This window comes from Eumetopias jubatus, unplaced genomic scaffold, assembly GCF_037043125.1.
Source record: "Eumetopias jubatus isolate StellerSeaLion01/CBP00866 unplaced genomic scaffold, mEumJub1_p1.0 scaffold_6, whole genome shotgun sequence".
Taxonomy (NCBI): Eukaryota; Metazoa; Chordata; class Mammalia; order Carnivora; family Otariidae; genus Eumetopias; species Eumetopias jubatus.
The window spans coordinates 32,720,479-32,864,657 of NW_028274812.1; the positions used below are offsets into that span (position 1 = coordinate 32,720,479).

Here is a 144,179-nt window from a genome sequence, read left to right on the forward strand (position 1 = left end):
CAGGCTGATTCAAGTATTTGTCTTGAGTCCAGCACTAACAATGATCTGAAGGTACCAGCCTTTTTCACAGAGACATCCTGGGTGCTCTCAGTTTGTTCCCGTCTTGCTGATCACTTCTACCTCCATTTCTGCCTTTACTTGTTTCTTGAACTTCTGACTTAGTTCCTGTTCCCAGCACCAAGCCTCCACCAGGAACCAGTTCAGTTGCACTGGTTCGATCATTAGCACATTTCCTTGGGTGCAGTTTTATGTTCACTCTTTGCTTAGTCTGCTTTGAGTTGCCCCAGGTAATTATTCTTCCTGCTGAAGGCTTGGTCATTTTTGAGGAAAGCTAAGACAGTTGATATGTTACACATTCAAGCATATCTCCAACCAGTCCTTTCCTTAATACGTTTGTTTTTTTTTTCTTCCTTCTAGTGAACACTTAATGGTTTGACATTTTCTGCTGAGGAAATTATATTCCATTTTATAGAAATGTCAAGATAAGGATTTAGAAGAATATTTTAACTGAATGGACTGACTCTTGATTATGGCATACAGAATTGACAGAACCACTCTGTCACTGAGGGCTGTTCTCATTAAATATTGCTGAAGAAATAAAAGAAGACTTACTTAAATGGAGAGAGCCATATTTGTGGGCTAAAAGACTCAATATTGTTTATGTATCAGTTATCCCCAAATTACTCTATAGATTCAATTTAATCCTAATAAAAATCCCAGTCTTTTTTTTGTCAAATAGACAAGCTGATTCTAAAATTATATGGAAATGCAAAGAACTTAGAATAACCAAAATAAGCTTGAAAAAAATATTAAAATTGAAGAACTTAGGCTATCCTACCTCAAGAACTACTGATAAGCTACAGCAATTGAGACACTCTGATATTGGCATAACAATTGGAACTCTCACACATTTGTAGTATTAGAGTATAAAAATGGTACACACCAGTTTGGGGAACTGTTTGGCAATTTTTTATAAAGTTAAACATATACTTACCACATGACCCCAAAATTCTGCTCCTAGGCATTTACCAACAGAAAAGATAACATATGTCTGCAGGAAGACTTGTTCAAGAGTGCTCATAGCAACTTTATTCACATTATTCAAAAACTGAGAATAATCTAAATGTCCACCAACAGGTGAATTGATAAACAAGCTCTGGTATACTCATAAAATGGAATAATACACATGGATGGATCTCAAAATATGCAGCTGTGTGAAAGAAGCTAGACACAAAAGAGTACATACTGTGTGATTCCCATTATATAAACTTCAAGAACATGCAAATTAATTAGCGGTTACAGAAATTAAAACTGTGCCTCTGGAAGGGGGATCGGCTGCAAAGGAACATCAGGAACTTCCCGTGTATGAAAATACTCCGTATCTTGACTGAAGTCGTAGTTAAATCAGTGTAAATATTTGTCAAGATTCATGGATCTGTACATGTAAAATTTCGGTGTTTCATTGCTTATAGATGATACATCAGTTGAAAAAAATGAATATTGGGGGAAAACACATCAAGGTCTAGGACTAGATGGTCAATTTTTATTTAATGGATGAAGCATCAGCAAGCATGATATAAAAATTAAATTGTATTTGGTTATGAAAAAAGATATAATTCTTTCCTGACCATTCTATCTTTTTACCTATACAAGCCCTGGCTAATATTAAGATTTGCTAGCATTTGCCGAGAACATACTGATTTGGAAACAGAGTGGAGGCATGGAAATCTGCGTGACGGTAACTGAAAACGCTTAGAAGTGTATCTGATTAAAGATAGCCCAAAATAAGATAATGTGGTTAGCATACAAAAAAGAATAGATTGTTAGGCTACTTAGATTTTAATAATTCTGGCTCTGTCATCCTTCTAGCTTGTACATTCTACAAAATTGATTCCTGCAGTACAGTTCATCAAGTACCTAACATTGTGTCTAACACTGAGCAAAGGGTGAACAAATATTTCATACATGAAGTACTCTACTACTTATGCACTAAGGTGTTATATGAAGATAAGGAAGAGACCCTACATCAACTTGAACGAGAAGGGCAGGCTTCCAGGAATATGTCAAACAGATGCTTGGAAGAATACAGCGGTGGGGCGGACACTCCCCGCAGTGCGCTTAGCCACTGCTCTGACCCTGCCAATGGATCAGCCTTCCTATCTGCCAACCATTCTCCACCCCTACCTTCACCAAAGATGCTCTCTAGGTATTCAGTAATTGATAAATATTATTTTACATGATTATAACTAAAAACGGTAGATATTTAAAAAATTTTTAAACGGTAGACATTATTTGATTAATTAAAAATCAGTAATACGTTTTGTTTTGTTGTTTGTTTGTTTGTTTTTGACCTTTATTAAAAGCCTGCTATGTGTCAGGCACTGTGCAAAGCACTGAGCTTACCATACTTGAGAAGACATGGTCCCTGTCGTCAAGAAAGGTGTGTTTCAACTGGATCCAGAAGGTCAGTAGCTCACGGACATCAGGCTGACCTAGGTTGCAGGAGGAGCTCTTCTCGCCGGTTGTCATTCCCTGGGCTCCAAGCTTTTTTCCTTCCCAGTAGGCAAAAGCGTTAGTCCGGAGCAGGAAGCAACTCCCGCTCCAGCCGGGAGGTGGCGGCCTGCAGCCGACGACGCCTCGGGGTGACGTAGGCTCAAGGCTCCACTTGGGGGCGCTCTCGTCTGGCTCGGCGGGCCGGCCTTTTTCCAAGCGGAACCAACGGGCTGGGTCCCTAGTTTCTGCAGGTTTCGTTATCCGCACGCATCCGGCGCTCCCCGGCTTCCGTGCGGGCGCCGGCGGTTTGCTGGGCCGGGGAGGGGGCGTTCTCTCGGCTGAGCGCTTGAGAGAAAAGGCACCCTCCGCGAGCTGAGGTTTCCTGCCGGCGTTTCCGCCTCTCTGCCCGTCAATTCCCGGAGCTCGGGCCTCAGCCGGGCCGCGCGCCGGGCGCCCGGGGCGATGGTGCAGATGGAGACGCAACTGCAGAGCATTTTTGAGGATGTGGTGGTGAGTGGAGCCGCCAGCGATCCAGGGCGGTGGCTGGGGAGGGGGAGAGCCCGGGAGCCCGGCCCGGGCTGCCTCTCTCCCACCGCTCCTTTGTTACGACGCCGTGTATGCCTGCGAGGGTTTGGCGGGTGTCAGAACGCTGTCAAATTCCAGGTCTCCTTTGAGGTGCCCAGCGCCCTGCGTGACAGGCCAGGCCGGAAGTGATATTTTGTGCGGGTCGCTGGTTAAGGTGACTTGTCCCCTGTTACATTGTAATATTTTCTCAGGGAGGTCCCTCCTTTCTTTTCTTTTCTTTTCTTTTCTTTTTTTTTAATTTTGTTTTTACATCGCATACTTTTTGTTTTTTTACAGAAAACGGAAATTATAGAAGAGGCTTTTCCTGGGTGAGTATATACGCGTGGCAGATTTTTGTGGTTTTAACGTGAGTGTATCTTTTTAAGATTTTACTTAGGTTTGTCTTGAAGGTGTCTGAGATCCATAAGATTCTGGTTATGTTGAATTACCCTTTTAGAACTCGTGACAAGTAATGTGATTTTTGTTTTTTAGAATGTTTATGGACACCCCTGAAGATGAAAAAACCAAACTAATTAGCTGTCTAGGGGCCTTCAGACAGTTTTGGGGGGGTCTGTCTCAGGTGAGCACTTCATTTTTACTACATTCAGCTGATGATTTTTGATGCCTTCTTTTTTACGTTACTTTGATGTCGCTGTGAAGGTCTTTCTGGAAAGGGACAAGTAAAAATGTCATTTCTTGTTTGTATGGTCTGGTTTCTGTTTGTTTCAATTTGCATTTTTCCAGTGGAGAACCTGTAGTAGGAAGTCAAACCGATGACAGCACAGTGTGAGACGTCCTTAAAGATCTCCCCCAGTTACGTTATATAAAACCATTTTCATCCTATTCTGATTTATTTGGTGCATGTGAAAACAGCTCTGATAGGGATTTTAAAAGATACAAATTTCATTCAACAAAGGAGCTAGCAAAGCATTGATAGATACAAAGATTGATTAAAAATACGAAACAAAGATGCCGCGATAAGGATACTATAACAAAGATACAAAGATATTCTTTTTTTTTTTTCTTCAAGATTTTATTTATTTGTCAGAGAGAGAGCGCACAAGCAGGGGGAGCGGCAGGCAGAAGGAGAAGCAGACTCCCCGCGGAGCAGGGAGCCCGATGCGGGGCTCGATCCCAGGGCCCTGGGATCACGACCTGAGCTGAAGGCAGACGCTTAGCCGACTGAGCCACCCAGGCGCCCCTACAAAGATATTCTAATAAAAATGAGGAAAGGAGCAGTAAAACTTAGTAACAAGGAACGGTCACCAGAAAATGTATCCATGAAAAAGACAAAATGTGTGATCCTTACAGAGTTGGTATTCCAGTAGGGTATTATCTTCTCATGGTGCGTTCTTGGTAGGAAAATGAGAACTGTTTTCATCTGAGCCACTGGTGGTAAGACTTGCTGCTCAAACATCGGTCACATAATGGCATACATTCATTTTTTTTTAAATCTTGTTTTAATTACCTTCTAATAGGTAATCTATTCATATGGCTCCAAATGCAAAAGGTACCAAAAGGGGAACCCAGTGAATAGTCTGCCTTCTATCTCCCTTAGCTTAATCACCAGCTCTTTTTCATATCAGCAGCCAGTATCCCCAGTTTGTTGCCTTCTGGAAGTTTTTACATGTTATAGGATCCCGTTTTTATGGAACATTCATATAGTGTGTTCACTGTTCATTAACACCTTTTTTCCTTCTATTCACTTCTGAAAGTAATTCTACATCATTCCGTTGAAAGTTACTTCTGCCTGTCTTTCCTACAGCAGCATAATCTATTATGTGGCTGCACCTTCCTTTATTTAACCAGTCCCCTACTGACTGACGTTTAGGTTATTTCTTAACTTCTCCACTTTAAACAATACTCTAATGCACAGGACATTATTATGCGCAAAAACAATATTATGCACAGGACACTGAATACGTTCCTGGAAGTAATATTGCTAGGTTAGAGGGTATGTCTCTTTTTAATTTTTATAGAAATTGCTTAATAGCCTTCCATAAGCATCATACCAATTTATACCCCTCTAGCAATGTGTAAGAGTATCTTCCTTAGCTTCATGGTAGGGTGTTAATGAGTTTTTTTGATGTTTGCCAATCTAAAACAGGAGAAATTATATCTCATGGTTTGTTTTGCATTTCTCTGCTGTTGAACGTCTTTTCAACATCTTTTAAGTTTTTAATAATCCATTAAACATTCTATGAATTAAGGACGGCCCTTGTTTTCAAGGAGAGAGTCACGAAGAAAATACATATCTCTAAATCAGCAATATACGTTCAACAGTAGAAGTGTATATGAGGGACGGGGTAGTGCCGAGGAAGAGGGCATGGAGGTTCTTCTTGAGGGTATCCTAGAAGACAAACTGATATGGGAACTACATTTTGATTAAACTGAAATAGTAAATCTGAATTTTTCCATTTTTTTAAATTGTTTTCATCCATGCATGTTTATAATGGAGTATTTCATTCATAGTCTTGATATACTCCCAGGTGTAATACTAGGTATTTGTCAGTTATAAAATATCACTTTGGACCTAAAATGTAATCATTTTCTAATTTTCCAGGAATCTCATGAACAATGCATCCAGTGGATTGTTAAATTTATTCATGGCCAGCATAGTCCGAAAAGAATTTCTTTTCTTTATGACTGCTTAGCAATGGCAGTGGAGACTGGTCTCCTTCCACCCAGGTATGTTTAATGGTGGATATGAGCAATCCAAAGAATTTTGTTTTTTTTAATTAATGTTTGGTAATTGGTCAAGATTGTTATAAAAGGATGAAGGAATGAAGAAGAAAGTTAGGCTCAACAAGTAATCCTTTGGGACGCCTGGGTGGCTCAGTCATTAAAACGTCTGCCTTCGGCTCAGGTCGTGATCCCATGGTCCTGGGAGTGATCCCCGCATTGGGCTCCCTGCTCCACGGGAGGCCTGCTTCTCCCTCTCCCACACCCCCTGCTTGTGTTCCTGCTCTCGCTATGTCTCTCTCTGTCAAATAAATAAATAAATAAAATCTTAAAAAAAAAAAAAGTAATCCTTCATAAAACCTCAGGTTTTAGTTTCTAGGATGTAGTATTCTTAGAATTGTATATTTAAAGACTCAAAACCAGGCAGCCTTTACTTTTCAGCCCAGGGGCTAGGATTATTTAACATTTTATTAACACTCATGGTTATCGTGGTTAACTGAGTTGAGTAGGCAGTTTTATCTCAGGGTCTTGTGATTGCAATCCGATGGTGGCTATGGCTGTAGTTATGACAAAGGTTTCCCCATTCATATGTCTCGTGGTTGATGCCTGGCTGTCATCTGGAACCTTAGCTGGGGCTATTGGCTGGAACCTACATAGGCTCTGTCCATGTGACCTGGACTTTCCCACAGCATGATGGTGTGCAAGACCAAGCATTCAAAAGAAGGGTAGGGAGAAGTTGCATTACCTTGTCTTGGGGGTCATAAGTGTCCCTTTTGCCATAATCTTAGGCCTGCCCATGTTTAGGGGAAGAGAATGTAGACCCTTCTCCCACCTCTTCATGGGAGGAGTATCAGTGTCACCCTTCAGAAGAGCATGTGGGATTGAAAAGTTTGTTGCAGCCGTCTTGGAAAAATACAATCTACCACAAACTGATAGATGGTAAACATTTAATCAATAGCTTTTGATAAATTTCTTTCTAGTAAAAATATAACATAATATTATTTAGTTCTATTTTGGATTCTATCTTTCACACAAGTAAAAAAACATATACCATATATATAATTTTTTTTAAGTATTCTTGAATAGTAATGTGTCTTTCTGAAGAACAAAATGACAAATATCATATCCAGAGTACACAGACCTTGGCTATTGGAGAACTTGGCAAAATTCTGTCTTGTAACTGGAATGGGTATTCTTATTTTCTAGGATGGTTTGTGAATCCCTGATAAACTCTGACACACTTGAATGGGAAAGAACACAACTTTGGTCCTTAACATTTAAACTGGTTCGGAAAATAATTGGGGGAGTGGATTACAAGGTATTTTTTCCTAATTATAAAAAGTAATCACTTTCAGACATGAATAATTTTTCAGTGTGTATATCTTAATTTCTGATGGGAGAAATGAAGTGGAAGCGTTTACAAAATCTATGTTTTGTTATATTTCCTAAGGAGACTTAAAATTGCTCAGGTTTTTTTGTTTTTTTCTCTCTCTTTAGTTTCCTTAGCAGGTTAACATGAAGTTTTTACCTTCTTATTTGTATGGTGCTTTATAATTGTTTCTAATTTCTCTCATGTGTATGTTTTATCTATCTTTTTTACAAGATTGATCACACAGTTTATGCTCAATAAATGCATGTAGAATGAAATTTCTTCTCCATGTATCAGATTCTGCTCTGAAGTAATGCAACTGGTAATAGATAAGAGGAGATGACCAATTAACAGACTAGCTTTATTGGATAAGTTTGAGTGATTAGGTATGTGATGGATGAGAAGGGGGAGTAAAGTTAGAATATGACAAAGGGAGTGAGCAGAAGAAATCACCTGCCAGAAAGTTTAACAGTGTGGCCCATGTCTCAGAGTATTTTCAAGTTCTATTCAAATTATTTCTGCCTCTAAGCCCAAATTAAGCTTTTTGGACTGTTGTAACAGTAGAAACTCTTGTAATGTTGTGAGGGTCCAGAAAGCTTAGCAGAGTGTGGAAAGATTAATTTTTATTTGTAAAGGACTTTGTTCATTCATATTCTTTAGAATTCTATTTTGGAACATGACTCTTCTTTTGGGCTAATGTTAGGGACTTGAATGGTAGCTCTGATTCAGAAAAATTAAAGATGTGATCTTGAAGGTAACTTTTTTCCTGAGCATATAATGTTGAAATCTTTAGATGTTTTAACTAGCACAGGGGGCACTACTTAGTTTTAACTTGTGGGCTTTTTTCTTATATCAGGGTGTTCGAGATCTCTTAAAAGTGATTTTGGAGAAAATCTTGACAATTCCCAATACAGTGAGCTCAGCTGTTGTACAGCAGCTTCTAGCAGCAAGAGAGGTAATTTAGACGTGTCTGCAGTTCATTGATCATAACCTCAAAAATAATAGTTTTATATAGTTCTGTGCCTTTAAAACATATGGTAGTTTGTGGACTGTTCCATTTGGGTACTTCTACAGAAATCACTTCTAGTTTTAAAGATGCTGTTTTACTTGTATTATATTTCAAAAGAAAATTTTAAATTTTAATTAAGTCATGGCTTTTAATTAAGAAAACAACAATATAGACATTAGAGTACTTTTAGCTGTTAAAAGACTTTAGCCTATGGACCACTTAAAAGATCTTTGTGCTTTGTAACTGATGTTGCAAGAATTATAACTTTGGTCAGTTTCTTTCCTGTTGGAGTCTACCAATATTTAAAGCAACGTTACTTAGTGACATCCATTTCATTGTTCATTAATCTTCATTTTTAGAGATTCTTCACATATAAATGAACTCTTTGTGCTACAGATTAATAAATCCATGAAATAATATCTTTGCTTTTAATATTTTTGTTGTTGCCACTGTTGCATTTAAAGGGCTTTTCTGTGGAACTAACCAAGAAGAATAACATTGCTCTTTTATTTTTCTTAGGTTATAGCATATATCTTGGAAAGAAATGCCTGTTTATTACCAGCCTACTTTGCAGTCACAGAGATTAGGAAACTATATCCTGAAGGAAAACTTCCACACTGGGTAAATCTGATATGTTCCAAGTTTTGGGGGGAGCAATTTTAATAAAAAATAGTTACATTAATCATATTTTTATGTGCTTATTTTTAAAATGGTCACTTTTATCCTGAGATAAAATGTACTTTTTTATCAGTCTAATGTATTTCTTTTATTTCTCTGGTATCCTGTTGAGACAATTTCTTTTCTTTTCAAGATTTATTTCTTTATATCACGCCTGGGGTGGGGGAGGCAGAGGGAGTGGGGGAGAGAGAATCTCAAGCAGACTCCCTGTTGAGCACAGAGCCTGACCCAGGGCTTGATCTCACAACACCAAGATCATGACCTGAGCCAAAATCAAGAGTTGGACACTTAACCAACGGAGCCACCCGGGCACCCCAAGACAGTTTCTATATCATGTGTGAAAATATGCCAGCTTCATGAAATACTGAAGGACCTGGTGGTATGATTTGGCTTAATTCAGGGACAGATGAACTGGGAAGTAATTGTTTGAAAGGAAGTGAAAGAGGACTGACTTTTGAGTAATTTTTATATGCCAGGTATTGTATTAAATCTTTACGTCCTATCTCATTTTACATAAATGATGGTTATATTCAAAGCAATCTTATTTTTATACTTATATGTTTTTTGTTTTGTTTTTAGTTACTTGGAAACCTGGTATCAGACTTTGTGGATACCTTTAGGCCCACAGCAAGGATAAACTCCATTTGTGGTAGGATTATAAATTAAAATGTACTAAATAGTACCTGGTTTTTAGTGAAATATTCAACAGAATTGGCAGATGGTATCTTACACATGTCTCGGTGGTTTGTCATTTTGGTAATTCTGTGGAAGCTTAATAATAGCCATTTACTTGTTTTCAGGTACTTTGTTTGCAGAGTATAGGGAGGGAAAAGCAACTGTCTGGACTGGGTCTAAGCTTCAGATAGACTCATTCTAGAAGATATGTTTCCTGGTAACTAGAGGGAACTTTTAATAGATATAGTAATCACCATGGAATCTCCAGGTAACTGGAAGTCTCAGCGGACCATCCCTGTGTGTCCATAGTACACAAGACTCAGGCTCTTTAAGCCCATTCCAATTCACGCTTTTGCTCTGTACTTCATTTATTTTGTTTTTCATTTTTTCATGTTTTGTTTCTTTCTCAGAATTTGCTTTTAAAAACAAGCATGTGATTTGGCAATTTGTGCAGTGCCCAGCACTGTCTGGGTATATAGACCATTATTTAGTCAGTGACCAAATTTTGAACACTTCTTGTGAGTCGGGTGCTGTTTTAGATTGGAAATACAAAAATAAAACAAGTAGACGCTAGACAGGTAATCCTCAGACTTCTAGCTTTTGTAACTGAGTAGATATTGATATCATTTAATGAATTCTGGAAGTGGTACAGGCTTGAGAAGGATGATGAGTTCAATTTAAGATCTGTTAAGCTTGAAGTCCCTGGGAGACATCCAGGTGACTGTATTCATTAGGCAGTTGGATATATGAGTTGATGGTCATATGCTACATCTAAGGCCTCTAGGAACATCATGCATAAAGTTAATCATACTGACCCTAGACTAGAGATACGCAAATTTTTTTATAAATGGTGATACAATAAATATTTTAGGCTTTGTGAGCTATACAATCTGTTGCACCTGTTCAACTCTGCCATTATAGTGGGAAAGCATCAGTGTCCCAATAAAACTTTACAGAAATAGGTGGCAAGCTGCATCTGGCCCATGGATTATAGTTTGCTGATCTTTATCTTATATACTTGGACAAATGCCATTATTTTTGAGTTTGGAAGGCCTGTACAATCGGTCTCCAACCATCTGGACTAAAAATAATCAAAGAAAATTCCTAAAAGTTATATCTAATTACAACCTTTTTAAAATCGGTGCCTGATTCAGAATAGATATTTATTAAATATTCATAGAGTGAATGAAGGACCAGGCATTTGTGTTCACATTTACTTTAAAATATTGTTTGTAATACATACAGGCCGCTGCAGCCTTCTGCCAGTTGTAAATAACTCGGGAGCCATTTGTAATTCATGGAAATTGGATCCTGCAACTCTTCGTTTTCCTTTGAAAGGCCTTTTGCCATATGATAAGGTATGTTGATAAATATAATGGAACTTTGGTCCATCTAACAGTCTTCATCCTGGACTATATGATGTGTTATGCTAAATTGTCTCTTCATAGACTGAAGAAATATATATTTAATGAAAAATAGTTTATGGTTTATCATTTGATTCTGGTATCCAAGTATACCCTGTGGTTTATAATATTGGATGTTTATGCTCCATTTGGTCCCGACAAAGCACTTAGATTAAGAAAATTGAATCTTTATAATGGAAACCTTTTTATTCTTCGTTTGCAAAGTGAGGACCAAAAATGAATTTGTACTTCTCTTAAAATTTGAAGAGTGAGTCTCTCCTTTGTTAGATTTTTAATTTTTTTTTTTTTAAGTTTTAAAAAATTTAAGTAATCTCTGCACCCACCCAGCATGGGGCTTGAACTCAGGACCTCGAGATCAAGAGTCACATGCTCTTCCAACTGACCCAGCCAGGTGCCCCTACCTGTGTTAGATTTTTTTTTAAAGGGGGGATGAAGAAGACAAAAGTGGAGTAGAATAGTCTCAAAAGAAAAAAATCTACAAGTATCAATAAAATGAAGTATGAGATATAGACCTAAAGCTAGAATGAAATTTGATAGATTCATTATAGTGTCTTGGGGGTTGAAACGGTTACAGAGCAGAGTATGAGGAGGGCTAGAGATTTTTTTTTTTTTGGACTAGAGATTTTTCATGTGAATGTTTCACGTTAAAAATGATGTACAGAATGGTTAGGAAACGAGTCCAGAAGTGAGGAGAGGGAAATAGTGAAACTAAGGTTGCAATCCTGGACTCTTGGCATATTAGCAAAACTTAGGAATGTGAAAGTAAACGGAATTTACAGTTATCATGATAGCAGTAATATTGAAAACAGATCAATTCATTATGTACTTACTGTACGCCAGCCACTGTTTTAAGAACTTTTTTGCAGTAACCCTTATTCTCAACTATCATCTTAGTATCTCCATTATACAGATGATGAAACTGAGTAACTTGACTAAGGCCCCATGTTTACGAAATGGTAGAATGAGGATTTGAACTCAATCTGATTTCAGAATCTACACTTTGACCCCTGTACTATCAAGTCATTTCTCCTCTCCAAATTTGGAAGTAGTGTTTGTTTGTTTACACTTGTATGAAAGTGATTGGAAACTACCTCCATTCCTCTTTGATTAGATTTCTGAGCAGAAAATCCTTTCCTTACAGTGATGCTTAAGACTCTCCTGTGACAGTAACTGAAGTCTTTCTAAATTGAGCTTCTGTATGACCTTGGGCAAGTCCCTTCACCTCAATTATATCTCCTATCAAATGAGGGGGTGGGATCAGATTAACTGTAAGCACTAAAACCCTATGATTTTTTTCCACTAGATATACTGCCTACTGTGTGAAGGTAACAAGTGCCTTTAGCAGATTTTTTTATCCCAATTTCAAATTATTTGAATTAACATTTACTTTGATCTTGAAGCAATAATTTTTTTTATTTTCTTTAAAGGATCTGTTTGAACCACAGACTGCTTTGTTGAGATATGTATTGGAGCAGCCTTATTCCAGGGATATGGTCTGCAATATGCTAGGTTTAAATAAGCAGGTACTGTACTATGCTGGAAACCAAGTAAATTCTGCATAGAATCTGCACTATTCTTTTCTCTTTTCTTTGCTAGAGCTAACTGAGCAAAACAGTTAAGAACTATTTGGTGATTTTTTTTTTAATATATGGTTTATTAAACAATGTATTGTTCCTATCATTTATATATTGCTTTAAAAATGTTTAAATTAAAAAGGAGATATTTTAAAAGTTGGTTTATTTTGCATTGCTTTTTTTTCTATAAGGCCAGTTTCAAGTATACCTTTTGCCAGAGAAACCTACACATGTCTTAACCATAATTTTTTATCTTTTTATTGTTTGGGTGCCTATTTTTATAACCCTTGGTATCTTCAGCGTGGCCTGACTGCTGATTTTTTCCCCCCTTTTTGGTATATGTTTGTTTTTGGTGGTTTAACATGTGGGAGGGTTTGTGCTGACTCTGGGTTCCTTGAGGCTGGCCTCATAGTCACTGTTTTGTCTTTTCTTTTTTTCTTCCTTTATTTTTGTTCTGTCCTGTCTTGTCCTGCCCATCCTCCAATGCTCTAGACCTTGAACATTGCTCAGGTATGTTCACAACCTTACTGTTGTATTGTGACTAACGATACGCTGGCCGCTTTGTAGCCACTGATTCCATTTAGAGAATACATGTATGGTCGGGGCTTGAAATTGGCAGGACCATGCTGAGACCAAGGCCACTAAAATGAATTTCTTCTTGGGATATGAGAGTTGTTTTTGGTGGATTGTTTTTGGTTTTGGTTTTTGGTGTTTGTTTTTTTATATTCTTTTTTTTTCTTTTTTCTTTTTTCTTTTTTCCTTTTTCTTTTTTTTTTTTTAACAAAGAGACAACACCTGGCACACAATAATGCCTGTCACTTTTTGATGGGTTGTTTTTCCTTCCCACTCCATTTTACTTTTTTTTTTTTTTAAATACTTTAGGGCCAAAGCTTGCCTTGTGGAATTTTCAGAGATGGAAAGATTTATGGTGGCCTTTATCTTTCCAGATTATTAAAACATAAATAAATAACATCTATAAAAATACTTACGTTGCTTTGCCTTAAAACAAAAACAAATTAAAAACAAAACAAAAAAGAGGAAAAACTTTAATAGAGATACGTTATTTTAAAAGTTGGAGTGGTAAACTTTATACAGGGAAGGTTTTTTTGGAAACATGGGGATTGACTAAGAAATGTCACACTCTTAGGTGACCCCACACCTGCTTGACAAACACCCTTCTTTGTCAGTCTTTGCCAGAAGTGTCCTCCTCCTAGAGTGGGCTCCTTGCTATTGAAGCTCACCTGTAGTAGGAGAAAAACACTGTGGCCAAACTTTATAAACCAAACTCTTATACAGTCCCAAGTCTGTTCCAGGACTTTTCACCTTTGAGATTTTAAACAAAATAGTGGTTCCAATTATTTTTGTTAAAAATTTTTGAGCCCAACATATTAAAATAGACCAGCTTTTTGATTTTAAAAAGACGTTCTTGTCTAGGTTATATAAAATAGCGTTACTGTTTGCAATACTATAGTGAAGGTTGTGCCAGTGCTTCCATTTATAAAGCCCTATTTTTAAGGACATATAGCTTGGCCATAAAACTTGCTCAGTGTTGAAACTTTGCATGCCAAACCTCACCCTAGTAGCAGTATCTCTTTTATTATTTTAAGTTTTTTCTTCTGAAAAATTTACCAATTTTCCTTGTTTGGACAAGCCTATGTACATGTGAAACTGAAACTGCTTCACACTACAGTATCTGACAGTTACTTCATATAACCTGTCAATTTAACATCTTAAATACCAAGTCATTAATTCTGATCAACTTTCACTTGAGTTAGAGGTAAGTATTCAGTCAACTTTGAAAGAATGCTTCATGCTATGTCTTAAAATTAATTTTTGCAGTGAACTTAAAGTCATACTTGACTCAATTTTTCTTACAGTTTGGTGGATAAATGTACTCATGGTCATTTGAGCTGCGAGTACCTTCCCCCAGATATCCTTAGTTATCATTAGCTTTTTTCTCTTGGGATGCAGCTCTTCTCAAAGTAGAAATTGACAAAACAAGTCATAGGAGAGTATTTCTGATTTGATTATTTTAATAACAAGTTTCAACCTAAAAAAAGTTTATGACTAAGACATAAATCCATAAAAAATAAAGTTTATAATGGAAATGCTGACAGAACATTATTAGTATTGGTCCCACTGTAAACATTGTCAGAAGTTCACAATTCATCAGTAATTGTTTTGGTAGAAAACTCTGTAGTGAATGGACTGTAGATGGAAGATATATGCTGAATTGACTTGATATATTATTTTTACCACCTGGAAAGTAGAGTAGAAAATGAGAATACAAAGTATAAACATATGATTAAAAATAAACAAGTGATCTTATCACATCTTTTATCATTACAGAACTATATCCTGCACTATACTTTCTTGTCCTTTCTCTAGCAATGCAATAATTTACTTAAAGCTTGAAACCTTTTAAGAGCTATCCATATTGCATTTTCCAGTAGGAATTGGGCTATATATTATCCTAAAGTCGGTCACATTCAGAATGTCATAAATAGCCCAGTTCTGTGACCAGCAAAGTGGAGGGTTCACAGTGGAAGAATCCTGTTCTGTGTGTTTACACAACTTTGTTTCTTTCTGCCGAATAAGAACATTACAAAACAGATACACTCCTCAAGCTTTTTTGTGGTGGTGTGTAAATTCTGGCTACCCTGAGACATTGAGGTACTAGACGAATCACTCAGTTATGTTTGAAAGGCACCATTGAAAGTGGTATTAACTGGCATAGGGCTCCAATTCTGATTGGCAGAGAATATGATAAATGGCATACAAAGGGATTTCTCTTCCCAACTTGTCCTGAATAGCTATTGCTCTAAAATTGATTTCTAGCACTGAAATAATGATTTGAAATTAACAAGTCCACCTAACTACAATATGTTAAAATTTTACAACAAAAGCAGTACCAGAACTGTTACATCAGAATTGTCAGGGGCCACTTAATATAGGATATGGTTATTTAGACTGAAAAGCATTACCATTTGCCATTTGAAATAGTGGTGGGAAAGAATCGGGCATGAGTAGATGTTAATGCTAGTGTTTCTGTTAATGCCTTGTGCCTCATTTTCAGCTTTTACCAAAGCTTAAAGTTAAGTAAGTTTCCAGTGCAGTTTGAGCTACTATGCAGAAATTAAGTTGTTAAAATATTGAACTTAGATTCTTACTGTTTAAACAGGTTTTAACTAAATATGCATATAGATATGATGTAAACTAGCTAATTTGACTTACATGCCTATTTCTTGAAGACTTAAATTTACAAAAGCTTTCAGAAAGCACATTGTAAATAGCCATAGACAAAGCATCCAGTGGCTTACCAAATTACCATAGCCTCGTGATTGACAATTAATCTTTATCAGATTATTAAACTGCTTTACAAATTTATATTTATTCCACTTTGTAAAATAATCTACATGGTGGAGAATATTAATTTTAATGTACTTATTTTTTAGTAATGAAAACTAAAGCTAAACTTTTTCTCAAGTAGTTAACACATCATTTTATATTTCGGTGGGGTTTTTTCTTTCTTTTTTTTTTTCTGATATTAATAAAATTGGCAAATAAACAAAGGAACTAAGATATCCCCAAAATCAGTTTGAGAAATATCCTTGGCTTTAACCAAAACACCTGGGAAACATGGAGTTAATCCTGATAGATGTTCTGTCACACTCAGACACCAGGGCATTGGATACCATAGAGATTCTAGACTAATGTAATTCTTAACAGAAGATTTAGAGGTAATTTGAGTCGTGGTATGTATTGAAAGATCATCAGCTTTAACTGTAAATTTCCCAGTTCTTACTTTGTCAAAATCTTAATATTTTTGGTTTTCCTCTTTAAATCATTACCTATATGACCATTACAACACAGTTAAAGATATGTAGGTAAAAATCTAGTTTTTTTTAAAATAAATAGCTAACACTAAAAAGGGAAATTCCAAAATGACTCAGGTGCTAAAAACCAATTTTATTTAGTTCTTTTTTCCTGAAGTGGACTAATGGAAGACCATTGTGGCTGGAGGAATAGATGACAAATTGGTTAGTTTCCAAACTAGAAGCAAATTCCCATCACTAATGAAAAATTCCTACTGGAAATCCTGGCTTTACTTCTTTTCACAAATTTTTCTGACTCTTGTATACTTTGAATGATTTCACTCTAAATTTGTGTTGTCTGACACATTTCTTAGGTTGTTGGTGGTTGGCAGAACTAGTGAATTTCAAGCCCTGTACACAGTAGTTTTGCATGCTGATTTAAGAAATAGTTTGTAGTGTTGTCTGTTGCACTTTGCTCTGCTTCATAATGATAATTACATTTGGAGGGAAAGTACTGTAGTCTCAACTGGTGGTGTTACTATTGCTATTTGTAAACCTGTAATGTGGTTGAACTGTGATCATGGCATTGTGTTTTTGGAAAAACTATGAAACAACCATTGATGCTTACTGTTTTGGATAGATGTTTGTTTTATTTGCATGCTTTAAGAAAGTGCAGCTATATTGGAGCTTTACAAGTTTGGAGCTGGCAAAGAGCATGCAAAAGAGGGGATGCTACTCATTATGTTTTGTTTTTTTCCAAATCCGTCCCCATTTTGCATTTTTCCCCTAAATTTAAAGAAATCATATCCCTTTTTCATGGCAAAAGACTAATAATCATGTCTAAAGTTTAGAGGGAAAGCATCTGTATTAGTGATTGTATTCACTAGAAAGGCTTCCAACTGCTTGGCCGTTAAGTCATATAACATATTTTATAAAAGAAATATGAAAATGGCTTAAAATATGGCTTAACATATTTCTTTTGGTAAAAGTATATATTTTTTAAATCACTTTTAAAAGCATAAATCTTTTTGCCTCTAGAAAGGGAAGTTGCATTTTCATTTTTAGTGTTTAAATTCAATTCTTTTTCTTGTTTTAGATTTTAAAATAGTCTAATTTAAAATTAAAGCTGCATTATGTTTGGCTTCTAAGAAGGAAGAGCAGAGATTAACTTTGAGATCAGTGTTTTTGTAGAGGAAGTTTCCATTTCAGTATCAGGATCAATAACACACATTGAAAAACAGATACTGAGTAATCTGGCAGCTATTTAGATATACCTCTGTATGTAAAGTTAGTATAAACTTGTGGTGGTTACTTTAAAATACATAGATTCTCTCTGCTTTGTTTGCTCTCATCACAATATTTGATTCTTGGAGATTCAGGGTTTTTATATTTTGAGTTAGAATGCAAAATTAATACTGCTATCCTCATTTCATATGCTTTTTAAATTACCTTTTTTCAAAAGATAAATAACAAAATTTTCTACTGTGCAGTGCCCCTTGTCAAATTGAAACAATGACGTGTGTAGTGAAAGCCAGAAGTTAATAAGACTTAGTCTGTTTTCCCTGAGATCTGAAAAGTAATTTTTTTATGGAACTCATCCTCTATGATAATGTAACATGATGCAGCTTTAATAGACTAAATCTAACCTTAACTTTCTAAGTTCAACTTCATTCCATGCTTCTCAGCCTCTTGTTACAATTAATGCCCATTAACCGGTAACTTCTAAAACTAACCGGGAGGCTTTTGGAATACTGTATCTAATCTCTGCCCTACAGCACAAACAGCGCTGCCCTGTGCTGGAGGACCAGTTGGTGGATCTGGTGGTTTATGCCATGGAGCGGTCCGAGACTGAGGAGAAGTTTGACGACGGCGGAACAAGCCAACTCCTGTGGCAGCATCTCTCAAGTCAGCTCATTTTCTTTGTGCTTTTCCAGTTTGCAAGTTTTCCACACATGGTCCTTTCTCTTCATCAGAAGGTAAGTACTAAATCTTTCATCAGAGCCACTTCACCTGTTAATTAGTATGTTTTAGACTGGTATGGACATTGCCTAGTGATTTCAGCCATGACAGAAGTTCTTAGCCCTAATTTCTGTTTTGTGCGGTGCTTTTATGGTTTCTAAACTTTACACTTTCTTGTCACTATAAATATTGGTTTCAGTCATTCATTCCATATATTCATAGTGCAAGGACCAGGGGATACAAAATGAGAAGGCACTGGGGTACCCTCAAGGAGCTCCTTACTATTGGGAAGATACAGGAGTAAACAATTTGATTATAATTTAATAGTTCACATAATGGAAGCGTGTTTTCCTGCAGTAGGTATGAAGGAGAATAGTCCCTATTCAAGACATCAGGAATGGCTTTATCAAAGAGATCTTGAAGCTAGCACTTGAAGGACAAGTAGAAATTTGCCAAGAGGAGAAAATAAGAAAGTGTTCCCATTGCAATAACGTGATCATTTGGAAAAGGATAAATATGTGTGGGAACTGGAAAGAAAAATATAAACAGGAACATGTTGGTGAGATCAGGAAGGCAAGAAGGCAAGACCAGACAGGGGAAACTTTATATGGCCAAGTGTTTGTTCTAAGGCGTTTAGATCCTCTTTGGGAGGCAAATGAGGAGGGAAATGACATCATCATATAAAAGTGGGAAAAATTACTGCTAATTGCCACATGTAGGAAGATGGTGACATAAAGAGATGGAAGGGGCCAAAATCAGAGGCAAGGAAATTGGTAAGGGAGCCTTTGCAATGATCTGGGTGGAAGATGCTGACGGCCCAAACCAGAACAGAGGAAGAACCCAAGACCAGGTATACTGAGACAGGTATGCTGAGAATAGGACTTGCCCCTGGATAGGTAACAGAGGGAAAAACAGGAGTCTAGGATCACTCACTGGTTTCTCTTTTGGCAGTGAATGAAAAAGTGGGACAATGAATCCAAAACAGGGACTACAAGTGGAAGAGTATGTCTGTGGAAGAGTTGGTTTTATCATAAGATTTTAGACACATTGAATGGAAATAAATATTGTTATATTTGTAGTATCTCTACAACATGGATTATTTGGGGGAAACTTTTTTGTAAGCCTTGTTAAAATCCTTCCAACCGCCAATGACCCCCACTGCCACCCCCACTACCATTAATCAATGGCTGTTATAATTTGCAGGAAACCAGAAGTGTTTTTTGATAACAACTTCTTGAAGATTTTATTTTATTTTTATTTTTTTAAAGATTTTATTTTTTATTTATTTGACAGAGAGACACAGCAAGAGAGGGAACACAAGCAGGGGGAGTGGGAGAGGGAGAAGCAGGCTTCCCTCTGAGCAGGGAGCCCAACATGGGGCTTGATCCCAGGACCCTGGGATCATGACCTGAGCCGAAAGCAGACACTTAACCGACTGAGCCACCCAGGCGTCCCTTGAAGATTTTAAATTAAAAAAAAAAAAAATCCTTTTGGTATCATGAAGTATTCCTTGTGTTTTGATGAGATATTTTAACAAATTATCTCATATTAAACTTGATTCTCTTGCATACATAGGCAACCTAGTTATGTTTTAAAATATTTAAATTTTGATATGCATAGCTGTTTTGTGGGTCACGGAGGAAACATAAATGTAGAATATTAAAATAATTTAAAAAGCTTTGCTTGGTGTGTCTTGAGTTGAGACTAAGTATTTTGTAAATGCCAAAGTTAGATGCTAACTTTTGGAGAACAGGGTTTCTCCTGGTTTTTTGTTTTGTTTTGTTTTTCTTTAAACTTTACTATATCCATCTCTTTAACCAGCTGTGTAGATGTGTATTTAAACATCTTTTACAGTTAGCAGGGCGAGGACTGATTAAAGGCAGAGATCATCTAATGTGGGTTCTCCTGCAATTCATTTCTGGAAGTATTCAGAAAAATGCACTAGCTGATTTTCTCCCTGTCATGAAGCTCTTTGACCTTCTATATCCAGAAAAAGAAGTAAGTTTTATAAAATAGTTAACAGTGTGATGAATGGATTATGTCTAATTTATGTTTAGTGTGATTTTGTGGAAAGATCATTGGATTTGGAAGCTGAAAACCTGAGTTCTTTCCCAATTCTGTGACTAACCATAAATTGGGAAGGACATCAGTCCCTCTTGACGTTAGTTTACTCATATGTGAAGTGAAGAAATTGAACTAGATTATTTCTGGTTTATCTCTTAAAATTAAACATCTTGTATAGCAAGCTCTTTCTCTACGTTCTAAATAGGTTTACAATTTTTAAAAGCATTAAGCTGTTTTAATCTATACACATCATTGACTGACCAAATAACATTAGTATCTGTTAATATCTTTTGTTTGTTTGCCAATTGTGTTCCCCCTATTTCATTATATGAGTATTTGAGTAAAATATGGTATATATTGATGATTGCCATTTTTAAAAATACATTTTGTTACGGAAATTTTTAATGCACAAAAAAGGTAGAGTGAATAGAAAAATAAACTCCTATGTACTCATCACCAAGAAATATTTTTTTAAGTTTTTTATTAGTTTCAGGTGTATAATACAATGATTCAACAATTCTATACATTACTCAATGCTCATCATGATAAGTGTACTGTTTAATCCCCATCACCTCTTTCACCCATCCTCTCACCCGCCTCCCCTCTGGTAACCATCTGTTTGTTCTCTGTAGGTAAGAGTATTTCTTGGTTTGTTTCTCTCATTTTTTTTTTCTTTGCTCAGTTGTTTCGTTTCTTAAATTCCACACATATGTTATTTGTCTTTCTCTGACTGATTTACTTCGCTCAACATTATACTCTGTAGCTCTATCCATGTTGTTGTAAATGGCAAGATTTCATTTTTATGACAGTAATTTTCCATCATGTGTACACACACACACACACACACACACACACACACACACACACACACACACCCCATATCTTATTCATTCATCTCTTGATGGACACGAACTGTTTCCATAATTTGGCTATTATAGATAATGCTGCAGTAAGCATAGGGGTGCATGTGTCCCTTTGAATTTGTGTTTTTATACCCAGTAGTGCATTCAATTACTGGATCGTAGGGTAGTTCTATTTTTAACTTTCTGAGGAAACTCCATACTGTTTTCCATAGTGACTGCACCAGAGTGCAATCCCACCAACAGTGCAAGAGTGTTCCTTTTTCTCCACATCCTTGCCGACGCTTGTTTCTTGTGTTTTTGAGTTTAGCCATTCTGATAGATGTGAGGGGATATCTCATTGTAGTTTTAAGAAACATCCTTGCTTCATCTTTCCACTCATCTTTTTTCTTAACACTAGACAATTTTATTTCTATTTTTTTATTTTTTATATCAAGTTTTTTTTTTTAAGATTTTATTTATTTGCGAGAGAGAGAATGAGAGACAGAGAGCATGAGAGGGAGGAGGGTCAGAGGAAGAAGCAGACTCCCTGCCGAGCAGGGAGCCCGATGTGGGACTCGATCCCGGGACTCCAGGATCATGACCTGAGCCAAAGGCAGTTGCCTAACCAACTGAGCCACCCAGGAGCCCAACACTAGACAATTTTAAAGCAAATTCCAGACATCCACGTCATTTCCCCCATCAGCATATAATATATGTATATGTGTGATGATGTATATTATTAGTACTTATTTTTTAATAGTACTTATTTAGACTGTATATTTCTTGTTAGATGTTCTTGAAAAGCATATATGTGACTTTTAGAAATTCTGCGTTTTCAGCATATCACATTCAGTAAAATTTCATGTTTTTTTTTTAAAGAATAATTTTAAATGATTGTGAATGCCTCGTGACAGTAGGAAAAACTCAACCAAGCGTCTGTGAATTTCTGTTAATTTCTTGGCAAGGAAAAATAATCTTGTAATAGTTTCGTTATTTTATAGCTGTTAGATCTTCTGATTTGTATTATTGAATAGTCAAAGAACAATTGAAGTTAAAGGATATTTTAAAAAGAGGTATATCAATAATGGATTATTAGAATACGTATTTATTAGAATACACAGAATTAGTTAATTCTTCTCTTTCCTATAATATGCATATTGTTATTTTCCAGTATATCCCAGTTCCCGATATTAACAAACCCCAGTCAACTCATGCCTTTGCAATGACTTGCATTTGGATTCATCTCAATAGAAAAGCCCAAAATGACAACTCCAAGCTACAGATTCCAATACCTCATTCCCTAAAGCTTCACCATGAGTAAGTAATTTGTAGGTTAAGTTAATTTTTTTAATTAATAAGTAGTGTATTGTAGGCTACTCTTGGTCTCAGTTTTTGTATGAAATATGGAAATCTCCCCACACCCACTGGGGGTAAAGGTGAATATTTAATGTGTAATGGCCTGCCAAGGAAAACTGACCAATACCTGTATCAGAAAACAACTAGAAAATTTTTATGTGTTTGCAGATATATATATATTTATTTAATTTCCAGGTCTAATTTTTGCTTTTACATGTTTTACCTTAATTAAAGTTCTTATTTTCCAAAAGCATGTGAAAATGTTTCAAAATTTCTTAAGTACTCAGGAGTTGAGAGTGATCTGACAGATGTCTTCACTCCCTGGGCAGCCAGGATTATTTGAGCTGCTCTGGCTGGTGTGCTCCCTTACACCGTTTACAGAGCTGTGATTACTCAGAGAAGATTGCCTTGTTAGATAGACTTGGCTTTAGATAGGGTGTTAGGAAAACCTGAACTTCCCACCTAGAACTTCTGCCAGGGACTGCCAAATCTCTTCATAGGAGACTGTAGGGTAGGTGGACTTCACATTTCACTTGGCTTTCCCTTTATAAGACATTCCTTAATCATCTTTTCACAGTGACATCTATAATGAAGCCACATTGTTGTGTTTAACCAGATAGATAATAAATAGAAACCAAGGTCATGAATTCTTGAGTTATTTCTTCATTATTTGAATCCTAGTGCTGTGTATTTAGTAATACTTAACAAATATCCATTAATTGATAACCTGTGATTACTTAAGTTCTTTTTGAAAGGCTGCTCAAACTTTTCTATGTTTCCACTCTACATTTTGGGCAGAAACTGTCATACCTGTAGGAATAAAGATAGTATTAGTAAATCATTTCATGAAATTAAATGTTTTTTGAAGCACAGAGTTAATGTTCTGGAAATTATTTGCATTGTTTACTGTTTAATGGTACTTGAAATTTTAGGTTCCTACAGCAGAGTCTTAGAAATAAAAGTTTACAGATGAATGACTATAAGATTGCCCTGCTGTGTAATGCATACTCTACAAATTCAGAATGTTTTACATTACCCATGGGAGCTCTGGTAGAAACAATTTATGGAAATGGAATTATGAGAGTACCTCTTCCTGGAACGAGCTGCTTGGCTTCAGCATCTATTACTCCCTTACCCATGAACCTCCTAGATTCACTGACAGTTCATGCCAAAATGAGGTATGTTCTTTTTATTTATTTGCTCCTGTGTCAGGGAATTGACATCAGTGTAGTATAGGCTTTATTTCATGATTGTGTGTGTGTTTTATGGTCAGGTACATTTTTTAAAAAAATGATTAGGTTTATTTTATTACAAAAATGACATTTACTTATTTTTTTAAGGTTTTGTTTATTTGAGAGACAGCGCACACACGACCAGGGGGAGGGGCAGAGGGAGCGGCAGGCAGAGGGAGAAGCAGACTCCCCACTGAGCAAGGAGCCCTATACGGGGCTCGATCCCAGGACCCCGGGATTGTGACCTGAGCTGAAGGCAGACATTTAACCGACTGAGCCACCCAGGCGTCCCGAAAGTGGTATTACAGGAATTCTAGAGTGTACAAATAAACCTCAAGAAAATATTGAGAAATAAGCATTGTAAAATTTTTTGGTGTATGTTCTGAGACTTTTTTTCTGTGTATAAATATATGCATTTATGGTTTGGGATTTTTCTTTTAACAAAATGGATTCTTACTGCAATAGTTTTTTTTTTTTTAAGATTTTATTTGTTTATTGGAGAGAGAGAGAGCGAGATCAGTGGGAGGAGGGGCAGAGAGAAGGAGAAGTAGACTCCCCTCTGAGCAGGGAGCGGATGAGGGATTTGATCCCAGGACGTTGAGATCAGGACCTGAGCAGAAGGCGGACGCTTAATCAACTGAGCCACTCAGGCGCCCTGCAATACTCTTTTATAACCACCTTTTCCCCGTAATAATTGATCAAACACCTCTTTCAGTCTAGTGTTTTTTTAAAAACATCTGTTTTAATTTCTATAAAGAAGTCTTTTGTGTGGCTATATGTGTTTATTTAGCCAGTTCCACATTGTTGGACATGAATTATTCGCAGTGTCTTAGTATTATAATGATGGCTATGAAAACTGCTTTTAAGGCTGTATTTGCACCTATCTATAATACATTTTTATTAAATAATTTGCTGAAGGTAAATTGCTGAGTCCAGGGATATGAAAATTATAATGCCTGTACTATATTGATAATAAATAGGGATGCTTTTAGAATTGACATTTTGCATAGTTTCTAAAAAGACGGGAATGGCTCTGTTGGTTGTGATTCTAGAACCTCAGGTACCCCTAGGAGCCAAGCTGACAATGTGAGTGCCACATGCTGCTGAGTGAAAGAGCATCAGGTGTTCATGCACATGCAAGTATGTGTATCTAGAAGAGATTGAGGCTGAATGAAGCATGCAGGGCTTACCTCATGGTGCCGCCATTTTAGCTAATTTCTATCATGTAAGAATGTAGACTAGTATAGCTAGATCTTCTAAATTTTTTTGAGAAGGGATAGAAATCCAGATTTTCATTTCTAGTCTTTAGCTCTTTAAGTATTGGCTCAGAGTTCAGACACTATGTAGGTAAAGGAGAATGTATCTGTGGGACATCAGTTCTAGAAGAGCCATGCTCTTTTTCTAATGGTAAACATTGTCATAGCATTATACATGTGCTTTACCTGCTTGTGTGACAGAGTTGAGGAAAACCCTGTTAGAACCCAACATTTGGATCTTAGCAGTGATTTTTTTTTAAGTAATTCTCTGATAAAAGTCATTTAATTTCTGAAATAGTTTGTTACATACTTGAAAAAGAAAAACAGACTAAAACCATACATGGCTCTTTTTGTTTAAATTAGTTTGGGGTTTGTTTTTGGTTTTTGTGTGTTTTAGTCTTTTTTTTTTTTAAAGATTTCATTTATTTATTTGAGAGAGAGAGAATGAGAGACAGAGAGTACGAGAGGGAAGAGGGTCAGAGGGAGAAGCAGACCCCCCGCTGAGCAGGGAGCCCGATGTGGGACTCGATCCCGGGACTCCGGGATCATGACCTGAGCCGAAGGCAGTCACTAAACCAACTGAGCCACCCAGGCGCCCTTTAATTCAAGTGTGTTCTTAGAGTCATACCCAAATTTTGCTTTTCCATATGCAGAGGGATCCTGATGTGCATTGAAAGCACCATGGAAACCAGAATTAGTCTCAGGTTGTACACTGCATCACCACCAAGTGTCCTGTACAACTTAAATGATTAAAATGGAGCTCATGCATTCATGTATTTAAGTTTAGATTTTTTCTGAAGATTTTTTTTATTTATTTGTCAGAACGAGAGATACAGTGAGAGAGAGAGAGAGAGCGTGAGAGTGAGTGCACAAGCAAGGGGAATAGCAGGCAGAGGGAGAAGCAGGCTCTTCACTGAGCAAAGAGCCCGATGTGGGACTCAATCCCAGGACCCTGGGATCATGATCTGAGCTGAAGGCAGACACTTAACAGACTGAGCCACCCAGGCGTCCCTAAGTTTAGATTTATAGCAAGTTCCCTATAAGTAGTGTAACTGCTTCTCTATGTCAAAAATAAGGATTTTTCTTTTCTTTTGTTTTTCCTCAGTCTTATCCATAGCATTGCTACCAGAGTGATAAAACTTGCTCATGCAAAATCCAGTGTGGCCTTGGCTCCAGCCCTAGTGGAAACTTACAGTCGTTTATTGGTCTATATGGAGATAGAGTCCTTGGGCATCAAAGGATTTATCAGTAAGACAGAACTTTCTGGTGTTTATAACCATTAACCCATTCATTAATTCAACAGGTATTCTTTTAGGTGCTGGGGATGCAATAGTATGCAGATGTCACTTCCATCATAGAGATTACCTGCTAATTAGGGGGACAGACAAATAAATAAAGTATGGAATATGTCAGATGATAAGTCTTATGGAGAAAAATCAATCAAAAAAGAGGGATAAGAGTGTGAGAGTGAGGAGAGTGAGTTGTACTTTTAAAGTTATGGTAAGAAAAGGGTGTTCTGTTAAGTGTTTGGGATGCAGTGAGCTAGACAGACATGGTACCTATTCTTATGCAGGAATGTGTGGTCCCATGTGCTTTTGCTGGTTTGCCCCTGGGGCTAAGTCTGACTGGCAATAGGGAAGGAGGTTTCCTGCATTTCAGGAGATGGCTTATAGTATCTGTTAGTTGTTAGCAGTTCTAAGTAATAGATACTTTCTAATATAGAAGTGTTTTTCTGATTCATGGTAATTACAGCTTTTTACTAATACAGCATAATTTTAATTTGAACCATAATTACTCTTCTTCCCAGATAATTGAGGGTTGAATACAGCTTTTTTGGGAGAGAGGAAGGAATAAGAGTGGGTGTCATGTAATTTGTATATTAAAAAAATGATCCTCATACTTCAAAAGAGTGGGAACATTAACGTTATAAAAGTAAAAGACAACTAAGAAGTGAGGAAGGGTAATTTTTTTTTCATATGTTGTCTCAGTTTTTCAGATGAACTTGAGTATCATTTGTCATATTCCAGCCAAAAAAAAAAGCTAACTTGGTATTCTAATTAAGATAAAGATTTTTTTTTTCCTTACCATTAAAGGAGAAATTAATGGAGAAAATTTGGAAAGAGTGTCTGTGTGTGTGTGTGTGTTCATGATCAAATCTTTATATAGATTTTACTCCATGTGACTTTTCTTCAGTGCTTTTAATTCATAGCTTTTATAATTGGTGCCTTAAATTGTCTTGTTCCTCAAGGTCAACTTTTACCAACTGTTTTCAAGTCCCATGCCTGGGGGATCTTACACACACTTCTTGAGATGTTCAGCTACCGGATGCACCACATCCAGCCTCATTATAGAGTGCAGCTGCTGAGCCATCTTCATACTCTAGCCGCAGTTGCACAAACCAACCAGAACCAGCTCCATCTCTGGTGAGCTCTTGGATGACGATCTTTCCTTAAGATTTCTTAGAAACTTTGTTGAACATGGGGAACTTAATCCTTTATAGTATTTGTTTTCATATGTCATAAACCTCCCCTGCTTCTAGAGTCTTGTATCTCCAGTACAGAAGTAGAGGACAGCTTTTAAATAGGAAGTTATTGAGGTAGTTCAGTCCTCGCCAAGTGCTCTTTGGCCTGAGAAGTACTTCCAAGGCTTTTGACAAAATGTTCTAATTTAGCCCTTAAGAATATTGGATTTAAATACACTTCAGATTATGGTTATATTATCATGTCACTTTGATTTTGCTCTAAGTGAAAATATATTTCAGATTGAAAAATGTAATTTTTGAAATGCTGTATATCTAGGTGAAATTGTTTAGTCCTATAAGCTACAAGCTATCTTTTTCAAATGTGTAAATAATGTCAGTTGGTTTTGCTATAAAATTTGGCACCTCGGTTTTTTTGTTTTTGGTTTTGGTTTGGTTTTTTTTGGCACCTCAGGTTTTTAAAACAAACAAAGCTCATTTTCACGTAAAGGAGGAGGGTGTTTTTTTAATCAAAGAAGAGGAATTCATAGTTTGCATGTTTTTTTCCATTTTAATTAACCTAGAATTAGATTTAATTCTAAAATTCTGAAATTTTATATGCAACTTAATTTTTTCATTTCTTTTTGTTCTCCCGCCTCTCAGTGTTGAGAGCACTGCACTTAGGCTCATAACAGCATTAGGGAGCTCAGAGGTACAGCCACAGTTCACACGCTTCCTGAGTGATCCTAAAACGGTGCTATCCGCAGAATCTGAAGAGCTGAACCGAGCCTTAATATTGACCTTAGCTAGAGCAACTCACGTAACAGGTACAGTGAATAAATGTGGTGGTTATCACCAACAAAAACAGATGAATTAGAGCATGCAGTGTTCCTACTGATTTTTAAGGGTTAACATACTGAAAAGATCCATTTCATCTGTTTAAAAAAAAAATAGTTGTTTAATACCTTTACCATTTTAATCATTAATGGAGGTTCTTCTGTGTACTATCATTTTAACTGAGTTGAGCTTCAGTTTCCATTTTACATCATTTTTAAGTAGTGGTTCTTGAGGTTTTTGGTCTCAGGATCACTTTATACTCTTAAAAATAAAAAAAGAAATTCCCAAAGATTTTCATTAAATGGGTTATATCAATATTTACTTTATTAGATATTAAGATATATGCTTTTTAAAATTTTTTTATTTAAATTCAATTTAGTTAATATGCACTGTATTATTAGTTGGATGCTTTTTTAATATTTTTTGATTCGCTTAAAAATAATAAACTTGTTATATATTAACATAAATGGCATATTTTTTTGTGAAAAGTAAACTATATGTTCTCCAGAACAAAACTTTAGTGAGAAAAAACACCACTGTTTCACATTTTTTGCATCTCTCTTTAATATCTGATGTAAAAGAAGCTTTGCTGGATCTTCTATTTACTTCTACATTTCATCTATTGCAATATGTTATTTTAGAAATGAAAAAAAATATGGCCCCACACAGGTACGAGGTTGGAAAGGGGAGGAGTATTTTAATGGCCTTTTCTAGTAATTGTCAATATTCTTTGATGTCACACAAAATTGGACAAGTAATGGTTTCTTAAACATTAGTTGCACTGTAGAATCCGAAGTTCTATCAGTGAACTTTTTGTACTCTATTACATTATAATCTTTTGGTCTGTTTTGCACACCTAATGGATTTTTTTAATTCATGTATATTTTATAACTATGAATTAGTTTTTGGAAAGCTTTGGTTCACTGAGTTATGTAGATCTTAGAAATGTTTCCACACTTCATTATACAGTATCATAAAATTACATGTGTTAGTTTCACTGCAAATTTCACTAGGAAAATCGTTAAGTTTTGGAAAACTATCAGGGTTATAGTAGTGGATACAAGTTTTCCAAAATTTTGATTTTTCACTTGAAAAGTCAGATTTTATCATTAGCAAAAGATGTGGTCATTTGTTTTCCTTGAAGTAACAGGCTCCCTTTGTTAATTTTCAAGAAAATTTCTGCTTAATGCCCAACTCCAAATAACTGTAGTTTTCTGTCAGATGTTCTTTCAAGTAAAAATGGAATTCCATAAGAAAAAAAAAAAAGAGCTTATTTAACTCGATATTCCACACTTGATCTTAGCCAAAAGGCCAAGAAGCGATTTAACTCGATATTCAAACAATTGCACAAGTACTTTTACTTAGAATACCCATCATACTTTGATGTGTATAGCTAGGATGCTTTATGCATACTTCCATTTTTATCACAACATAAAATTAGATGTACTTAAGGGCTAGGATATAGTCCTTTTCACTACTTCAAGAATAGTCTTGAGTAAAACTGGCACTTCCCCCCTACTCCCCCCACCCCGCCCGAGAGTGTGGTGAAGAAGACAATGGCTGTTAGTATAGTCTGGTGCCACTGTTTGATTGTTCTGAGGGCCAGCAGTTTTACTTATCATTACCTTTGCTGCATCCGTACACATATCAACACAGTGAAAAGATCAGTACTATCTTAGTATTATTATTTTAATAGTTTTGATGTCATCGAATCCTTGAAAGGATATTGGGGACCCACAGAATCTGCAGACCACACTTTGAGAACTGCTGTTTTAAAGAAATAGTTATTGAATTTAGCAACCTCAAATACATCTGTGTAAACTATCTTATTTTACATAAATTAACCTTCTTGATTTAGAGAGTTAAAGTCTTATAGCTGTTTCAACCACTAGAAAAGATATCTACTTTCTTAATTCTGTTTCCTTGGCTCAATAAAGTGCTGATACCTCATTGTCAGAGTGAACTACATGAGCAATCGTGATGGGCCTGTATCACTGTTAGATCATTGGTGCTCTGTAACCTTAAAAAAAAAAAAATTGCAAGAGCACCTGGTTGTCTCAGTCCGTTAAGCGTCCAACTCTTGATCTCAGCTCAGGTCTCAATCCTAGGGTCATGATTTCAAGTCCCATGTTGGGCTCCACGCTGGGTGTGGAGCCTACTTAAAAAAAAAAAAAAAAAAAGATTGCAATGTCTTTTGTCTTCTTTCCAAAAATTGTGTTCATTTTACTAATGTAATAATTCAAATCATTTATAAACTAAGAGAATATAGGTTTAAACTGAATATAACTAGCTAAGCAGTGAGCGTATTGCAGTGAAATTCAATGGGTTTACATAATTGTTACTTTCTCTGTGATATTTATGAATTGTGGGTCATTTATATCTGGATTACATCTGTTTGTTTATGTTTAGATTTTTTTACAGGCTCTGATTCAATTCAGGGAACTTGGTGTAAAGACATACTTCAGACCATCATGAGTTTTACCCCTCATAACTGGGCGTCACACACTCTTAGCTGTTTTCCAGGCCCACTACAGGTAATTTGGTCTTGAATTACATATTGAATGTATACAAAATCATTCTTCCATTTAATATATATGAAATCATTCTTTCCCATTAATTCATTTTTTCCCATTTAGTGTTATTCTAGAGAGCTTGTTTTAGTGATATCCAAAGGAAATTAACTTTTATTTCTTTTTATAAAAATCTTTTGCTATTCCAAAGTCTCTTGAGTTGTTCCCTGTCATACTCCAGGATCGGATATGTTCCTAAAAATATAATTTTGGTTTTGTCTTATTAGTTAACAATCTTAGAATCTTGTGAGAATTAACATATCACCTGAAAAAAAAGGTTTCTCTCTCTTAGAACTGAAATGGGGAGAAATACAGCTTAAGAAAGCTTCACAGAATACACATTGTTACACTTGACTGAATTTTTTTTAATCACACAGAAACACTATAAACTTGGCTTTTATAATATGGAGAAGGGAAAACCTCATCTGTCCTCCACTTTTCAGAGAAAAGTTTAAGCATAATGAACATCTGCTTTCTAGAACTTCCAATAGGGTTAGAGCAAACTTCTCAGAATTACCTAGAGGGCTTGTTCAGATAGACCGCTGAACTTCCAATTCAGTAGGTCTAGAATGGGGTCCGAGTCTACATTTCTTACAGGTCCCAGGTGATGCTGATTGATGGTCTGAGATAGTATAATGGATTTTCCTTATAGAGATAATAAAATATGTAACCAAAAGGTACATAAATTTCTTTTCTTTTCTTTCTTTCTTTCTTTCTTTCTTTCTTTCTTTCTTTCTTTCTTTCTTTCTTTCTTTCTCTTTCTTTCTTTCTTTCTCTTTCTTTCTTTCTTTCTTCCTTTCTTTCTTTTAAAGATGAACAGAAGTATCTACAGGTGATTGAGGAAGCTTTGAATTCAGGCTTGCTTGGAATTTCTGCTTAGGAAATCTAAGAAAGGAATCTTAGAGATAATCTAGTCAAGCCTGTGTATTTTCCCATTATAGAAATTCAGTCTTGATTACTAAGTTGCTTGAGGTCACATAGAGTTTATTAGTGTCAGAATCAAGCCTCGAATGGTTTCTTGACTCTATAGCCAGTGCTCTTCTTTTTAGTATAACCCTTGAAGTAAACTTCTGATCTTCCTTTTAGGCATTCTTCAAGCAAAATAATGTACCTCAGGAAAGCCGTTTTAATTTGAAAAAAAATGTGGAGGAGGAATATAGGAAGTGGAAGTCAATGACCAATGAAAATGACATCATTACCCACTTCTCTATGCAAGGCTCTCCTCCTCTCTTCCTTTGTCTTCTCTGGAAAATGCTCTTGGAAACAGATCATATTAATCAGATTGGCTATAGGTAAGCCAAAAACCTAGATCTGCATTCCATTTGACAAACCATTTTACCATATAGCAATATAGCAATATTATTTATTCTTGGTTTTCTAGAGTATTAGAAAGAATTGGAGCCAGGGCCTTGGTAGCCCATGTGAGAACATTTGCAGATTTCTTAGTATATGAGTTCTCTACGTCAGCTGGGGGTCAGCAACTCAACAAATGCATTGAAATTCTTAATGACATGGTATGGAAGTATAACATTGTTACACTGGACAGATTAATTCTCTGCCTGGTAAGAATACGCTTATTTAAGAATAAGTTTCTAAACTGCTTCATTCTCTTTTGGATCAAGGTGTGTGACTGACGGATCTTGTATTAATGTAGCTATATTGCTTCTAAGGATTTAATGAAATTATACTATAATCAAGCATTGCTATCACTTCCCTAAGGAACTAGAGATTTCCCAGTGTCTTCATTCATTCAGCAAGTGTGTATTAAATATCTGCTGTGTTCTATGCATAGAAAGTATAGAAGTAAATAAGACAGTCATGGTCCTGGCCTTGTGGTGCTGTAAAAGTACAAGCAATTAGACCCTGAGTTGATTCTCAAAGGCTTCCACTAGAAGCAGGAAGTTGTTTTAAAAAAAGCCATTGATTTTCTTTGCAGAGTGCTAATAATCATTTCTGTACACTTTGGCAGCCATATTCAGAACTGAATGTTTCTCATAGCCGCCCAGTATTCCCCAAATTATTTTTCCTTTTCAGCTGATGTCTATTTCAGGCAAAATTTTAAGAGAAGACACTGAACCAGGCTGGAAAATGCTACTTTTTTTAAAACTATAATGGTGATATTTGGGGTGGTTTATATGATTAACATTAACCTCTTAGCTATGGAACATAAATATAAATATGGTTATGACATAGGAGGAGAAATAAGCTAAATCTATAGATCAGTAAAATAGAAGGATAAGATAGAGGTGTAAGGAAAATATCACCAGGCAACAGTGAGGGACCATATCTATCTAGGTGAGAGATCTTGAAGGATGGATTGAATTTCAATAAAAGAAAAAAGAGGGACACTTTGGGCAGAAGAACGGTGAGAACCAAAAATGGGCAAGAAAGTCAGATATGTTTAGGGAATTCTGAACAGTTGGTTAGGGGTAGACTAGACATATAATAAAATTCTAATAATGGTGAGATATTACTGTATTCAAATATAGACTATCTAGTAGCAGACCCATGCTTTTGCACAGGTCAGACATTGTAATATCATTTTTCTGTTGTTCTCCAAAGGCCATGCGTAGTCATGAAGGAAATGAAGCCCAGGTTTGTTATTTCATAATTCAGTTGCTGTTACTCAAACCAAATGATTTTAGAAATCGAGTAAGTGACTTTGTGAAGGAAAATTCTCCAGAACACTGGCTACAGAATGACTGGCATACCAAGCACATGAATTATCACAAGGTACTAATTCAAATCGGTGCTTCAGTGAATCTTGTTTATGCCATTCTTAGGTATTTGGCTAATTGGGGTTTGGCTGTTTTCTCTGTGGTTCTACTGTTTTCTCTCTCATCTGTATAGAAGGAAATTAGCTCTCTAAACTGCCTCAAGGTTCTAGAGTATCTCTGTGTTAGGGATTTATTGAAGCAGTTTTAGTAGACGTGAGTACTTACAAAATGAAAGGGTTATTACAAATTCTTTTATACATAAATCTCTTTTGGTATGTCTTTGGGATAATATTTTTGTCAAGTAAAGCACTCTAGATTTATTTCATTGCATTGCAAAAACAAACATGGTTTCATATTCTTTTAAAAATGACAAGTTTATTTAGCTTTATTTTTTTAAGAGAGTAAAAAAAGATGCCCTGAACATTGGCCATTTATTCACTTCCACAGAAATACCCTGAGAAACTATATTTTGAGGGCCTGGCGGAGCAGGTTGATCCTCCTGTGCAGATCCAGTCTCCCTATCTACCCATCTATTTTGGAAATGTGTGTCTTCGATTTCTGCCAGTATTTGATATAGTAATCCACAGATTTTTAGAGTTGCTTCCAGTTTCCAAATCACTCGAGACTCTACTAGATCACCTTGGTGGCTTATATAAATTTCATGGTAAGCTTTTTCAAATTTTAATTCCATCTAATAACTCAAACAAAAGTAGTCTGGGCATGACCATATGGGTAATCATGGCTCTAAAGATTTTATTTTAATTGTTTTTCAATAAAAGTGTTTTGAGAGTAAGTGCTATATAGCAATGCCATGAAGTATAAAATAGATGACATAAAAATATGAATAGGTAGGTCATGGCAAATGTATTAAAAAGCAGAAATAAAAGTGATGTGCAAGAGATGCCCCCTTTTACATAGTGTGTGATTAGTTGCCAAATGAGTAGAGAAGGAGAAGGGTATGATCTGAGTTCAGAACAGACTATGTTACTATGAACTAACTCAGCAGGCTTCCTAGATGATAGGATTCGAGCTGTTGATATATGTGATTTGTATAAACAGGAAGGAAAAGAGAACATCCTAGGCAGAAGGAATCCTTTGGAAAAATCACAGCACTTTGAAGACAGTCTCCTCATTGGCTAAATTGAGATTTTAAACTTTGTACCCAACAGTTAGATACTTGAAGTGCCAGGCTGAGAAGTTTTGATCTTATAACCTGCAGATAATCAAGAGTCAGCTAGAAGTTACTGAGTAAGGTCATGGCATAGAAAGCGTTACTTTAGAAAGATAAATCTAGTTGTAGTTGGCAGCACATTTTGGAAGGAAGAAGCCATTTCTTTTTTTTTTTTTTTTTTAAAGATTTTATTTATTTATTTGAGAGAGAGAATGAGAGATAGAGAGCACGAGAGGGAAGAGGGTCAGTGGGAGAAGGAGACTCCCCGCTGAGCAGGGAGCCCGATGCGGGACTCGATCCCGGGCCTCCAGGATCATGACCTGAGCCAAAGGCAGTCGCCCAACCAACTGAGCCACCCAGGCGCCCAAGGAAGAAGCCATTTCAAAGACTTCTGTCAAAAAATTCAGTTATATGATTAGTGCCTAAACAACTATGATGACATTGGAAATGAGAAGAAAGGGACAGATAGTCAAGGAAGAAGGAAGAGGACTTGATTGGCTGCTTGTGGGGAGAATATAGAAGGAAAGAAGTCAAAGACAACTCTGAAGTTTTAAACCAGGTGACCAGAGAATGGTGGAGTCAGTGACAGGAGCGTGAAAGGCCTAGAGCCACTGTGGGGACTAAGTGTATTTCTCGGGGGCCGGGGGGGGTGGGGGGGCGGGCGGAGTTCTTCTCAGTCCTTTGTCTAAGATGTCTTCCTCCAACCAGGAATCCGAATTGCATTTTAGGGCTACAGAATAGGTATGAAGTTCAAGCAAGCATTCCTTTAAAAAACTTTTTTTGGGGGGTGGGGGAATTAGGTAACATCCACATGGTAGAGAAGGGTATGCAGTGAAAAGTAGTTAACCCCATCATGACCTCCAGCTGGCCAGTTTTCTTTCTCTAGGAGACCACTGTTACCAGTTTCTTGTGTATCCTTCCTTAGATATTCTGGGGTTCATTTTCTTCCCTCACAAATAATATAGGATATACACATTGTTCTGCACCTTATTTTTAATGCCTTTATAATGTGTTAGGATTGATTATTTTGTATCAATACATAAAAAAACTCATTCATGCCACAGATGCCATGATTTACCTTGTTTTGACCATTTAGACTATTCTAAACTTTTGCTAGTGTAAACAGCTGCAATGGATATTCCTTTATATAATATGTATATGTTATTAAAAAGCCTTCTGCCTTGTCCTAAAATAAAAATACTCATTGTATGCAGTTACCCAGCATGTGAAATAGTTTCATGAGCTTCTGAGCTATTTTTTGGTAATCTTGAAAAACGGGGTTAGTTTTTCATTGTGGGTAACCAGATTAATGTTGTGATGATCTGTTTTCTTCTTCGCAGATCGCCCTGTGACTTATTTGTATAATACTCTGCACTATTATGAAATGCACCTGAGAGAACGCCCACATCTCAAGCGAAAGCTCGTCCATGCCATCATTGGCTCACTCAAGGATAACCGACCACAAGGCTGGTGTCTAAGTGACACATACCTGAAGTGTGGCATGAATGCACGAGAAGAAAATCCTTGGGTCCCAGATGACTCCTACTATTGCAGATTGATTGGCAGACTAGTAGATAATATCCTTTTCATTGTGATTTTTCCAGACCCTTCAGAAATAACTATATGTTGATTTGTGAGAACACATATTATCCTTTCAAAGTAATATTTTTATATATTCCAAAACTTCAGTTTTTTTTTTACGATCATTTTTAGTTTTACTTTTGTAAAGGTTTTGAAATCTTAAATTAGCAGCAGCAGCAAGTTAGCTGCCAGATAGGCAGACATTCACTCCATTAAATTTTATATCTAAAAACAGACCTAATGAGGTTGTTGCAAAGAAAAAAATTCTATTTCTAAAAAAGGTACTCTTTGTTGTAGTAAATGCATCTGTGGGCTACTGGAGAACATAGAATTTTGTTGCTTTAAATCCTTAAATCCTTTTAAAAAATATTAATAGATAATAATTAAACTTTCTTTTTTAATGAAAAGGCTGCTGTATATGTATTTTTATTTCTTCATTTTGATTTCATGTTTTAAGTTATTAGCGCGCTGTGCTTACTTATGTCTGTACACCATGCCACTGTTTACTAGGTAGAGCAATTTTAAGTAAATGGGTGTGATTTGTTTTCCTGTATGAAGGCATTTGTTTCCTGAAGTAAAAGTAATGTTCATTATAAAGTAATGTTCTTATCAACTGTCTTATAACTATTAAAAGAAATAGGTGGATGAAGCCTGGGGCTACTCTGGTTGCCTCTCTAGCTATCTTGTCAGTTATAAAAGCACACCTATATAAGAGCTGCCATTTATACCTTGTGGTTAATCACATGGTTGCTGTCAGTACATTTCAGTTATGTCAAACTGATGTGTATTTGGTTCTTATTTGCCTCTTAATTTCTGCTCAGTCACTTCTTGGGGGCTTATAATCAGATAAATTGATAATAAAATGAGATGTTTACACGTGAAACACTTTTAAAACTATGAAGCACTACAAATGTGAGCCATTAATCTCAAAATAAGCAGTTATTGCTTTAACCATCTGCACCGATGGCTGGCAAATCTCCTGGTCCTTTCCCAAACTGCGACTGGAGATTCAATGAGTTTCCCAACCCAGCTGCACATGCTCTGCATGTTACTTGTGTGGAGCTCATGGCCTTGGCTGTTTCAGGTGAAGATGTTGGAAATGCTCTTCTAAATGTTGTCCTGAAAAGGTGTGTATCCCGTTTCATGTGATAAGATTCATTGTTTATTTGTAAAAAGAATGATATTTTATTTGGAACTGTTAGACAAACCTGTATCCCAAGGCTATTGCATATGGGATGGTAATTGTCTTTTGGTCCCAGATTTTATCTTTGTGATACAGATGTAATGGAGTGAGCCCTGGACAGTGTCAGAAGATGGGTTTGTTCCCACCTCTACTCTTCAGTAGCTGTTTGACATTTAATAAAGTTAGGAATAATGTTAACATCTCACCAAAGATAGTTTTTCAAGATTCCTTTCTTGAAGATCAACATAAAGTAGGGGGTAATGATTGGAGAAGTATAAATAAGTAGAAATAGTCTTTCATCCCAGCAACCATTGTTAAAGGAGACAACTAAGAAAAGCCTTACTTACCTTTTTGGGTATATTAAATTTTCACTCAATAAAAATTCATTGTAGTTTTATTGGAGTAGGTCAGTTGTTAGCCCTGAATTATATAAATTCTCAAAATAAGATCCATCATCAACCATATAAAAGTATTTTTGTAATTTCACATTTTTTTTTCTTCACTTAAAGTCAACCATTAGTGCCAAGAGAGAATATTACAGCATGGATGAATGCAATTGGACTGATCATCACTGCGTTACCAGTGAGTTAGTAACTGTGATTTGTACATAGTAATGGAATGCAGTTGTCCCCCGTCGGCCACAAGAATAAGATGCATGCAAGATGCCCTGTACGGGGACAACACACAATTAAGGAAGTATTTCCGTATTTTTTAAGTTTTTATAGTATTATTGCTTCAGAAACCTGCAGTGAGTATTTTCTTTGCCTTCTGCCTGAGATCTAAAAACCTACCTGACCTATAGGTGCCTGCATCCTTCAGTCCCATCTTATCACTCTGACCTTTGACATTAAAATCTGATCTACTTTTGACCACTTAACATGTTACGTATTGAACCTTTGCTCATGCAAATAATGCTTGTTGAGATATGTTTTAAGTACTTCTGATGTGTTGCATAATGGGACATGCAGAACCCCTCTTCCTTCTGTTAGCTTCTCTAAAGCCTATTCATTCTTTGCGGGCTTAGGTCCTGCTTCTTCAGTGACCCCTTCTGTGACCTCACATGTGTCTACTTAGTTGACTGTTGCAATATCTTTCAATATCAATAACATTGTCTAACCCTGTGCTCTCCAAACTTGATTATTCAGCCTCTCCAAATCAATCATTTTTTCCTTACACACCTCCAAAATATATGTATTTATTTCTGAGTTATTTATGTGTTCTTGTGTTGTCTGTATAATAGATATGGGTAAAAACAATTTACTGTATAGTAAATATCAGACACTAAATGAACTGGGCAGACACATGTATAGAGCTCTCTAACTCACAGACACTTATCCCCAGGTTCTTATTGACTTAATTTGACTTACTGTGAAGCCGCCTACTTTTGCTTTCAAAATCTCCATTACACAAAAACACAAGCTAGATAAGTAAAACTTTAAAGAATGAGAAAGTGCCATGATTTTAGGCTTTGGAGTGGAATATTGGAAATGGGGTAGAATACCAGATAAGGGTATTTTTCATCAGGCTTTCTTCTGATTTTAAAGGAGCCATATTGGATTGTCCTGCATGATCGAATTGTGAGTGTAATCAGCAGTCCCAGCTTGACAACCGAGTCAGAGTGGGTTGGCTATCCATTCCGCCTCTTTGACTTCACTGCTTGTCATCAGTCTTACTCCGAGATGAGCTGCAGCTATACGTTAGCTCTTGCACATGCTGTGTGGCACCATTCTAGCATTGGGCAACTTTCTCTCATTCCCAAGTAGGTATTATGATTTCTTAAGTAAATTGGACTTTTTCATTTTGTGTTTTTTTAATCTCATATACACAGGAGGTATGTATCTCATTCAGTAGAATAACTTGCAAAGTGAGTTTTGATTAAGTAGAATTTCTAGATAATGAGAAAGTTCCTTTATTTCAGAATTGTTTGAAAAAATTAATTTGTATGTGCAAAAAAATAGTCTGGCATCTAGTTTTCCATTTCAGTTTCAGGAGGTTTAGTCAGATGCAGGCTTTTTCCAGAATATATCCCCAAAGGTGCATTTTGAACTGAATAACTCATATTAACCTATTTTCTGATTATTTTTCTGGACTATAAAGTAGGTAGTAATTAGATTCAGATTTCTTGAGAATGGCATTTATATTAGATTGGTTATTCTCGTTTTATTTCAAATACTGGTTTTTGCTGCTATTCAAAAGTAGAGTATTCCTGTGAAACCTTCCATAAGCCAAAATGACATAAAGTGAAGCGTATCCCCCCTTTCTGAAAGTTCATGTTACGCCAATTCATTTTTACAGAAAACCTACATTAGTACCTATTTTTGCTAACCAAAAGAAAACCAAAGAGAATTTTTGCCTTTTACAAAAAAAAAAAAAAAAAGCCATTGCTATAATAATGTAGGCCTTCTGTAAAAGCAAAGTGGCATAAAGCAAATTTTCAGAAAGCAGGCAGGGGATACCTGTAATTAACATTCTGTCATTCAGTAATTTTACTGTTGAGAATGACTCCTAAATCTGAAGTAATTTATTTTGATAATCAAATGAAAATCACAGCCAGTGAGAATGTAAGATTAATTAGAAAAAGAAACTTTACAAAAAATTACAAATTTTCTAGAAATGCCTGGGTAGGCTGTATCAACAAAGTTCAAACAATTCAGCTGATTTGAAGTGAAAAGAAATTTTTCTAATCTTCAAATTTTAGGTTTCTCACTGAAGTCCTTCTTCCTATAGTGAAGACTGAATTCCAGTTGCTTTATGTGTACCATCTTGTGGGGCCATTTTTACAAAGATTTCAGCAAGAGAGAACTCGATGTATGATAGAGGTAAAATATAACCTGGGTTGTCTGTGATAAGATTAAGTTCTAAAAGATCTATTGTTTCTTTCCCAGTGTTTTCCAAACTGTATATCATCATAACCATTAGTAGTGAAATTAGTTTAGCAGGATCTAAGAACAATTTTAGAGGATTTAGTGTGCCCATAACTTATATGTCTATAATGAGTTTGATGTGGGATGTATTAAATTAGAAATGCAGGGGAAATACTCATTCTTAAGGTTGAAAAGAGAGTTAAGGTTGGAGAAGTGCATTTGAGAGCCAGCCCTATAGTACAGAGTAATTAATTAAAATCATGGGAATGGATGAAGTCAATCACCTAACAAGAGTGCAGAGAAAAGAAAATGAGACAAGAATAGAACCTTAAAGTATGAGCCACCAAATGGAACCAAGAAGGTACAACGTAAAGTATCCCTGAGACTGCAGTTATCTCAGACACTGAGAAATGGTTTCTAGAAAGGAGATTGTCTATCTCTTCATTTTAAGTGACATTACGGAGTTAGGAAGAGAAATTGCATTTAAGCCCTATTAGGGGACATTCTTTGTTATGGATTCCATACATAGGATTCCTTTGTAAATGGAATTCCTGGATTCCTTTGTAAATGCAGACCATTATCAGGGCGCCTGGGTGGCTCAGTCAGTTAAGCATCTGACTCTTCATTTCGGCTCAGATTTGATCTCAGGGTAGTGGGATCGAGCCCCACATCAGGCTTCCTGCTCAGTGGGAGGTCTGCTTGAGATTCTTTCCCTCTGCTCCTCCCCCCACTCACATGCACACTCTCACATACTTTCTCTCTCTCTCTCTTTCAAATAAATAAATCTTAAAAAAAAAAAAAAATGCAGACCGTATCATATATCCAGTGCACATAGAGGTTTGTATGAACGTGTTACCCTCTGTGTTAGTCTTGTAATGGAGTCCAACTACATCATTCTAAATGCTTGAGCCTTATTTGCCCACTTAAATAATTTTATATTATTTGTTAAATAGATTGGAGTGGCATTTTATGACATGTTGCTGAATGTAGACCAGTGTAGTGCCCACTTAAATTACATGGATCCCATCTGTGACTTCCTGTATCATATGAAGTATATGTTTACTGGTGACAGCGTAAAAGAACAAGTAAGTTAACTTTATCTTTTAATGATATTTAGTTTAGAAAACTTGAATATATGCTGATACACTTTTGTTTGAGTACTTTGTTTTTTTTTTTTCTTTTAAGGGGAAGAGTTGATATTATTAGACCTTTTTAGGCTACATGAACACATTATTCTGCATGTATAATTCAAGTACTAGCGAATACGTGTTATAATTTCTCACACTTCTTCCCCTTGATAGTTGCAGCAGGACATCTGAAAAAGACCTAGATGGTTGATTAACAGTAATCTCATTAGCAAGAAACAGTCCAAATGTCTACTTTTTAAAAGACCAGAGAGGTGCTATGTAATGAGTGAAGGAGATCCCGCTTTTCTCACAGTGACTAGGGTACACTATGGGACATTGGACAGATTGCAGCGTAACTAGAAGACTGAAGCCAGGCGGATCAAGAGAATAATTCATATAAAGGGTATTTGAAGGAACTGGAGGTACTTAACTTGAATTTTCAGAGTCCTAGGGAATTGTTTGTGTTCTCACTATTTGGAGGCTTGCCGTTTGAATTAGGCATTAGATTTGTTCTGTGTTACTTCAAAAGGCATATAAACTCCAATGAAGTTAAAGGGAAGCACATTCAGACTCAGCATCTAAAGAGCCACTTCCTGGTAAAGTCTTCTGAAAGTGGAAAGGATGTCCTTGAGTCATAGCTGAGTTTCCTCTTTATAGGAAACAGAGGCTTGGCTCTTTTAGAAGGGTCTGAGGTAGGGCAGATAGGTGAAGTGACCTCCCCTCCATACCTTAATGTTACTTTCTTCTCTGGCAGGAAAGGAAGGTAAACTGACATATAAACATATGAATCCCAGTCTACTGGGTTCTTTCCTTGGAGCTAGGGACATGGAGTGGGGAGGATGTTCACTTCTTTATTGCCTCAGCAGGATTGTCAGAGTTGAGTGGAAACCAATACAGAAGTGTTTGATTTAGCATATTCTTTATATTTGAGCTTAAGAAACTTTGACACAAGGGAATACAGAAAGGAAAAATTATTAATAGGCTGATCTTTCCTGGTAAGGTCAAAGAGCATTTGAATAAAGCTAAGAAAGCCATGGAACTGCTTGATGTTTTTATTTCTGTAAAGTATTTTAAGTAAAAGTAGATCTAATATTTTGTTTGAATTCCAAGTACAAATCAAAACCAAAAAAATTAGCTTTGTAGATAAATGTTACAGACATAAGTTATTCAAATAACTTCAAAATATAATCATGCTTTATGCTTCTGTGATGATGGCATTTTAAAAGGAAGGTGAACTGGATGCCTGGGTGGGGGTGGTGCAGTCGATTAGGTGTCCAACTCTTGGTTTCAGCTCAGGTTGTGATCTTGTGAGATTGAGCCCCGTGTCCAGCTCCATGCTCAGTGTGGAGTCTGCTTCAGATTCTTTCCCTCTCCCTTTGCCCCTCCCACTTGTTCTTTCTCTCTCCCTCTCTCTAATAAGTAAGTCTTAAAAAAAATATTAAAAAAATAAAAGGATGGTGAACTGGTTGGATGCATAAAATTTCCAGTGTAAACTATGTTAGCTTTTGACAGTGGGATGACTGGCTAGCTAAGTAAGTTAATGTTTTTGTTAAGTGTAGACATATATAGATTATATGCACATATATAATGTGTGTGAGGGAGAACACATTTTTTTCCTCATGTAAGAGAGAAATAATTTTATTTGCTTTTGTTAAAACATAAAACACAGAAATTTCTTATCCAGCCCACTCCACTCCCTGATTTTATTATCTCCAGATATGTATAAAGAATTTTATACATATTTTTATACAATCTTTAAAGATGGGAAATTGAGGGTGCCTGGGTGGCTCAGTTGTTAAGCATCTGCCTTTGGCTCAGGTCATGGTCCCAGCATTCTGGGATCGAGCCCCGCATTGGGCTTCCTGCTTGGCGGGAGGCCTGCTTCTCCCTCTCCCCCTCCCCTGCTTGTGTTCCCTCTCTTGCTGTCTCTCTCTCTCTAATAAATAAATAAAATCTTTTAAAAAAATTATTTAAAAAAAGGTGGGAAATTGAAGTTCTCTGGTTAAAATATTTTTTAATGTGTTTATTTATTAGGTAGAGAAGATTATCTGTAATTTAAAACCAGCTTTAAAACTTCGTCTTCGATTCATCACACACATTAGCAAGATGGAGCCAGCTGCCGTGCCTGCACAAGCCATGAGTAGTGGGTCTCCAGCACCTCAGTCTAATCAGGTGCCAGGGTCTTTACCAGTAACTCAGTGAAATCCAGGTGCGTGGTGGTGGAAAGGGAAACACATCTGTCTTTGAAAGTGGACTCAAATCTATTAAATCTGAACATGATCAAGCCTACATAGTGATGTAGTAGAAGCAGTGAGGTTCAGATTGTTTTATTTTGATTCTAATGATGAATCTATTGATACTTTATAACTCCCATCTCCCTATCTATATTTTGTCTCTAAGAGATCAAGTAAGCTACATGTTGCTCATATCCATAACAATTTATTAGAGCTACCTGGGAATATGGAGGTATCTATGATCAAATGACTTTTATCAGATACTTTCAATCTTTCCTATTCTAGCCACTGGTTTTATTTTTAATTTTTATTATTAATGACTTCAGTCTTCAAATACATTGTTTTAAAGGCCACCACACGTGTAAAATAGTTATCTAATCATTTTATACATAAATCTCTTGGTTTATCTTTGGGATAAGAGATTTTTGTCAAGTGAAGGATTCTAGATTTCATTGCATTGCAGGAGCACAGTTTCATATTCTTTTAGAAACGGCTTAAAATTTTTACCATAGGTTTCCAAATAAATGGGTTAATGTTTCTATCAAGGCAGATTGGCAAGTTTTTGCCTTTGCTGTGGACTTGAACTTACTGTATGAAATGAGTTGGAAGCCATGTAAGAAAATAACATAGAAATGCATAAACTTAATAAAATCATGCTTAAATGGTGATTCTGCAATCTCTATTTTTAAAAATAAATTGCTTTTCCAGGTTGGCACTTTCACCTAGCCAATGATGCAATTCTTTAAATTTTTATAATCTTAAAATTTTTAAGTATTTATATTTTAAATATAGCATACATTTTGGTTTAGGGTTTATCAGATTTTGAGAGACCAACTTAATTTGGGGGAGGGGGATACAGCATTAAAATTGTAAAAAACTTGAAAAGTAATTGGTAAAATCTGCTAAATGAATAAACCTATTACTCGATCTGAGCAAGTGTCTGCTGTGTTCCAGGCAGTATGCTAACTGAGTTGTAACAGAACAGTTCTTATGGGTTGTACACTACAGATGGTGATGGACATGGGCCTGGGACTTAAGAGTTACTATATATATATATATATATATTTTTTTTTAAGAATCAGAGAAGCTTGACCAACTATACTTCAAATCTTTATTTCCAAATACATCCCTCTTAGATCTTTATCTTCCATGTGGTTCATATTATTCTGATCATTAAATCTTTATTTGCCATGCAAGTCCAGCTTAAAATTTCTGTAACGGCGTAAGTAATTTTTCTAGGTTAATGATATTCTTAAAATTCTCCAGAAGTTTTATGCTAGAAATGAATTCAAGTATTACTTTTAACGTAGTTTCAATATATTCTTGCTGCCTTGAAGAATATATTGCTTTGAGGTCATAGAGTGGGAATAATTATGACACTAAATAGAATTAAAGGAAGTGAAAATCAGTACCACTTTCTCAAGGACAAATACATTCCAGTTAATTTATTAAAAATTACCTTTTTTCCTCTCTTACTAAAAATATGGGGATATGATTTTCCCAAAATAGGCTTTTAAAAGAATTGTTAATCAGACATTAGAAGAAGATAGATTTATTTGGTTTTAGAATGCACCTGAGGGGAAAACAACACCTTTGTATCCATTGTATCCTAAGAGTTTTTCTTTCTGGGGGGAAAAATAGTCCAATAGGACTTTCTGCAGTGGTGGAAATATTCTGCATCTGTTCTGTCTAATACAGAGTCAGAAGCTCTACATGTCTGGAGCACTTGAAATGTGGAACTGAATTTTTAATTTTATTAAGCTTTAATTAATTTAACCCCATGTGCCTACATTATTGAACATTATACTTTAAGGTCCATCACAATTGCTCTTACTTAAAAGTAATTCAGTAAAATATTTATCTTACAGAGTCTATAGTATCAGTTAGGTTTAAGATTCTGGGTTGCATGTGAAAAATCAGATGATAGAGGCTCTTTAACACGTAGCTACTACAGCAATAAAAATCCTTTCATGGGACTAGCTTCATTACAGAGTCTCCTGGAGTTCTGTATAAGGTGGGGAGAAGGGGAAGAGTTTGCTTCCCTGGTTTTGATTATACAGCTGACCCTTGAACAACACAGGGGTCAGAGGTGCTGACCCCCACACACAGTCGAAAATTGTTAACTTTTGACTCCTATTGTTGACCAAAAGCCTTACTGATAACATTAGCAGCCAATTAACACATATTTTGTTGATAATATTACATATATAATATGTATTATATACTGTATTCTTTCAATAAAGCTAGAAAAAATGTTACTAAAATCATAAGAGAGAGAAAAACATTTACATTACTGTGCTATATCCAAAAAAAAAAAAAAAAATCGTGTATAGGTGGACCCATGCAGTTCAAACCCATCTTGTTCAAGGGTCAACTGTAGTTTACTCTTACTTATTTTATTCCATTTCCCTCACTATATTCCTGAGCCAAGATGAGTTTTTGGGTTGTTTAAGGATTTCAGCCAATGAGACACTATAATTACAATGAGTGAGAGGACCGTGGGAGTGTTTGGAAGCCACAGATAATTTTAGGTGAAATTCCTATCTGAATTAGAAGGTTTTAGAAACAAATTGCAGTTTGATTTCTTTTTTCTACCTCCAAAAAGGCTACCTGAATAGCAGCCTTGCTTAAAATATAAGCTAATATCATGTCTGAGGTTTAGAAAAAGTAAAACATGGTCATCTAACATTAATGAACTTGGGAGATTCACAAGGCCTTACCATTACCCCTTTGCAGATGAAGAAACCAGGAGGCAGTTTTATTTCACCAGTTTTACAGTGTTTTGGGGATGATGATTTCACTGTGGGCTTTTTAAATCCTTAGTAAATCCATGTGTTTAGAAACATATAGACATAATACAACCTTAATATAAAGAGTTTATTATAAAAATCACATCTTTGAACAACATGGGAATATGGTCCCTTTTCAGGTGGGGTAGCTTTATCTTCTGATATCAGGAGTCCCACTCTATGTGTTTTTAATTACACAAAACCTAGAATTTCCAAATCTTGAATTTCACACCAAGAGGGAATTGATAGTTAATTATACCAATATTTACCGAGGCAGAACATTTTTCAGAAAGACCAAATTTTGGGGAGGATAACTGTAAGCTTAAGTAAATTATTAAGATTGACTAATTACGACATTAGCTGTGAGATTTTTACATTATGTTTCCACATTTATTTAAGTGGGTTAAGGTAGTCGATAGGCTTATGATTACCCTCCCGCGCAACTCCAAAGCAAGCCAAGGTTACTGCTACTGCTGTGTTCACTGTTCGAGTTACTTCTTCTGGTGTCTTCCCCAAAGAGGGGTTCACTTCCATTATATCTAATCCTGAGAGTAGCCCTATAACAACAATGGAAAATAATGTAGTTTGTTAAATAGTTGACATTTTTAATTCAGTACTCTGCCTTGAAATATTATCCAGGAGTGTAAACCGGTGGTGACTGCATCATGTGATGGGCATTCTGGAAGTGTCCAATGGGGCTTGATTTTCAAATCAGATGGTTTAAATATGCACTGGCCATGTATACACTTGCTTCTTCATGCATCCCAATTTTTACCTACCTGTTTTGTAAATTTCTTCTGTAATGTAGAGACCTTCTCTGTAAGACAGACCTCCCACAACTGGTGTGCCCGTAGCTGGTGTGAAAGATGGGTCCAATCCATCAACATCAAAGCTCAGATGAATTGGCCTTTTTTTTCTTTTAAGAGATGGGAAAGAAATTCAGTTTAAAGTTGGTGGTTTAATACATAGTACATAAATATAGTTCTTACCTTGCTTTATGAAAAGTAACAATCCAGTGAAGTTCCATAATTTTACATGAAGGCTTTATTAATAATCATTAACATCAGTAGTAAGTCCTTTTAATAATATTTACGTTACACACACACAAGCATCGTACCTTCCTAGTAGATAACTGAGTGCTTCTTCCATCACCTTGCCAATTCCCAGTTTATCCACTTCAGTCATTGAAAAATATTTAATACCCAGAGTTTTCAAAATGTAGCTATGAAAGAGGAGATATTAAGATAATCCTACAGTTAATAGTCTAACTCTATGCCCTCTTATTTCCCTTTAAAGAAAAGATCACTGTGGCAAGACAGATAAAATATTTAAGTCCTATGAACTATATGTATATTTTAATGTATTTTTAACAGCAAGTCAATTAGTATAAAAATCACCTGATTTATAGACATAAATATTTGTATGGGTATATAGATATTGATATATATACTTGGTGCTTAAAATAATTTTTTTCTCATAGGTTTGACCAGCATGTCTAGCATGCAAAAGAGAGAAAATAAAGGTAATTCACATCAAGGAATAAACTTACTGTTCCCCAGGGTCCACGTCTCTCAGGCCAATATACACAATATCTTTTGCAGATATGCAGGGAGTCACCCAGGAGAATCCTGGTAAATCGGGGATCTAAAATTGCAATGTTTCCATTTGATTAGTATATATGATTCTTGAGCAAATCTTACATTGAAAGTTAAGGGCCCTTACTGGATTGCATATATCTTATATTTAGAACATAAATTTCGAGGAAATCATTAAAACACAATACAAAATTCAGAAGAGAATGCCTGCCTCCCCTTGTGCTCTATATGGCTTTGGCTTTACCAGCCTTCACCCTGGCCCAGATCTGACCTGAATCATTTGTCAGTATCTACTTCTCTGTGCCCAATTCCACGGGGCCCTGCTTTCCCAAAACTCTGCTATAAAGAAATCAGTGGCTTTCATGACTTTTTTAGCTTCCTTCTTTATTTCTCTTCTCAGTAGGACTTAATCCCAAGGATGGCTTAGAGTGACTAGGGGAGATTTTCAAGCAGCTTCGGTTGCTCTCCAAATGCCCTAGAGCCAAGGGTGGCTATTCCCTTGTGCTAACTACACACTTTGCAGGTTTATAAACCTATCACTTGGTTCAGAAAGTGTTATTTCTCTGGTGAGAGCTGTGACTTGTGTAAGACTGATGAATCACAGACCTGTACCCCTGAAACAAATAAAACAAACAAAATAAAAAAATTTTTAAAAAGTGTTACTTCTGAGCACTTAACAAGGGGGTTTGAATCCCCAGGTATCATCATAAAGATCAATATTCTACAGCTATATCAGTAAAAATTGTTTTATCGATATGCTACAAAATATCAACGAATATGAACCACAATGTTAAATCTCAATCTGGAATGTAATCTCACATCTTTTTTTTTTTTTTTTTTAAGATTTTACTTACTTATTTGACAGAGACACAGTGAGAGAGGGAACACAAGCAGGGGGAGTGGGAGAGGGAGAAGCAGGCTCTGCACTTGGTAGGGAGCCCCATGTGGGGCTCAATCCCAGGACGCTGGGATCATGACCTGAGCCGAAGACAATCGCTTAACAACTGAGCCACCCAGGCGCCCTTGTCATCTCACATCTTGTAGAAAAGAAGTTTCTAGGGAGCAAGGAGTTAGTTCTTCCTCTTATGATGTAGATACGAACTTCTCACAGTAAAGATGTTAAATAATAAACCATTGTAATCCATATTTTAAAACTCCATTTTTGAAAAAGGTCCCATGATGTGGAGGGGATGCTTGGGAAGCATGAAAGGCCATGTGTCATGTAGTAGAAAGAGGTAGGTTATAAACCAGTCCTGGCCCTTGCCTTGCTATGTGTTCGGCATGTGATCTTGAGCAAGTCAGTTAACCTCTGAACCTCTGCTAACTTGCTTATAAGGGATTACTCTCTGCCCTACATACTAAAAAAGTGAAGATATATGTAAAGTCAGTTTGCAAACTATCAAGTAAGGTAGAGGCACAGAGCCTCACTTCCTTTATGCACCAACCCTTAGCTTATTGGCTGCTGAGAAAATGGTTTGAGATTACACCAAAAATAAGATGGCACCAGGGTTCTTCCTTCCCTTCTGTCTCCTGGACTTCTGCTAAAGAGACGGTTCCTTTCTAATAGAATACAAACCAGCCCCTTACCTTTCCTTTTAGTTCCTTCAGAAGGAAAGACACAGGTTGTCCATGCAAGTTCCCACTTGTGGTTGTCACTGGAGTGTTGATATCAGTGTGAGCATCCACCCAAATGACACAGAGATCTGGGTGGACCCTGGCATGGCCAGAGATGCTTCCAACCGCCATACTTTAGAGGAAAAAAGTTTGTGTGAACATCAGGTTTGCAATATTATTCCATCCATCCACTCAGTGCTCTCACTTGGTTTTCCTTTAAGTGAAAATGGCTGGTATTTCTGGCAGGTTTTTAATTGGAAGTGCCAATTAAACAATTATAACAATAGAAAAGCATAGCTTATGCTTCATTACTAAACAAGGTAAGTTTTCATCAATGGCCTTACTAAAAAACTTGTGATTTTTTTTTTTTGGAAACCACCTTCTAATAAAATTGCAAATTATTGTTTTAACCAAAAATTCAATCTGTATAAGAACACTAGTCACACAGGAAATTCCTTAGCGTGAGACACTATTTAATTCTCAAGATTAAATCAGGCTCGCTTTCTGTACTCTCATGTCTCTTGGTAAGTACTTCATTCTCTCAAGTGAATTACTACAGAGTCCATTTTTCCTAAAATCCGATTATTTTACAATTGGGGAGCATCACTCAGAAATCCTTGCATCTAGTACAGCCAGCGTTTCCTGAGTGCTCACTTGCTAGTCAGTGCTCAGAAGCTCTGCTTGAACTTGCTACTCTCCTGCCACACATTTAAAGACCCGCTCTTAGCCTGGTCCAGAACTCTCAAAGTTCAACTCAAACACTCCAAGCTCTAGAAAATGTGCCAGAATGGAAGCGCTAAGTAATATCTTACCTAAAAGTTCAAAGATTAGGATTTGCCATCTGGCACCTGTGTTCTCCCACCTGCGGATGGTCAAGTGTCATTCAGGGAATTGTGAACTTGTAGATGCTCAAAGTGAAGGCAGCCTGCCTTGAAGCTTAGATACTGATTATCCAGCTTGGTATTTGTTTCCCCTTCAGATTTCTTGTCTTGTGGCTGTTTGCCACTGTTAACATTTCCACGTGCAAATTTTTCCACTTAAAAAAGAAAGTGAGTCCCAGTTTCTCAATTACAGTTTTGTCACACAGGAGCCCTGGAAATGGTTTGGCTTTGGAGGAAAACAGGGAGCTGAAGTGATTGACTCCTGCATCAAGAGCCACTGTCATGTTTGTACTTTCTGATCTGATCAGACCTCTGATAATGTACTCAGGGACCTCAAGAGTAGACATTAAAAAGGCTCATGCACAGAAAGGGCCTTTGCCACATTATTTATAATCAGGAAAATTTGAAAATTATCTGAATATGTGGCAATATGGATATGTATAGTGATTTAATACCCTGATGAAAAATATGCAACAGTAAAAATTATGTTTATACATACCATGAGGTAACATAAGGAAATCTGTACTTTAGGTTAAGAACAAAGCATCGGATCACACGGTTGTTAAAATCAGGTATAAGGGAAACAGTATGACAGGAAGGAAATATGCCCGATTTGCAATTTCACTTGAAATGTTTGTTAGGAAATATAATTACTACTATTTTATTTATGTGTGTGTGTGTTTTAAAAGTTTGAAATTACTACTTTTAGAACAGGAAAAATACTTTCAAATGTTGACTTAAATGAGTTGTTCCTGCTATCAGGAATCAAGTATAGTAACCCGGCCAGGAACTTCCTCGTGTTTATTCATTTAGGAATGTTAAGTTTGTGATGCATATTTTACTGAAATCCATTCATGTCATATATTCTGTGCTGTAATAAATGTAATGCAAGACTTTAAATGGAGCTAAGTCTCTATTTCCAAAAGAAAATAAATAACCGAAACAATTAAAAGGCAGAGAGATCAGTATAAAGTATTGATCAGCATTTTCCCTTTCGTATTTTCTCTGCTCTCACGGTTTCGCTTATACTCCCTTAGGCCCTTTGTGCCAGACTTCAGAGAGAGAGTCATTAGGCAGGACCTGTGGTCTCCGCCCAGCACCAGGCTGGTCCTTCCCTGCCTCTTGACTTCTGCCACCACGCCGGCCAGCTGCTCATTGGCTTTCCCGACAGACCTCGGATTCTTCACAATTTGAAAGGGAGGATCACTAGGGACATCAACAAAGGGCACGTCCCCATAATCTTTCACATCACACTCTGTAATTAAAAGCAAAAGTTTTAGGTCACTACATAAAAAAAGATTACAAAACAGTCTGTGTAGGATGATTCCGAACTTGCAAAAACAGTGTACTTTCAAAAGGATAAGCAAAGAAAACATCAGGGAGGACTGTTAAAGTTGCAAAGCTAGAAACCGTGTCTGCTTTTGCCTGACATTGTCATCTCAGCTGCACACTGGGCTCTCGGTAAACACTTGTGCAATCAATCCAGTGAGGCTGGACACGAAAGTAGGACAGTGAGCATCTTCTGGTTTGGGCTTAATGAGCGGCCTCGCTGTCTTTATCTCTGTGTGGCCCTACCTGCTTATGTGCTTTCTACCTTTCTCCAATAAGCATGTGTTGTATTTATAATAAATGTTTTTTTTAAATATATATTAGGTACATGCCCAGAGGAAATGCACCAGTTACACCAGTATTTTCTTTTTTTTTTTTAAAGACTTTATTTATTAATTTGACAGAGACACAGCGAGAGGGAACACAAGCAGGGGGAGTGGGAGAGGGAGAAGCAGGCTTCCCCGCTGAGCAGGGAGCCTGATGCGGGGCTTGATCCCAGGACCCTGGGATCATGACCTGAGCCCAAGGCAGACGCTCAACGACTGAACCACCTAGGCGCCCTACACCAGTATTTTCTAAATTTTCTGACTGTAATTAACAGTCCTTGGTTTCAATCCAATCTGTTACCTGCTGAAGTAGTTCAGCTCCCTCCCCTGTGCTTTGTACCTGCCTCACAGTGGTATTGTCAGAATTCAATAAGCATATGATTAGCAATGAGCTTAACACTTCAGTGAGCTAGGAAATAAAGGCTTAATTATTATACTTTTTTAACAAGGAGAAATTGCAGGTAACCTGAGGTTCCTAAGGACCTGGGTGCGCTTCCTAGGACTTGCATTAGGCATCAAGGTACAGAGCTTCAGGTAAAACTGTGACATGAGATCAGTTCAGTGTTTGAACTAACCCGTCATTGTATATTGTATTTATTATATGTTTGTATCTATGATTCAGTAACACCTTTAAGAGATTTAGCCTGATAGAAAATCTGACCAAATTATGCTTTTTAACTGAGAGACTAGTCCAGTCCATTTACACAACCCTTCTGTTCCCTCTCCCCCTCCTTTTCTCAGCTTCGTGACATATAATTCTTATTTACTAAAATTCATTCAGTTTAACTGTACAGGTCAATGAGTTTTAGAAACATCTACAGTCTTGTAAGCACCACCATAATCAAGATTTAGAACACTTCCATTACCCCCGCCAAGTTCCCTTGCGCCCCTTTGCAGTCATTCTCTGCGCCCACCCCAAGGCAACTGCTGATGAACTTTCTGTACCTATGCTTTTCCCTTTTCTAGAACTTCATGTAAAAGCAATCATACAGTAGGTAGTCTTTTGTGTCTGCTCTCTTTCACTTAGCATGTTGTCTTTGAGGTTCATCCATGTTCTTACCCTTGTCAGTGGCCCGTTCCTTTTTGTGGTTGAGTCCTAGCCCACAGTGTGGATGTACCACCTGTCATTTATCGCTTCACCAGTTGATGGGTATTTCATTGTTTCCGTTCTTTTGCCTGTTATAAATAATGCTGCTAGAAGCATTCAAGTACAAGTCTTGGTGTGGATGTGTTTTCACTTCTCCTGGGTAAATACCTAGGAGGAGACTTGATGGGCCAGAAGGCAGATGGATGTTTATTTAAGAAACTGCCAAACTGCTTTCCAAAGTGGCCATATCATTAAGCATTACCACCAGAAACGTGCGACAGTCCCAGTTCTGTGTCCTCGCCAATACGTCATCAGGATTTTATATGTAAAGACATTTGCGTTAGCCTATCCTTTTAAACTCTGTATCATTTTCTTTCTGCAGGCTCATGTATGTATATGTATAGTACATGCATACACACATTCACACTGCAAACACTACGTGCTATCACCACCACCATCATCATTGTCATCATCATCATCATCGTCATCATTACTGTCTTAGTTCCTTTTGCAAACGGGAGTCTTCTTGCTAGCAGAGTACTTCCTGCTGCCCGTACTTTTCCTTTGCACTTCCCCTGACTCCCCTACCACCCACCCAACCCCAGTTCTAGCCCAGATTTTTTTTATACAATAGCCTGGCTGGAAAGACAAAATATCTTGAGTGAGGATATTCATCCAACAATACCTGTGGAGCATTTTCTCCATACACTGCTTTTTTTAATAGGATGTACCTCTAAAATTACCACTCGTGCTGCAATTCTGTGGGATAAATGTCATTCCACATGCATTCCCTTTTAGCAGGAGCCTGCTCCTTTCTTCAGAGCGGGAAGGAAATCAGGCTGGTCATCTTTCAATGGAAAAATTACCTTGTTCTTTCAGTTTCTCCAGCAGGCCGGCCTTTCTCAATGCTGCGGGGCCTTCTTCCACCCCTCCTCGTGGCTGAATGATTAAAAAATAAAATAATTCAGACATGATCAGATGCCCACAATAGGAACTCTTCATTCTTCAATCAGGAGAAGAGTAACTATCATTTTTTGAGTTCCTCCAGAGCCAGGAATTTACCCCACCTCCTTGAATCATCCCAGCGAGGCAGACTGAATGAGTCCCATGTCAACTCTGAGCATCTAGAATCGGAACGGTTATCTCATTTTCCTATAGACACGCAGCTAACAAATGGCAGAGCCTTAGTTCATATCCAGGTTCTTTGGATCCCAGAACCTGTGTCTCCTCTTCCCGTGAGAGACACCACGCTATCAACATGGTGAACATGTATTTCGTGCAAAAGCACTCAGAGACAGAGATGCAATCAACTAAAAAGGCCTTGTGTTTTTGAGTAACTCATGAGCTAATAGGGAATATGTATATTTAACCCCAATTACAGTACTTGGGAGATTTGCTTCAGTGCCGATACAAGAGGTCCTAACAACAAAAACAGGATGCTCCAAACTCTGCTGGGGACAGAGTGTGCCAGGTAAGGCTGCATGGGGTAGATGACATTTCAGCTGAGTCTTGCAGCATGAGTAGGTTTCCAAGAAAAGGGATGGTGTGGTGGAGCCACTCTGCAAACCCAGAGAACAACTTGGATAAAAGCATAGGAAAAAACTGAGCGTGGCATGAGAGAGTCCTACGTGCTTGTCCGCACGGGGTAAGTTGCTGAGCTCCTGGGGAGAAAACAGGCCACAGAAATTCATCACTGGGGAGCTGAATTCACAAAGACCAACCCGGTATTTCAGGTTCTGACCTGCTTCACTCAGCAGGATTGACAAGAATGCTCCACTTGCTGTTTTTATACGTCAGAGAGGCGAACACACTTCCTCCTTGCCATAAATCCTCTCCAGCTTCCTGGCAGAATAGCAGCCTAAAGAAACAGTTCTCTTCTGTAGCTCTCTGATTCTAATTTCCAACAAGGCTTGTAGACACAGGAAGTTATTTGGGGTTATCCAACGAGAAGACGTGCCAGAAGACCCATGCGTCTGTCCCTAGGATTGGGGCCGCAGCACCAAATGAAGCAGCTATTTCTACCTAATTCCAATGACAGCTGACTTGCCCCGGCTGCCAGGCAAAGCCTGGATGTCACATTCCTGCTCTGGGCGCCAAGTGCCCGCCACCCCTCTGCCTGACACGTTTTGCTCCTTTTCTCCCTTGCCTTCTTGCATGACCACCCCCACACACCTCCTTCCTGGAACAGACGTAATTGCCCCTTCTTTAAACCTCAGTAGAGTGCCGCTTGGCTCTAATTTTGCCTTTCGTTTTGTGGTTGCTTTGTCTTTCCTCCGTTACTAGATTTCAGCCCAATGTTCTTTCTGCTCACGGGGCTATGTGTTGTAGTGCTTCATAGATGCTCAAAAAACTGTCACCCTGAGAAAACCTCCTGACCGTTTCCCTCTTCCTTTCAAGCTTTGGAACAAGTCTCATAGACCCCTTAGTTGACACCCTCTTTGTGCTAACGCAGTGGTTAGATTTTCCAGAGTGATACGTTATTTGTTTGATTCAAACTGCTTCTCACTGTTGGTCTCTTCTCACTGCTTGGTTTATCTGCCCACTTTGGAAATCACTTCCTTAGTTCCACTGACTTCGAAGCTGGGCCCCCAGCCCTAACTGGCCACAAGCGTCAAGTCTGTGGTGGATCGACAGGCATTAACACAAATCAGGTGCATAAGCTTCGGGATCATACAATCCTGTCTGGAATCACACAGTCAAGGCTAGTAACTTGGCAAATTGCTAAACCTCTCTGAGCCTTAGTGAACTGTACAATAAATATAACACTTCTCTCATATTTTGTCATCAGCTCCCATCCCCCACCCCACCCCCACCGCTCAGTGCCTTGCAAGGGAGTGGAATCTTTTCTCAGACTCAACCTTCTAATCATCTGCCCTTAATCCTCTCCTTTGCCTATCTGTAAACTTCTACCTCCTTTAGCTGAGGAGAGATGCTAATATGTGGGCCACCATTTTCCTCCTATGCTAGGGCTTAGGGTAGAAACATCTCTCTCTGAGTCCTTACTGTCAGGAGACAATAAGCTTCCTTCTCATGGGGCCAAGTTTTAATAGGGGAAGAGCTGTAGGGGAAAAGAAAAAGAAATACAAGACCAGAAAATGCATCAGGCTGTGTTTCAAAATACTATCCCTTCGATGGGCTATTATTATCAGAGCATAAAATCTTCTGCTGAGGTCCGAGGGCCAGAGTATATTCAGGCTGCTACCTGCTTGTCTGCCTTCCTCCCTCCCCCACCCTCTCCCATCTGCCTGTCTTCCTTCCTCCCTCCCTCCCTCCCTCCCTTCCTTCTTAAATTTTTATTTTCCTTCCTCCTTTCCTTCCTTTTGGTCAGTTATTTTCATTCTGTCTTCGTTAGAACCTGTCACAAGAACAGGTGAGTATATTGTGTGTTTTGCAATTATCCCGAGCGCTAGAAGAAACACTTCTATGTCAGCAAAACGTCCCTGTGTTCCGGGAGAGAGCTTTGAAGGACTACCAGGGGAGGCGCAGCAGTGTTTACTGACACTCCAAATGCAGTTTGGGTCTCTACCCTCTGACCTCTCCTAATCTGTTTTGCAATAAAATGCCAGAGTGCCAAGCATGAGTTCAAAACTAAGAGGAGTCAGCCGCTGCCCAGATGGGCAAAGAGAACGCTGGAAAACGGAGAAGACCCCGTTTGAAACAACCACAGTGACAAAATATCAACCCTCGGAGTTTCAAGTCACACTGTCTTGTTTGCTTTTGTTTTGTTCTTCGTGTTCCCCCTTTAAGCACAGATGCATGCTGAAGTCCGAGGTCTCTAATCACACTGTTTGCCAGAATGAGTGTGCTCACCAGAAGAAAAGACTGCAAAGTGCAAGGTTGCTGGCATGTGTTGGCAACCTGGGCATTTCATAAATGCATTAGTCCCTTCAATGTTGCCAACTTCCAGTTGGATTTTCTTCTCTTTCCTTTTTCTTTTTCCCTCCCTCAAAAAGAGAGATACACAAAGGATTCTACCTAGCGCATGAACCAACATTTCACAGGATCATGAAAGCCCCGAAATAACATGAATCATTCACCAAGTTGCATAAACCAATAACATTTAGGTTATGCAGACTAAAAGAAGTCTGAAAATTGCTGCCAATCCACGAGATGCTTCTAGGCTTTAAGACATGACGAACCCGAAGTGTTTTCTTAAAATCTTCTCGCCTCGGCATATGCGCTATTGAAACCCAAAGCAACGAGAACATGGGAATCTCAATGAGTAGCTATAATACAGACACAGCCCATTTCCATTCAAATAAAAATATGTTCTCTTAAAGAATGCCAAGAAAAATGTAGTCGATTCATATAAAATTGGCTGCCGCTGAGATTAGGAGCCACAAGAATAAATGAGTTTGTTACCATAATTCTCCAATGTTGCAAAATGGTAAGAGAACTTTAAAATATCTATTTCAGGCCCGGCTGTCCCAGGGAACTGAGCTAAGCAGACATTAGCACCTTACTAGTTCTAAAGTCTGAGACTTTGTCATGAATTTCAGTTATTCAAGGCCACGCTTTTTACTCACCTGGCCCTTTGAGAAAGGCACTCCGATGATCCCTACGAATTTTGACTTGGAACTCATGTTCTGGCCCCTTCTCTCTGCTGCACTGAGTTCTCCAGCCAGGCACCGCTCTCTACAACCCCTCAGTGACCGAGGCCACATATTTGTTTCCATTTATAACAGGGCTGAATCTGTTTACCTTATTCTAATGAGGAAGGCTGGCTCCACCCACCGCACGGAGGAAGAGTCAGACGAAGTCTCGCGAGGTCTTCATACCTGGACTAACCACGAGTCCTTTGGGGTCTAGATCTATCCTGAAGTGAGCGTATGCATGTCGCCGGTTCACTCCCATGTTACAGAGTCAGCTGGAGGACTAGACTTTTTCCTAGCCACAACCTCGATTTCCTAAGCCTGAGAATCTTTTCTAATCATAATCAATTAATCATAACCACATAAGTAGCGTCATGGTGCTAGCTGAGGAAACGCAGGGGAGGGCACCTACCACCTCTAGGCCTTTGAATCCTCCTGTGGGGAATAGGGCTGGGCCTGGTGAGTCGGTCTCTCACTTCCCGTCCAGCCCTGCAACCCTGAGTGCCGGTCTCACACACTAGGATTAATGGTTAATCCATGAGACACGCCTCATAAGCCACATGTGTCAAGGAAAGCATAGGCTTTCCTTTTCCATTATTACTGAAAAGAAAAATGACCTGATTAAGAACCCAAAGATGTTACCGAGCGAATTCTGAAATACGGTGTGCGGGGAAAGTAACAATTCTTGGGATTGTAATGTCGTAATCAGAAGTAAGAATAGTCTACGTTAGGTTTTTATCACGTGCCGGATGCTGTTCTTTTATATTATCTCATTTAATCCTTAGACCAATTTCATTATATTTTTTTAAAGATTTTTATTTATTTATTTATTTGACAGAGAGAGAATGAGCACGAGCAGGGGGAGCGGCAGGCAGAAGGAAAAGCAGACTCCCCACTGAGCAGGGAGCCCGACGCGGAGACTCGATCCCAGGACTCTGGGATCATGACCTGCGCCAAGGCAGCCCCGCTTAACCAACTGAGCTACCCAAGCGCCCTTCTTAGGCCAATTTTATAGCAAGTCTGACCATTAGTTCCATTTTTACTGGTAAAGAAACTGAAGCTCAGAGAAGTTGCCAAATGCTGTGCACAGGTGGTAGAGGAAGGGCCGTGATTCACTGGCATTCTGCATCCACCTAACCATCGGGCTTTACAGTCCAAACACGGGTGAAGTGTCAGCTCTCCGTGTCTGTCAAACCTGTGTGTCCCTGGGCGTTGTTTATCGTCAGGCAAAAGTATGGATTTAAGAGAAATGCACCCTAAAAATTCCTCCAACTGTAAAGTGATATCAATGGCATTTAAAGGGACAATTCATTTAGTAGACACTAATGTCCTTTTCCTATTGATGGAAGAGAATATTGTGGAGTATTTAAATACCATAAGAGCAGGGAATTTTGTCTACTGTATTATCCCCCGTGCTGAGAACAGCGCTGATGTGTGATCCCACTCAAATATTTATTGAATGGGTGAATGAGGAAACCAAGGACTCGCAGGTCCATTTTGATAGGACCATTTTCTCTCTCTCTCTCTCTTTTTAAAGATTTTATTTATTTATTTGACAGAGAGACACAGCGAGAGAGGGAACACAAGCAGGGGGAGTGGGAGAGGGAGAAGCAGGCTTCCCGCTGAGCAGGGAGCCCGATGACTCAGGGCTCAATCCCGGGACCCTGGGATCCTGACCTGAGCCGAAGGCAGACGCTTAACAACTGAGCCACCCAGGCGCCCCTTGATAGGACCATTTTCTAATGAGGCTTCTTCTTTTTCACTTGTAAATTTGTCTGTATACCCTAGATATTTACTTCTGGTATTTTGGACAGCGAGGGATTAACCTCTTATGGTATTCATGTTGCAAATAACTTTCCAATCTGTCAGTATTTAATCTGATAATTTTGTATATGTTATCTTTCATTTTGAAATAGATAATTGAATATTTTCCCCTTATGCTTTGTGTTCTGGGAGTTTAATCTAAGTCCTTCCTGCTCTAAAATCATAAATATGGATTTCAATATTTTTTTCTGTTTGCTTCAGCGTTTCTTTCATATTTAGTTCTACATCCGCTCTTATACTGGTAAGTCCTCCAACTATATTTTTCCCCATGTAGGCCACCAGTTTCCTCAACAACACCTGCTGAGCGGTCCATGTGTTCGCCACTGAGTCAAATCTCCATCATGTACCAGGTTCCCCTGAAAGCATGAGGTTCTCCACTGAGTCAAATCTCCATCATGTACCAGGTTCCCCTGAAAGCATGAGTCTGTCACTGAGTTCTTTCTTCTGTTCCATTGGCTTATTTACCTGTGTCTGTAGCAGGTCTGCATCATTTTATTATCATGGGTGTGTAGCATATCTTACCATTCTTTGAGCAAGAATAACATTTTTGCTCTTCTTTTTCAAAACTGGTTCAGCTACATATAGGCCTTTATTCTCTTATTTATTTATTTATTTTTATTTTTTTTATTTTTTAAGATTTTGTTTCTTTTTTCGACAGAGAGAGAGAGAGAGCACAAGCAGGGGGAGCGGCAGAGGCAGAGGGAGAAGCAGACTCCTCACTGAGCAGGGAGCCCGACACAGGGCTTGATCACAGGACCCTGGGATCATGACCTGAGTTGAAGGCAGATGCTTAACGACTGAGCCACCCAGGTGAACCTCTCTTCTCCTGTTTGTTTAGAATAAGTTATTAGATTCCTAAAAAAGAATCCTGCCAGAATTTTTACTAAATTTGTCGGTTGATCCACAGAGATTTGCTCTCTTTCAAATTTCATTGTCAACATTTTTTTAATACTCTAACATCTTGAAAGTTCCTCTTATATCAAGCTGAGATTGCCTTCCTATTATTTTCTCCATTGATCACAACCCTTCAAACTAAGTAAAACATACTATCTCTCGACTGTCATGTCTTTCTTGGGTCCTTTACTGGTTAGCCTGAATATCCCAAATACTTTCTTGTTTTTTTGTGTGTTACGTGACTACTATTTTCCTTCGGGTTACCACCTGGTCACTCTCTTCAAAACATCTTCTGACCTCCTTATGCCCTCCTTAAGTTATGTGGCTTCGAGTGCATTCCTCTAGTATACCTCTAAGCGTAGACAGAGTCAGTCTGGTCCATCAAAGACAAAATTGGTAATGCTTGACTTTTCTAGGCTACTGATAAAAATGTTGAACAAGGCAGCACTTATGTAAGAGTTCCTTGGCATTCCACTGGAAACCTCAGCTCAGATCGGCATAGCTCCATTAATTAATCACCAATCCATACGTATAGCTGTTCACTCAGCTCGCTCAACCACTTCATCTTGTCTGGAAGGCCACCATAAGGAAAACTACCAAGTGTGTCCACAAATTCTTGCTATCCTTTGTCTGCTACCTTTTGTCATCTACCAGTCTGACTTCCCTGTCGAAGGTAATGAATTGACCCTGACAGTTACTGTTCTTGGAAAACATCCTGACTTCTGGTGATCCCTGCTTCCTTCTTGCTAGCAACACAAACCATCTCTTCAGTCTCCAAAATTGTCATCTCAGGACTTCTACGGGGAGAAGACAGAGGCCCCCTTACCTGTATCACCCCATCAGAGCCCCACTTTTCCCAGCCCAACTTTTTTATTTATTGTAGAGTACACATATGATACATATATATCATATACACTCTATATGTAGTGTTGGTAAAGCCCTTTTCTTAACCAATCTCTTTCTCTGTCTCTTTTTAAAAGTCCTATCTGGCATTTCCCTGAGGATGGGACCACATCTTATTTGACTATGATCCAAAGCCACTAGGATGAGATTTGGCACATGGGCCCTTGCCTTAGGTTTCTTAGGGTTATGATAACAAAATACCACAAACTGGATGACTTAAGACAGCATAAATCTATTGTCTCATAATTCTGGAGGCTAGCAGTCTGCCATCCAGGTGTTGCAGAACCATACTCCTTCTGAAACTAATAGGGGAGGTCTTCCTTGCCTCTTCCTAGGTTCTGGAGGTGTTCCGGCAATCTTTGCCATTCCTTGTTATGTAGAGGCATCATGCTAATCCTCCATCTTGACGTTGCATTCTCCCTGTGTCACTGTGTTTTCACATGCTCATCTTTTTAGAAAAGAGCACAGGTCCTATTGGGTTAAGGGCCCATCCTACTCCAGGATGAGCTAATCTTCACTAATTAAAACCGCAGTGACACTATTTCCAAATAGGGCCACATTCTGAGATGCTAGAGACTGGAACTACAACATATCTTTGGGAGGAATACAATTCAACCCTTAACTCCCCTTTGCTATAACAAAGGAAGGATGAATAAGCAAGTTGCATGATGAAATGAATCAAAAAATGACTTAACTCTTACTGTTTCCTTTTTTCTCTTTCTGAGGCTCCAAACTGTGACCCATTTCTTCATGAACTTTTCATCAGCCAGCTAACAAATAAGACTCTGTCCAGATGAAGCCCGGGATTCCCAGCACTTTTATAGAGGACTGGAAAATACACAAAATCCTAAGAACTAAATCTCTAGGGGAATGATTTCAAGGTATACTGCCTGGACTCTTTAAGCCCAAAGCAGCAAAGATGGGCCTGCTCCTGGAACACTTTGAGTTTATGGAAAAGTTTACACTGGATGATTTCTGGGTAAGTTACCTAGTCATATCTCCAGATGATGACTCTCCTAACCCTTTGAGGCACACCAGAAGCCCAAGCAAAGTGGGCGGCCAAGAAAAAAGGTTTACTTCAAAAGTCTGGCTCATGTTGTTTCCTGTTATTTCATGACTATATGTTTATAATCTCCTCTCTTTGCCTTCCCCTCTCTCTTTACCCAGCCAGACTTGAAGCAGTACTCCTCGGAGTTTGGAGGCTATAGGAAACAAAATGTCAAAGTGTAACATTACTGATCTCTCTAGGAGCAGAGGGAGCTCGAGGCAGCATTGCACCAGGTGACAGAGGGCAATGCAAATGTGGGAGCTCTATCCACTTTGGTCTCCTGGGGTCTCCAAAGATACCACACAGTGTCCAATGGGACCCTGAACTACAGCCTTCAAGTCAAGGGAAGATATTTAAGTTCCATTTTGGAGGCTGCAGCTACATACTAAAGAGAATCTAAAATACGGAGAAAAAAGAAAGAAATCACAGGAAACTAAAATCACTAGATTCAGGAGCACATGAGCCACCTCTGGGTGACATCTAGCAGTAGTTTGGGGACTTAATGTCCTGCACTAGGGGTACAAATTGGAGCCAGAGAACTAGATCCCATTATTGGGGTCTCAATTTACTCTGAGAAAAATGTGGTCCAGAACATAGAATGATAGACATATAAAATAACTGTGACCCCTGAGATAGAGTTGCTTGTCCAAACCACACAACCGACTGAGTCTAAACTGAGACTGAAATTCACATTTTTTGGATTCTTCTACTGTTTTTCCTCCTTCCATGTGCCGCCTCTCTCCACCTGCAAAAGTATCAATTGTTAAAAGTTCATAGTCATTTTTATGTGCTCATGTTTCATATTCTGTGCCTCACATTCTCTCTCCTCTCCTTTTGGGATTAAAGTCAAAAGTATCTTAGTGACAGCCTCGTAGAGTAAAGTGGACATAAACCAAAACTCAGGGCACATAAATAGTTCAGAATTGAAGACGAGGCTGTCAAAACAAAAGTTAAAATTTGTCAGAATTGTCAAAGTCCCAGGGCGCCTGGGGGGGTGTGGGTTGTGTCTGCCTTTGGCTCAGGTCATGATCTCAGGGTCCTGGGATTGAGCCCCATATCGGGCTCCTTGCTCAGCAGGGAATCTGCTCGTCTCTCTCCCTCTGCTGGCAGCTCCCCCTGCTTGTGCTCTCTCTCTCTCTCTCTCTCTCTCTCTCTCAAATAAATAAATAAATAAATCTTAAAAAAATTTTTTTTCAAAGGCCCCAGAACAAAGGCAGCTTCTGTTCTAGCTTACTCCTTGAGGTTCCCAATTTCTTTTTTGAATTTTAGCCTCACAGTTCTTTACTTGTCATGTTAGGTCATCACTGCTTCTAAGGAAGTTTTGCCCACTATTTTTAGTTGTTTTCATCAAGAGAGATGATCTCAATAACCTAGCCTACCGTTCTTGAAAACGGAAGGTCTACAGGTGGCTTTTTGAGAGCACTCAGGCAAATTACAGTGGGAATTTTCATTTTTGATCTTTTCAATGACATTCCCAAAAGGGGAAATAGAAAAGTTATCTCCTCTCTGGACAGACGTGTGAACCAGACTAATGCCATCTTAGATATAAACCCACCATGATGACCACTCTGTGACTTGAAGTCTTCCTGAGCACAGCCCCCACCCTATTATTTCTTTCTGTTTAGTCACATCCTTAAGAACACCTTTGGGGACCCAGCATCTTGGATCTACTCTGGAGTGTGGATTGTGATTCTCAGATATTTCCTCCTGGGTGGTCTCCCAGCTCTAAAAGCAGGTCTTATAGGAGATGGGGTTGTAGAGAACTACTCATCTTGTGGCCACCCAAGACATGCTTCTGTCTGTAAGTCCCTTTAATAAACTGTTTCTTGTCAAGCTGGACTGGAGGGCTTTTTCCTTTGTTCTTACGGCTCCTTCAGGTTTTGGAGGCTGTTTTGCATATACCTTCCTTTCACAGAATAGGCAGAAATTCTAAGATGTGCATTAAGGGCACGTATGCAAGGAGCCCTGGCTCTCTAGTTCTCCAGAGTAAAGAACAAATGAGTCAGAGTCACCTCTGAGATCATGACACATTTTTACTTGGCAGAGTCTAGCAGTTTCAAGACAACTGTTCAGTTTTTACACCCATACTCTATGGATGGTTCAGAGCACATATTTCTATGCAGGAGCTGATGAAGGCAGAGGACTCTAGTCATCTAGATTCCTTGGTAAATAATCAGTACCTATTTTCAAAAAAAGCCATTGCTTGCTTCTATGCTTTTTGTTATGTGGGACTCAGAAGTATAATATATGAACACTACCCTTAACTCAGGATGAATCTAGGATCACAGATTGCATGAACTTGTCCCTTTAATCTCTAATTTGGTACAGTTCTTCAGTTTTTGTCTTTAATGAAATTCAGACTTTTAGGGTCTCTCATTTTAGATTAGTCCGAGGTTTCCTCTGATTAAATTCAAGTTTTGCATTTTTGTAAGAATACCACAAAAGCAATGTTGTATACTTCCCAATATATCACAGTAGAAAACATGTGATGTTAATTTCTCACTAACAGTACAACTGGTGTTGCCTTGAACCACTTGGTTAAAGTAGGATCTGCCAGTTTTCTCCACTATGAAGTTGCTATTCTTCTCTTTGTAATTAGGAAGAATCTGAGGGGGTGATACTTTACTACCAGCCTGTTTCTCATTATACTTTGACCCATTAAAATTTATCCATTGGTGGTTTTTTTTTTTTTTGGAAAAAAATTTTTTAAAAGATTTTATGTATTTATTTGAGAGAGAGAGCAGAAGACGTGGTGATCAGGGAGTCCGATGGGGGACTCGATCCTGGTACTCCAGGATCATGACCTGAGCGGAAGGCAGTCACTTAACAAACTGAGCCACCCAGGTGCCCCCAGTTGGTGATTCTTGACTAAAACAATTATTACCGTGATATTTACCAAATGGTGATTGTTTATTTCCATCATTTTTTTTTTACATACATTAGTTGGAATTCTACTCTAAGGAAGAGCTTTCATTTCTCTCCCACTTGTTCAGTTACTCAATTATTTATATCACCATGGACTGGTGGATTCCGACCTTCCTCTGTGGGTTATAATCCATTATTCATTACGGACTGAATGTTTGCAGTCCCCCCAAAACTCATATTTTGGAGCCCTAATCTCCTGTATGATGGCATTTGGAGATAGCAGCCTTTGGGAAGTAACTAGCTTTAGACCAGGTCATGAGGGTGAAGCCCTCATGAGGGAATTATTGCCCTTAGAAGAAGCGACACTGGAAAGCTTGCTCTCCGCACACATGCACCAAGAGGTCATGTGATACCACAGTAAGGTGAAAACAACCACCTATAAGCCAAGAGAAGCCTCAGAATGAAACCTCCCTTGCTTGATCTTGGACTTCAGAACTGTGAGAAATAAATATCTATTGCTTAAGCCACTCAATCTACGGTATTTTGGTATAGCTGCCTGAACTAAGACATTATCTTTATTTATTTTGTTGCTCAGATTACCCCAGATTTAGCCAATGTTTTAAGTTGACTCCTGTACCTTTGTTTACATGGCTCCCACATTTATTGAGCATTTCCTTTCTGGCACTACAAGATAGCCCAGGCTCATCTTGTACTTCATTTTGTATTTTCCTGCTATTATCCTGCTAGTCATTTGTCCAAGGAAAAAGCCCACCAGTCCAGCTTGACAAGAAACAGTTTATTAAAGGGACTTCCAGACAGAAGCATGTCTTGGGTGGCCGCAAGATGAGTAGTTCTCCACAATTTACTCATTTGCCATATGTATTTATATTATTCTTTAAATTCATCAAGTTCTTTGTCCATCTTTTGTTCTCTTTTCTCTCTCTCTTTCTTTTTAGAGAGAGAGCATGCAAGCACATGAGCGGGGCTGAGGGGCAGTGGGAGAGGCAGGAGGAGAGGGTGAAAGAGAGAGAGGGAGAATCTTAAGCAGGCTTCATGCCCAACATGGAGCCCAATGCAGGGCTGGATCTCACAACCCTGAGATCATGACCTGAGCCGAAATCAAGAGTTTAACTGTCTGAGCCATCCAGGTGCCCCTCTTTTTATTTTCTCCTTAATAATTTTTAAAAGTTCCTTTCGTATTAAGACTATCGGTCCTTTTTTGCTCAAATGTGTTGCAAACGTATTTTTCTTTACCTCTTTATGATTTTGCTTTATAGTAGTTAAAAATAATTTTCTTTGAGAAATTAAATTCAGTAACTGGTGTTTACTTTCTCATAAATAAGATTATACTTGAGAAAAGGGAAGAAAGTAGTGTGTATTGACCAGCTTTACCTAAATGTCTCTTGCAGGTGAATAGCTGAATTTAACAGGTTTTCACTTCCCATGTAAACCCAATGCCTCCCTTTGGTTTAGGACAAGCAACTGCCATATAAATGGAAAAATCCACATGCAGTAACAGCTCACCAATCCACACTAACTTGGAGAAAGGCCAGTCTGCGTGAAAAGTGTGAATTATGAAAGTATTCAAGAAAATGTTGCTTTGTTACCTTCACACACAATAGTAACTAAAAGAGCTGAACTTTTAAAAATAATTCACATGTAATTGACACATCCAACACAAACAAATACAATCAGATGATGCTACTAAAGTGTTGTGTCTTAAATTATCTTAACTCAATCAAACATTCTCATAAATACCATGTTATTTACGGTATTGACACGTTTGGCCCACTCCTTTTTTCTACCTTCTATTCAACTGTGAACAAGCCCAGAAAGTTACTACAAACATTAAGTGTGAAATAAATAAAATTTTTTATGTATGTATTTATTATATGCACTGATTTATGACCTGTATATTTAGTTGTACTAGTTGGATTTTTCAAAACATCTTACTGAACATCACTTTTCGTTTTTAATTATCAATAGCTTGATATACTGTTGTGATGGACTTGATATAAACATTCATTATAATTATCACTTGGTCTTTGCCTATGTGAGTTAAGGGTTTTGTTACCTCAGTGCTGTTTAGGTGAGAGCTGGTTGCAGAAAGAACGATGTAAAAACATTTTTTTGTAGTAAGGCCATGACACACTCCAACTTACTTTATTTGACGTTAACAATTAAGGGATGGTTGTGAAACACATAAATAAGCTTTAAGCAATTTATACTGTAAATAACTGGTTTAAAGTGCCCTGTACATTAGTAGGATTGCAGAGGCCAGTGTTCTGCTGGGGACAGCAGAGGAACTAAGAGATGCCCCAAATGATCTACGCTGTGCATGGTTGCTTTTGGAAAACACTAGAAAATATCATTATTGACTAGCATGTAACATCTGAATTCATCAAACCTCATTATCTTTTAAGATCTGAGCCTCAGGCAATAAAAATTTAATCTCACATGGAAACCGGAATACAGCTCTCAACTCTGGGGCCATTTAAAAAAATTCTTCTTTGAACATTTAATCAGTTATTAAGTACTTATTAATGAAAACTGTATGACAATATCACAGAGGGCTTGATTAAGAAGAGAAGGAGAAACACTCCATGGCGTCTTGTTGCTTTGAGAGGCCTCCCGGGGAATCCATGATGCTCTCAGCTCTGACAGATCTAAACAAGCAGAGAAGTTTGGGCAGGGACACTGCTGCATCATTTAATAGCACGCTGTTCTAGAGGTTGTATTCTAACCCGCTGTGTATTAAGGGGCCATGTTTTCATTTTGTCCCACCAACAGCATTTGATGGGTAATCAAATAAATACTTGCTAAACTGAATAGGTAAAGAATTTTAGGAGAAAACTATTAGGGTTATAATCAGAACATTTAGTCTAAACAAAGTTCTAATGGTCCTTAATAAAACGTTAACAGATGTAATAAAATCTTAGACATTTGCTTGGCATTTTAAAATGTAGAGTTACCTTTCAAGTTAGTTATGTCATTTGATCTTTGATCTTTGGTTATGTATTCCCGTTTTTCCAAATGGGAATAAACTTAGAGATACTAGTTAACTTAGCCAAGGCCTATTGTCACCTGTGGAAGCTAACTTTAAGCAGACTTATTTTTGGCCAAATGCTATCGTTTACTGGATAATTTTGGAAATATTTTGTCCCATTTGGTTACAGGTTTACCTTATACAATTGTCAAGTGTTACAAGTTGACACTCTTAAAACTGTATTTTGAACAATTTGGTTCAAATGCAGCCCCCAAATTGTTGCTTGAACAACCTTCTAACTTTGTACGCAGCCGTGGTAGAATGGCTCATCAGGATAGATTGGTTTAACCCTGGATTTTATTAAAGAATATCAACACCAACTATTTTTGATCTTCAAGTATTTGGCTGGGACCTCCGTCAATTAATGTGACTTTATATCTGCACCTATTGAGAGAGAATGATCTAGGGTGAGGTAATTCATCAATTCTAATTTTTTAATGCAGGTTTTATTCAGGGTTTGAACTAAGATCTAAGAAAGCAACATCCTTGGGCACCACTTTGATTCACAGGAGACTGGTCTCCCTGAGTTGCTTTTTACTATCATGAAATTGATTTTGGGGAGAAGACACAATAAGCAGCCTTATGAAATTGATATCTATATTTGCTATGGGGATATGACTGGAGTCATTATGTACTATAAGTATTCCCTACATGCAGTCCACTGCATCAGACCTGAGTGCTGTAAAGTCTTTGGTTGGCCTGAGAAACTCCTAAGTTTTCTTTCTGGGGGCAGTAAATTCTATGCAGCTGACTTTTCTCATAGGCTGTGTTTTCTAGGAAGCTCAAAGCCAAATTTGTGTCCCACCTGTAGCCAATTATGTAGGGGTCGTGGGGATAGTGTGTGTTTGCACTTTACTTTCCTTTTATCTGGTCCTGGTTCTTAATTTGTTTTTGACTTATATTTTATGTGTTGGCTGAAAACACCTTCAAATTCTTTATAGTCTCAAAGCATGAAAACACACACACACACACAAACAATTAAATTGTAAATGTTAAATGTTTTGATATACTCTTTTTCTTAAAATGCCACTGGCTGATTTATTTGTATCTGTTGAAAAAAACACCCTAAATTGTTTGTGAGAGTTATGAATAGCCCACAGACCCCCAAGAATTTAAAAATGCAACTCTTGTTTGATAAGTGGTTTCTCAATTGGGTGAATCTAATCTCTTTTCTCAGATTTAGGAATATCCATTGCTTTCCATTCCCACTAAGGTCTAGCTTCTGCACATGGTACCTCCAGAATTACAAAATCTTTTGCCAACAAGGCAGTTAGCAGCAGGGCTGTGAGTGCCGTTTACTGTGTAATGTCCATGGACATGGTTGCCAAACTCTACCATAAGTGAGCACCCAATTTGGTTGGTGCTACTGGGAGGAGCTTCTACTGTTTTCAAGACTTTGAAACAATTGTATGCAAGTTCAAGATCTGATGCTTTCTTTTCAATATTGACAGAAAGAAATTGCACCCTCATTAAGACACATGTAGTTTTAGTATTAGTTGAATTCATATTGCTGTTAGAAGCATACTAAAACTAATCCTTCCTAAAGAAGACTAAGAGAAAACTATGATTAAAATATCTATAGGATAAATGCTCATAAACATACTTGATGACTGATTTAAAAAAAAAAGAATCTGGATCACCTGGCTGGCTCAGTCAGTTAGGTGGCTAGCTCTCGATTTCGGCTCTGGTCATGATCTCAGGGTCCTGGGATGGAGCCCTGTGTCATTGCAGGGCTCTGCACTCAGCAGGGAGTCCGCTTGAGGATTCTCTCTCTCTCTCTTCCTCTGCCCCTCCCCCCAACTCGTGCCTGTGCACACGATTTCTTTCTTTCTCTCTCTCTCTCTCAAAAAAAAAAAAAAAAAGAATCCAAGATTGCAGTGATAAAAGAAAGTGGGCAAATGGTGACCTCTTCACTCATTACAACCTGAGTAATCATTTCTACTCCTTCCTTCATCCAACAAATACTTATGGACAACACTCTGCCAGGCACCTTCTACTCTTTCCAGCATCAAAACAGTGGATATTTACAAACCAATACCTTGTAAGACTGAACTCCCAAGGAAGGTGTTAGGCACCTGTGGTTTCTATAAAAACAGACATACTTTCGCGGCACCTGGTTGGCTCAGTCGTTGGGCGTCTGCCTTTGGCTCAGGTCATGATCCCGAGGTCCTGGGATCAAGCCCTCATCGGGCTCCATGCTCAGCAGGAAGCCTGCTTCTCCCTCTCCCACTCCCCCTGCTTGTGTTCCCTCTCTCACTGTGTCTCTCTCTGTCAAATAAATAAAATCTTAAAAAAAATTTAAAAAAATAAGACACGCTTTCATAAAGGTTTTACATCTAAACATGAATATCTTTAATGAGACCGACTGGGGATATTTATCATTTCTGTTAGTCAACTCTTATTCATTGGACAATTTCTGAGACTCCTCAGAATTTTAATTTTCTTCCTGCTGATAGACCAAAATAATATCTCCACTTATTAAAAAATGGATAGGTGCTCATTGTAAAATATCTACAATATTGAAAAAATAAAGAAGAAAATGAACATTACCCACAACCCTACCTCTTATATGTAAATACTACTAATATTCTGCTATATTACTTTCTAATATTTTGCATACTTACATATTTTTGTTTTAGGGGAACTATTTTGTTCTTTGGGAACAATTTTATACCTTGCTTTTTTTCTCTAGGAATTATTTCCTGAACATTTCCCCTATTATTAAAAATCCTTTGAAGAATGTTTCTAAAAAGATATCAGTATTCTATCAAATAATACCTATCAAAAACCACAAATAATTTGAATGATGAATATTTAGATTGTATCACTCACTCTTCACTACTATTAAAAATACTGTGAGAATTTAAAAGTTATTTCAACATCTGATTTTCTATAAACAATATGTAAATGAATGATGGTGGCATTTGATATAACTGCAGAATGTAGGCGTTTCTCTTTTTACTTGTACCAAGAACTTTGGTTCCTGACTGAGTAAGTATTTTATGAATTAACAACTCTAATTTTCTGAAAATGTATGTTGATGTAATAAATCAACATTCATTTATGGATGAAGAAAGCAATATTCCTAATAAGCAAAACATCATCTATTTCTTAAACATTTGGCATTTCCAGGCTAGCATGAGGCATGAGTGTTTAGAGGCCAGGGTCGTGATGAGAAAAAAAGCAACGTGGGCCGAAGTTATTTTTATTATTTTTTGCTGGAAACCTCCCTTCTCCCTAAGATGATCACTTTATTATTTTCTATTTTTTTCTTCTGATGAAATGCACCTGTATAATCCCACATGATAAAGCTGAAGGTTAAAAATTATCACATAAATCAAATTTGCAACATAAGGGGATGAATCACGCTTATGATAGAATGCAGAACTATACAATTGTGTGTCTACCACATGTGAACTTGAATAAGTAATTACCCTGGTGGCACCAACGGGCTTCTACTGTCTTCCTTTGGGGGCTTGACAAGCAGTCCTTCAGGCTTCCAAGAGGACAGATGGATAGATCGATAGATGTGAAACTCTATGAATAACTATTCAAACCATGAAATTATCACTGAAGCAAGTGTCTGCTTAATCTCATTAATATAAAGACATATCACATTCATCAGGCCCTAAATGGATAGCTTGTTGCCTAAGCAATGTGGTTAACTTTTCTTCAAATCACCAAAGAAAGCAGAGAATTCTTAGAGCAGTACGTTATTCTATGTGACTTCAGTGCGGGCACAGATGATCATGTGAGCTCATCCATTCTACAGGCTCTCATACAAACACCAAGATAAGTCTAATACCGAGTCAGAGTGTTTCCCCAGCTTAAAACGGAGGCAGCTCTCACAGCAGCTAGAGCTGGGGGATGGTGAGAGTGTGTAACTAGTTTCTCAAACAGTTTAAAGGTGCCGTTGCAAGAGGAGTTTGGAGTTCTGTCATATGAGTCTTCCCCCAGGGTCATTTTTGGAGCATATGATTGTTAGCACTCTGTTGTGCATCACACAGGATAGAAGATTGTACAGTGTGGTTAGAAGTCCATAGATTCTGGAATCAGGAAGGGCGGGGTTTGAATACTGAGTATTTGACTTTGAATAACAGGTAAAAGATGGGGACAATAACTTTGAACGATTCTTGTGAGGAATATATTAAATAATGTATGCAATATGTCCAATACAGTAACTATCTGTATTAAATACTCAATAAAATGGTAGCTAGTATTACTTTAAAATATACATATATTTCATTATTTAATAAAAATCACTCTATTGGGAAGGGCAATGTCTTTTCTTCTGACTTTTGTGACCCCATGCAGATATTCCAGAGGGCAGTGACTTGCAAAAATTGCTTCTCGCGTGAATCGAAAGCCTACAATCTCTTCAAAGCAAAGATTTCTTCATTCATTGTGAAATAGATGTCTTAACAGAAAGTGTTAGCAGAGAGGCTGATCAGTAACAAAAATTGATCTATTTGTCGCTAGGGACAGCAATTGGAAGTTAAGAGCCGCCACCCCTCAAATGGATTTCCTATCCTTTAGTTTCTATACAGACAATTCAGAGATTATATTTTATCTTTTTCATCAAAAAAAAACCCTAAAAGAGAAATTAATATTTATTAACTACAAAGCAGGATTTGGAGCTCCTGCTCTTGAACAGTAAGTTAGTTGGGGGAAGGTGGGCCATTGGGACATAGCCTCCAAAGTGACCTGGTGATGGAAGCAGGGCTACCTGGTCCTTTAAAGCTCCCAGCCTAGTGCCACCGTGCATGCTGAGAGCCGTAGATACACAGGTGTAGACAACGGATTTTCTGCCTTTGGGGGCTACAGATGTTTATCAGGAACCAGAAAGAACATTTCCAGTGTTTAAGCCAATAAGTCTCCACTATGTTTGCATATGAAGATTTCCTGGAAATCTTTTAGGAACCCCAATGAGTGGTCCCCCCACACCAGACCAAATAAATCAAAACCTCCAGGGGGCCAGGCCTGCATATGGCATATTTCGGTTTAGGTCGGTGAGTATCAAATTTCAGCATGCATCAGAATCACCCAGAGAGCGTGTTAAAACAGATTGCTCCCCTACGTCTAACAGTGCTTTTTCATAGTATAGGCACTCTAAAAATATTTGCTGAATACATAGTGTTAGATTTGCATTTGAAAAGAACAGATTTCTAGAACAGAGTGGATTACCTGGTGTCCATGGATAAATTTGGTTGTCCTTGAGCTCCTGAAACCATCTGCAATATTTCATGGGCATTTGCGTATGTCCCTTCCAAGGACTGTTGCTTATCTTCAGCAGATTCTTCAGGGGGTGGAGATGGATGGGGGTCCATGACCTACAAATATTACAAGCCACTCTAATGAGAAGTAAGTGTTATTTCTCTTTAGGCTTTGTCTTCATGAATAGAGAAAAAAAAAGAGCAATTGTTTGTATAAAAAAATACATTTCAGAATTGACAAGCACAAAAAGCATTTTGTCTTGTTAAAAATAATACATCAGCCACTAAGGATATGAGCCTCTTCACCTAAAGAGCCTTTTGCCCATCATTGGTTCTGCCGATGCTTATTTTACTTTGAACAGAATTTATTGCAGGTTGAAAAATAAAGGGTAAGACTGTTGACTCTCCAAGGCATAGACCTTGTCTTGTCATCTTTGTCCCCCTAGGACCTACTTAAGAGAGGCACACCATGATTGGCTGAAAGTAGGAGAGTGATAATACACATTACCCAATTCTGGAAAAGCATACAAGAAATATCAATAAAGTATCATCTTATGGCACTCTGCAGTTGTGAGTTGAAAGACTTTTTTGACTATTTTTCAAATGTGTTTTTATTTTTTTTCCTTTCTTCCAGCCAGTTCTTGCCCTTCAAGACTCAAAGATGTACCTTCTTCAAGAGAAGATCTTGCTAAACACATTCCCCTTTGCAAAGTGTATAACAATTTTTTTACTCTTAAGTTTTCTTTTTTATAATGTTTGGCTCTTATAAACTAATACCTTCATTATATTACTGTTTTGGATACATCCATTAATGTTACACTGTTACGTCATATGAAATAGAATAGTATTATAATTACAGTTAAGAACAGAGTTGTGATTCTAAGAAGGGACCTCAACCCATGGCCACCACCCCTAATGCAGATCTTTCTATGCCAAATACATCTCAAATTCACATACAACTTAATTTAGAGAAATTATCTCTTGTGCACTCTGTTCCTTAAAGGGCCCAGTGAAGGCTCTACTGACTAGTGTTATTCCAATGGCACCTGTTCACCAGGGTGCCAAAAATATAACTGTAATGTGCACCTCTGACAGCTCTATCTGTCTCCCTGTATAGATGTGTAGAAGGAAATGGCCTCACAGAATTTTAAATTCATGCATACTTTTCCCCATAAAAGTAACCATTCTCTACTTAGAGTTCTGTGATTTCTTTTAAAACCTTACAATGCATCACACAAACATTTTTTCTATTAATAAAGATCTACCTTTTCCTTTTGAAAGACTGCAGAATATTCCATTGTGTGAATACATAATATTTAGGGTTTTTTTTTTTAACAAATCCCTATTTATGAACATTTAGATTGTTTTCAACGTTTCCCTGTGGTAAACACAGCAATGGACCTTTGTGTAAACACGGCTTTATACCCTTGCCTTTCGGGGGATTAGTGTACCTATCAGTAGAGTTTTCTTCCTTCCCACCCCTGCAGTCAGAATTCCTAGATAGTCTCCACGCCCATCATCTAGCAGCCCTAGAAACTTGGGGAAATTGCTTCCGTTATTTTATTTTTATTTCTTAAAGATTCCGCTTATTTATTTGACAGAGAGAGACACAGCGACAGCAGGAACACAAGCAGGGGAAGTGGGAGAGGGAGAAGCAGGCTTCCCGCTGAGCAGGGAGCCCTATGCAGGGCTCGATCCCAGGACTCTGGGATCATGACTGAGCCGCAGGCAGACGCTTAACCGACTGAACCACCCAGGCGCCCCGCTTCCGTTATTGTGTGTGTGGAATGGAAACACCGATCCAGTCACTTCCTCTCACATAGCATGGAGAGGAAACATGGATGTGAACATGCTTTGAAAACTCTCTATTCCATCAGTGTTTCGGATTCTCTTTCTCATCCACCGAATGCCTGGTTTTTGTGCATGAGACCCAGTTTTACCCTGAACACTCAGTAAACGGTCAGCTCAGTGAATGAAGAGACGGTGAATGGCCTCCAGCAGCGCTTCTCAAACCGCGGTCTGCGCACTGCCTGCCACCACGTCGTCACCGGGGGCCCTGCTTCCTGGGACCACGCCCCTGACCTCGTGAGTTAGAATCTGTGTGTAAAGGCAGGGGTCGGAGTAGAGAGTCCCTGGATTCTGACTTTTATCAAACTTCCCAGGTGATTTGGATAGAGAGGAAAATTTGAGAACCATTGGACCAGACTACCATTGCCAGTCGTCTCGGAGAGCTCCCTGGTAGGAAAGGGTCACCCTACCTTTGGGTGGAGAAGAAGCCAGCTTAATCCAGGAAGATGTCCCCTCCATGTTTTACTGACTTAAGTCCCGTCACAGGGTCCTTAGGGATCCATCACAGGTGAGGCATCATAACCCAAACAGACAGTAAATTTCTTGTAAAGCAATTTCGCAGGAGGGACTTCAGCTTTTTATTAAGTTTTAGGCTGTGTGGCTGTCTACCTTGGGCTGAAGAGAGTATTACCTGCCATGACTGCTAACAGTCACACTGAATGTGGGCTGTGCAAGATGTCCCTGTGGAAATAGGAAACTAGGCCAGTCCATTCTGAGTAACGAAGGCCATGAATAATGCACAGAGAATGTAGTGTCTTTTTATATACTTCTTACTGTGCTAATATTTGTGACCACTTTAAAAGTAGAAAATGCTGGGAAAACAGGAGGGGGCATACATTAAAAATATATCAAGCAAAACTAACGAAAAAAATAAAATCAAGCAAAGTTCGACAACTTAGTGCTTTCTCATATGGTGTGGCAAATGGCTACGTGAGAGAATGATGAATAAAATTATGTCTCTGAATATTAAGTAACAAGAATAGCTCACATTGGGAGAGCTCAACTGGTGTCAAAGCTGGGTTAGGTGTTTACATCGAGTATCTTATTAAACGTCATTAATTTGCTAATCAATACAATGTTTTAATAAAATTAAATGTGGAACAAAGTTAAGAAAACATAAACAAGGGCTCCAGATGCTTCAAGTCAGCAGGTGAAGCCAGAAATCCTGGTTTGTCCTAAAGGTTATTAGCTTCAGTATCTATGAAGTCATTCGCCAGACGACTTTATTGGACAAGGCTGTGGTTTGGTAAGCCAGTAGCTGAACGGCTCTGAGAAGTGCAAGGTAACCCTCTTGGGAAAGAAAAACAAACACGATTGGAACATCTAGTGCTGTTTGATATTGTCACTGCTGACGCTGAGGAGTGAGCTGATGAACACTCCCATCAAAATGAATGGAAATAGATGTCAGTCAGTTAACATTTGACTACCCTGTTTGCATAATAATATAATATAAGGCATCTTGTAGAAGGTAGGTTCCCTATCTCAAAGGAGCTAACAAATCTATACAGGGGGGGAAAGAGTATTAATTCCCAAACATTTTTATTTTTAAACTTGTGTGTTACCCCTGAGCCTCCCAGACTCGTAGGTAGGAATCAAGAGATGAAAAACAAAGGTAGTGAGGCTCATGGAGCTGGTTGGAAGGGCTCCAGCCTCAAGGGGGATGGTTAGGCATAAAGCAGAGGAGAATCATGGAGAGCATCTGAGACCACGTCGGCTAGAAAAGAGCGCAAGGGAAAGAGGAGAAAACTAAGTTCCTGGTTACCAGCCTTGTCCCAGTCACATTATGCTTTAATCCCCCAGATCTGTCTCTGGGGGTTCAGTGATGTCTTCTCTCTGCACCAAGGTCCCCATAGGACCCCCTTCCAAATCCTTCTTCCTGAATCTATGAAGCTGACTGCAGCTCCTTCAATGTCAGAACCCATCAGAGGCACCAGCGAGGTGTGGCCTTCCCAGTCTCCCAGAATCCAATGTTCCACTTCCTTCCTAACTCTAACCTTCCCCAGAACTCCAAGTGTGCCCCGGATGCTGCTATGCACGGATGTCCTCTTGGGTGTCAGCCAGCCCCTCTCTTCAGCAGCCTATAACAATGGCCAGGGGCTTGATTCCAGTGGTGACCGAGGAGCGCTCCCGTCTATTCACATTAATGGGGATGGCAGCAGGAGCAATATTATTGCACCACTCCCATATTCTGGGTGCTGAGCTAAGTGATATATGACAAGGATCGTGGTATCAGGGGCAGGCAAGGGTCTGTCATGTGGTCACTTCTGCTGGTATTCATTGTTCTTTTGTTTCTTGTCAGCTGCTTCTGTTCTTGGGCAGCCAGATCCACAAAGCTCATGCTGTCCTCCTGTATCACCCCGAGGCTTCTCCAGGTCCATGGCCCCCTCAGCCGCATCTCCTTTAGAATGGAATAAAACCCAAGGCTCTGCTTATGACATCCTCATGTTCTGTTTTGGCATTAACATTGGTGTATGAGTTCTCCCAGTTTGCTCTTGATAGTCAAAGAGAAGATTTTTGGACTTCTAACAAGCAACTCATCACATTTCTTGGTACCCTCAAACATCTGGCTCTTGAAATTGGAAATCATGGTTTGAAGATTAACATCTTGTTGGTGTGATTTGAAGAATCTCTGTAGGAACCCAAAAGTCAACAGTTTGACTCTTTGTACCTTTCCTATCTTGAGAGCAGTCATACCCAAAGTCATCTTTGCTGCCAGAACAAGGAGAGAAGTATATGGATACTGGGAAATTCTGGCATTGGGTTGAAGACTACTTCAGTTTAATATCTCCAGTTATGATCTTAGTGCACAAGGAACAAAAGTTGGAATTCAAAATTTGGTTGCTTTGCCTTGCCTTGCCTTGCCTTGCCTTGCCTTGCCTTTCCTTTCCTTTCCTTTCCTTTCCTTTCCTTTCCTTTCCTTTCCTTTCCTTTCCTTTCCTTTCCTTTCCTTTCCTTTCTTTCCTTTCCTTTCCTTTCCTTTCCTTTCCTTTCCTTTCCTTTCCTTTCCTTTCCTTTCCTTTCTTTCCTTTCCCTTTCTTTTCTTTTTCCTTTCCTTTCCCTTTCTTTTCTTTTTCCTTTCCTTCCCTTTCCTTTCCTTTTTTAAGCAAACTAATGAGGATAAAAGAAATGTCAAGGACAGGCTGAAAGAGAGTGGGTCAAAGATAATTTATTACAGATGAAGTAAGGACAGATGGTACATTCCTTTTCCTCACTCTTTATATTTCGTATTGTTTGATCATTACTTTTTCATAAAGAGTATTTAGGTCAGAGTTCCTAGTTGTAAGCATAAAAAGCAAACTCTGGCCAATTAAGCAGAAAAAGGAATTTATTAAAGAATCCCAGGCAGCTCAGAGAAATGTTGGGTGGGCTGGGAAAACAGGCTCAGGGGACAAGGCTCCAAACATCGCTGCAGAGGGGGCCTGACAAAGGGATGTGACTGCTGCCACAGAGCACCAGATGCTCCTGTTTGCCCTGGTGCCACCAAGCGGACTTTATCAGATCTGCAAATAACATAGTCACCCATGCCACATCTGCATCATGAGCTGAACTTGGAAGCACTCGGAAGTCTCATACTCTTGCTGCCACCAATGCTGTCCAAGGGATATTATGCAGAACTTCTTCCCAAAGTGCTTACTGCCAGTTCTGCTTGATTAGATGTACCCAGAAAATAGGCAAATGCAATTTGGCAAGCGGAGGGGGGCGTGAGAATCAATTTTTCTGGCTCTATCTACCCTTATGAGGCTACATACTCGCTAAAATACAGTCTGACTATTCAAAAGATGCTGGATTAGGGGACTCAATACTCTACACAGTTAGGAAAAGGTAGAGATACACCACTGTGGGGAGATCCCCAGGATATAGAGTTATGTATAAAAGCAAGGAAGAAGAAAAATAAAGAATATGCTGCCCTTGTGTAGGAAAGGAGGGCAATAAGAAAAAAATATGCACTTGCAAAAATAAACATTGGGAGGATAATCAAGAAACTGTTAAAAATGGTCACCTAAGGTGGGGAGAAATGAGGAACAAGATGGAGACTTCTCATCCGGATCTGATTTCTGAGTCATTACCTACTAAATCTCAATGGCTAAAATGGAAAGGCAAACAAAACAAATGAACTAATTGTATATTAGATGACTAGGGACATTCCACAGAGGAAAGATGTATTTTAAGTAACTTTAAAACAATGTACCTAGACTACACATTCTTACTGGGAGGCATTCTAAGAAAAAAAAGAAAAAAAATCTACAAAAGTTTTTTAAAACTTCTTTTAGTAGTAACACTGGTATTGTTTTTAAAAGCATTGTCTTTATATTATAGGATAAAACATAAGGGGAAAGAGATGAAGAAATTAGGTAAAAAACACTGTAGTGCTAAGATTGAATTGGGCATATTAATGTGAACTCATGTTTTAAATATGTATACATATTTTCTAACTTTATCTACTGAAATATCCAAGATGTAACGTCACTGCATTAGCATTTAGCCCCCACAGAGCAGTGATTTTGGTCTCTCATACCACGAACATGGATTTAGTGCCCAAGAACAAGCAAGAAAACTTTTCACAGATGAACGGAGTCATGTCAAAAAGATCCAGGAGCCAGCCTCAAGTATCTTCCACTGGCTATACTTGTGACAATTTGAAAAACTACCCCCGTGATTGTAATTGACTAAAATACATCAAATATATAATAATCCATGAGTCCATATTGATCCTAATAAAAGGGAGAGTAAAAAAAAAAAATCTCTCCACCACTTCAGACAATTATTAAATTAACTTGCAGGTGAGAAAAAATAATTTTCCCTCTATCTTTCTCGATTCTTGGCTGAGATACCCCCCACCCCTCAGTAATAAAAGACAGCTTTACAGGAAAAGACAAGCAGAACAAATAGGAAATGATAAGAGTAGGAAGTCATCATTTTGCAACACTTAATCCAATCATTAACTCAAGCAAGGAACTGGTGTTGACCCCACTAGAAGAATGATGGGGAACCGGACACCTGTGTGGGGACCACAATAACCACACAGAGATTAGTTTCTGGTTGCCATGGAGGGATCAAGATGTTGCCGCCACACCAAGTGGTCTCACTCAGCATCCCAACGGTGGACAATCAGATGTCATGAGTCCCCTGATGAGATCCAGTATAAAGTAAAACACACCATCTAGGACCTATATTTGTTAAAAAGATTTGAATGTAATTGAGTTTTTATATCTAACTCCAATGTATAGGGAACAGGTAAATGATACAGCAAGGAAACAATTAGATAAATTCAGAATTCGAGGTATTTTCTTCACTGTGAGCTATTGTCTTCAGAAAGACAGTTCCATTAAAATGTGACTGGCCAGATTAAGAGATTTAAAGAACCAGCAATCAGATGCAGTATGTGGGCTCAAACGGGATCTTATTTTGGAGTGGTATATGATTTGGGGGACATATAGGGAAATTTAAATGTAGACTGGTTATTAGATAACACCAAAGATTGTTTTAAAATGAAGTGTTATTATAGCTATGTAGGAAAATGCTTTTATTTTTTAAGATGCAACTCATATACTTAAGGTGGAATGTCTTGATGTCTAGGCCGTGATGAGCACCGGGTGATGTATGGAAGTGTTAAATCACTATATTGTACTCCTGAAACTAATATGATACTGTATGTTAACTAACTGGAATTTAAATAAAAATTTAAAAGTAAAAAAAATAATTAAACAATTTCACGTAAAAATAAATATTCCGAAAGCTTCTGGGTGTAGGGGAGGAAAAATAATCTTCTAATTTATGGGAAGTTACCGGGCAAAGTGCAGCGAACAGGGTATGGTTGCCTACTGAAGTCCTTGCCTTCTGCATTGATGAGACTTTACGGAAATGTAGTCAAGCTCTTCCTGGTACAGAAAGGGAAACACCCTTGCAAATGGAGATTTCCTTTAGAATGTAAATGTTCCTTACAAAAGGGTGACTTCTCTGTTTTCAGAGCTCCTCCTGTCTGTTTCTTCAAAATAACCAGGCCAAGATAATCCTCACGCCCCGAAGAGGCATATTTTGGGGTGGCATATTCTGCTCCCCTTCGGGGGCAATTTGCAAACACATTTTTCACTGAGCTAATTACTTTCTATAATAGAATATTTAATTGCATTGTATTTCAACGTTGTGGTATCTCTGGGTGAGACGGGGAAACCAAAGGGGCCTCATGAAAGAAAAAACTTGTTTTTTTCCCCCTTTGCTTCTCTTCCTGCTTCTGTTCTTGCCAGGACCTGCATCCCCACCTCACACACGACTTAACATATGTCCACCCTGTAAAGGTCAAGAAGTTAATGATTTCTTTGGAGTCTTCCATCACAATAGATGACATCTTAGGAGTGTCCCGGTGAGGTGGCCATGAACATTTTTCAAGACCACTGACTCCAAATACCTTCACGCCAAGACCCTTGGCTCCAGGGCATAAGTGACTTATGAAGGACACCTGAGTACTTGTCTTTGTTCGACCAGCTCCTGGATGCCTGAGAGGACACGTACACCAGACTACTGTCCTCAGTAAAAATTCCAGATCCCAAACAAAAAGAAGACTCATTCTCCTTTTCCTTTCTGAGTCTCCCAGACACTCCGTCTGTATCTGCTCTCTCTATATCTTCAATAAACTCTGCTCTCACTTCCTGCCGGCTGGCATTTGATTTCCATCCTGTGAGAAGCCGAGGACTCTCTTGGCTGGTGGGGCGGGACACCCTCTGAGTGCTCAGATCTGGCCTGCCTGCATCATGGGGATTTTTAGCTGCTCAGGCTAACCCTTAACCCTGTGTTGGTGGTGCTACTTCAGGAGTAACAACCACAGTGCCATGGACAGCAAACGCGAGGCGTTAGTGTGTTAGGGCTGCAGTACCAAACAGGTGACTGAAACGACAGACGTGGATTCATTCTGGAGGCTGGAAGTCCAAGATGAAGGTGTTAGCAGGGTTCATTCTTTTGAAAGCTGTGAGCAAATCTGCTCCAGGTCTCTCCACTAGCTCCTGGTGGTTGACCAGCAACCTCTGGTGTTCCCTGGCTTGTAGGTGCATCACCCCAATCTCTGCCTTCATCTTTACAAATTGCACTTTTTTATAAGAACACAAGTTGTGTTGGATTCGAGCCCACCGTGATGACATTACATTAACCCGATTATCTCTGTGACGACCCTATCTCCACGTAAGTCACATTCTGAAGTTCTGGGCATTAGGACTTCAACATATAAATGGGGGAGGGCACCATTCAACCCTTCATGGGGGGGAAGAGCGACATCTGTAATCGTGATGTCAAACCATCGTTCTGAGAAGTCGACGAATTCACGGAAGACACAGACTGAGCAGCTCCCCAGAGGAGGGTCCAATTCACAGGATGCCACCCCCACCCCGTTGCCTTTGATTACAGCAGCACTGTTTGCACCTCTCCGCATACTGATGCGCACATGAGAATTTCTGAAAAAAGAAACACTGTCGGAAGGGGAAAAGAGGAGTTGTTGTTCAGTGGGTTTGGAGCCTCTGTTTTGCAAGATGAGAAAGTTCTAGAAATCTGTTGCACAACAATGCTCATGTATTTAACACGACCGTACACTTAAACATGGTTAGGAGAGTGTATTGTATGCTTCATGCTTTTTACCACAAATTTTGTAAAAAATGAAATTTAAAAAACAAAATTTTAAAAAAACGAAATCAGAAGACCGTGCTCTGTATGAGGCACTAACAATGCCATCAGCCTGTGCCAGATTCAAACAGTGACAGCAACATTGACACAGGAGAGACAAGTGCCAACCACATTCTGTCCCTCACAAGGTCTCTACAGGTTCTTCCTGCCTGAAAACTCCAAGAATCTCTGAGAAATAATTGTCCTGTTTTTCAAAATTATTTTTCCTTTGTCTCCTGATAGGGCATCTGATTTTCTTAAGAAATGTCCTGACTCATAAAAGTGCTTTCTGTTCACTGACCATCAGATAGTTGTAGCATGAAATCTGCAAATTTCAGTCTTGCTCCTTTCTATAGTTTTTATTATGTATGCCTTTGGAGATGCAAAAAGACAACACACACACACAAGATAAAATAATGCCACTCTCCAATGACTATATTCCTTTAGAATTAGAAATCAAAAGACTCTCAAAGTTTGTTATTAAAATTTATTACACAAGGGGGCGGTAGATTAACATATAACGGAATGTCTGACCAAAGGCCTGACAAATTAATGTTAGCTTTAGTATATAATTTAACCTAAAATGAATTTAAGCCATCGGGTTTTCAGAGCTGAAAATTGGTGGTGCTTACTAATTCAAGAGTCTTTTCACATTCGACATGGAATTTAATCTCTCTTTACTGCTGAAATTCCAAGTTTTTTTGAATGAATCTTCCAAACACAGACACACACACACACACACACACACACACGCAGACACGCCCACAAATGCCTGGCAAATACATGCACACACCTCTCACCTGATCTGAAACAGCAACAAGGTGTTATATTATTATGGATTTTTCTTAGCCATGTAATGTGTTATATCAAGTAATTAGAAGCAGTTGCCAAAATAAATTAAGTAAACTCTATTGGTGATGCCGCATGTCCTTGAAAAGGTTGCTCATTTACATGGTTGCTTAGTTTCAATCTCTAAGGGAATTACTTGTTGTCACGAAGGCACAGGTCATTCCTTGTGCCTTGTTCCTCCTAACTGTACACTTACCCATCCCACAGAGTTATTTATAGAAACTATCAGGCCAAATCAGCAAAATTTTCAGGAATGAGAAGACATATCTGGAAACATTCATGTTCTTATTTCAGATGTACCCAAGAAATGTCCAAAGTATAAAATTCTGAACTTACATATAGCAGAAAAAAAGTCATCAAACTCTAAAGTCCAAGGGTAAAATGTGCTCACGATTCTAAATGTCATTCTACAGACTGGGTATTCAACGAATAACTTTGGAAAAATAACCAGAAATTTTACTAAGTCTCTCCCCACCCCCATCACATACACTAAGTTAAAAACAGTGGGGTCTGAGGATACGTGTACACGGCTTTAAATCCCAGACACTGAGCCTTGGTTTCTCACCTCTAAAATAGGATCAGTATTCTCAATGTATTTGCTATAACACTGATAATATTTTATTTATTTTTTAATTTAAATTCAATAGCCACATGTCATTAGTTTTTGATGTAGTGTTCAGTGATTCATTAGTTGCATATAACACCCATCACGTACCCTCCTTAATGCCCATCACCCAGTTACCCCATCCCCCACCCACCACACTGATAACACTTTAAATAAGATAATGTTTGTGCATCCTGAAGGTCAAATAATATTTATAAAGTGTCAGATATGCTTCCTCTTTCCTTTTTTTCTCTTCCTTTTTTCCTCTCTGCTTTCCTCTGTCCCCTCCTTTGTCCCCTCCCAAATTCTCTGATTTCAAAAGGCTTCAAAGAGTGGCAAGCCTTATATGTAGCTTTTGCCACCATGTTTAAGATTTGATTGCTTTTATCTGTTAGCCTCTTCTTGTCCCCTCCATGGTCGTCTCATACCCACGCTCATGTTTACACACTCACATGGGAATACTCTTGGGGGCTGTATTGCAAGCACTTGACATAGTATCCGGTGCAGACTAAGTGAATCAACCATATTTAAATGTATATTTCAAAGGTTATATTATTTTCCTGTTATTGTTAATTTCAGTTCTTCCTAGAGTGCAGAGATACACCCCCATCAATTGTCTTTGGCAGGTTGTTAGTGGAAGGCAACAGAATCCACTCCACTAGGGGAAGACAGGTTGTTTAAGGGATAGAGGCAGCTCACAGAATTATTAGGATAATTGTAGAAACAGCTGAGCTTCCAGGAGCTGCTGCCTCTTCCACAGTTGGAAGCTGTCAAATCCGAGAACCATTGATCGCCACAGCTGCCGACACAAATGTGCAGCCTCTGCCATGATCTCCAGTGGCAAAGTGGACGCCCCAAACTCTGACTTTCCCTCCACATAACTCAACAGCAAATGAGAAATTACTACAGACAAACATGACAGGGAAATTGAAAGCAAACCATAATTATGGCTAACAAACCATTGCTTTTCAAAATATGTAAAGAGCTTCTATAAATCATTCATTTCTTTGGTTTCATCAAAGAAGACACCATGAATAAGAGAATTGATAGATTTGATTACATTAGAACTGACTGTTGTGTCACAACAGACACAATAAATAAAGTGACCAGATACAGACAGAGAGATCCGTAAGAGTGAATAACTGACAGAATACTACGTTTGCAGAAGATATGGAACAAAAAGAGCTTAGGGTTTCTAAATCGGTATCACTTTGAAAATCAATTCGACAATGTCTCATAAAATTGAAGATGCTTACGCTCTCAATGTAGCAATTTTCTAGATATAGTCTTCAGAGAAACTAGACTTGTGTGCAAGAGGATATGTACAAGAATATTATTTCAGCACTGTTTATAATGATTAAAAAAAACTTTAAAATAATCCAGTTCGGCAATAAGAGAATGAATAAATTGTGGCATAGTTACACACTGAATACCAGAGAGCAATGAAAATGAATGACCTAGAGCTTTGTGTATCAGCATGGATACACTTGAAAAGAAAACAGATAACATCTCAAAAAAAATTGAAGTAAAATACTGAAGGGTACATATAAGTTGATATTTTATAAAGCCTAAAAGCTTACACAGTACTTAAGAATTTTGAGGCTAGCTACATGAGTATGTAGTAAATGTGTAGAGGTATGCACGGGGAAAAAAACAGACCAGATTCAGGATGGTAGTTACCTCTGGTGAACATGGTTGGTGGGAGGGGACTGGGGTCAGAAAGTAGTCTACAGAGGACTCCAATTACTTTGGTAACATTTGATTTCTGAAGTCGGATGATAGATATATGGGTATTTATTCTATTATTCTCTACATCTTTGCGATGTCTAAAATGTTTTCTGATTAAAAATAAATCAAATGAAAAACTAAAAGAGGGTGTAGTGAAGAGGCAACATAATTAAGTAGTGAAAGGACACAGGCTCTGAACAGGTATGGTCTTAAAGTCCCCCTTCCCCACTCTCAAGTCATGTGACCTTGATCAGTGACATCACAGCCCCTCAGGTGATAAGTAAGAGTATTAACAGTATCCACGCCACGCCACATGGACCCACTCTCCACCACCCTACACGGTAAGAGCTTAGCAGCGGGTCTGACCTGTGCTAATCACCTCCGGAAGACAAAAATCTAGCAGAGCAACCTCCTTCTTTTTTCCCCAATCACCTCAGATCTGAGTAATTAGGCTACTCGATAGAGAAAGGTTCAGATTTCTGGATGTTCATCTAAGTGGCTTTCAAGAGGCCAGCACTTTGGAGGTTTACCCATTACCTCTGAAATCCCAAGGACCTCTGCTTCCTCCATCCTCCCTCCCTCCCTCCCTCCCTCCCTTCCTTCCTTCCTTCCTTTCTTCCTTCTTCCCTCCCATCCTTCCTTTTCCTTTCTTTTCTTTTCTCTTTCTTTCCTTTCCTCTTTTTCTTTCCTATTCTCCCTCCCTTCCTTCCTTCCTTCCTCCATCTTTCTTTCTTTCTTTTTTCTTTTTTCTTTCTTTCTTTCTTTCTTTCTTTCTTTCTTTCTTTCTTTCTTTCTTTCTTTCTTCCTTCCTTCCTTCCTTCCTTCCTTCCTTCCTTTCTTTCTTTCTTTCTTTCTTCCTTTCTTTCTTTCTCTCTTTCTTTCTCTCTTTCTCTCTTTCTTTCTCTTTCTTTCTCTTTCTCTCTCTCTAGCTTTCTCTCTCTCTTTCTCTCTCTCTTTCTCTCTTTCTCTCTCTCTTTCTCTCTCTCTTTCTCTCTCTCTTTCTCTCTTTCTTTCTCTCTTTCTTTCTCTCTTCTTTCTTTCTTCTTTCTTTCCTCTCCTTGATTTTTCTTCTTGACCCATTTACAGGACTCCGTGTGGAACCTATTTTTTCCCCATAACTTTCAGATTTTCATTTCGGGTTTTTTTTTTTCTTCTCTTTTCAATGTTAAGAAATACTTCTCAGTCATGGAAAGATGAGAATAAAATATTTTAATGAGCATTTTGCAGTAGGGGTCAGGAAGGAAATAATAACCGTGCCTTTTGCAGTTATACGCCCAATTCTTTCTATTGCTTTTTTTGTATAATGTGCATTTTTACTTCACCCCAAACAGAGAAATGTTTTCTTTTCTACCCACAGCAGTGCTGAGTGCTAATGGGCTTATTGACCAAGGCCTGTTGCATCATCACAGGCTGGAGACATTAGCAGACACTGTGAGTCAGGGGTACAGAACGGGGCTCCAGGAGAAGGAGAGCCGAATAGAAACATCAACATGACCTCAGAGGTACTGTTCTGGGCTCTCAGAGTCTAGCTGGAGATATTTTGATATTATAGATTGAGAGGTCGAAGGTTTTCCTCATAACAACAGAGCAGTTAATAATCCAAGCTATATAGCAAAGGACTAGAAATTTCTTTGCTTAATAAAATATTCACTTGTAGTAAAAATTCTGCTACGAATGGTCTATGTGACAATTACCTTGAGAACAAATGAAAATGGATCTTTTACTAATGAAGATGAGTACCAACAAGGTCTAGAATTTCCTCCACTTCACCTTCACCATTTAGGAGCTGAGCAAATTACTTAGTTTCTTTAAGTCCCAGATTCTTCATCTTTGGAATGGGGCTGATGATGTTACATACCTCACTAGATTATTGGAAGGATTAAACAAAACAATGAATCTGAATAGGCAAATTACCATGCCTAACACATACTAAGTGTTCAGTAATGACTATTATTATCATCATTATTATTACCAGTCCCAATCAGTTCTGAACACTTTTCCTATCCCCAGAAAAATCTGAATGATGATCATTAAGACTAATTTCTAAAATACAATTAATAAAGTGGAATTTTTTTTTTATTTTCTGAAAACTTTCCTGGAGCACATTTTATTTGCCGGAGGTAAAGGACAAAGCTTCTTTACCAAATGTATTTTGAAATATAGCAAGAAGACAACTCACTGGTTGGAATTAATGTGCTATCTCTTTTTTCCCCTAATTTGGCTGACTTGTGATCTGACACGTTATAGATCTTTCATTGTTGTGATAAGCTGAGACTCTCCGAGTAGAACCTAAAACTGACTGCAAATATAAGAGGACATTGATAATAGGTTGTCTTTGTTTTAGACAAAGTGAGGCTAACCCTATCTGACTATATTATCTCTAATTTAAATTTACCGATTTATGCATCATACACATGAATGTATCAGGTCTTGTTAGTGTCCCGAGGGAAGGGAAACTGTTCTTGTTTATCTTTGTGTTTCTGGCACTTAATTTTACACCTAACAGAAAGAAAGTTCTTGGCTATTTGTTAAGGCAACAAAATAGTGTTTAAATGTTAAATACTCATGACACGTCTCACATGACTTTATGTACTATTAAATTCTGAAAACACCATATTCTGAGTTTTAACTTAATATGCTGTTTATTATCTCTGGTTTTATTACAAAGTAAGTTAAGGCAAAATTGGGTGGAATGAAACTGAATATTCTATTTATAAAATATGTCTAATGGTCTGAATGGGACTAAGAACAATGTGTTGTCATGGTGACAGTATGCGGGGGGGGGGTTGTTATGTACAGAGACATTGTCAGTGTATAAAAGGAGATTATTTGGAGAAATATTGAGTTATTTTTCTCTTATTCAAAGGTCCTAATAACCATCATCTAGGGATGATTATACTGTAGTGAAGTGGCCAGGGATTTGAATTCAAGGGGTTGCACTATGGGCCCCAATGTAACAATTAGAGGACTGCGTAATTCACTCAGTGGGCATGCAATGAGTGCCCCTGTGTGCCGGGCACTGTCTAGGTTTGAGACGGAAAAGCTAGGATTCCCTACTAACCTAGACTGACTTACTAGTATTCATAAGGGGGTGACTTAGTCCCCTTGGGCTGCAGACTGGGTGGCTAATGAGCAACAGAAATTTACCACTCACAGTTCTGGAGGCTGGAAGCTGGATCAGGGATCCAGGGTGGTTGGGTGAGGGGCTTCTTCTGGATTGCAGATTTCTCATTGTATCTTTATATGGCAGAAGAATGGGTGAAGGATCTCTCTGGAGTCCCCTCATAAAGTTACTAATCCCATTCCTGAGGGCTCAACTCTCATGACTTAATCACCTCCCAAAGGCCTTACCTCCACCTCCTACTACCATCACCTGAGGGTTTAATATCTTGACATATGAATTTTGGGGGTACACAAACATTCAGATCATAGCAGGGGTCACATTAGAAAGTTACCTGGCTTCTTTGAATCTCATTATACCTAGAACAGAGGCTACTGTAAGAATTAAACCAGATATATATTGCAGCTGCTTCACGCTGCCTGTGTTGACTCATGATCAGGATGCTGGTGATTAGAATATACAAGGCCACAGGAAGCATGTGGCAAATGAATGGCATAGACACTGAAGAGAGTTGAAGTCCAGGCACAAAGGGAGTCTGGTGGGGCCCTGAACAGATTTTGACAATCATTTTCTTTGACCTTTTTTCATCCTCAAGCATTTATTATCTATTTCATTTAGAAACACCATCCTTCACTTATTGCACTTGTCATTATATGGTAGTGTTAAACTACAGAAAACTTTTACGGAATTTTTTTTTCTCTTGAAATCAGCCTGACTCGATGATGCATGAAATATGCTCTGAAGTCAAACAAAAGCCAACTATCTTAGACAGGCTATAGCAATTTTTATGAGTAATGCAATTAGTCCAAATTTAGCTGTAACATCTATTTGTCATCTTAAAGGGCCTAGAGACAATTCATTTTATATAACACACATGATGCATTAATTAGGATACTTTTGGCTGCAAGTAACAGAAAAAACAACTGAAATTGGCTTAAGATAGAAGGCTATTTATTAGCTCACATAATAGTAGGACAGATTTCTGTGTTGGTTAATTTCACAGCTTAATGATATCAACAAGGTCCCAGGTGTCTACTGGGCCATCTACAGTACCAACCTCATTCCAAGGTTGGTTACACTCATATTTATAAAGTATAGACCTGCACTATTACGAATTTTCTTCTTCTCACCCAGTGGGAAAGACAGAAAACTTAGCTTCCTTTCCCATAGTCTTAAGAGTCTAAAAGCTTCATTTTGGGACACCTGAGTGGCTCAGTCAGTTAAGTGTCTGCCTTTAGTTCAGGTCATGATCCCAGGGTCCTGGGATTGAGCCCGGCATCGGGCTCCCTGCTCAGCGGGAAGTCTGCTTCTCCCTCCCTCTGCTTGTGTGCTCTCTCTCTCTGTCAAATAAATAAAATCTTTAATAAATAAATAAATAAATAAATAGGCTTCATTTTCAGGTGGCCCTGGAAGGCCTTTCTTTGCTTGTCATTGAAATTGTCTTGGGTCTGCTTCTGTTCCATCTTTATCGGCAGGGAAATGGGATTTTTATGGTCAGTTTAGGTTAAGTCGTTGGGGTGGAATGGATGTTGGTGAGTAAACAATAATGTGCAATACATATAGAAGATTAGGGATTTTATTTTAATCTTTAAGCTATTCTTCACTCATTTCTATTTTTATTTGATTTTATGAACTGGCTCAGATCTTTAGATCTTTTCCTCATGAAATAAAAATCTTAACCAACCATACCTGAGACAATATAAGAACCTACAAAAGATTCAGTATAGTGACCTCAACATTTTTTTCACCCCAGACACATCTGAAATAGCAGTGATTCAACAATACAAGAAATCATGGGGCCTCTTTTCTTTTCTATCTAGACTCAATGATTTCGTCCCATCTCATGACTTTAAATATCAACCATTTATTAAGGACCCATGAATTTTTAGCTCTGGCTTATATCTTCCAAGATATCAGATTCTTATCAAAGAGCTTAATAACACCTTCACTTAGGTGTCTAATAGATATCTCAAATTTCAGACATTCACAACTGAACTTCTGCACTTCCTCTCAGAACTATTCCCATCCAAAATCTTTCCCATCTCATTAAGTGTCAACTCTGTCCTTTCAGGACAAGCGAAGAGGATCTGCTCATATCTCCAGCCTGGTCTAGATGCTTCAACCTCAGACTTCACCAGAGCACTCGCCTTGGGATAGATGGACCTGTGCAGGTGCTTAGAAAGAGGTGCTTCAACTCACAAACTATTATTGATATTTGAGTGTTTAATTCCCCCCAGGAACTCCTGGAGAGGAGGATCTCCTGGCCGGACGATATTCATGCATTTCAGGTATCTTTACTAAAGCCCCACATTTTACCACAATTTTGACAATATTAGCTATTGCAAAAGTAATTATCCAAAGTCATTACTTGAAAGAATAGGGAGAGCACAAAGAACACAAAAAGATCCTTTCAGATACACCATGGGGAAAAACTCATTGCCCTTGTAGTGGGATGCTCACCACAGCTCATCTCGAATTAATTTCAGTATCTCTCTTCCTTCTCCATATTTTCATGCCTCTTCAACTCACTGCCAACAAGAACTTGCAACGTAATAAAGAAAGTAGGCAATTATTTATAATATAAATCAGACCCTTTGACACAGGAGAATTAAGCAATTAATTCTGAAACTCAAATTGAGGGAACATGTAATGGCCTTACAGGGAAACCAGGCCAGGAATGATTCCACAGCAGTGGTGACAATGTGGGAACATGTAGCAAGAAACAACACATTCAACGCACAGAGCAGTGAAAGTCTCAGAGGATGTGAAATTGGATTTTAATGTTTGGGGTTTCAGGCTGGATCTCAAAGGTGAGAACAATAAGTGAGAGCACCCTTCCATTGAAACAAAAGAGCTACGTCATCCTAAGTACCTACTCCTAAGAGGTGGGCAAGATTGGTTCCACAACCAGGATCCTTATATTAGCTTGTGTTGTTGTTTTTTTTTTTAATTGGAGACACACCTGCTTAATGTTGTTCCACCTAGCATTTTCCTAATATATTTGATCCACAATCCTTGCTTCACTCTGGTAACACCTATTAACATCCCTGGCATGAATAGATTGAATTATACCTTGAAAGCCATCATTGTTCAACAAAGCAAGAAAGTTCAGTATACAGATATTGGGGGGGAAGGAGGAGGGACAGCTCACCAAGTGAAGCACTATCCATATGAAAGCACAATGAAGAAAGCAGGGGAAGTAATGCAGGAAGGTAGAAGGAATGAACTAGAAAACAATGAGATGGAGAGGAATCATTTCCCAGCATAGCCTACTGTATTTCTGCACTCTGATACTTCTGGGTTCTTCTGGTGCTCTTTCTTTTCTTCTTCCCTATTCATTTTTTTAATAGGTTTTTTATTTTTAAATAATTGTAGATTTATAGAAAGGTTGCAAAGATAGTGGAGAGTTCCCATATACCTGTCTCAGCCTGCTAGAGCTGGCATAAGATAGCACAGATTGGGTGACTCACACAACAGACACTTATTTTTTCACAGTTCTGAAGTCTAGAAGTCCAAGATCAAGGTGCTGTGACTTGGTTTCTGGTGAGACTTCTCTTCCTGGCTTTAGATAGCCACCTTCTCACTGTGTCTTCCCATAGCCTGTCCTCTGTGCACGTGCGCGTGCACGCACACACACACACACACACACACACACACACACACACGGGGGTGTCTGCTGTCTTTTCTTCCTTATAAGGGCATTAGTCCTATTGGATTAGGGCACCCCTTATGACCTAATTTATGCTTAATTATCTCTCTAAAGACTCTCCCTCCAAATACAGTCACAGTGGGGGGAGATCTTCAACATATGAATTTGGGAGGACACAATTTAATTCACCATACTCCTCACCCAGTTCCCTACTATTATCATCTTATAGTACTGTTTACAGTACTTCAAAAAAAAATGTCATTTCCTGGCTGTCTCCCCCTTAGTAACTGCACTCTGGGATGTCAGACACATTCCTGGCTCATACTTTTCCCCTTGCTGTTCACCTCCTTCAAGTCTTTGCTCAAATGTCACCAGGCACCTCAAGGATATAAAGGATGAGAGAGGATTCTTTAAAGAAAATGTGTAGAAGTAAAACACTGTGGCATTTTCCCTTGCCATCCCCACCTCAGGCCTAATGAGGGAGCCCCAAGAGAAACCCTCACTGAAAGGCTGAACTGGCTAGGCGTGCCCAGAGAGTACTCGTTGTCTTATAGACACCTGTTAGGCTGGACTTACTGGAAATGCATGGCCTCCATGGCCCCTGCCTCCTTTGTAACTTCTGGAATGGCATATAAAGAGATATTGGAAGACTGTGTCCCCATGAAAATGGGGGTGGATGAGATGAAGGTAGAGGCTGGTTGGGGCCACCTCTGATGGCAGCAGGAGGAGAGTGAGTTGCAATAGAGGGAACAAAGTACAGTTTATAGATGTGGAGTAAGGTGAGTGACTGATGTGGCTGTTTCTGTCACCTTCTGGAGGGTAGCCAGGCTGTAGTCAGCTGAAAAAGACCTGACCCCAGAGGAATGCCTGTTGGGCCAAAGGGAGAGTAGAAAAACTGGGTGGAATGTACCACTGACTGGACAAGAGCTGAGGAGGGGGTACCAGCCGGAGAGTGCATCACCAGCATCAAGGTACCAGGTGGGGGCCGTTGCTAGAGAGAGGGTGTGCAAAGAAATGATAATATTACTTCTAGAGAAATCAACAGTTCAAAGTCTGTCCTGGAAGAAGGCATTCAACAGGTTCATTAGAGGAATCAACAACACCAGCTAAATAAAAAGGCATTTGCCCTTCAACCCTCATCCCGTTTCCCTGATCTGCTCCTGGAGAAGTCAGAAGCCCCAAGTAAAAGAGAATGAGTGGAAGAGTCTTATGGGCTGAATTGTGTCTCCACAACCCCACCCTTCACAAATTCATATACTGAAGTCTACCGTACAGCACTTTAGAAGGTGAGTGTATTTGGAGATGGGGTCTTTAAAGAAGTGGTTGGTTAAAATGGTCCTTGAGGGTTGGGGGGCACCTGGGAAACTCAGTTGGTTGAGCATCAGGCTCTTGATTTTGGCTCAGGTCATCATCTCAGGGTTGTGAGATCAAGCCCCATGTTGGGCTCCATGCTCAGCGTGGAGTCTGCTTGAGATTCTCCCTCTCCTTTTCTTCTGCCCAACGCCATGCTCGCACACACTCTCTCTAATAAATAAATAAAATCTTTAAAAAAAACAACAGTCATTAGGGTGGGCCCTAATCCAATATGTCTGCTATCCTTAGAAGATAAGGAAACTGGGGCACAGGTTCATACAGAGGGAGGACCCTGTGAAGAAACAGGATATGTAAACAAATGAGTGTGGGTTTGATGGGTTCTGATAAAACTTAATTTATGGACACAAATTTGAATTTCATGTAATTTTCTAAGGTCATGAAATGGTATTCTTCTATTGACTTTTTTCCAATCATTAAAATATATAAAAACCTTTCTTGTCCACAGACCTCTATTCACAGACTCCTCTTTTGGGCAGGTAGACAATGAAAGGGTACAAGAAAAGCCCAAACACTCCTTTTTAAGATTTCCCTTTAGCTGGGCAGTTGTGTGCCCAGCTTAAAATTAAGATTTCCTTCCTAAAGGAAAGGGAAGAATAAGCCTTGTGAGGCGAGCCAATGTCGGCCACAGTGTTGAACACATGATGAGTGCTTCATGAGTTCTAGTTTCTTTGTCCCTGAAAGCAAGAGAGGGTCTGAACTCGAGCAGGTCAGATGAATACAAAAGGCATTGAGAGTAGAATTGATGATGATCGATTGGTTGTAAGAGGAAAGCAAGGGATGGCAAAAAAAAAAAAAAAAAATCAAAGATGGATGGCTTCAGAGCAAGAAAATTGGGCCACTGAGGAGTTTCTAGGTCCTGTGACAAGACAGTAACAGGATGGAAGAGAACGGTGTGAATCATTTCAGCGGAAGAGTTGTGTGGGCTATCCATGTGCTTGGGGTCAGGGAATTAAAGATGGTGGATATAATTAAAATGCTTAGACTTGGCTGAGAGCAGTACATATAACGGCATGGTAATCTGGTTTATATGAAATACTGGGAAAAGTTTTATTTGCTCTGCAATCAATTCAGTAAAACAAATATTATGATCCCAGAAGACTAAGACCAAGAAATTACTTGTCTATAGTAGTCCTTTACCTCTTGAAGCCTGAGACAGAGCCCTACATTCCTAATTCAATCTCAGTTTTCCCCCTAAGTTTTGAAGAATGGCAGGAGGATAGTTTGCTTTCCCAATGACCTAACAATTTCTTTCTGTCCATTAGGAATCTGCCTTTATTTCAAGAAGGGAGAGATTTCCCATCATGATGTGGGAAATTCATAGCACTGACAGAAGAAAAAGTACCACTAAATAACAAGATATTTCATAAATCTGAATTTCGAAATCTAATCTTCGAAGTAATTCTTTTCCTAGAAATCATGAAGCTCTTTAATTGCTTTAAAACAATTTGATGACAGTCAGAACCGGGTCGATCCACCTAACCACCACTAAATGTGCTCATTTTATTCCTTTCTGTCCTTTATGCTCCACTTACTCAAAATATCTTTAAATTATTCATTACACTGCAGGGAAATCACTCAGAAGGACTATCCTCAGATGTCTCTCATAATAAATGAAAAGTGGTCTCCACCTCTCCCAAGCTCGTCTAGTGACCTTTCCGAAGCTCCTACCACATCTGAAAGCCTTCCTGTCTACCATGTGTCCTGCCCCCAGTTAGGGTAGCTACAATATCCATGTTGAAAATTTGCAACTTTGGTGTCTCAGCTCCTGGGCCTTATCAGTAATTCAAGAGTATTCACAAAGCAAAAGAAATGAATACAGTTAATGAATTAGAAAGTGAACAGATAAGTAGAATTAATACATAAAATCAGAACAGTTTCTTCCCTCCCAAAAGGTGATAAAAAATGAAGAAGAATAGCTAAGATTAATCAATGAAAAAGAGGTTAAAAATGTACAAATTTATCAACGAGAAAGGCAGTGAAACCACACACAGGGATACATTGGAAGATTATAATAAAGTATTATGTGTAGCTTTTTGCCAATAAATTTGAAGATCTAAATGAAATTGCTGATTTTCTAGAAATACAAATTTTAAAAATTGACTCAAGAATAAATAGAAAACCTGAATACAATAATCACTGAAAAAATTGAAAAAAATTATCAAAGATCTACTTAAAAACGTGCGCTGCCCAGGTGGTTTTTTAGATAGGACCCCTCTACCTGACCTTCAAAGAACAGACATCTCCTGTGTTATTTAAATTAAATTATTGCTGAACGTACAAAGATGGAAACCTTTCTAGTTCATTTTAGAAAACTAGCATGTTATATAAAATATAATAGAGATATTGCAAAAAGTAAAACAGATCAATTTCATTTATGATAATGGCGCTTTCCTAAACAATGAAATTTTTTATGGCATTTCCATGTCAAATATTCCCAGGTTTTGTCCTTTTCCCTCATAAATCCTGTATTCCAATGCCGGGGTATGAAGGAAGGTTAAAGGTGCAGCAAATGGAATTTGGAACTTCAGGAAAGACCAAAGCAGACCCAAAACATAGTCATAAATGAATTCTGAGGTGTTTACAAATGACTTGTGAATTATTACAACCAGTCTTTAAAATCTGAGTGTTTTGTGAGTTATTAGCTCACAAAGTAAACACTGATGATAAGCAGTTCATCTAGATTCTAGAGGTTGCACTGTATTGACCAAGGTCTTTGGGGAAAAAAATACTCTCTAGCTCATTTTGTGTGCGCCTGATGGACTTATATGTCTGATTCTCAGACTTGGGGTCAGCGTATCACAGTAGTCAAGTCAGGAAATGCCCCTTAGCCTTCCCTCAACCTATTTTTTTCTGGGTCATGCTCAGAAAATGTGATTCCAGAAGGAGTAAATGAAAATATGAACACAGAAGTACTTCTTTTTTTTTTTCTTTTCACAGAAGTACTTCTTAATAGCTGGTTCAAAAATGAAAGAAGAGGATTGTCAAATTCAGGTTAGAAAGCATTAGAAATCAGATACACACACACACACACACACACACACACATACACACACACTAAATCATGCCATGACTAAGATGTCCTGAACAGAATTTTGAAGCCCCTTCGGGTACTGCAACAGTATCTCCCATCCGAGTGCTGTCTTGCAATATAACCTGTCATTCCCCCCATCAAAAGCTGGAGTCCGTTTCCCCTCCCCTTACATCTGGCTTAACTGTGTGACCTATTTCTTTGTAAACTTTTAATTTAATTTAATTTTATTATTATTATGATTTTTTAAAGATTTTATTAATTTACTTATTTGACAGAGAGAGAGAGCGAGAGCAGGAACACAAGCGGGGGAGGGGGAGAGGGAGAAGCAGGCTTCCCGCTGAGAAGGGAGCCGGATGCAGGACTGGATCCCAGGACTCTGGGATCATGACCTGAGCCGAAGGCAGACGCTTAACGACTGAGCCATCCAGGCACCCGGTAAACTTTTAATTTTAAAATAATTTTAATTTATAGAAGTCTTGCAAACATAATATAGTGAGTTCCCATGTACCCTTCACCCAGCTTCCCATAATGTTAACATCTTAACTAGGGTACATCTCTCTGATACATTTTGATCAACAGGAGGCGGTGGTGGTGGGTAGCTTCTTAGACTTGGTTTGGAATGCTCTTTCTTAGAGCCCAACTCCACGCAGGAAAAAGCTCAGGCAGCCACCTGAGACCTCCTTCAACAGTCTCAACTGCGCCCCCTGCTGGCAGCCGGCGGCAACTGCCAGCAATGTGAGTGAGGCTATTTTGGTCCTTTTAGCGTGACAGCGCCTCAGCTGACAACTCAGAACACAGGACAACAACTTGGTCAACTCTTAGAGTTGTGAGAAATAATAAATTGTTATTGCCTTAAGCCACTAAGTTTTGCCTGAACCTAAACATCAACTCTAACTAGCTTGACATTTGTACTGTACACTGTACACTAAATAAAATTAATCCAGACAAGCTCGGGGCCAAAAAAAAAAAAAGTTTAGATAAGCAGTATTCTATCTCTCTAATTTAAGCCTGCTAGTCTATTTTGTTATCAGCCTAAATATAAAGCAAATGTGTTTTTCAGTGATAACGCTCAGCTTTAGCGTTAGAAGATTCGAAGATCAAGCTGGCGAGTGGAGAAAGGCTGATAAGGAGGAGCCTTTTAAATTCTGCTTTGAATGAAATAATGTACACACTTACCTAGTCAAAAATTACATTCAAATAAAGAATCTGCAGATGTCTGAACTAATTTGGTTAGTCTCACATTTCCTCTAAGCTTAGTTGTGAAATTAGCAGTTATAAAAATGGCAAATAAGCAGGACCCATTATGAACCTACTCTCAATTATCTAGATGAGGAGTCAGCAAACTTTTTCTCTCAAGAGACAGGGTTTTCAGACCAAGAGACGAAAATCCAGAGGGGGGACCTAGGTGGTACAGTCAGTTAAGTGCCTCACTCTTGGTTTCAGCTCAGGTCATGATCTCAGGGTCTTGAGATCAAGCCCCATTTCAGGCTCCGAGCTCAGAGAGGCGTCAGCTAAAGTTTCTCTCTGCCCTGGGGCGCCTGGGTGGCTCAGTTGGTTAAGCGACTGCCTTCGGCTCAGGTCATGATCCTGGAGTCCCGGGATCGAGTCCCGCATCGGGCTCCCTGCTCGGTGGGGAGTCTGCTTCTCCCTCTGACCCTACCCTCTCTTGTGCTCTCTGTCTCTCATTCTCTCTCTCTCTCTCAAATAAATAAATAAATAAAATCTTAAAAAAAAAAAAGTTTCTCTCTGCCCTTCCCTGTGCTCACTTGTGCACTCTCTCTCTCAAATAAATAAATCAATCTTCCTTTAAAAAAAAATTTAATAGGAACTTATATAACAAGAGGTATTTTTTATTGATGAAATTCAAAGAATTTTAGTAATAATTGAGTATACTTTTTTGTAACACAGGTCTACTAATGAGAAGAATGAAATTCTCTTTTGTGGATGTAATAATTTTCTTAATTAGGGTTCAAATGTAAAAACCATTCTTACCTTCCAGGTCATACAGAAACAGGTGGCAAACCAGATTACAGGCAGTCTATTGTTTGCCAACCTCTGGGCCTATTGGGAGAGGCAATTTTGCTGTGGGCAAAGTGGGCATTTCTGTACATTCTTGGTTGGTATGCCATGAATGCAAGGCTCTGACTGCTGCTTACCAGGCCATTCTCAGGATCCTATTTGTAGGGGTTGAAGTACATCACCCCCAGACTAAAAGCAGGCTTATTATAAAAGTGGTAGATTCCCCAAGATCAATGTTCCTCTTCTGTGATGTAACTCAATGTGCCCATAGGCGTCCCTCTGGGCTCTGTATTATCTCTGAGGGAACTGGGAGCATGGGAAACTGATGGAAACGAACGTGAAGATCTATCTACCACTTCTGCTGTGATTGATAATCTTCTTTCTCTCTGATCCAGGAATCTCGTGTCTTCTGCCATCATCCATGATAACTTGCTAATTTGTAAGTAGGAAAGGTCTCAGACCCACCACAGTTCTTGCCGTCCATCCATGAAACAAGAGCTAAGGTTATTATGGGATAATCAATGTCACATTGGATGAAGTTCAAATGCAGGGAAGAGATAGGCCTAGGGCAATATGCCATATCTTGGTCATAAGGGAGAGCTGGGGAAGTGACATTTGGTGTGGGGTGAGGGCATAGATTGGATGAATCATCACTGCCAATATTGTCTATAGCCCAGGCCCTAGAAGTAGCAGAGCCCTAATGGTCAAAATTTTGCCAGTCTCAATTTAGTTTATCACTTTTAATTGTGGGTTAGCCAAACATGTAAAATATCCTAGTGGGGGCCCCTGGTGGTTCAGTCCTTTGAGTGTCAGACTTTTGATTTTGGCTCATGTCATGATCTCAGGGTCTGAGCTGGGCGTGTAGCCTGCTTAAGACTCTCTCTCGTCCTCTCCCTCTGCCCCTCCCCCGCCCCTTGAGCACACTCTCTCAATTAATTAATTAAATATCCTACTGATAATCCTTAAGTAAGAGAATTCCAGTACAAAGAATTCTAAGTCAAATTCCAGAAAAAAATGCTAATTTAAGAATCAATTGCTGGGCACTGGCTCAGTCGGTTAAGCAGCTGCCTTCAGCTCAGGTTATGATCCCAGGGTCCTAGGATCGAGCCCCACATCGGGCTCCTTGCTCAGCAGGGAGCCTGCTTCTCCCTCTCCTCCCCACTTTTGCTCTCTGTCGCTATCTCTGTCTCTCTCACTCTCTCTCAAATAAATAAATAAAATCTTAAAAAAAAAGAATCAGTTGCTAAAAAAAAAAATCAGGTGTTCAACACTTAGTACACTAAGGGGTAAAGAGTTTCTTTTCTATCAGGAACCCGAATATTTCCTTCCTGGTACTTTTTCTGCAGCATCTAATAGTAGATAAAAAATGCAAGGGTTGTGACAGTTTCCTAGCGCTGCCATAACAAAGTGCCACAAGTTAGGTGGCTTAAAACAACAGAAATTGAGTGTCCTGTAGTTCTGGAGGCTAAGAAGTCTAAAATCAAAGTACCAGCCAGGCCGCGCTTACTCGGACCCAGGTAAGGGCGCTGCTGACAGGCAGGTCCTCTTCCCTAGCATTTGCACCGGCTATTTGCGCGGCTCCCCTCCTTCCTTTACTCTCTCTCTTTGGCCCACACTCCAGTGGGTTCAGCCCAGCTACAACCCTCCACCGCGGCCATCCTGCAGCAAAGAGTGGCTTCACAATGCAGTTCTGACCAGTAAGTGGAAGTGTGTTGAGTGGGGCATCTAGAAAACTTTGCTTATATCAGGAGAAAAAAAAAAAAAAAAGAGGCTCAGCTGACACATCCCATTTGCCCTTCGTATAGATTTAGTATGGATGGGGTAGACTAAGTTGGCAAACTTAGCATAAAGAACTCCCACATAAACCCTAGTGCACTCTTTATGTGAATGCAAATTGATATAGCCACTATGGAAAACAGTATGGGGGGGTCCTTGGCAGGTTAGAAATAATGAACATGAAGTACCTACCACAGTGCTTGGCACCACAATGCTTGTTAAGTAGATTATTTCAGATGGGTTATTTTTTAAAAATCCTTTACTGTCTGACATTTCTCCAAAGAAGACATACAAATGGCCAACAGACACATGAAAAAATGCTCCACATCACTTGGCATCAGGGAAATACAAATCGAAACCACAATGAGATACCACCTCACACCCATCAGAATGGCTAAAATTAACACGTCAGGAAACGACAGATGTTGGCGGGGATGCGGAGAAAGGGGAAGCCTCCTACACTGTTGGTGGGAATGCAAGCTGGTGCAACCACTCTGGAAAGCAGAATGGAAGTTCCTCAAAAAGTTGAAAATAGAGCTACCATACGATCCAGCAATTGCACTACTGGGTATTTACCCCAAAGATCAAAGGTAGTGTGATCTGAAGGGGCACCTGCACCCCAGTGTTTATAGCAGCAATGTCCACAATAGCCAAACTATGGAAAGAACCCAGATGTCCACTGACAGATGAATGGATAAAAAAGATGTGGTATTACTCAACCATCAAAAACAAAACAAAACAAAACAAAACACGAAATCTTGCCATTTGCAACGAGGTGGATGGAACTAGAGGGTATTATGCTAAGTGAAGTAAGTCAAATGAAAAGACAATTATCGTATGATCTCACTGATATGTGGAATTTGAAAAACAAAACAGAGGATCATCTGAGAAAAGAGGAAAAAATGAAACAAGAAGAAACCAGAGAGGGAGACAAACCATAAGAGACTCTTAATCTCAGGAAACAAACTGAGGGTTGCTGGAGGGGAGGGAGGGTTAGGGGGATGGGGTAACTGGGTGATGGGCATTAAGGAGGCCATGTGATGTAATGAGCACTGGCTATTATATAAGACTGATGAATCATGACCTTTACTTCTTAAACCAATACTACATTATATGCTAATTAATTGAATTTAAATTAGAAAATAAAACAAAAAATAAAAAAAAAATAAAAATTCCTTACTGTTTGACGATTAAGGTTGGATAGCCCAGCATATGAATACATTTAGTGTAAATAGTCCAGCAAGTTTAAGCCTATTAATCCTGAAGAATTGGCACAACACTGGAATAAGACAATGTTTCTCTTTGTGTGTGTTTATATGTATATATGTTTCGGTTTTACAATAGTGATTGGCCTTGGAAATTCTGTGTTTCTTTCAATATGTAACTATAAATTGGGAGTTACTGAGTTAAAAGTTCATGTAACAAGTTAGTGTAGGGAGCAACTGTGCTAGCAACTTTGAGGAACTTTAAGGAAACTGATCAGTGCCAAAGGACAGGGTAAAGAGGAGAGAGAACCTAGTAGAGCTTCTGGATGAGGGAATGAATGTCAGGGCAACAATCTCTTTTGCATAGTGGGCTAGGGTTGGGCTGGTTGTGTTCAGCCTGCAAATCTCAGCTGATAAAAGAGTTTAAAATTTTTGGTGAGTTAGTGCCTTTCTTTTATAAGTTTTTCTGTGTAAATCTTTTTTTGCAAGAGAAAACAACATTGCGTCTAGGAAAGAGGGCACTAGCAGGAAACATGTGGGACTGTGACACCTGGAAATATCTGGAATCTTAGAAAAAATACTGCTTTTGATAGGTTGGCATGCTATTAATGAAGGAAACTAGTGATATTTACTTTAAAATGGGCTGTTTTTTGTGGGTATTTTTTGTTTTTTAAAGGTTTTATTTATTTATTTGACAGAGAGACAGCGAGAGAGGGAATACAAGCAGGGGGAGTGGGAGAGGGAGAAGCAAGCTTCCCGCGGAGCAGGGAGCCCGATGCGGGGCTCGATCCCAGGACCCTGGGATCACGACCTGAGCCGAAGGCAGACGCTTAACAACTGAGCCACCCAGGCACCCCTAAAATGGGCTGTTTTTATTCTTATTTCAAGTGACAATTTAGAAAAGAAATACTATTTTGTATGCTATTGTCCATTATGGCATAAGTTTTTCTGGTCTATGAGTATTTTGTATTCTCTTACAAAAAAATATTCTTTGGGAGGAAAAGACACATATTCATTGAAAAGTGAATTCAACTATAGAAAATTACAAAGAAGAAAGCAAAAAGCATGCAAATTCTACCACCTAGAGAGATTATTACAGATATTATTTGATACCTATGATACTTCCAAGCATCTCCTTAGGAGTGTGTATATGCTTGCATCTCTCTCTTCTCGAAGTGTGTGTGTGTATATAAACACATATACACATTTATGCATATACATTTATGGTATGGTATACATATACTTGTATGCTATGTGATGCGGGCATCTTTTTGTGTAAATAAATTTGGACGTACACCACCATTTAACCAAGAAACACACTTAGAAAACTTTGCATGACCTGAGCTGAAATCGAGAGTCAGATGCTTAACCAACTCAGCAACCCAGGCGCCCCCAAAACATTCTTCTTCTTTTTTTCTTAATCAAGATAAGGGTACTCTTAATCCCCTTTATGTACTTTACCCATCCTACCTATCTCCTACCCACCTCCCCTCTGGCAACCACCAGTTTGTTCTCTGTATTTAGGAGTGTTTTTTTCTCTTTTTCTTTGTTTTATTTCTTAAGTTCCACATATGAGTGAAATCATATAGTATTTGTCTTTCTCTAGATGACTTATTTCACTTAGTATATCCTCTAGGTCCATCCATGTTGTTGCAAATGACAAGATTTCATTCTTGTTCATGGCTTAGTAATATTCCATTGTATATAGGTATGTATGTGTGTATGTGGTATATACATACGACATCTTCTCTATCCATTCATCTATGGATGGATTCTTGAGTTGCTTCCATACCTTGGCTATTGTAAATAATGCCGCAGTAAACACAGGGATGCATATATCTTTTCAAATTATTGTTTTCATTTTCTTTGGGTAAATACCCAGTAGTGGAATTGGGACTGGATCATATGGTAATTCTAATTTTAATTTTTTCAGGAAACTCCACAGTGGTTGAACCAGTTTGCATTCCCACGAATAGTGAACAAGGGTTCCTTTGTCCTTCAAATAAATTCTTGAAAACAATTTTTAAAAATTACTAATAGAAATTGTTTTAACATCTATATGTGTGTACATAGAAATATATATTTGCTTGGCTATTTGGCTTTTTAAAATTTGTGCTTATTTATTTTTCAAAATACTTTTGTGTTTACATTCAAAAAGTACAAATCACCTCTGTCTCTTGCAACAGCCACCTGGTTTCCTTCCCTGAGGCAAAAAAAGTCATCATTTACTTGTGTAGCCTCCTAGAGAAGGTTTACAAACAGTTGAGCAAATGCACATATTATAAAACCATATATTTATATAACATAAATTCATATAAATACCAAAACATATTATTGTCTTCTTTTATATAAATATTAGCACATTATATACACTGCTCTGTACCTAATTTTTTTCAGTTAAACTACATATCCGGTATATCATTTAAAGTCTTTGTGTAAAGAGCGCTCCCATTTTTTTTTAAATTTCCATAGTATTCCATTGTATAGATATCCCATCATTTATTTGACTAGTCCCCTTTACATAGACATACAAATTGTATCCAATCATTTACTACTGCAAACAATACTGAAAGGAATAAACTTGTGAAAATACAAGTTTACATGAGCGGTAATATGCAAATATTTTTGATGTGTTCCAATTTGATTTTAACTGCCTCTTTAATTTCTGGCAAAACAAAATATTCCAGGCTCATTTTTTGGACTTTTGTGTCCAATCATGAACTCAATCATTCTCTAAGGATATTTGCTTCCTATTCGTGACGAAAAGATTTAGAAACCAATATTTGGACAGAGCCACACATTAACTATAAGGACACAGGTAGGATAAAAGACAAAGGCTGAAAAAGTTATATCATTAGGAAGCTGACATAGTTATATTAATATCAGATAAGATAAACTTAAAGATAAAGACCATTACCAGAGATAAAGTAGGATATTTCGTAATTATAAATGGGTCAATTTATTAGAAGCACGTAACAATCCTAATTATGTATGCATCTAATAATGCTGCTTCAAAAGAAATGAAGCAAAAAAAAAAAAAAGGAATAAAGAAATGGACAGATCCAGTCATCAGAGTTTTTAGCATACATCTTTCAGTAACTGATAGGACAGGTAGGCAAAAATCAGCTAGAATACAGCAGTTTTGAACAATATTAAACAAGTTAACTGATGTCATAGAAAACTGCAATAAATAGCTATGAAATATATGTTATTTTCAAGTTCACAACATACATATACCAATGCAGACCATGGATGGGGTCATTAAGAGAAATTAAAATTTTAAAAGTATGTTTTCTGACCAAAATAAACCTATACATGAGTAAGAAAAAAAAAAAAGCCAAGAAAATCTCCAAACACTCCTTGTTTGGTTGGTAAATAACACATTTTTAAATAATTTGAGGGTCAAAAACAAAATAATAATGAAATTTAGGAAATGTTTTTGACAGAATAATAATGAAAATATAGCATAACAAAGTTTTTGAGATGCAGCTACAACAGTGCTTACAGGGAAATTTATAGTAATAAATATATATAAATTAGGGGGGAAAGAGTTAATACCAATCATGTAGACTTCCATCCTCAGAATCTAGAAAAGGAAGAATAAATTAAAACTAAAGAGAGCAAAACTTACCTTTCTATAAAGATCTCCTAGCACTACTCAAATCTTTTCAGTTCTTAAAAATGAATGCTATAGGTTCCATCTTTGATTTGTCTTTGTCCTGTGTCTCAATGGCCATAGCTATGATTCAGTGAGAAACAGTTCCATTATCCAACCTGCATTTTCCGGACTCAATTTCCTTTCAGTTATGCTTGTAAATTAGCCAGTTATTTTTTTTTTCCCCCTAAGGTCATTTCTTTTTTACAACAGTGTCCTCATGCTATTCACATTCTGCCTTGAAATACCTTTCTAATCCTACAAGTTCATTAGGACATTTCTGCCTTCCAGTATACAGCAGATGATAGTTTGGCTAAATATTTTGCCAGTACCTAACACAGATTGTAAGTTTTCCAGCTTCCTATATTAGTTTTCATACCACCTGGCCCCTAACCCCATAGGCAATACCACATACATTAGGTTTTTGTAAAGGCAGCAACCCACTTCTAGTACCACTGTCTATATTAGTCAATATTTGCTACATTATAGACAGACTCAGAATTTCAGTGGCTTTCAACAATGAACATTTATTTTCATCCTCAGGGGTCTGCACGTTGCAGTGGTTGGGCTGATCTAGGCCGGGTTCTGTGGTGCCAAGCCCAGCTCCAGGTTTTAGGGTCTACTTTATTTTTGTGACAAGTGTCTTCATTCTCAGACCCTTACAAAGGGGTACTGGCAACCTCGGGCAGATCAAAGGAACACCTCTGAAGACTTTGCTTGAGTCATGTACATTAATATTCCAATGGCCAAAGCAGGTCACGTAATCAAGTCCAATGGCAACGAGGTAAGGAAGTGCACTCTGTGGACATGTATCTGGGATGGAGGAAAGTACTAGAAACAGTTATGTAATCTATCCAAAAACAAAGGAAACATCAATTTAAATAAAAATATACTAAGTGCATTTCCACTGAAATCAGAAATAAGACTGTGATCACTGATAGCAATATTAACAAATGCAGCATCATAAAATAAATTCAAAGAATTTACTACTGCATTACCTGAATAAAAACCATGTAGAAAATTAGCTGAATCAGACAAATTCACATTCCATGGAAAAGGAGGCAAAACCACTATTAGAATTTTTTTTTTTTTCAAGTAGACTCCATGCCCAGCGTGGAGCCCAACATGGGAATCAAACTCAGGACCCTGAGATCAAAACCTGAGTTGAGATCAAGAGCCAGATGCTAAACTGACTGAGCTACCGAGGTACTCCAGAATTAGAATTCTTATACATGAAAATATGTCATATATATTACAGTTTTAGGCACACCAGATCAGCAATCCTCCTTTCTCAAACATGATGTTTCAAGGAGAAAAAGGGGTTTATTCCCCCCAAAGACTGCTTACTAAAATCTCATGGACCAGTTTGGAAAAATGCTCAGGATCAGGTGTTTGTACAATGTACAATGATGAAATTCTAGGAAATAGAGGACAGCAGAGACCTTGATTTTTCTCAAATGGCCACACCTAGTTTGTCTTACTGTTAAAAATGATGTTATTTATTCATACAAATGAATCATCATTGTAGAGCTTCTGCTCTTCTCTGCCCATTTTCATTTCTTCCCAGTGTTAATTTCTATGTCTGAAAATTAGGCAATAAATCAAAAATAGCTAGAGGCCTTCCTACCAGGAACCCTTTTTGTTTTGAAACGATAATGAACATTGACACCCCAGTCACTTATCTGCAATAGCATAAGGAGAAAACATATCCATTCCCCCACGCGACTTCCTCTGAATTGTTTCCCACCGAGACATGGCTCCTCCTGCCAAAGTACACCTATGAAACTCACGTAACATTTATTCCTCCCCTCTGTTCAGGGCTCCTTCCAGACTCTTGAAAGCAGGAAACCTACCACAGCTAATCCCATTGTAAACACCTTTTTTCAAGCAAGCGGACTATATTTAGAGGGCATCTGACAATTGACATCATCACCCTAAATCACGGGAATAGCTTTTCCTCTTGGGCCCCCTTAACTGAAATAGGTTATTTTTTTTTAAAGATTTTATTTACTTATTCGAGAGAGAGAGAATGAGAGATAGAGAGCACGAGAGGGAAGAGGGTCAGAGGGAGAAGCAGACTCCCCGCTGAGCAGGGAGCCCGATGCAGGACTCGATCCCGGGACTCCAGGATCATGACCTGAGCCGAAGGCAGTCGCTTAACCAACTGAGCCACCCAGGCGCCCCTGAAATAGGTTATTTTGGATAGCAGCACAAGACGTGTAAGACAAAGCAAAGAGAACTCTGTGTCTAGAGGGGGAAAAGGGGATTAATACGGAGGTAGAGCCAGCCAATGAGATGTGAAAGGTAGGGCAGTCTTGCAACTTTATATAAATCCCCGGTAGATCAAGCAAATCTCTCTCCAGTCCCACATCATAGGACACAGCTGAGTGAGATCAAAACCAGCTGAATTTAGGGGAGGGTGATTTTGTGATACTATCTTGCCTACGCCACACATCAATTTTTGTGCTCTCTTCAGTGCATTTCACTGGAACTGAGCAAGACTTTATTCCTGTGGATATTTTATTTCTATTTAACTACAGTAGCCACTGAGAAGAGCTGGTAATGGTTTGCATGTCAGTGAGCTCACTCTGAATTCTTGGAGTCCTGACTTTCTACCATCTTATTTAGACAGAAAACCCAGTAGGAGAGACTTCTACTACATGCTTTTTTATCTGGAATCAAAATATTTGGAAAAGCAAAATAAGTTGCCTAGGGAAAACAATGATAATTGATTATAATGATGACCTCAAGGCACTACTAGAGGACATAAAATCCCTCTGATTCCTGAAAAATTTATTCATGAGCAGTATAATTTTAATGTGAAGAACTGATTTATTATATTCAAATTCCTTGAAAATTGGTCATTCATTTATTCAGTCAACAAATATTTATTCAACATCTACCAATTCTTGTTTCAGTGAGGGGCGGTGAACATAATTGCTCAAAAAGTAGAATCAAGATTAAGATCTCTATAGTAGTTAACAGATAGAATAAGACACAAAAGGAACTTGGTCCCTGGGCCAGACTGAAGCAGGTTGCAGACCTGCCTGCTTCTTTTCTTAGCACACTCATCCTCAAGTGTGTTGAATGATTTCTTACCTCAATTGTTCATCTTGCTCCATTTATCTTGAATGAGTTCTTAATTATCGATCCTGATAAAATCCAAACCTTCCTTGAATATGCACCTCACTTAGAAAAGATACTCATTTTATATTTGTTGAATTGAGAATATAAGAACATAAAATATTTTTATGCACATTTATCACTTAAGAAAATTCAAGATACCATTAATGTAAAACCAGGACATTTTCCACTCTGAGTTCATCTCAAGAGATAGCCAACTCATCAGTCAATAAAGTGAGAGATTTTCTTATAAATGATTTCATCAAGTAGAATGATCTTTCAAGTCATTTTGCCAAATAGAATGACCCTTCCAAAGTCATGCCCAGATTGTCAGACACTGCCATGCAATATATCTAGAATTTAATCAGATGTTGTTTTAATAAGCTAAGTGTTCATAAAATACAGGAAGCATTTGAGAATGCACATCAAATTCAAAGATCTTTTGATGTAAATGGAAAAGATCTTTAAATATTTTAAGAGCTTTGTGGCAGTTTTAAAGGTGGCCACATATTTGTTAACACTTTTGCCATAGAAAGGAGGGACTATGTCCCCTCCTCTGGAATATGGATGGCACTTGTGACTTTTCACCCAATCAAGTCTAGTGACAGTGAACCCTGTGTGACTTCCAAGGTTAGATCACAAAAGATCACACAGTTTCCACCTTGGTTACAGGAACACTTGCACTGTTCCTGTGAATACCCTTAGGGGGCATGTAAGAGGTCTGACTACCCTAAAGTCACATTGCTAGAGAAGCCTCATGTAGACACTCCCCGCTAAGCCCAGCATTCCAGCCATTCTCCCAAAGTGTGAGACCTGTGAATGAAACCACCTTGAACCTTTGGACCATTTTATTCTATTTCATAGTTTTCTAGGTCAGGAATGCTACAGGGTGAAGAGGGACGATCCTGTTCCACGTGGTATTAATGAAGGTAACTTGGTGGCGTGGAACAATGAACCAGCTGATTCCTGCCCAAATTCCTGGCTCACAAAACTGTGAGATAGAGTAAAATGGGTTTTGTTTAAGGCACTAAGTTTTAGAGTAATTTATTATGTAGAAATATGTAGCTAGAACAGGACCTTTCTGCCAGCAACCCTGGAAGAACAAAAAGAATGAGAATTATTTACGCAGCTGCTGAATTAGCAGTCTCATACTCTGTGAGTAGATACAAGAATTGAGTAACATATTGCCTAAGCATAAGAACATGGAGCACGAGAGCTGTCAGACCATCCTATTTGAAGGTCATAATATAATAGGTCAAAACGTGTCCCAGCAATGCTATCAATAAGAATCCAGTGTTCCCGCTGAAATCTTCCACTTCTTAAGAATTTCAACTGGCAGAGAAAATATCCTTCAAAATTGACTGCAATGGTATAATTATTTCCTTGATAGTTAAGCATTTTTTAATTCTATAAAGATTTAGAATTAAATATAGAAATGCATAAGTCATCAAAACCACAGGATTAATATTTGTGTTAATAAACCTGTGCATTCTTAATATTTTCATACTCATTGTGTTTATAAGAATTTGACCAATTAGAGTAACAGATCAGCCTGTAATTAATTCCAATTTAAAATGTATAATTGAGTACTTAATTTGAGCTTGTGATTTCAACATGAAATCTTATTGATTTTATGTACAGTTTCAGTACCTTGAAGAAAACCCAAGTTTCTTCAATATTATAAGTTTAATTTTTTAAGTATTTTTGGAGTACTTCAGAGGGTTTCTTTTAGTTAAGTCACATACCTTATGTACAAATGAATTTAAAATATCTGGAGACATTTCACTAAGTTTTCAAAATGGGACAAACATTATTTAAAGTCAATATACTTCCTAATTTAAACTCCCTACAAAAGAGTTTCCTCTTGCCATCAATTTGCTGAGAGCTATTTTTATTCTTTCTTCCCTGGGGATTTAACGAAGCTGTCCAAGAAGTATTACTGGTCACCGCCAGGGGCAAGAAAGAAAAGGAAATTCTTCCTGAACAGGGATGAAGAGTCTGTTAATTATCAGCAACAGAGATCAGCTCAGCAGTTTCGGCACAAAAGAAAACTTTGCCCTGAAAACCACCCATCACCGGTCCCTGCTCTGAGTCACACTCTGCTGCAGCCAGCTAAATGAGGGAGCACCTTTAACTGAGGGAGACTGAAAACAACACTCAGGGAGATTACCTGAAGTGAGTAAGGAACCCAATTTATTTTTTAATATTTTATTTATTTATTTGACAGAGAGAGACAGAGCGAGAGAGGGAACACAAGCAGGGGGAGTGGCAGAGGGAGAAGGAGGCTTCCCGTGGAGCAGGGAGCCCGATGCGGGGCTCGATCCCAGGACCCTGAGATCATGACCCCAGCCGAAGGCAGACGCTTAAAACAGACTGAGCCACCCAGGTGCTCCGAGGAACCCAATTTAAATGACAATAACAACATAAACCTTTGTTCCCGGAAAGCAGAGGTCCTATCCATTCCGCCTCTAGACCCCAAGAAGGAAAGGAATTAAATCTATATGAAAAAATAAGAAAAAGAAAATGTATTCTCAAAATCATCAGGTCTTGCTATTGGACCCAGCCTAGCCTTCCCATGTGCTTCTAGAAATGTGCACATATATTCTCATGGGCAACAACCCCATCTCTGGCATTTTTCTAAGGCACACCTCTTTCCTTATACCTTTCCTAGGTTCTTCCACCAGATTCCTCTGTACTTCAGCTTTCAGTGTTTAGCTCAAGTGAAGTTGTTCTAATGATACATTTAGATACACTTAGATTCTTTTTGGCTTAAGAAGTCAGAGATACCTGTTCAGATGCACTGGCCATTGCTACTTGTAAATGAAGAGACTCATGTAACCTGGGCAAAGGACATCAGAGCTTCCCCTCACCCAGCAGAGCAATAGATGACCTTCATCTCAACAGCCTTCTTTCTCAATGTGTTTCTTAAATATTAATTTCCTTAGAATTCTTTCAACTTTATACAAACCACCATCAGAGTGGTGGGCCTATAATATTGTCTGAGGAAGTCCCCTTTCTGCTCCCGGGAGATCACACGGACCCCAGGGCACGCCTATAGAAAGGTTGGCCATCCTCTTACCCCAAACTAGAACCTTGGCCCCCATCGACTGGCCCAGGGAAGCACCTAATCTCCGGTTGGGCTGTTAGAGTCAATCTCCAGGTTGCTTTCTAACTGGGATTGAGAAGAAAAGAAAAGAATTCTTGTTATGGGTTCAATTGTGTTATGTAAGAGTGTGTTCTGTTCACGAATTTCCTCAAACTTGTGAAGTTTCCAGTTTTCCTTCTGTTACTGATATCTAGTTTAATTCCATTGTGGTCAGAGAGGACACTTCAGGTGATTTCAAATATTTGAATGAATACGAACATTTGTATTCTAACATATGGTCTCTCCTGGAGGATGTTCCATGTGTCCTTGAGAAAAATGTGTATTCTGCTGGTTTGGGGTGGAGTGTTATATATACGTCTGTCAGTTCTACTTTATTTTTAGTGTTGTTCAAGGCCTCAGTTTCCTCACTGATCTTCTGTTTAGTTGTTCTGTTCATTATAGAAAGTAGGGTATGGAAGTCGTTAACTATCATTGCAGACCCACCTATTTCTCCCTTGAATTCTGTCCATTTTTGCTTCATAGATTTTAGGGCTCTGTTGCCAGGTGTGTATATGCTCCTAATTGTTCTATCTGCTTAATGATGACACCTCTTTATCCATTCAGAAACCCAAAGGGACCATCACCTTTTCCCGAGGTGCTTAGGAAATCTAACAATAGATTGGGTAGTCCTCTGTTTCACGGTTTAATATTTAACATAATATTCAGGATATATTACGGCAACAATAGTTACCACCATGCCAATGTCTAGAAACATTTGCATTTGGTTCATTAGTTCACATAAAGGAATAGACATTTTTTAAAACAGGAAAAAAGAATGACTGAGACAATGAAAAGGATTTCTAATCACATTAGAAATAAAATCAATTTGAAAACTCTTGCAGAACTTCCTCCTTTGTGAAAAATGCTACATGATGCAAATCTTATATATACATACACAAAAGATTCTTTGTAAGAGGCACAACTCCCAGTAAATGAATTTACTTATATAGATGCCTGTCACGATGCTCATAGTAATTTTTAATCCAAAAAAGTGATGTATATTCTATAAAATATAATCAAGGGCATTCTCTAGTTCTCTATCATGAAAAGGTAATTTAATCTCGTTCTAGCAGCATATATAAAACAGCTAGGTTCTGTTCCCTTGCCATTTCTTTCTGGTGCTCTCCTGTGTAATTGATTCCAGAGCCCAGATGGGGGGGCTGCTATTTCTCCAAAACTTTAAAGAATATGGAAGATTAGTTCCCTATGCTTTTGATGCTTGCCAGAAAAATTCAGTAGGGTAGTTAAGAAGCCTGAATGAGTCAGAGAATCTCTGAATAAGAAAACAACCAAAGTTAGAAGATATTATAGCAGCTTTTTTAAAAAAGCAAATATAGGGGCACCTGGGTGGCTCAGTCTGTTAAGTGTCTGCTTTCGACTCAGGTCATGATCTCAGGGTCCTGGGATCGAGTCCTGCCTTGGGCTCCCTGCTCAGCGGGGAGCCTGCTTCTCCCTCTCCCTCTCCCATTCCCCCTGCTCGTGCTCTCTCTCTCTCTCTCTCTCTCTCTCTGTGTCAAATAAATAAATAAAATCTTTAAAAATAAAATAAAAAAGCAAATATAAAAATACAAAGTCCCATTTGATGTTTGATGTTTGATGGACTGTATTTTGGTGCCACAAATAGGTAGGAAAATCCCCAGGCTCACAAAGGGAATATAAGAGCCCTAAATATGCACTGGTTTGACTTGCTCTCCTTACGACATCTGACATCTGCTTGGTCCATAGTTCTTCCATTTGGAAATGCACCGTCCCCTCCCTGGAACAGTAGGAAACAAGGCCAGATAGAGTTAGTAGGCTAATTCTCCCTTTGTCTATCATCACCTCTCCCAACGCCCCCCCTCCCCACACACACCCACACACCATTTCTAATTAGCCCTCATTCATGAGAATGAGAGATTGTTCCAGAAATGGGGCTGGGGCCTGGGCCAGGACTTCCATTACCAGATTTGGGGCTAGGCAGGGAAGTGGGAGTGAGCTGCTTTGGCAAAGTGGGTTGATCTGGGGAGGGCACAGTCAGCTGAATCCTCCAGGGCTCCACTGAGCTACAGCTGACCTGAACTGCCAAAAAGCAGATTGATATAGGGGCGCCTAGGTGGCTCAGTTGGTTAAGCATCTGCCTTCAGCTCAGGTCATGATCTCTGGGTTTTGAGGGTCCTGGGATCAAGCCCCGCATCAGGCTTCCTGCTCAGCAGGGAATCTGCTTCTCTCTCCCTCTGCCCCTCCCCACTGCTCGTTCTCTCTCCCTCAAATAAATCAATCAATCTTTAAAAAAAAAAAAAAGCAGATTGGTGTAAGAGCAGAGAGAGTACCAGTTGGGATACTCTGAAGGGGAAGGGGAGAGGGGGACTGGCCAAGCCTATGTAGGCAACACCGACATTTACAGAACACTTTACAGTTTATGAATGTTTTTCATCTTCACTATGTCATTTATTTTTGAGCAATTGAATTGTGTAAGAGATAGATAATATTATTATTATTCCCAAGTAATATAATTATCCCCATTTATTTTCATAAATGAAGAAGTTGACGCTTGCCTAAGATCGCAGTTTTAGCAAGGATAGAGCTGTAACTCGGACTGACATCACTTCTTGTCTCTTAAACTTGTGTTGTTTAGAGTATCAGCCCCAAATAGACCTGCTTAGTCAGCTGTGGATCAAAACACAAAGCAGTAATGTAAGTCTTTCGATATGGCTGGAGCTGAGTTCATAATGGAGGTGGGTGGTAAGAGATCTGGCTGGGCTCATAAACTGTTAACAAGATTTTGTAATTTATCCTAAAGGCAATGGGAAAAACGTGTTTAAATTAATGTTTCAAAACAGGGATCAGCAACTTATGGCTCATAGGTCAAATCTTGTCCACTCCCTGTTTTGTAACTAGTTTTATTGACTCATATCCATGCCCATTTACTTACATATTATCTATGGCTGATTTCATGCTACAGTGGTAGATTTGAATATTTGCAACAGATACCATAGAGCTTTTGAAACCTAAAATAATTACTATCTAGGGGCTCATTCAGTTAAGTGTCTGACTCTTGATTTTGGCTCAGGTCATGATCACAGGTTCATGAGATCAAGCCCCAGGGGGGCTCCGGGCTGAGTGTAGGGCCTGCTTATGATTCTCTCTCTCCTTCTGCCCCACCTGCCCCTGCTCACCCTCTTTCTCTCGCTAAAAAAAATAGTAATAATAAAACATAAAAATAAAAAAATTACCTGCTGGACCTTACATTCATAAACTGTAAAGTGTTCTGTAAATGTCGGTGTTGCCTACATACACTGGACCTTTCTAGAAAGTTTGCTGGCCTCTATTTTGTTTTATTTTTTTCTACCACATCAACTTTATTGCTTTAGGTTCTATCAACTGTATAAACTTTTTTTCAACTTAATTAATTAATTATTTTAATTAACATATATTGTATTATTTGTTTCAGGGGTACAGGTCTGTGATTCATCAGTGTTGAACTCTATTCTAGAAAGCTCTCTCTGGTTGTGATGTTGATTAGAGGCAACCAGAATGAGAGGCAGTGAGCCCAGCCAGAAGTCTACCTTCAAAATCTTAGTAAGAGATAGCAAGAGTCTGAGGCTAGTTTTGGACAAGGGCAATGATTTAAAATATGCTGATGTGAAGACTTGAAAAGATTTGGTGACTGGATAGGTGAGTTGGGGAACTAGAAAGGTAAGACATGATCCAACTACACTATTAGATCTTTATAAAGATGGTAATTGAAGGGAAATCATATGGTATTTGTCTTTATCTGTTTGATTTATTTCACTTAGCATTGTACTCTCTGGGTCCATCATGTTGTCACAAATGGCAAGATCTTGTCCTTTTAATGGCTGCATTATAATGGCATTCCATTAGATAGATAGATAGATAAATAGATAGATAGATGATAGATAGATGATAGATAGATAGATCTATATATATCACATCTTTATCCATTCATCTATCAATGGACACTTAAATTGCTTCTACAGCTTGGCTATTGTAAATAACGTTTCAGTAAACATAGGGGTGCATATTATCTTTTTGAATTAATGTTTTCATTTTCTTTGGGTAAATACCCAGTAGTAGAATTATTGAATCATATAGTATTTCTATTTTTAATTTTTTGAGGACTTTCCATACTGTTTTCCACAGTGGCTGTACCAGTTTATAGTCCTACCAACAGTGCAGAAAGGTTGCCCTTTCACTACCTCCTAGCTGACACTTGGCATTTCTTGTCATTTTGACTTTAGCCATTCTGACAGGTGTAAGGTGATATCTCATCGTGGTTTTGATTTGCACTTCCTTGAGGATGAGTGATATTGAGCATCGTTTCATGTACCTGTTAGTCATCTGTATGTCTTCTTTGGAAAAATGTCTATTTTCAGGTCCTCTGCTCATTTTTTTTAATGGAATTGTTTGGGTTTTTTTGGGGTTGAGTTGTATAAGCTCATTAGATGTTTTAAATATTAATCCCTTATTGGATATGTCATTTCAAAATATGTCTTCTTCTATTCAGTAGGTTGCCTTTTTGTTTTGTTGATAGTTTCCTTTGCTGTGCAAAAAGCTTTTTATTTTGATGTAGTCCCAAAAGATTATTTTTGCTTTTGTTTCTCTTGCTGTAGGAGACATATCTAGAAAAATGTTGCTATGGCTGATGCCAAAGAAATTATTGCCTGTATTCTCTTAGGAGTATTATGGTTTCAGTTCTCACATTTAGGTCTTAAATCCATTTTGAGTTTATTTTTATGTACGGTGTTAGAAAGCAGCCCAGTTATACGTGGAATTTAAAAAATAAAACAAACAAATAAACAACAAAAAGACTCAGACCTATAAACACAGGGAACAAACTGCTGGTTGCCAGAGGGGAAGGGTGTGGGGAGAGGGGCAGAATGGGTGTGAGATGGAGATATAGGCTTCCAGTTACGGAATAAGGTAAGTCACAGAAATTTGTCAAGAAGGGGCAGTTTCCGTGGAAAGGCAAGGGATGTACGCCAGGTCCCGGTGGGCAGAGGAATGACGGAGAGGTGAGGAGGTTGGGAGAGAAGTAGACACAACATCGTCAAAATGCTCGACTTGGAAGAGAGAGGAAGGGATAGCAAGGCAGCTGCAGGGAAACCTAAGACTGAGCAATGCCTTCATTTTTTTGTTCTCCGTTTTTTAATAAAGGTGCTCTGTGAACAAATTTAAACAATGATGAGGAGGAGCCAGTAAAGAGAGAAGCTGGCAAAGCCCGAACTATCCCAGACACCTCTCTGACGACAGGAGTATCAGCCTGTAAATCAGATGCATAAGAAACTTTAGGAAATTTCTATAACTCAGTTTAATCTCTCTTTGAAGCCTCTTTCTGATACTTCTGTAAGTAGCTCACCTGGTCATTTCAACGTTTCCCTCCTCCCATTCCACTCAGAGTAAATGACAATGTTTGGGGCTTATGAGGCACCAAGGCATTGGGGGCCCCCTGAGCCTTAGTTATGTATACACCCTCGGTACTACTGCTAAGACAGTCATTGTCCCACTCAATGTGACCCCTAGACCATGCCAAAATTTGTCAAGTACAATAGGTGTGTTTCTTCTGCCCTCACAGTAGTTTGAAATGTGGGATTAGACAGCCTTTGGGCAGGCATACACTAGAGTTTTGCACCAACCCCACTAAGTTTCCCAATTACACCACTCCAAACCTCACGATCATGTTAACCCACTTGGAACACGGCCACATGTTTATAACCCTGGCTGAGAACCTGTAAAGCCTTGATCTCCTTGGTGTAGGTGCAGGAGGCCAGGCCTTCATCCCTTTTGCTCTTAGGGCCCAAGATTTTCAGAGGTCTCCCTGCCTTTCTAGTAGTCCTACCAGGATGCAAGGCAGGAGGCATTGCATATCTCTCTCTATATATAGCCCTGGGCTTTGGGGAATATTTCTGATCTTGGGGAATCCTTTACCTGTCATGCTTATTAAGGTCACTTTCCTTGGGCTCACGGATTTTCTCCGCCCTCTAAAGTTTAGGATTTGGAAGACAAAAGTCAGGATTTCCAAGTTTATCCTGCCCCTTCCTCTCTGGAGACAAGGAGGGCCAGACAAAGAACTGTTTCAACAAAGAAAATACAGAAAAGAAAAGAAAAAATGGGATAGTGTAGAATAAGACAAGACCAAAATAGTATCTTGTCACTTCGCGTTCTTTAACATAAAAATACCACTCAGCTGTAAGGAACAAAGTATGGAATAAAGGTCCTTGGATGACTTGAGTAAGAGCTACACGAACTTATTTTCTGGCACAAACCCAGCAACCGCACAGAAGGGCAGGCTATGCATAAGGCAGCTGAGGTGCACTTAATATCCAAAAAAGTTAGGAAGCTGTGCTTTCCCAGCATCCTCACAGAGGAACAATTGTACAGACCTTTCTCCAGCACATACCAGGCAGCATTCTCGTAGCCTGCCCCATCGCGTGCTGAAACACTCTCTTCTGGCTTGAGGTCACAGAGTGCGGACACCATTTAATTCATTGTCCCATTTCTAATGACTGCCGTGTCAACCCCACTGGGAGGCATTTTCTTGTTAAATCACAGGTCAGTTTTCTGTATCCTCTCTGCTTTTCTCTTTTTCCCAAGATGGCAGTTGGAACTAAAGAAAATTAAAAAATGATGAAGGACCAAATATATGGACAATGTAACGTGGCCATTGGTAGGGTTTTGGGTCTATTTTTATCAAGTGTGGCTCTGCAAGGCAGAGTCTAATAAGTCTATTCTCAAGTCCTTTCTATGAAATGTTTTCCTCCTGAAAAAGAGTGATAATTACATTTCTCCTGAAACCTGGCACTCATTAAAGGCCCAGATGAGTTTTTACCTTAAGACAATGCTGCTTGTACTAAGTTGCACATGAAAATATACTCCAGGCCTGTAGCTTGGGCTCAAAAGTATAAAATGTGGAGATTAAAGAGGCTCCCTGAGCAGGCTGAGTGTGGAGGTTAGGGCAGGGAGAGGTCAGGCAGGTAAAAGATGGGGCAGAGACACAGGGTCTAGATGGGCAGGCAGGGTTTAGCATCCCAGAAATGCAACATCAGGGACCTGAAAAGAAGGAAGGATGAACACTGCGAACTGTCGGGTGTTACAGGAGGCAGGACCCCCTACACTGAGCAATGGAAAGCCTGGACATTAGTCATGGGGTTGAGGGGCCTGAGAAATGGTGAATGCTGGTGGGCAGTAAGACCCCACAAATATTGTTTTATTTAACCTTGTACAACCATTCTAGGTGAATCTTCCCTGTGTGCTGGGATGAGGGAACTAAATGTCAGGGGAGTTAAGGGATTGCCTGCTCAAACATTTAAGAAAATGATTCAGACCAGATTTGACTCCAATTCCATTTAAGTCTACTCCAAGGCCTGAACATTTTCCAACTTCAGCAAGGGTGATGGGGTGTATCCCTGAGGCCTTCTTGGGCAGCATCCCATCCCAGACAGTTCGGGAGCTTGCCGTGTTTCTCAAATCACGATCTGTGAACCCCCCGATCTCAATAAGAATCACTTTAGCAACTTGTAAAAAAAAAAAAAATACTAACTCTTGCAATTCTTCCCAGGATGTTCTGATTCAGAAGGTCTGGAATGGATTTCAAGAATTTTAATTTTTCTTAGAGCTCCTGATCCAGGATGCCCAATGATACTGCTCTATTATTCTGGCCACTGCGATTGAACTAAGGTTGAGCATAAGACCTAGACAGGGCCAATTGCTGCTCTAGGATTAATATATATACATTTGAAGAGAGCAGTATTCTTTCCACTGATATTGCTAAGCTTGGAGGCTGTGAGCTGGGTTGGCTGGTGTTCATCTCATCTACCATGTAGAAGGACATTCTCTACTGGTTTGCAAATCAGCTTTTGAGCTCCCTGGATGTACTTATATCTGAAGTCTACTTTGGATCTCCTCCTTTGAACCCAGGTTCATTTTTTGTTTCTTCTTAAACTAGTTTGAGTTGGCTCTCTGCCACCTACAACCAGGTAGTCTCACTAGAATTTGTGTGAAACGGACCAGAAGGTTTACATGAGTTCAGTATGAATTGCCAGTGTGATGAGACTTTTCACTTCACTGAGCTCATCCTTGGGCTTCAGAGCAAAAGATCTGCTGTTTTTCTTGTTCTTCTTGAACTATCTTGACTCTCCTTGATTGATATTGTCCACTTCATGCCTTCAATTATCACATTCAAAAATCAGTCTCTCCACCTACATTACTCTTCTGTGGTTTTGATCTTTGGTTGTGATTCAAATGTCTACTGGAAATTTCTGCTTGGGAATTCAAATTCAAGAGGTACAAAAGTGCATTCATGATTTTTTCTCCCTCATATATGATTCATCTCTTGTTCTCCTTGTTTCTGTGAAAGGCACTGCCAATTCATCCATTTCCATAGGCCAGAAGCCTGGGTGTTCTCCTTAACAACTCCCTTTACTTCACCATCCCTACCCTTCATTACCACATCAGGTTGGTTCTGCCATCTAATCTCCAAACATACATCTAAACTGCCACATATAGCTTACAAAGCCATTCATAATTTGGTCATTGTTTATCTAGATCATTCCATTTTTGTTCCCCTCTTCTTTCGAATTTTATGTGCTAGCCATATTAAACTTTTTCAGTGTCTTGAAGTACCTTTCCATACTCTCTTTTGCCTCTGGACCTTCCTATAATTTGATCAAGTTATCTGGAAGTCTCTTCCCTCAACTCTCTCTCTGCCCAGTGAACTCCTATTCATTCTCTAAGACTCAACTGAGATGTCATTTTTGGAAAGACTTGCCTATAATCATGAGTAAGGCTTATTTATGTTGCACTATAGTAAGTTCTCACAGTATCCCAGTAACTCCAAACTGTAGGAATATTTCATATGTGTAGTTTACTATTCAATTTGTTGAGAGCTAGGCAATTTGTGTAAGTTGAGAGAAATAATATGCCAATGATGGAAAAATTAAGTCATTTCTTCTCAAATTAATTTTTAAGCTTAACCCAATATAATCATCCACTGTTGGGTTTTTTTTTTAACTGATAAAATTATTCTAAAATTCATCTAGAAGAATAACTGAGCAAAACCTAGCTTAAGAAACTTTTTCAAAAAGAAAAAGAAATAAGGGGAGATTGGCCTTATCATATATCTAAACCTGTTAAAGATATAAATGTTAGAACACTGCTTAAAATCCTTCAATGGCTTTTCATCTCTTTAATAAAACTCATTAACAAAAATCTACTTGAATTGCATTTATGTGGTAAAACTCAATTCCATCCAGAATCCTACCTACAAGGCAGTCTAGGAAGTATAATGTTAGCTTCCAGGCTATGCAGAAAAGGAATAGAAGCTAGAAGAAAGTGAAATGCTGAGTGCCAGTCAACCATCCACCATAACACATCTCAAGACTTGGACTTATTTGTTGACTTTTTGTAACTTTCTTTTGGGAGGGGAGTCTGCTCCATGCACATCTACCACTCCCAAACATAAGCTTTGTAAGGATAAGAATTAGGTACATTTTGCTCATCATTATATCCATAGTGCCAAACACATAGAAATCACCCAATAAGTATCTGTTTGATTAAAATTTAAATTAAAAAAGACCTCACTGTGTTTTGAACTATTAGACCTAGCCCTTAAGATAGTGATCCATTTTGAAGACTACATTTTAAAAGAAACAATAACAAGTTAGACTGGATTACAAGAAGATGACACGATGAGAATCTACAGGTACCATGTCATATATGGAAATACTTTAGCTGACGACAGAAACTCAAGAAAAACGGGAGTTCTGACTTCAATAATTTGAAAGTCTGTCACATGGAAGAAGGAATAAACTGATTTTGTTGCTTCAGGCAATAGGACTAGAGCCACCAGATAGATGCTATAGGGAATCAGAGTTTAACTTAGTATCAGGAAGAATTTCTGCCTTATGCACTCACTAGGAGGTGGTGAATATCTTCCCATGGGAAATGGCCCTACTCAGGGATGTGGTTCCTATACACTGGGCATGGGTGGTGGGGGACTAAATGACTTCTGAGCCCTCTAAGATCTTGGGCTAAACTAGAAGTAGTCATATTTCTTCCAAATTTTTATTGAAATGCTTGAATACGCAAGTGTTAATGTTTCATTTCCTTTGGACTGAAATGAGTTATTCATGCGCTTAGCCCATGACAAAGCCTTCAAATGACTTCTAAGCTGCAGTGTGGCTGAATCGTAGATCTGGAAGTACAGCAGGCTATTTGTCATCAACCCCCACTCCAGTCATGCTACACTGACTAGGATTATCACTGGGTACTTCACGTGGCTCTTCACATAGGATTAGCAATGCATTTTCAATTATATTCATTTGCTATTCACCCCCATCCTCTCTTGGTAGGAGACCGGTATTATTCCCCTCACCTTAAAAGCAAGCAGAGGCACAGACTCTTGAAGTAATTTTCACAAGGCCACTAAAAATTAGATGCAGGCTCTGGGACCTCAGCTCAATGCCTGATTCCTTGAGTCACATCACAAAGCCCCCCAATGGCTGCTCTGCAGGAGGCCTGGGTTATCTCAGGAAAACATGGCAGTAGCTTGATGATTTCTACTTTTCTGTTCCTGCTTTTGAATGGGTAAAACAATAATTGTTATTTTAAAACTTTTTTAAGGAATAAAGAAACTCAGAATCAGGAACATAATTCTTTGACAAGATGCTTATTTTGTAGTACCATGCCTGGATTCTAATTACTCTGTCCTTGTTCTGAAAGATTTCAGAGACATATTGCTTGGCTGGGAATGGTTTTAATAAATCCTCGTAAATGTGATATTTTAGTGGAGAAGTTGATTGTGTTGATTCCTTCCATGTACTGCTTTAACCACCATGGAACTGAATAGGGAATATTTCACAGAAGGAGGCTTGTATGAAGGGACACTCAGTTTGTAACTATATGTGCACTTCCATCTGCCCATTCGTGAATTATTCAGACAACATGAAACAGCACTGTTTGGGGGTGGGTTTTTTTTTTTTAATGGTGAAATTTAAATGAGTTCAATTGCCTGAAATAACTAAAAAAAGGAAACTCCATCAGCACCTCCAACACAGGCAAAGCTGGCCAAGGGCTGTATTTTTCATCACAAGCTCCACAGGATTTTAAAATTTTTCCAAGAAAACTAAAAGAAGTTGGTTTTCAAAGAAAAAAAAGACATTAAAAAAAAAGAACTATTCAACTCTTTAAATGTATCATCCAACATTCATATCTTTATTTTCCTTGGAAGAAGAGAAATAATAGATTTGTTCCTTGTAGATGTTTAATTCTTGGGGACTATGCTAATGATTCAAGGACAAAGCATGAATCAAGAGGGGAGCAAGGAAGAAGTTAGTACTGGATCTCCCCCTTTCCGTAGGAAGCCTCAGCTGAGAGCAACTGCAACTGGGCTGGTAGACCTTGCCTCTCATCTCAAAAATTATTTTTAAATGTTTTGAGTTAAGTAAGCATATCACACAAAGGTGAGAACCTTTCTGGAATAGCTCTAATTTTTAAAAATCAGAATGATATATATCTTTAAAGACACACAAAATGCTATCAAACAGTATCTTCTATTAGGCTTTTCTGAAGACCTAATGACATAATTTTCTAAGTGTGACATGTAACTTCTCAGAGTGTGAAAAACACTTTATGAGATTAAGAAAATCAGAGATCAATCACAATTATACATGTGTTGAAGGGCAGTTAATTAAGATATTAATTTTGTGGTGTTTTTCTGTTTGGTTTCTTTGCTATTTTTGCTTGCTTTCTGTTTTATTTGTTTGCCTGTGAAAGAACCAGAAGGAATGAGGAGTTTTAGTCCTTCCCCAAGCCCCAGCCTTGATGACAAACAAGGGTTTAAGTTCTTTTACTCCCATTGTAGAGTTGAAAGATTTTGAAAATATCTGCCTAATGGGGGTGCTGGGTGAAGAATGGAGGTCTATGGGGTTGGGAGTAGGAATGCAGAGTGGCCAACTGAAAGAACTTGTTCTGACCAGGAAAGCAGGTGGATCTAATGGAGGAACAGGGATGCTCCCCACCTGGGCAGGTCTCAGTGGCAGCGGGAGGACAGAGAGAAGAACTACCTCAGCATTCCGGAGGGATGGCAGAACCCCTGGGGAGGAAGAGCTGTCTGGTGCACCTAGAGAGGCTAGATCCTGGGAAGGGAACCTCAATACTTGACAAAGACCTCTCTGCCCCTTTGTTAAGAACACCAGAACCATCTCTCTGCCCTTCGTGTGCTGCCACTACATTCAACAGTGACCATGAAGATCCAAGACCAGAGGGTCCTTCATGTAAGAACGGGTCTGAATGAGAATCCTTAGCTCTTTGAGTAACCCTAGTGGGACTAGGGGGAAGGGAATCTAATAATGAGTGAGATCGAATTTCCCACCATTACAGCAAAAAAAAAAAAAAAAAAAAAATCTATATATTTAAAGAATGAAAGAAAATGACACATTTTGCATCTTGATGTTGAAGCAAAGGATTTATATATATATATATAAACATATATATTTAAGATTATTAGGAGATTGCAAACCAAGAGTCCAATTCTAATAATAATTCAATATTTTGGAATTATGAACACATTTCTCCATATTTAATTAAAATAATTGCATCTGAAATATTATATATTTACAATGGAAAATAGTATTGCAATATGGTAATTAAATAAAAGAGGGAAAAATTGGAGCATAGCTTTTATTGTTCCCTATTGTGAATGCTGGCTCTTGAGGAAAAGCATATTGTTAAGACTGGTTTTTGTTTTGTCTAATTTGCTCAAGAAAGTGGTGAACAACTTTCAGTTTAGGTGGTTTGCAGCACTAGTTACCAGATGTTGACACTGACCCAACCCTGCTTTGTTGCTACTTAAGGAAGGTCATAGAAATGTTATCTATGGGGAGTATGGTGGAGTATTGGTTTCAGGGACAGGAGGCAATCATCTGGTGTCTGGAATAAGGAAACTTTGACATGCATTCCTCTGGGGAACCTGGTATGACCCTTTTTACTCACATGAGCTGGATGCTGCACACTGACCATCAGAGTTTGCACACAGACCTGCACTTTCATTTTGCTAAGCGTTCAGGACAAACTTCATACAAAGACAGAGCAGGCAGCCATCTTGCTGGGTGCTTTAAGACACATTAGGCAAGACCCTTTCCAAAAAAATCCACCCTCATCAACCCTCAGGGTATAGGGGATATAGGTATTGAGGTCTTTGGATCAAGGTCCCTGTTAAAAATCATATATTTTTGAGGAAGGTAATCCTTTTTTAAAGAATTTGAACTAGTATCTTACTTTCATATAGACTGGAATTCTAAAAATGCATATATTAGATGACCAAATATGAACAATGGATATGTTAGAGGGCAAATTTCCTTCTCAGAGTTAAAAATATCATAAAACTACCAACTATGTTTCATGCAGACATCTTTTCCCACCTAAACAATCTTAAAGTGGTGAGGAGAACCCATAATAATTGTACCGCCCACTGAGAAGCACCTTCCACAGCCAAGACACAAGCAGTCTTCAAAGCCCCAGGGTAGGTAGGGTCCAGCCTCCTGAAGTGTCCTGGGGGATATCAAGGGCTCCTTCTGCTCTCTGCCCCTGGAGATGGAGCATGCCACAGCTGCAGGAGCAAAGATGATGCCTTGTCGGGGGGCTGGGGGTGTACCAGGAAAAGGAGGAAATTCATATTTTCATAATTAAGAAATTCATAAATTCATGTGAGACAATTACTCCAGTCTTCACCCCATGTGCAATTATTCTCACAGCAGGATCCTTGTCTTCTGAAATCATGTTTAAATATAATTATGTAGCTTCTTTAACATATTCACTAGCCAGTTTGAGATTGTATAAATAAGCCCTTACCTTGGACTATTACTCATGCCTTCACTTGCCTCGAATTTTAAAGCACTTCTTCTAAAAGCTTTTTTGGAGCTTCGAACAAATGATTATTAGCCTTTTGTTGCATTATTTTAAGTCTTACCAAAGTACTGAGACGAAAACCCAGACAGTGACTAGGAGGGCAATGGCAGGATGGGACTGAATTCTGTGTGCTAAAGGAAAGGAGATAGGCTAGCTTAGGGCTTGTATTCATTTCCTAGGGCTGCCATAACAAAGTCCCATAGACTGCATGGCTTAACAGAAGAGGGATTTATTGTCTCACACTTCTAGAGGCCGGAAGTCTGAAATCGAAGTGTCAGCAAGGCCATCTTCCTTCCTTGCGTCTTCCTAGCTTATGGTAATTAAGCAATCCTTGCTTGTGGTAGTTATGGTAGCCAGCAGTTCTTGACGTTCTTTAGCTGGAGATGCCTTATTCCAATCCTCCATCCCCACATGGCTTTCTTCCCTCTGCCCATGCTTGTTTCTGTGTCCAAATTTCTTCTTTTTATACCAACACTGATCATATTGGATTAGCACCCCCAATATACGTCATTATATAAAATATTTTGTATAATCACCTCATTTTAACTTGATTACCTCTGTAAAGACCCTATTCCCAAATAAGATCACATCTGATACAGGGGGTTTGGACATTCACATGCCTTTTGTAGGGGGTGGGGGGAGAGACACAATTTAATCCGTGACAGGGATGTCAATGTCTACAAATTAAAATCTGAATTGCAAAAAAAAAAAGAAAGAAAGAAAGATAAAAAAGAAATCAAAGTCCAGCCATACGACTTCAATAAACACTAAGGGGAAAAAATAAAAGCAGAAAATGTCTCAATGAATATGGATGGCAAGTTAAAAATATGCAACACTGTGCTGAAGGGCAGCCAGTAGATTCTGACACTGTGGAATAGGGCAGGTGTGCTGCTAAAAAGGAAAGAGGGTAACAAGAAGGCAGTGGCAGAGGCACACCGCCTGCTCACACCTTTACAAAGAGCTAGGTTGGCCTGATTGTTTAGTACATATTGCAAAAGTCAGCTGACGTTGATCCCAGGTGCTCAGATATTAAATTGTATTTGTGCCTTGAGGTTGAGATGAATATTTCCTTTTAAAAAGTAGGCTTTTGAAATATTGGTATCTAAATGGCAATCACAGACTTAGTAAGTTTAACTATGAATCAGAAACACTGAACTCTCAGGCGCCTGGGTGGCTCGAGATGGTTAAGCGTCTGCCTTTGGCTCAGGTCATGATCCCAGGGTCCTGGGATTGAGTCCTGCATCGGGCTCCCTGCTCCTTGGGAGCCTGCTTCTCCCTCTGCTTCTCTCTCTCTCTCTCTCCCTCTCTCTCTCCCTCTGTCTCTCATGAATAAATAAATAAAATCTTTAAAAAAAATTAAATTAAATTAAAAAAAAACAGAAACACTGAACTCTCTACAGTGGACCCCTACAAAGTTATGTCTGTGTCTTCATCCCCAGAACCTATGAATTTACCGTCATGGAAAATGTCTTTGTAGCTATAATTGAATTGAGGATTTTGATCGGAGGGGGATCACCGTGGCTTATCCAGATGGGCCCTAAACCCCTAAACAAATGTCCTTATAGCACTGAGACACAGACACAGAAGAGACGATGATGTGAGGATAGAGGCCGCCATTGGAGTCTGCCAACTGCCACCAGAAGCTGGAAGGAGCGAAGAAGTCTTCCTCCCCCTGCCCCCCAGGACCCCGGAGGAATGTGGCCCTGCCAACACCTTTATTTGGGGCTTCTAGCCTCCCAAACTGCAAGGGAATAAATTTCTGTCATTTTAGGCCACCTCATTTGTGGTAATCTGGCAGCCACGGGAAACTAGACCATAATCATTTCTTCGTGTAACTTTGAAGAAAGCCACTACACTCAATTTCTGTAGCGTCAATTCTGATGGTCCCGGGTTGGTTACAAGACTTTCTCACAGTTTCGCTTGTAATTCACACTATCAGACTTCTGTGCAGATGAGATACATCACCTAGCCCAAACAAAAATGAAAAGCAAGTAGAATAATACTCATTAGTTCAAGAATATTTATGGAGCCTGTACTGAGCGTTCAAGGTGCTGAGGAAAAGCCATAATAAAATCCCTTCCCCAGTGAAGCTTACTCTCAAGTGGGGGCTCCAGAAAATGAGCAAATAGAAAAAAGTTAATACATCAGGCAGGAATCAGTGCATTAAGATGCGGAAGTAGAGCCGGCACATTGAAGTGGAGCAGGATGATTGTGGTAAGGATTCTGTGAGCTGCTTTAAGTAGGATGCTCAGGGAAGGTCTCTTTGAGGACACAGTATTACAGCAGAGACCTGGAAAAAAAGTGAGGGAGTGAGCTAGGCACGCTTCTGGGCGAAGTTGTTCCCGGGTAGGGAGGCCAGCAAGTGGCATGGCTGAGGCCGATATGAGCTGCCTTGTTTGAGGAAAACCAAGTAGGTCAGAGCAGCAGGGTCGGAGGTGATGGTGATATGGACTTTTAGGCACAGTAGGGGCTTCGGATCCATTCTGGGTGTGGGGGGGGTGGGGACCAGCCTCTGTCTTAACAGGAGAGTCTTTCGCAAGTAATTACTCTTCATAACCAGCAGCTCACCTCCACCCAACTGTGGAGACGCAGGTTGGTTACCGCTCCCAGTTCCCCAAACCGTGTGCTGCCCGCAGACCAGACACGGTGTCCCTAGATCCCATGTCTCAGAACCTTTCCAACGGCCTGATTTCTTTCCAGCAGGGGTCTGGGAAGCCTGATTATTAAGTGAAACTTCCCTTTTACCAGCTGATTGAAGGGTTATTTACCAGCCGGGAGCCAGAACAAAAATGGTGAGTCAGATTTTAAATCCATTTTCTCAGAGCCTAGCATGCTCTGATGAATGAATTACAGAATTCAGGGGAAAGTAAGATAAAGAGAGTTACTGCTGGAACATGAAGCTCTGATTTTTTCACAAGTTTAGGACCGTTGGTTCTAGAGACATTAGGCATAGAAAAGGCTGTAACAGCCTTTAGTCTCTGCTACTGATCTCAGAGAAGGTAGCCCACACCTCTTCTGACAGGACAACTAACCCAATCCAAAAGGTCTGAGGAAAATTTCCCCATCTTCCATCATAACCACTTAATCAGATTGTGTCTACAAACAGGAAACATGTATTAGCACATTTATTCAGCGTTCAATGAATATTTAGTAAGTGCCTACACCTGCCAACACAAATCAGTGAATTAGGCCCACTTTTGTTGCCATTCTAGTTGTGCAAAAAATGACTCGAGGGGACAGAATTATTTATGCCTCATTTGGGTTGAAGATCCAAGACAATAGATACCATAGTACAAAGTAAGGTAGGAAATCACTATGCAAGATTTGAGTAAGGGATTTGTGAAAATACAGCGTTTGGACCCAAACTGATCCCCCACCTTCAACCTAGAGGCTGGAGAGGCCAGGAAGGGTTGGAAATGGAGAGAAAATTTAGGGGTCTGGTGGTTAATATGCTGTATGACCCACCCCTGAGGAGGGGACTTGCTTCTCTCTACCTCAAGTCTAAGGAAACTGGGGAGTTTGACAAGTGTCCCCCTGCACACTGAGTGCCATCCAAGATCTGGTGTCCAACTAGTACCACATGAAAAGAAGAAGAGGTGGCCTGGCCAGCTGCCCTCATACTGCAGCAAAGAGAAGTGACTGCCCTGGAGGTTACCTGTGTTCTCCAGGATGTTCTGGGAAATGGTAACATGAGTGTGTCCTTGCACGTGGGCCATCACAGGGAGTCTGTCCAAAGTGACCCTAACAGGGAGACACACCACTATATGCCCAGACGCTAACGAAGAAACCACAGGTGAGCAGCCCGAAGAAATACAATGTCCCACAACAGGACTGTGGTAGAGATGTCTCCAGTGATGGGGGAGAATAGTCCTAGGAGAGACACAGCTTCAAATACCTCCCAAGCTTGGGGAAAGTTCATGTTAAGTGAGGCTTTTCCTTCCCCTTTCTCCCTTCTTTTCCCCCACACAGTTCTGATCCTGGCAGGGTCACAAATGGAGGCAGCAAGATGGGGTTGAGTGGAAGGCCAGCCAAGGAAAAATGGAACAGCCACTCTCCCACTGTCTGCAGCCAGCCTGCAGAAGCCCTGACGTGAGAAAAGAGAGAAGCTGAACCTTGAGTGGAGTTCAAGCATTGCATATTTCTATTACTGAATTGAGATTGTCTGTGATTTTCTTTGAGGTAAGTGTGACTTATCCTAAATTTCTGTCAGATGGGAAGAAGCAAAGCCATGGGATTTAAAGTGATAGTGGAAGATAAAAAAATAAAGTTACTTTTAATTAAACCCATGGATTTTACTGGTTCAGTTTATGGTTCTATTAGTGGTCAACTATAACAATCTTTTTAAATTTTCTATGATTGTCCCTTTCTAACTGGAAAAAAAAGTGCTTAAATATTAATCTATATGATTTGCCTACACTTCCCATTATTAGTAGGGATCGACTTGATTTCAATATTGCCAGAGTATGGTCATTTGGGGGAGAGTATGTCTTCATCTAAGTCAGCAAATTGTTTTGTAACACAACAGAACTTAAAAAAGAATCTTCATAAAATGCAGCTATTTCTACTCAAGGACTTCAATCCAAATTCTGTATTAATGACTAATAACAATAGCTACCATTTAGTCTATGTTTTCTAAGTCATTTAGATATAGCAACTAATTTGACTCTTGGAACAACCTTATGAAGTAATAATGATTAGGTTATATCTATCATGCACATATCTATATGTTCATGTGGGCGTTCACATTCTTCTCAATGGACAATACATAATGGCAGGTGCACACAAAAAGGTTATTTCTCAATGACCTTCCTTATTCATTGCCCAGTCTGTTTATTTTTCTTTTCTACTAACTCACCTTTATTGAAGGAGTATTCAACTTTTCACAGAAACCTTTTTTTTTTGTACTCAAATGTCATTAGCTTATATAATACTTAACTAAACCTTGAATTATTAAAGGAACAGGTACAATAGGCTTGGTTTCAGGTTTGGTAGCAAACACAACTGCCTTGTTATCACACACCCTAATGAAGGGAAGCAGTGTTGAGCCTACTAGCAGAGTGCTTAACATTCTGTGGGCATCTGTCAGAAGAGTGACTAGAGGGAGTGGTGTATGTCAGTTAACCCAGCAAGTCAGGTCAGAGGAAGTCATTTAAGACTCTAAAACTGAAAATGTCAGTGTCTATTTTTGTCTTGGTGTTTGCACTACCTGCAAGAACTCAGCTTTCTGAAATACTCCATCCTTCCAAGAATTTCAGTGTCTCCGTGGAGGTATTTCATAAGTTTTAAGAACAAGTCTCTTCAGTTAACCCACATACACAACAGAACACAAATCATGTATGTACAATTTGAAAGATTATAAAATGAATACATTTATGTAACTGGATAAAAGAGGAGAATATAACTAAATCCCAGAAGACCCCCTGTACCCCACATCACTACTCCCTTTCTATTCCCCAAAGGTGGGCACTATCTCCTTCAAATTGTCCAATACATTATTAAGTCTATATACTAAGCTCTTAATTTCAGTTATTAAAATTTTCAGTTCCACAGTTTACTTTTGATTTTTTTTTAACATAGGCTTCTGGTGCTCTCCTGAAATCATGTAATTTGTTGAACTTATTAATCACAGATATTTAAAATTCTGTGTCTGAGGACTCTAAAAATATAGATCTTCTATGGGTCAGTTTGTATTTTCTGTTTTTTCTCTTGGCATTTAGTCATTTCATCTTATTTCCTGTTATGTCTGATAATTTTTTTTATTCAATGTCAGATATTGGGCATGAAAAATATCTAAATAAAATTTAAGGTTTGCAATGGTTCTTTTTCTTCTGGCAAATGATTAAAGAGAGCTCGCCTAAATCAGGGCTTCTTCATCTCCAGCTTCTCCACCTCCCAACGTATAGAATTTTCTAGGTCCCAGCTGAAAGCTAGGGTCTGTCCTCATTGGTAGGTTCAGAATCTACTTTTTTTTAACTCCAGTATTGCAAGACTGTTAGAAGTTCTCAATTTCAGTTTCTCGGTCCTGCTCATAAATTGGCAGATGTTAGTAAACATTACATAAAAGGTAAAGCTCATGAATGTTGGGTTCACATTATTGTGTATTTCTTCTCTCTGGGATTTTGGTCCCATAAGCCACAGGCACATTGGTAGGTCCCTGATCCTTTCAAGTAGATATTTTGTAATATTTTATCCAGTGTTTCTAGTTGTTCTTGACGGGAGTGTTAGTGAGCAAAAAGCTGACAAAATAAAAAAATATGCCTGTTGTTGTGATTTTTCATGATTTTTCTCAAAATACAAGTTTTCTAGTGTTTAAAAACAGATTTTCTGTGGTATCATATCATGGTTTTGTCCTCACTGGAGTTGAGGGGGAGCAAAGAAAAATCCTGTTCTTAAAAGCACAAATACTTATTTGGGAATTTCTGTGTATTTCTCATGGTGGAGTTCATTTCTAAATTTCCTGCTCCAGTGCATTGCCTGCAAAGAGATTAGGTTTAAGTGTTAAAAAAAAAAATAGGAGACTTAAGGATCCAGTCAGCCTCCTGACAGGCTAGTGGAGCCCAGTCATTCCTTTTGTTTCCGCCATTCTTGACTAGTGGGCTTACTAACATACTCTCTGGTGTGAGCCCTCAAGCATTTTATTAGCTATGCCAGAACTTGTAAACCAAGCATTAGGAATGGCCTTTAATTTTCCAAGTTCAAAGCAAGAAATAGTACCTCATTTGAAATCAACAAAGTGCCAAGAGAGCGCCTCACTGATACTTTCCTGTGCTTTGCTTTTTTTTCTTTTTCTGTGCTTTTTATCTCTGTCAACCAACTTTCTTTTAATTATTTGTTCCCCGCAAAGTGACAGATTTGGGTCATTCCAAATTCTATGCAGCAGATAAAACAGCTCTTGTGCAAGCCAGGGAAGGAAAAGCCTTTGAATCCCAGGTGCTTTCAATAGAACAAAATTAACATTCAAGGCTGCACTTGGCTGGATAGTGAGCCTCTTTCAGTGAGGAGAAAAATTAGGGTGTTTATTTATAGCTCTTTGAAAAGAGCAGTGTCCATTTTTGACCCCCATCCCCCCAAAAAAGGTTCTCTTTCCAGCTTGACATATTTTTCTTTTAGACCAGTACTCTTTCCTAAATTAATATTGATTGCCAATTAAGGCACATGTGTAAACTCAAATGTCAAGTTATGTGACAAGATTATTTAATACAGCAATAAACTATAAGGATAATCTATTTTATTTAATTCAGCATACTTTTCTTGAGTCCTTATAATGTTCAAAAGTCACTTTTCTAGAAGGTTTTGAAGGATGCAAAGATAAATAAAACAACTTTTCATCTCCGGGAACTTACAATAAAATAACAGGGGGCCTAATGTAATTGAAATAACGTGTAGAAACAAAGGGTTATAATACCAAGTGGAAACAGAGATTATGTTTCTTTGGTAACAGAAATGAAGGACGTAGGAAGTAAAATTTGAGCTGGATTTCACCAAACTCATCTTCACGGTCACTTTCCCATGAACCAATTTCTGATGCTTCCCTGAGGTACAATGCGCCTCCACTGCCACACACACATGTGCGCACACACACACACACACACACGCACTTCCTTTATGCCCTACTTTTCCCTGAACATACATCTACCCTAGGACCTATAGCTTATTTGTTTAAAGGTATACCTCATCCAACTAAACTGTAAGCCCCTTCGGGGGCCTCCAGAATCTGACATGAGCTAGGACTATTCCAGCCCAGAATAAACATGTATAAACATTAGTTAATGGAGGGCTTAAAAAGAAAAGAGACTGAAGAGTCTAGTTTCATATTTCCTATTACAGATTGGGATCTCCAAGAAGCAGACTAACTGTACATTAAAATCACCTTGGATGCTTTTGTAAAAAACATTTTATTATGGAAAATTTCACATGTTTGCAAAGTAAGCTAAATAGTATAATGAACTCCTTTGTACTCATCATCCAATTTCAACAGTTATTAAGGTTAAACATCTTTCAGCTCTACCTTGACACCATCCCACCCTCTCCTCCATATCATGTTAGCATTTTGAAGCAAACTGGAACTCTTTTTAAATAAATACTGATGCCTAGAGATTCTAACTTAAATAGTTTGGGGGTGAGGTTTAGGCTCCTCGGGTGATTCCATGTGCACCCAGGGTTGAGAATCTCTGGTCTAGAACAGCATGAAAACAGGTAATTAGAGTACCAGAGTTAAGAAATCTCAGGGTGAACTCAAGGGTTGGTGAATTTCCCTGTCCAGCCAAAGCCCATTTTATGTCTGAGATAATAATAGAACTGGCAGAAGAGACAAAAAGCCTAGGGGAGGAGGGGAGAGTAGTCTTATCTGTTGTACAGAGATTGGATTTCACACTGGAGTTTATCATCATCACTACCATCATCACCATTTTGAATTGATCATTTATTGATTATTGATGTCACAGATGGGAAAGCTAGATACTAAGCAACTGAATGACTTAGCGAAGCATGAGTTTGAAATTAACACTGAGAGTCAAACAATTAAACCAGACTCCCCATTTCCCGGAAATCTCTGATTTTTCATGATTTTCACAATGATTTCTAGTGAAGGAATTATTTCACTAAAGTAAGTAAAAGGGTGTAGGTTAAGTATATACAAGTGCATAGGTATCATTGGCTTAAAGAGCAGAGGCTCAAGAAAGACCCAGTAACCAAAAGGAAAATAACAACGACTATACAAACATTTTGAGTGGGGGCGGGAAGCCATGTCTTTTTGGTTCTTATTTTACCTCTTTTACTTACTAAGTTCTATTTAATGGTAACATTTTCTTTGCTTTCCCCCTTCAGAGTTCTTGGGCATTTTTTTTTTTTTTGTATTCTTCATACCTTTTTACTTATTTCATATGTTAATATGGGCTATCATATATTTATTCAATACTTACTTGAAAAATTCATGACAACAAATTGGTGAATTAAAGTCAATTATAAATTGACAATTGTAAAGTTCAGCCTTAAAAAAGTTCAGTCTTTAAAAAAATTTAGGTATAATAGATTTAAAACTTATAATCAGAGTAGAATAAATAAATTTAGGTACAACTAGATATTGCTAAAACAAGATATTTTTGAACTGTTAATTCCAAAATAGCTAAAAAAGAGAATGTTTCCCTTATATTTGTTTCTATATATAACTTCGCTTCAAGAAATACTACAAAAAGAAATACTGCAAAAGTGCATTCTTCAAAAGCAGTTTTGCTTTTAGAATATGAATCAACAAATATTTATAGAACATGTATTATGTGTGAATTTAAATTAAGTTTTCTGGTTTCTTCTCAGTATTTTTGAAAGTCATTAAAATTTCTTACGTGTTTTGCATACCCAATTAAGTGTTTGAGCAATATTATGGCTTTGGCATCTTGTCAGACTCAAGGATAAAAGAAATCAATTTTCATACTGTTATTTCATTCATGCTTTCCGACAGCAAGAAGAAAAGAAGCAGAGCAACATGATGAGCAAAACAAAAACAGAGATTGCTCACACCCTGCAGCTGTGTCTTAGACTTGCATAAAGCTTTTCTTCCTTTAGTTTTTAACCAGTAGGGTGTTCTCAGAAATGTAAAATGTCCTTTAAAATAGAGTATTTTATCAGCCCAAACGTCATTTGATAATCCATACTTTAAGTGTTTTGAAACCTTTAGATGAAAATAATGTGATGACAGATATTTTGTTAATGTGTGAAGAAGCATTTTGTTGCAAATGTTCCCGTTTTGAAATGCTCCCAATAATACTCTTACTGCTTCACATGAGGATGGTTTGAGATCCAAGAAAACAATGGGGGAGGGTACAGAGTGGCAGATGCACTACCTTTATCTCCTTTTTTCAAAGCTTAAAGCAGATGAAAATATCAATTAAAAGTCATCTTCCTTTAGAATCTACTGTTAATTGGGGGAAATAATGGCTTGAAATAAGAATTGGCAATCTTTATGGCACCATCAGCTATAGAGAAGAATTCTATATAAAGGAGCCTGTCTGGGATTGCATCATCTGAGCTTAGTGAAGTATTTCCTCTGTGCATTAGAAGAAATGAGATCGCATGAGTGCAGGGGTATATTCACTGGGGGGAGCGGGGGGTTAATGAAGCTTAAGCTACAACATTCCTCAAGTCCACCAGCCCTTTCCAAAGTCCTAGGGGAGGCCTTAGCAATGTATTCAATTAGTTACATGTTCTGTAACATTTGTAAAATTAAGCTATTTTAACTAAAATTGCTCAAGATTAAACTCTTTCCATTCGACATCCCTTTCCTTTTTGAAATGCTCCAGCAGTACTATTAAGATATCATTTACAAGTTCAAGGGAGTAGGACTTCATATCTTTGGATGGCCATTATACAACCAACATTGATGTTTTTTACCTGGATAAAATGTTTTGGAAACCAACATCCATTAGTCGAGGTGTCAGTCAGAACTGAAGTGATTGAAATGGGAAATAAATTTAAAATATGTGAGGTACAGACATGTCAGCATTATTGAGGAACACCGTTTACCTGTGAGGTATGGGTACCTCCTGTCCCTACGAGGCGACTGACTCCTTCAAGGACACAGATTTGTCTCTGTCTTCCGACTTCCATTTAGTGGTCCTGAAAATATTTTGCCCACTATGAGGTTCAAGGTCTTCTCAAGAACTATCTGTCTCTAGGGGCGCCTGCGTGGCTCAGTTGGTTCAGCGTTGGACTCTTGGTTTTGGCTCAGGTCATGGTCTCGGGGTCCTGGGATAGAACCCCACCTTGGGCTCCATGCTGAGTGCAGAGTATGCTGGAAATTCTCTCCCTCTCCCTCCACCTCTGCTCCTCCCCCTACTCCTGCTCTCTCTCTCTTTCTCTAAAATAAATGAATACATAAAATCTTTAAAAAAGTAACTAATTGCTATGACAGCACATTGTGTTTTTTTTTAAAGATTTTATGTATTTATTTATTTGAGAGAGAGAGAGAGAGCCAGCATGAGGGGCTGAGGGAGAAGGAGAAGCAGACTCTCCACTGAATAGATAGCCCCACACAGGGCTCGATCCCAGGACCCTGAGATCATGACTTGAGCCAAAGGCAGATGCTTAACTGACTGAGCCACCCAGGTGCCTGCACCACATTGTTATAACACCAATCAAAAGAAAGGATTCCAAGTCATGCATTGTTCTCCTTAGTTATAATTATAGGATTTTATTATCAGCATCATATAAAAAAACATATGTGCATATGTGTTATTTATTTGTGTGTTTCTCATAGAGCATCCTGGTTCAGTGTTCACTGAATGAAGGGTGATGTTTACAGAACTTTTCAGTAGCCAAAATGGTATATTGTATACTTATAATAGGTTGAGAAATCACATTGACAGAATGGATAATTCAACATTGCAGTTATATTTAAGTCTATCTTAGAAAAATGTTAAGAATTGCCTGTTTATATAAGGTTATTAAAGTTTAAAATCATATAAACATTTCAAAAGTGTCCTGTAAGTGTCTGTATATGGTCACTATCAAATATTTATTTTATATAGTTCATGAAGAGAATGTTTAAAACTCAGCCAATTTCTTTTGGCACAGAATTTTATTAAATTGTCTCCATCAGGGCGCCTGGCTGGCTCAGCTGGTTAAGCATCTACCTTGGGTTTGGGTCATGATATCAGGGTCCTGGGATCCAGCCCTGCGCCGGGCTGTCTGCCCAGCGGGGAGCCTGCTTCTCCCTCTGCCCCTCCCCCTCTGCTTGTGCTCTGTCTCTCGCTTTCTCTCTCTCTCAAATAAATAAAATCTTAGAAAAAATAAAATAAATCATCTCCACCAAGAGATAAAGATGCTAAGGATAATTTTGGTATTAGCCTAAGATAGTATAATTTAGATGTAAATAATTTATAGGCAAATATAGCATAAAATAGTCTTTCAGTGCTTTAAAGTTCAACATAACTTATTTAAAAACAATAAATTAGATACTCATGCAACATTTCCCATCTGGTTCTCTGTATTTACAGGTCTGTTTCTGCTTTTTCATTGTTTGTTTGTTCATTTGCTTTGTTTTTTAGATTCTACAAATAAATGAAGCCATACAGTATTTGTCTTTTTCTGTCTAACTTAGTTCACTTAGCATAATACCTTCTAGGTCCTAGTTGTTGCAAACGGCAAGATCTCATTCTTTTTTATGGATGAGTAATATTCCATCGTATATATAGACCACATCTTCTTCATCTATTTCTCTATCAATGGACACTTAGACTGTTCCCATCTCTTGGCTATTGTAAACAATGCTGCAATAAAGAACCCTGTTTTTACATTCTACTTATTACCAAACATAAAATTAATTTTTTAAGAAGCACATTTTGGGAAATGTTGCCTGAGTATTATAGTTTTTAAATAAGTTATGTTGAACTTTAAAGAACTGAAAGACTATTTTATGGTATATTTGCATATAAATTATATCTAAATTATACTTTCTTAGGCTAAAACCAAAGTTATCCTTAGCATCTTTAAATTTTAAATGAGTTCTTTAACCTGGAGACTGAAGAAGGGGGTTTTGCCATTCTAATGGCCTTTTATAAAGAACGTTTGCTTTAAAAGCTCAACTAAAATTGCTTTAATAGGGAACAATTTCTCTTAGGTCTTTAAAGAGGCTGTTTCCCTGTTTATTAACAATGAGAAGTAGATGTATTTTTTAAAATCAATCTCATTTTCTTCCCTTCCGCTTCTCTAAGTTACATTTGTGTTGGCCCTACGCTTCAATCACTTGCAGCCACAGCACGCAGAGCAGAGCGAGGGGAACAGGGTATAGGAAGGAAGAAGATCTGTTCCTAGCAAGAATAATAAGGAAGATAAAGCTGTAGTGTTGCACACACAACCATAACTCTTAAGGAGCTGAAAAAGTCCAAATGGTAGCAATTCGTATCGATTAACATGGTGGGTGTTGATTTCACAGGCTACAAACAGCAGGTATTAAGAAAGGTAGCTATCTGGAATTTTCTGTAGTTGGAGCAAACCCTCTCTTGGCCACCATTCCCACAATATGGTGGAAAACAACCTGGTCACTTCAGCCATTAGTCAGTTTCTGAAATTTCCTAACTTTGTGGTGTTTTCCCCTTTCCCTCCTTTTATAACAAATGGATAGGACCCAGGCTAAAATCATTCAAAGTCAACTTTTAAAAAAACTCCATGCTGGCCAAATGTGACACATCTCAAGTGACATTCAGCCTCCCCGTCAGGAGTTTGCCATCCTGGTCATCATTTTTGAGGTTCTGAAGTAGACTCTTGGCTTCCGCTCTAGTCGCACACACAAACACACAAAAATCAAAGACCCAACAGAGGTGTATCTGACTCCAGATTCCAAGCCCTTTTCTGCTACTCCTTACAACTCTTCTCAACTACACCTCTTCTATCCCTTTATCTCCCATTAAAACATACCTGTCTACTCCTCATTCTTTCCTTAGATTCCCATGCGTGGTGGTAGACATAATGGACCGTCTCTTTGTTTCAAGTAAAATATCTGAATCCACAAGAAACAAGCTTATTTTGAGCCCCTCCATATGCTGAACGAAGTTCTGCAGGAATTCGTATAAGACATGGTTCTTGCCTTTAGATAGAACAGCCTATGTGAAAAGTCTTTACAAATTGTAAAGCAGCCAAAAACACATTTTTTTTTTTTTTTTTGGTCTTCACTGAGTCTTGGCCGTATTTTTCAAAGAATGAAGAATCTATTCCAATATGTGTCAGAATTAAATTACATGCAGCCAGTTTCTTCCAGTGATGCTTCTCACTCCTCAGTCAGGGAAAGGCAATCTCACCCTCTGTTCCTATTCCCATCTCTTACTCCCTGCTGGACTCCTCCTACTCTGGGTTTCTTCCCCTCCCCTGCATTAATCTCACTGGACTCTTTGATCTAATGTGAACATCCCTCCCTCCTCTTTTGGCAGGATTGGGGGTAGCCTTTTCACTCCACTTTCCTGCCTTAAGTGACCCCTCATGGCTATCATCCATCAGTCTTTTCACTCATCCTGGGTTAGTTTGTCCATTCCCTTTCATGCGTTTTCTAGCTCTCTGCCACTCTCTTAAATCCCTTGTTCAACTCTGCCCCAGCTTACTCTCAGCAGATGACAAGTGAGGCTATGAAGCATGAACTGTGTCAACTCCCTGCCCTCTTTATCTACAAGCTTGTCTATATCCATTCCCATCCTATCTCTCTTTCTCAGAGGAGGAGATACCTTTTCTCAAGATCAACCCCTCTGTTAGGGTTTTGGTTTTTTTCAAGATCAACTCCTCTGTTAGGGGTTGGATGGTACCCTCCAAAAGGATATGTTGGTGTCCTAACCTCTGGTACCTGTGAATGTGACCTTGTTGGACACAGGGTCTTTGCGGATGGAATCAAGTGAAATGGGGTCATTAAGAAGAAGGAAATTTGGACACAGACACACACGCGCAAGGAGAAGAATGCCATGTGAAGCCACAAACACAAGAGTCAAGACTACTAAAGATCAATGGCCACCGTCAGAAGCTAGGAAGAGGCAAGGGAAGGTTCTACCCAGAGTCCGACGGAGGATGGCCTACCTTGATTTCAGACTTCTAGCCTCCAGAATCGTGAGATAATAAATTTCTGTTGTTTTAGGCCCTTCAGTTTGTGGCATTTGCTACAGCAGCCTTAGGAAACTGGTATGTTCTCCATCTCTTCTTTTGAGTCCATCCTTTCCTGCTACTTCATGGTCCTTATTCAATCACCCCCTCTTCTCTCTGCCTACTAGCTCCTTCCCCTCAGCCTATCAAGTATTTATTACCCATCATAAAAGTATCCTCCTCTGATCCAGTGTTCTGCTTAAATTACCATTAGTCTTCCCCTTCCCCTTCTTACCCAAACGTCTCAAAAGAGCAATACAGACTCTAGCTTAGTTCACATCTCCTGTCCAATGCACAGTTTATGGTAATTGGGTTACTTCCTCCATCAGTCTGCTGGAACTATTTTAGTTAAGTCACAAATAATCTCCTGATTATCAAATCCAATGGCTATTTTTCAATTATTTCATATGGAATTAGTATGCTATTTTGCCAGTATCGATTGCCTCTCTCTACTTTGAAACTCTCTACTTCCTTGGCTTTCATTACAGTTGACTTTCCTGGTTCTTTTCTTTCTTATATTTAGTTTATTTCCTATTTCCTCTTTAGCCTTATCTTCTTCTGCCTACCCTTTAAATCATTCATTTCCTAGGTTTTCATGCTTGTCTACTGCTTGTATTCTACACAGTAATTTTGAAAGGGCAACCTCATCTACTTTCATGATTCCAAATAGCACCAGTGTGCTAACAACTTCCAAACCTTTACCTGTACTGAAGATTCCTCTCTTGATCTTCTCCTGGATATACGTCCAACTACTCACCAGTATCACGCTCTTACCACAGATTCATCCAGTCCCAAACTGAAATTATCAAACTTGCCCCCAAACCTTCTTGTGTTCTCTGTCTCTTAGTGCTGCTATTATTCATGAAGTCATCCCAGCTAGCATTTGGAGACTCGACTTTGGTTCCTCCATCACCTTTACATCTACACACTCACAAATCCTGTCAACTTTATCAATCTCTCCCCATTGCTACCCCCTTAGTCAAGACTCTCATCATCTCTCCAAACTGGTCATTCTGCTTAGTCCAAGTCTTTCTTCTTCTTCAAGTCCAAGTCCTTCAGACAGAAGCCAGATTAATGCATCTAAAAATAATATGACATCATCATCCTTAACATGAAATAAAAGTTCCTTTCTCTCTCACCTCTCCAACCATGTTTTCTTATTTTTGCCTTTGGAACATGCAAATGACCATAGTTCTACACCCTGAGATGGCTAATGGCTCTGTGACATTTTAATGTGAGTCCAACTCCTCAGGACATTGTCACCTGACTTGTAACCTGATTAACTTTTTATCCTCCTTTGCATTTAAGCATAGAATCACTTCTGGGAAGAACTCCCTGAACCTCCAAACTGCCTTGCGTATCCCCTTCTATTTCCATATTCCCCTCTATAGACCTCTATTATTGCCTCACTGTGTTGTGTTGTAATTAATGGTTTACCTATCTGATTCCTGCACTAGAAAGAGAGCTCCATAAGGACAGGAACTGTGTCTGTTTCATCTTTGCATTCCATTACCTGGCACATTGCTGGAGGATGAATAGAGAAGTAACTGGAATATTGGGAATCTCTTATCCTATAGCAGGGGGATGAATAAGCTCTGCTGGGAGGAGAAAGGCTTTTTGGTACCTTTCAAGTAACACTACACAACCTAATTTGTAATCTTTCCTACTAACGACAGATAATGCAAAATCCAATTACATTTTAGGTTATCTCAACAGCACAGTGCGGAAATGATAAACTTCTGCTTTGTGATGAACACCTTTTTTCCTTGTGAACACGGAAAACAAAACACGTCTCCCCCTTCTGAACTGTAATACGCTGCTGCTGTTTTTAGAAACGCTGTTCTCTTTTAATAGAGCAACTTCATTACCAGAGCCTTCTGTTTCACAAGGTCATCTATAGCCTGGTGGACAGATTCAAAGCATAATTCACACTAGAGCAGCCTGTCTTACGCCTGCAGATTTAGGGCAGCTGGGATTATATAAACACCAGAGTTTGTATTAAATACACACACAGTTTTGATATTCAGAAGAGGTCAAATATAAAATCAGGTAAAGTATTTATGTACCAGGTATGCTGAATAGAGATCCTGAAATATTTCATAGCGTAACATTCTTGAGGAAGAAAAACAGTGCCAAGAAGATGAATTGCCTTGTCCTGGTACATACCTTATTTTTGACACTCTTCTTGGAAATGAATGTTATTTGCCTATACAGAGCCTGAAAGGGTGGCTCAGAACAGTTCCTTTGGCCAGCATGGTATGCCGATTTGTTTAACTTTTAAACGTTGTGAAAGAACATAAAAATCATAATAATGCATTATACATGAATATATAACTTAATAAATAATTATACATTAAGTACCTCTGAAACCATCTCCCAGGTCAAGAACTAGAATATCAACTCCCGTTAAGAGCTGACTTGTATTGAAGCCCTAACCCCCAGTACTTCAGAAGGTGACTGTATTTGGGGACAGGGTCTTGAAAGGGATGATTAAGGTTAAATGAGGTTGTTAGGGTGGACCCTAATCCAATAAGACCAGTGTCCTTATGAGAGGAGAAAATTGGGATACACAGCGAGAGAGACCATACATGTGCGTGCACAGAGGAAAGACCATGTGAGGACAAGGAGCAGACAGCCAGAAGAAATCAAACTCGTCAACAACCTTCATCTTGGACTTCCAGAAATGTGAGAAAATAAATTTCTGTTGTTTAAGTCACCCAGTCTGTGGTATTTTGTTACGGCCTCCCTGGCAAACTAATGAAGCACCCCAGAAGGACCCTCCTACCTCAGACTAGTCAGTCGCTTGACTTAAGAGTCATTGGTGAACTCTTCACTGCAGGCATCCCAAAGATGACACCTGTTCTTGCATCCAAAAGATGACACCTGTTCTTGCATCCAAAAGATTACAGCTTAGTTTTGCTAGTTTTGTAGATTTTTTTAAAAAATTAATTTGAATTTGAATGTCTGTGGACAAAGCATCCATTCTCTAATTCACAATATTCAATATGATCTATTGTCACTTTTCACTGCATCCCAAAGATGACACCTGTTCTTGCATCCAAAAGATTACAGCTTAGTTTTGCTAGTTTTGCAGATTTTTTAAAAAAATTAATTTGAATTTGAATGCCTGTGGGCAAAGCATCCATTCTC

At 38.6% G+C, this 144,179-nt stretch overlaps 2 protein-coding genes and 1 pseudogene across 3 annotated transcripts; 1 reads left to right on the forward strand and 2 right to left on the reverse strand.

Moving 5' to 3' along the window:
• Positions 1-2,779: 2,779 nt before the first annotated feature.
• Positions 2,780-44,402, forward strand: MED23 (mediator complex subunit 23). 2 transcript variants are annotated; one of them, XM_028125321.2, is made up of 30 exons: positions 2,985-3,003; positions 3,157-3,232; positions 3,355-3,386; positions 3,550-3,637; positions 5,621-5,745; positions 6,946-7,057; positions 7,965-8,063; positions 8,637-8,738; positions 9,375-9,444; positions 10,716-10,828; positions 12,322-12,417; positions 18,059-18,259; positions 20,097-20,240; positions 22,320-22,465; positions 23,437-23,682; positions 26,098-26,240; positions 27,241-27,415; positions 28,114-28,277; positions 30,697-30,821; positions 31,944-32,149; positions 32,239-32,419; positions 33,420-33,590; positions 34,022-34,238; positions 36,086-36,322; positions 37,288-37,453; positions 38,019-38,091; positions 39,054-39,268; positions 40,208-40,328; positions 41,327-41,458; positions 43,535-44,402. In XM_028125321.2, the coding sequence occupies exons 1-30, from the start codon at positions 2,996-2,998 to the stop codon at positions 43,700-43,702; spliced, it is 4,152 nt and encodes a 1,383-aa protein (XP_027981122.1). In that variant the 5' UTR covers positions 2,985-2,995; the 3' UTR covers positions 43,703-44,402. The 2 variants fall into 2 exon arrangements, with proteins under 2 accessions (XP_027981126.1, XP_027981122.1); XM_028125325.2 differs by lacking the exon at positions 3,157-3,232 and having other exon boundaries at positions 2,780-3,003.
• Positions 29,469-29,610, reverse strand: LOC114225670 (U2 spliceosomal RNA; annotated as a pseudogene).
• Positions 44,403-46,913: 2,511 nt separating the features above from the next.
• On the reverse strand, positions 46,914-57,938 carry ARG1 (arginase 1). Its single transcript, XM_088023870.1, has 6 exons — positions 57,882-57,938; positions 54,222-54,294; positions 51,694-51,868; positions 47,641-47,745; positions 47,303-47,439; positions 46,914-47,080 (listed from the first exon to the last, which is right to left on the reverse strand). The coding sequence occupies exons 1-6, from the start codon at positions 57,936-57,938 to the stop codon at positions 46,914-46,916; spliced, it is 714 nt and encodes a 237-aa protein (XP_087879996.1).
• Positions 57,939-144,179: the final 86,241 nt, after the last annotated feature.

What these genes read in the sequence shown, in the direction of transcription:
- MED23 (XM_028125321.2), top strand. An exon ending in TTTGGGGGGGTCTGTCTCAG is followed by an intron (nt 3,638 to 5,620) that starts GTGAGCACTTCA and finishes CTAATTTTCCAG; the next exon opens with GAATCTCATGAACAATGCAT. An exon ending in TAGAGCAACTCACGTAACAG is followed by an intron (nt 28,278 to 30,696) that starts GTACAGTGAATA and finishes GTTTATGTTTAG; the next exon opens with ATTTTTTTACAGGCTCTGAT.
- ARG1 (XM_088023870.1), bottom strand. Translation starts at nt 57,938, where the DNA reads ATGAGTTCCAAGTCAAAATTCGTAGGGATCATCGGAGTGCCTTTCTCA. An exon ending in GTGCTGGGCGGAGACCACAG is followed by an intron (nt 47,746 to 51,693) that starts GTCCTGCCTAAT and finishes CCTCTTTCATAG; the next exon opens with CTACATTTTGAAAACTCTGG. An exon ending in AGAAGAAATTTACAAAACAG is followed by an intron (nt 47,081 to 47,302) that starts GTAGGTAAAAAT and finishes TTGTTGTTATAG; the next exon opens with GGCTACTCTCAGGATTAGAT.